Here is a 142,005-nt window from a genome sequence, read left to right as displayed (position 1 = left end):
ATACAAAGTCCGTATTATCCTATTTCCTTGTAAAAAAAAAAAATTAATTTCAAGATTCAATATTAAATTGTATATTTCTGCCCACAATGAGCTCTAATGAGTTAATTCTATTTTTTGTTCTAATCTATATTTATAAGTGTCAGTTAATTTTTAGTCTTTTTTCCAAAACATTCTCATTTGGTCCTAATATTATTGTGACATGACCATTTTTTGTCGAGGTAAACAAAACCGTTTAAATGACCTTAAATATAAGAATCTTTTGGTCTATTTAATTTTAATTGTTAAGTCATTTTTCTTTTTTGGTTCTAAATTTATATGCGCCATTCTATTTTTAGTCTTTTTTTTTCTAAACATTCCAATTGGTCCTATATCATTATTGTTGCATGACCATTTTTGGTCATCCGTCAGCAAATATGTTTAAATGGCATTAAAAATAACATTATTAACCACTAAAAATAGTACTCGTACTCCGTAACATTTGTTTTCTAACCTGAGGTGTGATTAAGTGGAAGGACTCATCGTTAAAAAAAAAAAAAAAAATAGTGGAAGAACTCATCTATCATTAATCAAAGATAAATGTTCGGTCCAGGCAAGCTGTCCTACCCAATTTTTTGTCACCAATTGTTTTTCCTTTTTTTTTTTTTTCCCTCCCCTTATTCTCTCTCATCTCTCCTAGTTGTGGCTGACAACCCCCCACCACCACCCCAAAAAAAATAAAAATTCAAACTATTGAACCTACTATTAAAAAATATATCTACAAAGTTACATTAAAAGTTTTCAAAGTAGTACAAACTAATACAATAAGATAAGTTTAGTCAACTCTACTTTAAACAAAATCGTACAATAACATAAGAGCTAAGTCCAATAAGAAAAGATCTTAATACAATCTCAATATTTTTGTGCTTCCATTCTTTTTATAGCATTTTTGTCTTCTTACTCCATTCTTTTTTTTTTTGGTGGGTGGGGGGGGGGGGGGGGGGTAAAGGGAAGGTGCGGGCCTTGAGGATTTAATGAAATCTTCTAAAAGCAACACTATTAGCATCGCGAGCCAGCATCAATTGTAACTCCTCCAAAGACTGGATAAGGATCGTTGTGTCCCATGGAGAGTTTGGATCCAAATTGGCAAAGAAGTTGACACATTGGTTTCCTTCCCGAAGGACATGTTTGAGCTCAAAGGCGGGGAAGTAATGCATGAGAGACATGCAGTCCGTGATAAGGGTATCCACCTCCGGAGAGGACCCTAGGTTTTCATTGAGAACTTATGGCCATTGAATCAATTTCCGCCTCTATTTTGTCAAAACCGTGATCTCTTGCAAGGCGACAAGGCGCAGACCTTCTCGGAAACCCCAGAGTTCGGCAACGAAACTGTTGGTGTATCTGATTTTAATAATAAAGCCAGCCACACAAGTGCCCAAGTGATCTCGTAAAATACCACCTGCGCTAGCGAGGCCGGACTATGATTTCTTCGCCCCATCTGAGTTGAGTTTCACCACCCCTGGTTGCGGCGGAGACCATTGAACCCAGATCTGTTTAGCCAACAAGAGCCCATTGCGTTTGTGAGGACCTGATACGCTTCATTGGCCTCAAACCTTGCCTGATTCTTGATAAGACATTTCTTTTATCTTCTTTCTTTTCTTTTGCCACAATTGACCTGATAATAATTTGCCATTAAATTTTTGCTGAATTTGATCTCATCTCTATAAATCTTCTCATTAGTACTTGCTAATATTGAACTTTCATTAGTAGTAATTTAGATAATACAGTAATAATACTCATGATTTTTTTTTTTGTTTGTATTTTATCACTTTTTTAAAAAAGTCAAAGAAAAACACCTTATGCTGAAAATGAAATTTTGAAAGAAATTTATATTGAAATTTTAGTGAATAATTTTGTATCTAAATATGCTTGAAGAATGTCACTTTTATGTTAAATTTTGATTTATATTTTTCTTTGTTGAATATTTTATACATTATATTTTGACAAAGAAATTAAAATAAATATTGCATTGCTATTTTATATTTGCACTAATATAATCTGTGTGCCCTGGCCCCTGTGCCTATTGGGTCATTTGATTAAGCCCAAGAAGATTAAAATTAGGCTAGGAAGTAATTAAGCAAAGGGATGGGTTTGAACTTTGAAAGGAGGTTGGGCTAAGCAGTTGGGGAGGCGAGCAATCGTTATACCGTGAACCTTGGTCCTATACGACGTGGTTTTGAATTTTAATTTTGACTATAATTGTTTGTTATTCAGTTCACATTACGAATTTTTCTTAAAAAATTATAAATTACATGTTTGTATCTCGTGTTATACATAAAATAAATTAAAATTGGTGTTGAAATATGAAAAAAATAAAGAATTACAAAATCTATTAGCTTAAATCTCAAAACAATATCGTTTTGGTCAAGGTACACAATACTAGGACCCTGGTCGACGATATAAATTGCCTATAACGCTTGGGTGGGGATTGGGGAAGGGCATTGTCGAATTCGGGTCGTATCTTCTGTGTGCTCGGTAGCCTCCAGGAAGGAAAACGCTACAAATCTTCATCACGAGTTTCCATCAATTCAATTGGATAAATTATGTCTCTTCATCGTTGAATTCAAAGCCCTTCCCTTACCTGAAAGTCAAAGAACGCGAATTCGTGTTAAGCGGAGAAGAATATTCTTCTTTCTATTTGTTTTATTATTCTTAATAAAGGAAACTCGGATAAGATTTCCGTTCGGAATCGCAGTATCGTTCGTCGGTTTCTCTGTAATTTGCTTATCTGATCAATCTCGTCTCTTGGGCTTCAGATTTGCTCCTTCATCAGTGGTGAGCATCCCTGAATTTTTGGTTACAAAAGGGTTTATGGTATTTATCGATTTTATAATTTGAATTTCACAATTTGATATGAACATACATGTTAATGTTGCATCGATATATGCACTTGAATTGGAATTGCGTTTCTCGAGGATTGAATTGATGTTCGTGCATCCAAAGTTTGAATCTTTTTAATCGCTGTAATGAGCTAGAAGATGCAAATATCAGATTGTGCCGTAAGCTTAATGTGAATTTTATGTTTGATTAGTTAAGTTACAGATATGCAGAGCCAGGTGGTTTGTAACGGGTGTAGGACTATTCTTCTTTATCCCAGGGGAGCCTCAAATGTCTGCTGTGCAGTCTGCAATGCCCTCACTCCTGTCCCGCCTCCTGGTATTGTTCCTTGATCTTTTATTGAATTCTGAAAGGTCCATGATTTATCACTGCATTTCTAGGTGTTAGTATGTCCCTATTGGAATAGAAAATTGAATATATGAAAAAAAAACCACTAATAATAGTAACATGTAATCATTGTAGAGTCTTGATGAGTGCACTCTTTTATAATTTCTCTGATTCATGAGCTTCTCAGAACAGGGTGAAAGCTTTAAAATTTTAGGTTTCACAGGACATGATAGTGAATGGTCTGCATCATAGGCATAACAATGGTGTATGCTTGTATTTGGACTTGATGAGGAAATCATGAAACTAATCCAACTAGAAATGGTCTGCCCTATAGGAAATCATGCTTGTATTTGGACTTGATGAGCAGGGGATTAAAAGAAAAAAGAGATGAACAAAGAGTAAAATGAACACAAACATGATAGAAAAAAGAAAAGATGATAAAATTCTGGTGTTAAACAATAAATGGAACAGAATGGAGAAACATCCTCTAAAGTTGCAATGCCTTATAATCATGCATTAGCAAGGTAGAAAGGTGCATTTATGTCTATAGGGCTAAGTCATGGAATTTATATCTATAATACACAGTAGATGTGCTTATTTTCAGTTCTTTAGGTTTTCACTTAAACATGTTCTTCACGCAGCAATGGAAATGGCTCAACTCATATGTGGAGGCTGTCGAACACTGCTGATGCATCCCCGTGGGGCTACTAGTGTGAGATGTTCATGCTGTCATACGGTTAACCTTGTGCCAGGTAAAAATATTAAAATTTGCTTGCATATGATATCATTGATATGAGCAGTTAACCTTTGATGTGATTAGCAAAAGTATGAAGATTTGTGTACTGTTGTAGATATGCATTTCAAATACTCTGGTTCACGTGTTGGATTCTTTACTTCAACAATGTAAAAGAATGAAAGTTTAGCGCTATTCTAAGCTAAATATGCATAGGGAAATGAGAGAAAGCTATAGCTAGGACTATCTAGGGTTCGAACTCCCTTCAAAATGTCTAAAAAACGGCTTAAATATGCAGTGTGTGTGGTGCATGGGTGTGCCCTTGCCCAGTTGCCCGTGCAAGTCTGGGCCGTAATTGCACTCCTGCTGGTGCACTTGTTGTGCACGTGCAACTTGTCCAATGTTGCACTCCATGCACATGCAAGTGCAGCCACAATTGTTATACCATGGACCAGGGTCCACCTTGATTGTGGACCCTGGTCCAAAAATTACGTGTATTATGTGCTTTTAGTTAATAAATTATGTGCCTATAAATAAATTGAAGGCACATATTCTATTAACTGCAGACACATAATCTGGATGTCACTTTGGACTAGGGTCCACAATGCAAGGTGTACCTTGGTCAATTGTATAATTTGCCGTGCAGCCATATGTCGACTTTGGATTGTCCTATGCTCTTCTTGAGTGTCCCAATGCTCCTTATGACTAGAAATTGTCCAAAATTGACCCAAAAATGTTAATTTCTCTTCAACTCATCTAATGGTGTACCTAAATATCAAATCAAAGCAATTAAGGCACATTTCTCTCTAAATCCACAGAAATGCTATACAAAAATGAGTCCAAGTATGGTCTAAAATATAGTCATAAATGCACTTATCAATATACGAAGGTTTGAGGCCTGCTTTTTGATTACATGTTTTCTTGCATAGTTGCATAGTTGCATTGTGATGCGTATGAAGTTTGGGTGAGATTACCTTTTTTGTGTGAAGAGTTGAAGAAAAATTATGGTTAGTTGATACTTGAATATAATATTGCAGGGGGTAGGCACAACTCATGTTTGCTGAATTTGTTGAATCACAAAACTCTGAGCGTTTATTGGCAATAATTTAAGTATATAACCAATGTTTAAGAGGATTTATTACATAAATCAAAGATTTTAAGTGGGCTTATGTGTTCTGAGTAAGTTTTTTGGTAAACTTTATGATTCAGTAGTCTTCTAGGAAGTATTATTTCTCTCTTGACTGTTTCAGACTGTTGATAGGCAATGAAGTTAGTTCATGTTAAAAGTGCAACATGATAATGGCAGTTGAAATTTTGAAATATGATTAATTCAACTCTGTGCGAGTATCAGCATTCACCGAGTGATGGTCGTAGAAAATAGTCTCAAAGAGCATTGGATAAGTTGGTGGTTAGAGCTCACTGGATTCTCCTTTGTATATGAAAGCTGTTTTAGTCTTTTAGCTTGTAGTTTATTGCTTTTAGTTGTGGGTTTTATGCCCTTCTCTTGCACATTCATGCCCCTTTTAATTTGAGTGAAATTTTTCCTGATGTACAGGACCAAACCAGTTTGCTCATGTTAACTGTGGAAACTGCCGTACAATGTTGATGTATCCGTCTGGAGCTCCCTCTGTTAAGTGTGCTGTGTGTCACTTCATCACTAATGTTAATGTGAGTATAGCTTCTTCCTAATCTATATTACGTCTACACTATTGTTTTCCTGCACATCAGACTTCATAAAGTCTGCACTATTGTTGCCAATTAATTTGTTCAAAACTGATATTTAAATGAAAGAGAATGGAAACCACTCCAGTCACGGCATTCTTCTTAGAGGAAAATTTCCATAAGCATGGCTTCAATCATGTTTATGTTGTGGACCCAACAAAAAAACTGTTTTAAGGGGATCTGAGAGCTCAACCCTGACCCCAACCCTGCATCTGCCACCCATTCCTCCTTTGAAAAAGTAAAGACAAGCAAGAAAAAGGAAGACCCATAATTAGAAAACCTTTAAGGTTAGAATGTATTTGGGATCTGTACTCTGGTTGATCTCTGATTTAGCAGTGAGGTAGGTTAATGTTGTCTGTACCAAAGGGGAGTGATTCAGACAAATAATATTTGATCTGCTAAGAAACCAAAGTTTTGTGCTTGCCAATTATTCCAACTTACAATGTTAATCTGAATAGGAGAAAAATATAATATTAACCATGCTTTTTGTCACAAGCCTAAAACATGAAGTGATAGAAAATGAAAACAAAAAATCTTTCACAAATGAGATAACCCTAGAACATCTAGTTGCTTTAATGATAATATCATCATTTTCCCTAGAAGCTCTCAGAATACTGTTTTTCTTTATCTTGCCACGTAATTTATCTGTACAGTTTACCATTATCACATCTGGGATACATTTTAAATCTATAAGCATGTCAATTCTACGTGCATTTTTCTAGCAGGCAGGAGATACAAGAGCGCCTATTCAACCCCACACACCCAATGGAACTGCTACATCTTCATCAATGACACCTTCTTCGACAGTGAGTTCTCCAATCTCCAATGTACTCTTTTGTACTTACCAAGTGTTAGATCAGGATTCTGAATTGAATATTGTTTCATGTGCTGCAGGCTACATCTCGACCACAGAATCAAACTGTAGTTGTCCAGAACCCCATGTCAGTTGATGAAAGCGGGAACTTGGTAAGCCTCCATGCTGTAAATTTTATTTCTGCCACTTGTGTCCATGCCATTCGGGTATTTACAATCATCCATGTAAATGGTAGGTGAGGAACGTTGTTGTTGGTGTGACAACAACGTAGAGTTGGCGGTGGAACATCTTAAATCTCATTGGTTTGCATCCACTCCAGAGGTTAGCTTACTCTATTGGTAAAGATGAATATAGAGACGATGAGTACCTGCATTTGAAATGTGGTAAATGATTGGTGGTGTTGATATTGTAAAGAAAAATCGCGGCTATTGTGAAGATTTTGGTTGTAATTTGTGTACTGTATTGATTTGCTGTAGATGGAATTTTCATGTTGTGATTACTCATTTGACATTCATCAGTTCTGTATGTACCTAAACACTACTGTACTCCATGTAAACACCATTACTGGAACTGGGTAGTGGTGATGATTTTCACGTTTCAACCTGTGGATTTTTACATGTTATAGGGTGTTTGGTTGGCAGTAATTGTAATTCTTTTCCAATGGTATTCAGCAGTCATGAAATTCTTATTTTCAATAATTCTATTTTTTTCCCTAATAAATAATGTAAATTGAATTTTTATTTTGTTTTTACTTTTTTTTTTCTACAATATACAATTTCTTTCTCCCAACCAAATACCCTGTTATTCCCAAGCCGTACTTCGTAATATATATTGATTGCTCTAAGCCTCTCACTAGAGCAAATGTTTGTATTGCATAAATAGTTTCAAGCATGAACTAGTATGATTAGTTGATAACATTAGCTGATTGTAGGAACGTGTTTGATTGTAGGAACGTGTTTGGTAGGGGTGTAAATGAGCCGAGCAGCTCGCGAGCGGTTCGCGAGCTGCTCGGTCAAAATCGAGCTCGAGCCGAACTCGAGCGGTTCGTTTAGTAAACGAGCCGAGCTCGAGCTCAAATATTCTAGGCTCGCGGCTTGTCGAGCCGCTTGCGAGCCATAATTAAATAAAAAGATAAATTATATATATATATATATATATATATATATATATATATATATATATATATATATATATATATATATATATATATAATACTTAAAACTCGCAAAGTAGGAAAACCCTAAATCTATTGGACTTGTTTAATTTTTTTAAAAGATTTTATTATTTATGTATGGATAAAATAATATTTATTATTAATTGTTATATGAATTCAAATAGGTCAAACTTGAGACTAAAATTGAGTCTGAACTCGAGCTCAAATCAAGCCCGAACTTGAACAATCGAGCAACTTGAGCCGAGCTCGAGCGGCTCGAAAAATTGTCGAGCCGAGCTCGAGCATCATTTTTCAAGCTCGATCGAGCTCGAGCTCGAACTCGAGCCGAACCATGCTTATCGAGCTCGAGCTCGAGCCAACCCATGCTTGAGCTCGACTCGGTTCGTTTACACCCCTAGTACTGTTTGGTAAATTAGTTTTAGTTGGTAGTTGTTTAATATAATTTCTTTTCTCAAAAAGTTAATTGAAAAAGTTATTTTGAGCAACTTTTTAAATTTTAACATTTTGAAGTTACAAAAAACTGATTAATCAAACACTTATATTTATTTTTTGACCAAATCAAACAGTTAACAGTAATCGAATAAATTAAAACTGGCTAATAGGTTAACTATTTTACCAAACAGGTCAGTATCTAATCATTGCATTTGACTAACTATTCATACAAACTATAAAGCATGTTACAGACACAACTACTCCCTCTTTGTACACTTCGATAGTTGGCCTCAGCACTAAGTGTTATGTGTTAGATACGGGATCCAAAATCTAATATTATAATTATCTCAATTATCCTATCACTAATCAATTTAAAACTTTTAAGATTAAATTTACTCTACAGTATATGTTGTTTAGAACATTTTTTATATTATTTATTTTTTTTTGGTAGAGTTTTATATTATTTAATTGCTACATACTTGATTAAATAAAAAATTTTATTTGCCCCCCAACAAATAAATTCAATGTGAGTTTTGTGTTGACTCTACCGCCTCTACAACCTAAACGAAAGAAAAGAAAATAAAAAGAGAACAATAATGTGCTCAGGATGACCATCACTTTGACGCACCAAGTAAGCACGTGCACTACACGCACACCAACAGAGCCTTTTATTTTTATTTTTTATCCGAATTTACGAAAAACTACTTGCAAATCTATTTTCACAATCTCTCATCTTTTCTTTCTTTTATCTAAAAAAAAAAAAAAAAAAAAAAAAAAAAACTACTCCGTATTATTTTATCATTGTTGTGTATGCCTTAAGATTGATCATAATTTTAAAAGAAGATAAAAGTGAATAGAAATTAAGGTTAAAGTTGATTAAATGCCTCGTCAAACACTTCCTTAAATGACGGTAGACATTCACATTCTTTCTTGCCAGTTCTTGAAGAAGACTCAAGAGCATTCCGACCTACTTTTATGTCTTGTTCTTAGGTCCCCTTCCACTCTTTTTTATTTTTTAATTCTCATTTACTGATGCCCCAAGACCAAATATTTTGTCGACGATTTCTTGACAAGTCTCAATTTTAACACAATTATCTTATAATGTGTTAGGATATATAAACAATAAAAGAATTGGTATCAGCAAAAACAGAACCAAACACGTGACTATTCAATTATAAGAATTATCTTCCACCCACTTAACTATTTCATTTGGAACCCTGTATTATGTATTATTACTCTATATTATATTTAAGACCTTATATTACCTTGGATCTAGTCATGAAGTGACTCTCCCGGTCAAATAAGAAGTTATGAGTTTGAACCCCAGTGAGGGCGATATTAACTTTTTGTGCTTCAGTCCAATACAATGAGAAAGTAGCATTACATTGTAATAAAATCAATAGTAATAAAAAAAAGTGTTTTTAAACATAACGACATTTAACCATCTTAAGTGAGATGAATAATATTTTCCAACTAAAATATAATACCTTCCTAACTCATAAAAGGTAACATTTTAAACGTAACCATATTGTTTCTTCGCGTCCGGGACCAACAATAGAATTGTTGTCCATTTGGTAGACTGGAATTTAACTACATAACATGGTTGATCAAAGTCCACCATCATTTCACGACCGTTTACCAAATTTTGTAGTTAAATAATAATATCTAGTATATACATTTTATGCATCATACCCAAATATTAGCCGCCATGAAAGTTGCAATCGTTATATCGTGTGCATGCATATTGTGAAGTATGACTTGCAGTTAATATATTATATATTTTTAATTTATTTACATATAATTTATATATTACGAAAAAATTAATTATATTTTTAGTCTCAGATAAACAAGTGATATTCTACTTTTAGTCTTTGTTTTTTTAAAAATATTTTAGGTTGGTCCTAGTATTGCTGTGGTCTGATCATATTTAAATGGAGTTAAATACGTGAATCTACATTACAGAAATTATGAATCTACAATACATAAATTATGAATATGCAGTATAGAAATTATGAATCTACAGTATAGAAATTATGAATGTACAATGCACATGGTGGACACGGGTCCATAGCATAATTTGTCCATTCGAACCCCCTCTCGTATGAAAAAATCAATTTGATCAGCACTTTGTCTTTTAATTGGACCGGCCCGGTGCGAATGAGGATTAGTTTAAATATGGTACAGGTTTAAAGATGCCTCTGCCTCCCAATTAAAGCCTGTTCAGGACACCTCGTGATCTGAAAAAAAAATGAAGAATGTAGATAGTTTCAAAAGTATTCATATTTATTAATTAGTCAGTTATATAATCAATCAAAAAAAAAAAACAAAATAATTTTAATCAAAATATATTGGGTGAATTTTTCTTTAGAATATGACATTATTATTTTAAAATAGAAAAGTAGAAAACTTCCAAACCTAACCATGTGTACGCCAGCCAACCTGCCAATTGCGAAGAATAGATTATAGAGGCTTCAGATTTGCATAAATGTCAACACTAAATTAAAATACAAATTTTTAAAGGAAAATTATATTATTCAATAAAAATGTCACCGTCACTACGTCCGCATTTGTGTTAGGTATTTTAATACTATAATTAATTATTATATCGTGCGTGTATAATAATGTATATATAACTAACAATTACTTTCTCATTAATCATAAACAATTTAATTAAACCAAATAATATATTCAATTATATTCGAATTGAAAGTGAATAATCTCAATGTCTTCTAAACTTCTAGACGTACTAGAGCAAACATGCTAAGGAAATTGAGGGAAAATGTGGTGTCATCAACTAACATATTAACTATTCATAAACCTGTCGATAAAGGTTGTTAAATTGATAAGTCTAAAAAGTTCAATTGATGGGTTCGGTCAATACGATTACTAGTTTTTAGTACATATAAAATAACTCATGATAGAATTATATGGATAAAAAATAATAAAGTAACATACAACCGTATATGATTATCCATGAGCAACTCAATTGGTCACAGAAGTAAAGTTTAGAAACAATAATATGGGATCGAGTCTTACTAGCGGCAGTGTAGGATCAACCTCTCAAAGTGAATGAGCTCCTTGTGCGCAGTAAGCAAATGTCTAGCCTTTGCGTTCAACTCAGTAAGCAAAGGTCTAGCCTATGTAGTTAACTGAGTTACCATGATTTACATCCCCCGCTCTGTCGGACATGGGTCCCTTAGATTTTTTTTTTCTAATAATAACAATAACAATTAATTAATTCATATATGAAGGAGGATAAAAGTAAACTTGATATGGTAGAATGGAATATACTTAAGATATAAAAGTATAATTGCACAGATATTAATATAATTTCATAATAACAATTGCCTAATAATTATTATGATAATTTAACTAAACATGGATTGTTGTATTTATTTTTATAATAATTACAATTAAATTATTTCTCATTTTTTCCCAAATTTATTCTTGTAAGAATATAATTACATAAATTATATAACATATCTATTTTTTAAGATAATTGCAGACAAACGAGTTATATATTACTCCGTATTCAATTAATTGAGTGATACTTTTGCACTAATCTTATAATCAAATAAATGTATACTTTCAAATATTAAAATTATTTATAATTTCATCTTTAATTTTATTATCTAAATATATTAATATATAATAAAAAATTATATCCGTGCATCGCACGGGTAATTGGACAATTATTTGCTCGAATTTAAGTAATGATAATATCATAAAACATAATCGATCCAACTCATTCCATCAACTGCACTATATAATATTTATTATTATAATTTATATTTGTATATCAATCCAAATATTCTTTAAATATTATAACAAATGCATTTCGTTCAACGCACGGGTGAAAAAATTAGATTATATTAAGAATGCAATTGCCAAAATCAAATTTAGATGGGATATGGAGAGCTACTATTTATACTAGTATATGACTTTAATTTAGAGTCTAGAATACTATAAGTTACTAGTATTTGCCCTGTGCAATGCACGGACAAAAATTTATAAGTATTGTTGTAATGTTATGATACAAAACTGAATTAATTTTATTAAAAATGTAAGTATAGTTCTACATTGTAATATTTAAATGTTAAGACAATAAATATGATAAAAAAAATGCATTCATATTGCTAATCTCATTTGCAATAATGATCTTACAAAGTTAAATGGACAGAGAATGACCTAAACCACACACACACAAAAAATGATCTTACAAATCTATTAATATACATTCACACTTAGGCGGGAAAATTTTTTCCCTACTTGATTTTACTTTACCTAACTTTCTTTATAAATTATTAAAAAACTAATCAAAATTACAAACTATTTAGTGTATATATATATATATATATATATATATATATATATATATATATATATATATATATATATATATATATATATATATACATATGAAATTGGTTGACACACATACTAAAAAGATGTAGTTGACATATTTTGTACCTGCAGCTGATAGTTTCTGTACATGTAGTTATCGTATTATGTGTTAACAATTACAAGTATTAATTTATTTGTTTACATGTACAAAAACGGTTAACTGTAGGTACAAAATGACTTAACTGAAGGTACATAATTTTTGTATCAGCGTTCACAATGCAATATAAACCATGGTCCATGGTATAACAATTACTATAATACAAGATAGACTCTGATCCATGGTATAATTTGCCCTAAAACTCTATAAAGGCCAGCACTACTAATTGTTTGAGGCAGATTGGCCTGACAAGATGAATATAGATCTTTCTTGTAATCTCTAAAGTACTCGAACAAAAAAGTCTTATTGGTGAAAACAAAAAAATCAACAATTCAGTTGATTTTTTTTGGTCAGATTTTATAATTGAATATGACCAATTAATAAACTTTAATCATACAACTTTGCACCTTTTCTTCTAGCATCATCCATACTCAAGCAAATTTAGGAAGGAAATAATAGAGAAATCATCTCAAACAAGAACCTAGGTTAATACGGAGTAATATATTAAGAGGTACGGAGGGTGAAGTTAACGAAACGGAGGAAAACAAAAATTAACGGAACAAGGGGTTATTTAAGAGAAAAGGTATTAATAATTAAGGGTAAATTAGAAAAATTAGTTAAAAATATTTAAACAAAAATAATATCAACCATTCATTTGAATAAATAATTATATTGACATTTTTTAATTCCTGTTAAGGACCTAACTTTATTGGCTCTTATTATTAAGATTAAGACTAGTTTTTTACGCGCATTGTGCGATTGGGATAATGCCCAATATTATTTTTTTTAAAATAAGTACTTTAAAGTATATCAAAGGAAAATTATATTGGAATTGTTCAGATAATTGAATGTTAAATTTGCGTATTTAAATAGGTAATTCTAAATTTACAAATGCAAGATAATATAATCATGATTGATTATAATGGTCAATAAAATAATTGTATAGGTATGGTTGAAACCAAATACAGGTCATAAGGGAGAGCAAATAAAAATTAGGACATAAAATATTAAATATATACTAATATTGAAGAGTTAACTGCTGATTGTCAAATAAGGACATTACGAGATATTTTCCACTTCAATTTGTTGTGTGATTTGAATACTCTTTTGTCAATTTGTTGTTATTTTTTTATTTTTTTTAAAACAATTATTATTATTATTATTATTATTATTATTATTATTATTATTATTATTATTATTATTATTATTATTATTATTATTATTATTATTATTATTATTATTATTATTATACCCTTAAATTATTTCTCTTAATTGATTTATTGCTAATGAATACATTTTTTTAATAAAGACATTGTAGGGACAATGTAGCGAATATAATCAATTGATGAATTTGAATATAAAGAATTTTTATATTGGAGAAAAATAAATATAATGTAACTAATGAAATTATTTTTCTTATTTAATTTATTGATAATGAATAAATTTTTTTTTTTAATAAAGTCATTGTAAACACATAATTCTAAGGGGAGACGCGCGTTTTTAATAAAACGACGTCGTTTTTATGGTGCATACGGATGCAGCATAACTACTCCCCTATTGTTAATATATGTTAGATTGGGTCAATAGATCGAATTAGACCAATTGCCAATATTTCATCACTAGTAATTGTTGTTGCTTTATTAATTAAATTTCTAGTTTTTCAAATTTATGCCACATTATGGGCTTATTTAGGCTCCTCAGCTCTTTCATTGCTCATCTAAAGTGGAAACATCGGATGGGCAACTATTAATAAAGAGGGGTGTTGAGCTTCTTGTTCCGTTAACTTTTAATGATCCCACACAAAGGGAATCCCATTTGTTTTGTTTTGTTTTATTTGGTGTTATTAATGTCTTTATAGGTCCTTATGCACATTAATTGCTAACCGTAATCGTTAATTTTAGTAAATATTTCTTTACAAATTGTTAATACAACCCAACAGTAAAAATTGTTGTCACAATTCGTTATCAGTTAATTACCAAACAAGGCCAATAATAACAATTGTTATATAATGAACGGGAGTTCATCATGCAAGGTATACCTATGCTAAAAGTTTATTTTTAGTATATTATACTAAAATTAAATATGTATTGAAATATATTATCTCTGTTCGGCCCGCATGGGTAGCTCAATTGGTCATAGAGGTGAAACTTTGGAGGAATGACCTGGAAGCAACCTCTCAAAGTGAGGGGGGCTCCTTGTGCGCAGTGAGCACCGGTCTAGCCTCTATGGTTCATGTTCAGTTCTGTCACCATGATTTACATCCTCCTTGTGCGCAGTGAACACCGGTCTAGCCTCTATGGTTCATGTTTAGTTCTGTCACCATGATTTACATCCCCCCAAAGCGGCAGTGTGGGAGCAACCTCTCAAAGTGAGGCGTGAGGGGAGCTCCTTGTGCGCAGTGAGCACCGGTCTAGCCTCTATGGTTCATGTTCACTTCTGTCACCATGATTTACAGCCTCTTTGTGCGCAGTGAGCACCGGTCTAGCCTCTATGGTTCATGTTTAGTTCTGTCACCATGATTTACATCCTCCCAAATGCTCTGTCGGGCCGGGGTTGGGGTTCAACCTTTTGGAAGAATATTATCTCTGTCCCGTCTGTCTTACTTACTATTTACTCATCAAACTAGCTATTAATGCTTTAATTATTTTCTTTGGTATTTTGTAATTATTTTAAATTTACTTTTTGTTATGTTTAATAGTGCTATTAATGTAGTTTCTAAATAACACTTTAATCTCTGATTGCAAATTTATTATCAAACTCTTTCAAGGTTTCGAGATGATACATGTGCTTCTCGAGGGCAACCAATGCGCGGACTTCCTCGCCAACATGGGGCAAAACTCCCCCTAGGGCACCTCTATCTTACAGGTTCTGCCGAATGGTTTAAGAACACTAATTGATCGTGATATGCCGCGAAGGTGGCGTTTAGAAGGTTTTACTAGTTCTTTCTTTCGGGGCCTTTTGATCCCTCCCTTCCATCCAAAAAAAAAAAAAAGGAAATAAAAAGTTAAATGAAATAATTTCAGTCAAATCTCGTTAACCGAACCAGACACATAAAATGAGACGAATGGAGTAATAAACATACAAAAAATAAAAATGTGCCATAATACAAATAAATATATTTCAAGGTCAACTTTATAAGATGCACCTCGTGAATATAATATAATTTGCGGATAGGAGAATCCATTTTCATATGCTGGCCGGCATACCATGAATTAGTAAAAATATTACTCCGTTTCAAATATTTATTCATTGTTGGAACTTGGATGCTTACCCGACATTTGGCTGCCTAAAAATGATTATATTGTGAATTGTTTATTGTTTATATCATAAATTGTGAAATCTCTGTGACTCTGCATGTCTTTTCTATATAAATGTCCTAATACTTCACGCTAACGTCTCAATCGAGTAGTGTTATCTCTGCAAATGGAAGCCATATTCGCTCTAATCATCTCTCTCTCTTTCCCTCTTTTACTTACCCTTTTTGCATTTCGACGACGGCCGGAAAACAATCCCCAATTCCCGCCGGGAAGTTTTGGATGGCCTATTTTGGGAGAGACGATCGGGTTCTTGTTCGGGAAGCCGGAAAAATTCGTCCATGACCGGATGAAGAAATACTCGCCGGAAATATTCAAGACTATGATATTAGGGGAGAAAACGGCGGTGATATGTGGGCCCAACGGTCACAAGTTTCTCTTCTCCAACGAGCAAAAGCTTTTCACCGCCTTTAGGCCTCATGCCATGCAGAGATTATTCCGTTCCTACCAGCCCAAAACTCCGCCGCCTCAGCCCCAGCCCGAAACCGTCCGCCACGAGGAGGCGGCGGCGATTCGCCAGCCCGGGTTTCTAAAGCCCGAAGCGCTGGCCCGATTCTTGGGCAAGATGGATTGTACAGCCCGAGAGCTCTTGCGGGACCACTGCGAAGGCAGAACAGAAGTTCGGGTCTGCCCGCTCGCCAAATCTTTCACTCTAGCCCTCTCGGGCCGGTTCTTCCTCGGAATAGATAACCCGGACCGGATAACACGGCTAATCAGTTGCTTCGATGACGTCACATTGGGGATGCATTCCATGGTGGTGAACTTCCCCGGGACGGCGTTTTACCGGGCGAACAAGGCGGCGGCCGCCATTAGGGAAGAGCTGAGGAGAGTGGTTCAGGAGAAGAAAGAGGCGATGCAGGGCGGCGCCGCCATGCGAGACATACTCTCTCACATGATAGGCGCGGGGATGCCGGAAAACGAGGCTGCGGACAAAATCATGGGATTAGTAGTCGCCGGATACAACACGGTGGCGACCACCATAACTTTCCTGATGAAATACGTCGGAGAGAGACCTGAGATCTACCGGCGAATCCTCGCAGAGCATATGGAGATTGCAGCGAGAAAGGAGGGAGAGGCATTGGAATGGGAAGATATGCAGAAAATGAAGTATTCATGGAATGTAATATGTGAAACAATGAGGCTAACCCCTCCTCTTCAAGGCACCTTTAGAGAAGCCCTCACAGATTTCACCTATGCAGGCTACACCATCCCAAAAGGTTGGAAGGTAAATCACTAAATCACTAAATAGGGTTTTAAAATAAGCTCGTAACGACTGAACTTTAAATAAATTAAATTTGCTAAATAAAACCTAAATTATTATGCATGCTAAAAAGTTAATAGCTGAAGGTGAAAAGCTAATAAGCTAATTAATTGAAATTAAAATATTTAGTAAAATTAGCAGTTGACGAGCTAAGATGATAAATGTAAAATAAATTAATAGGTGTTCAAATTCTAATAGGTATATTGGAGCGTGAGCAGCACCAACAACAATTCCGAGTACTTTGAGGATCCCGAAAAATTCGACCCTGAGAGATACGAGAGTGGGGAAGGAAGTGCACCCTACACGTACGTGCCTTTCGGCGGAGGGCCTAGGATGTGTCCGGGGAAAGAATATGCACGGCTAGCCATACTGGCTTTCCTGCACAATGTTGTGAAGAAGTACCAGTGGGAGGTGATAGATCCCAAGGAGAATGTGGTTGGTGACATGATGCCAACCCCTCAAAATGGACTTCCCATACGCATTTGTCATATATGATATTAGGGCAATTGGAAGAGTTATGTTATATGTACTGTCAATTTTTATTTCATTATTTTACTTTTTAATGTAACAAAAGTCATAGTAAAAGTGTCTACATCAAGATTTTGAATGTAAGAATAAAAGTTAGGAGTATAAAATAGAAGTACACATAGCATTTTTTTTTTAAAGAAATATCATACCATCATATCTCATTCCCTCCTTGATTAAGTAGATTTTTGTTGTTTGTTCCAACTGCCAACACTCTTGTGCCCAACTAACTTTTCCTAAAGTTAGATCATAGAGTATCAATTAAGTAGTTGATAGCTGGCTGATGGCTGTCAATAATATATTAATATAATGTTGATGTCATATGGTATCTGCTAATTAATCTTCATGAACTGTGTTAATTATATAAACAATTTATCACATTTCTAGTGCGTTTTATTTCCCTCAGATCATGTGTGATTTAGAGACTATATATTACAAAGGAGTTGAGTTTACATCGTACACATCCTCGAATAGTGACTGTGAATTTGTGTCGCCTCCTCAAACAAATATACTTAATTATCCTCTATAAGCCCAATCCCAAACCAAAATATTTAGGGCAATGAATAGTAAATTTGGCCCAAGAAGATCCACCTCATTATCCTTGCATGGCTCAAAACTAAACAAGCAAAAAGGGAATAGGATTGAAAGTGAAGGCATGGGCTAATTAAGAGAACATGAAATATGGGGTTGCAAGATGGGAAATATATGCTAATCCTAAAACAAGAAGGCTAACATGGCTACTTAAAGTCCAGCAAAAGAAACTTCAGTCCAACTGCCCAAACATACTAACAAATAAATTATTAGTTTTTTCAATAAATAAAGGGAAAATCGTATTTTTGGTCCCTCAATTAGTACCTCATTTGCAATGTTATCCTTGCTTTTCAATTTGAACAATTTTGGTCCCTCAATTAGTCCGACGTTAGTCAATTTAGTCCAATTAGTTGACCATCCTCTCACTCTCTATTCTCTTAGCCTAAGTGAAGGAACTAAGCTAATATAATCAAGGCTAAGTGAAATTCCTATAATACCCATGCTATAAACAGAGTTATAATGATTAATTAACAGAAGGACTAAATTGACTAACGTCGAACTAATTAAGGGATCAAAACTGTTCAAATTGAAAAACAAGTATATATATAACATTACAAATGGGATATTAATTGAGAGACCAAAAGTACAATTTTTTCATAAATAAATCTCAATTCTTTTTGCACTTGTTCTTTACCAAGAACACAAAAGTTCATAAAAATATCATTCATCTTAGAGCATCCACATCAGTGGATATTAGGGAGATAATGTCAGATGAACTATCTTGGGTGGGGATAATAACAAATGTGGGGTGGAGTTATTTGGGGAGATATTTGTCCTGCAAGTTAAGGGTTAATGTCAGAAAAAAAAAAAAAAAAAAAAAAAAAAAAAAAAAAAAACAAACAAACAAACAAACAAACACTGGCTGTGCGCGTTTGCGCACATCCATTGTCTACACGGGCGCGTGCAATGGTGTGGAAACCATTCGTTTTCCTAAAGTTCACTACCGATAGGTTTCAATTGACTGCTAAACAATTATAAATACATCACTTAGTTTTCAATACAAACACTATCAATCGTAAAAACAACCAGAAAGAACGGTTGCTAATTTAAAAAACACAGAGAATTTATCCATGGTACACCGCTGCACGTAAAATTTCTCTGATGAACTCCAGGAGTGCAGTATGCTTTCAAGTCTATAGAAGTTGTCTTCCATAATCAAGAGGTAAGATTTAAATAAGATTGAGTTAATACCCAAAATCGTCCTCGACTATAGTTTTTTTTCTCAATTTCGTCCTAAACGACTTTGGTGACCTAATATCGTCCCAGACTTTTGTGTTTCGCTCAATTTAGTCCCAGACTTTTGTGTTTTTGCTCAATTTAGTCCCTCATTTGTTATTCTGTCCATTTGGTGTTAAATAAATAGACAATTCAGTAATTTTAATATTGGCATCTCTTTACTCATAGACATGTGAACTGCGAGATCCTTTTTTTTTTTTTTTTTTACGAATTACTCCCAGAATTACTCCTAAAACTGCGAATATAAAATTTGGTTTGCAGGTCCGGGAGTAATTCTGGGTGTAATTCGTACAAGAAAGAGAAATTTCGCACTTCACAAGTTGAAAGTAAAGAGAGATCAATATTAACATTACTGAATTGTCCCTTTATTTAACACCAATTTGACGAAATAACAAATGGAGGACTAAATTGAGCGAAACACAAAAGTCTGGGACAATATTAGGTCACCAAAGTCGTTTAGGACGAAATTGAGAAAAACCACTATAGTCGAGGACGATTTTGGGTATTAACTCAAATAAGATTCAATATTTATTAGAATGTATTTAGTATTGTTATGTTTATATTGTTTTTTTATTCAACTTCAACATTTTCTAGGCAACATTTTTTCATTCTCATATTCCTAAAGAACACGTTGAAAAGTTCCGAAATCAGTTTAAGGAATGGAGAATGTATGTGGTAAAAAATTTCTAAACATTTGATATGAAGGCCAGTCGGACTCATGTGGAATGTTTTGGATAATTATGCCTTAATGTCATTGTTTTTACTAATTTTTCAATGTGATATGCATTTTTGGATTTGTTAGTGTGGATTTCATATTATTTGCTTTACTTTATAAATTATTCATTTTACAATCATTACAAATTTGTGTGAATGATTGCAGGTTACAATTGTTATTATTTGCTTTACTTTATAAATTATTCATTTTACAATCATTACAAATTTGTGTGAATGATTGCAGGTTACAATTGTTAAACTCAACTAAATTGGTAGTGTCTAGTTCAATAATTTTCTGACTGAATGAATGGTATTTGTAGTTAAATTTATTGTATGATATTTGCAAACCATTTTTGTGCTGTTATGAAAATCATAAATGACCGTAGCATGGTGGTTGCCCATTGTCTTGAATTGTTGGATAATCAGGATAAGGACCTAACCTCACGGCTTGAGTCTAAGGAAATAGAGGAAGATGTTAGGAATATAGTGGAATAATGCGGAAGCAAAGAATGAAAAATTGAGAATTATAGAAGTTGAACAATAGGGAAAGAATTAATAAAGTGGAAAAATACACACACACACACACACACACACACACACACACACACACACACACACACACACACACACACACACACACACACACACACACATATATATATATATATATATATATATATATATATATATATATATATATATATATATATATATATATATATACTCTACATGAGAAATAAAAGGAGAAGGAAATGAATTCAATTTGATGTGTGATGCAAAGAATAATGCTACCCTATTTATACTAAGCAACTAAGAGATAAAAACGCAAGGAATGGAGAACATGTATACATGTTGCGACACTTGCGGCAGTAGATTGAGGAGATAAAAGAAATGCAGCTGCGACGTGGACCGGTGATGTAGGTGTTAGATATACAATAGTCTAACTATATGTACCATAGTATACGAGAAACCTAACCTCGTAGGATAGCGGAAGCGTAACCGTGTTGATCTCCAGCCATAGTTGATGTTCCTGTTGTGTTGCCTCTTAACGGTAGACCGTTAGCCATGTTTTGCCTCAGACCTGACTCAGAACCCTAGATGGTGTATTGGTATCTACTGAGCAAGTACCGTAACTGAATGTGCTAACATCCATCATCCTGTATCCCATCAATCCAGGATTATATTAGGCACAGAGTTTGGTTGACTAACAACTACTAGTTATTAAGTCCAACCAGACCACTTAATAAGCCTAGTCAACTTGCACCACTTAATTAAGGCCCTAATATATAATATATAATATATATTATTAGGGAAAATCTTACATTCTCCCACTTGGTGCAAGTACCAGCACAACCTTCATCAAAGAACAAAACACACGAATCATAGTGATATGTCCTCTATTTAATCAGAGTAGTATCCATTATGGTCACATGCATTTTAATTCTCCAACTTAGGTCCTTAATGGACAAACCCTATGTTTATTCTCGGTACCTTAAGGGATGTTTCTCAAAATACATTATGTGCACAACTGAAGGAGAAAACGCATCCAAATTGTACAAAAGAGTACACTGTATGATCTCTAAAATTTTATAAGCATGCCTTAAGTAGAGATCTCTTAATGTTAGCATAATGCTAACTGTATTACATGACTTCTTTATAAGTTAACTTTAAGTACTATCTCTAACAACTAAGAGCTTGGAGTTGACACGTCTGTCACTCCCACTCATCAAAAATAGCCAAAAGATAGTCAAGTCACAGAAGCATTCCAATAACTTAGACAATAAACCAAACGTCTAAGTCCATAAATTTGGAATCTTAATCATACACCATAACTTCCCAAATAACTTCAACGTCCAATTTAAATGAACTGAACATAATGAGTCTTACTTATATGTCCCACAAAATTGTTTTGAGCCCTACAAACCAAAATGGCCCAGGATTAATTTTGAAGAAACTAAAGACTCTATTAATCACTGAAGAATTTATTAAATTACAGTGCACCACAAATTAAATGTTTTTGTTCTAATAAATTCCTTAATATTGTTACAACATTTTCATAAATATGCTGCACAACCAAATGTTCAATAATTTGAACTTATGAATTTATAAGTACAAATACAAGATTAATACTTGTGGAATATTATGGACTTATTGTTAACATACAATCTAGCTTGAGATGTATGGAGACAATAATTAAATCCAAAAAATTTAGTGGAGTATCTTAATGATCTTTTTCTAAATTATCACTCCCACTGATTAAGATATTCTTCAGCGAAATTAATAAAGTGAACTTAATAATATACATACTCATAATTGATTTATTGACTAACTAACAAATGAAGACATAATTCTCCACCATTAGTTGGACATACTAAATAATCAATTTTTGGTTCCAATTAAAATCTAAGTAAATAATGAAGATATATTTCTCCACCATAGTTGGACATACTAAAAAAAAACAAAATACATCTTTCAAAACCAAGTTAGAATTTGGCTCAAAAGATACATTTTAACATTATTGGAATCCAAGAGGTATGTCAAATCACGTAACTTACTACAGTTAGTCCGAAGAACCGAGCAAGATCCGTGGATCAATTAATAAAAGTTGCTAAATTTTGGGAAGTGACTGAATACATGTTTTGGCAATGCAAACCATGAAACTTAGAATTATAATTGAACTGAATTTATAACTCTAAGAAATTGTGATAAAATCATTATCTAATGGGTGGTGGGATTTATTGACATAAAACTTGCATGTGGGCTAAAGTTTTAATTCTATTAAATCCAATTAAGAAACCCTTATGATAATATTGTTCACAATTGCTAAAGAGCCAGAAGAATCTAGTGACAAAAAACTTGCCTGTGGGCTAAAGTTTTACTCAATTAGATCCAACTGAAAATTTTATTTATGATGAAACCATTATCAAATGAGTTGAAGAATCAAATGACATAAAACTTGCTTGTAGACTAAAGTTTTAGTCAATAAGATTCATTGCTATCATTATGATAAAAAACTTAAGAAATCATGTTCCCTTTCTTAATCCCTGTGGGCAAATTAAGAAATATGATCTAAAGTTACATCATAAACCTAAACTTCATGATAGAATTGGAAATTATTTACAAATAACCATAAAGTAAATGAATTGATTTATTTCTATCGTCACTGATAAAACTACTAAACTACATTCCGATACATAATTGCCTGTGGGCTAAATTATGACCGTAGTCCAGTATTTCATCCTGATTAATTATACAAATATAACGAAATTGCCTGTGGGCTAAATTTCATCATATTACATACAATTAATCACAAATGATATGTCTAAAACTTTATGTGATCAAACTTAATAATCTTAGGTAGCTGAATATGCTGTAGCTATTCCTTAATTAACCAAGATTGAAAACTTAAGAGACTTCAGTAAATTAAAGATGCTTTGGCTATTCTTTAATGAACCGAAACCAAATCACATTGGCAAGGAATACTTAAAATTTTGACAAACAGATTATACCAGATTGTGATGAGAAAATCTAAATATACTCGAAGGAAAGGTGGTTAGAAACTAAGTCTCACTGAAAACCAATCCCTTAAATAGAGTATCAAATTAAGGAGACTAGTGGCTCAAGATGTTCTTAACTCATGGCCATTAAAACTAGTATGTCTCCCCGATTCATATATACTTAATGTATAACTGTTTGGGGTATAAATCAGTAAACTGTATGGTATACACCAGAAAACTGTAGGATTCACCTATGATTAAAGCTTAAATAGTGAACTAAATTAGCGGACTAAACGTGCTTAAATTCAGGCACTACCGCGACTAAAGTTTATGCATAAGTCCAACTTAAATAGGAACTAATATAATTCCATCCCAAAGTATGCATTGCTAAAGGCATAATAAAATTGCATAATTTAAAACATAATATTATGCTTAGGACAAAAAATGCATAAAATTAAACATTAAACTCATATACTCCAAAGAAATTGCATAACTTAAAGCAATTTACAATATGAGATTTTAAAGTATAAACTTAATATTCAAACACCGATGAGTCCAAACCAAAAGAGACCCAACATTTTGAATAATAATGTACTGAATATATACTTTAATTTTTTTTTTTAAACTGTAAGCCCATGGGAAAATGTTTTAATGCATAAAGATCAAATTTATGAGAAATAACTGAATTTACAAATTCAAACAATATCAAACCAAAAAGATATCCTATAATTTGTAAATAAAAATCTCACAAACCCTAATTGCATAATTAAACTTAATATTATGCACTTAATGTGATCGAATGCGTAAAATAATCTAAAGAGTATGAACCAACTAAAGGATATGAATTTAAACAAAATATTCATTTATTCATACTTAACCAAACATGGGCAATCAGAACTAAAATCATAATTCCAAGAACTAAATGAATTATGGAATTAATGGCAAAAGTCAATTGCCTAGAAAATATGTTTTTCCAAGATTACTAAATTGATTCAAAATCACTCTCCATAACCTAGTTAATAATATTATTATTATTATTAATGGCAAAATTGCAAATAACCAAAATAGCAATAAATAGCCATAATAATATTATCACATTATATAGGAGACTAGATATGGAAAAACAATGATTAAAACCGCAAACATTTATAAACGTTTTCGGATAAAATTTTGAAAACTTAATAAAATTTGAAGTCCGAAAAACATTAATGTCAAGAAAATTATTTTCTGTACTGGAACATTGTCACATAAATATATTTGGAAACAGTTCAAGGTACATATCTGAATACCATAACAAGATTAATGTCATCATTAATTAATTATTAATTATTAATAGTAATAAGTAACATTATAATCACTATTAACATTAGTAATGACAAACTAACGTATGGTAATGCACTTTTAATGTTTTCATTTTTCTAAAGATAAACTATGCGATTAGTCCAAATTAGCGGTTAACTGTAACTGTAGCACTAATTATCAATAACAATCATAAAAGATAATTAATGACTAACCTTAATGATGCAAACCGCATCTGCCCATTGCGCTAACAACGATGACGATCCACAAGAGAAGAAAAGACTCCATAATTCTCTCAATCTTCACTATCGGTGTCAATAAACTCGATGCAGTGTCCAATGGTACGTTAAAAAATTTATTGGTAGGACTTAATTACCAACATTAATAGTCATGTAAAATGAAGTGGTAATCATGCCAATGTACCAAATATAGCAGATTACCATGAAATGATAATTATTATGAAAAGTAATAAAATGAGATTATCCCCTAAACTTAATAACAATAATTAATAATGCCGAATTTAGCTTAATAAGTAGCAAAACTGTAATTAAGGGATGCCAAATACTAATCTCAATTCCACCACATAATAATTAATCATGACTATTATGATACTTAGGGAGACTGGAGTTAAGGTAATAACCAAATTACCATTATATAGACAATATACCAACTATATTGCTTTTTCCATAAAATTAAAGACTTAATATTATTATTAAGGCCCTGAAAAACTATTGATAGATTAAAAAGTAATCAACTTAAACAATAGTTTGTAATTCTTAATGGCCAAAATAACAATTAAATCCTTAATCCTTAATGTCTCAAAATAGACCAAGACAATAATTATAGCACTTAATCACTCAAATTAGACTCATAGACCTTAATGGCCCAAGTGAATTATAACATGGATGAAAATTGGTCTAATACTAAAGTAGACCCAAAACTTAAAATTATGACCAACGATGAATACCAAAATATGGTAGTTAGTAATAATTGGAACTGAATAAACATGTTATAATCAAAAAGGAGCTATAATTATTATTTAAATATCAATCAAAATGGTGAGATCCATACTTTAACAGTTTAATGACCCAAGATAGGTCCCAAATAGCTTGTTCAAAATAGGTTCTAAAGTCCCAGAGACACATAATACTAAAATGTGCTCAAAATTAAGAGGAAACCAAACAAGCTGTTTTAGTAGGTCATAATACCTAAAATTGACCTAAGGATCCAAAAATGAATGATATTTAATAATGAATTTATGAGTTAATAGTATGCAAAATCCAACCTTAATATATGCTTCTCTAAATGTATAATTATAAAATAATTTATGAATGTACAAAGCATATTTGGATTTTTGCATATTAATATATTATTAATCATAAATTGTAAAACTTGAAACAATTCAATTTACACCTTAACATTAAATTAAAATTCAAACAGCAAATTATAACTTAATATTTGCCCCAAATTGAATGATAATTTAATAATTATTTAAGAAAAATTAAATTGAACAATTAAGTTGAAGAATCCTATTATGATGAATGAAAGCTGAAGCAGGCCCAAAATACCAAATAGGCCCAAGATTTTTTTTTTAATAATGGACTGGGTCAGACCCGGCCCAATTTTTATTTCCATCATCTTCTTCATGTTTCTTCAACGGCAAAAGCCCTAGCTGCCTGCTTGAAGACGAAATCAACCGGCAATGAAGATGGAACCGTGTCAGCCGGAGCCTGCAACGCCTGAAGGAGGAAGCAACGATGGCTGAAGCTAGCATCGCCTGAATGGGGGGACAGTAGCGGCGAGCTGGTAACCCAGCCAACCTCCGTCGTCTCTCCTTGTCACGACACCAACGCAGGCGATCGCCGCCGTCCATCACGGCAGTGCCACAGTTCCCTTTCATCGTCGACTGGAGCATGAGGAGCAACGACAACCCAACTTCGCCGGCGTCGCCTGAAGAAGGAGAGGAAGCAGCGACAACCGGAAACCCAGCCTCGCCTCGCCATCTCTCCTGGTGCAACGCCAGCTCCGTTGCCATGTCCAGCGTCCAACGACACCACCCACCTCCGCCATCTCTAGCTTCGCCACCGAACGGAGACCGTAACCGGCGAACAAATCCGGCGATTTTCCGGCGAACAAGTAGCAAGGCAGTAGCCAGTGGATTTATGCTTTATATTCGAAATTATCTCCTTAATATCTCGAAAAAAACACATTGCAGTATTTTCCAAAACATTATTTCTGGAAAAACTGACTATGTATATATATACATATATGAAACCGAATATATATGTACATATAGACTGTAAAACCAAAGCACATATATATGTATGTCTTTAATAGAATAAATATATTCAGATTGCATACATATTCAAATTAGCAAAAAAATTATTCTTAATTCACTCAAAATATACACGTCAAATTACTTAATTATATCATGACTGAATATATATATTTGCGTGTATATTTTAAAGAATTAGAGCATATACAAAAACTCAATGTATATGAAAAATTCATCTTAATATTGTTTGGGCAAAACAATCAAACCAGGCAGAGATTATAAAGGCTCTGAAACCAAATGTTAGATATACAATAGTCTAACTATATGTACCATAGTATACGAGAAACCTAACCTCGTAGGATAGCGTTAGCGTAGCCGTGTTGATCTCCAGCCATAGTTGATGTTCCTGTTGTGTTGCCTCTTAACGGTAGACCGTTAGCCATGTTTTGCCTCAGACCTGACTCAGAACCCTAGATGGTGTATTGGTATCTACTGAGCAAGTACCGTAACTGAATGTGCTAACATCCATCATCCTGTATCCCATCAATCCAGGATTATATTAGGCACAGAGTTTGGTTGACTAACAACTACTAGTTATTAAGTCCAACCAGACCACTTAATAAGCCTAGTCAACTTGCACCACTTAATTAAGGCCCTAATATATAATATATAATATATATTATTAGGGAAAATCTTACAGTAGGAAGACGCATTCTTATTGATTTTAGACACAACATATTATTTCCTAACAGAAGATTTGGTTGAGGTAACAATTTTAAATGATTTTTTTTTCTCACTAACATATTTTAATTGATGTTGGTTAATGTGTTTATATAAAATTCTATATCTATTAGATTTTGAATTTTGACATGTATTTGTATACTAGTATTTTATATGCGCGATGCGCAAAAAATATATGTCCAATATTAAAATTAAATATTAAAATTTTAGTTATATTAATTTTTTTAAAATAATAGTGTGTGTGTGTGTGTGTGTGTATATATATATATATATATATATATATATATATATATATATATATATATATATATATATATATATATATATATATATATATAATTGTATAATTCATAGGGATAAGGGTCAAATAGGCCCTTCAACTATAAGCCAAAGTGCAATTAGCCCCCTAAACTAACAAAAGCTCCAATTAGGCCCTTCATCTCTTCATTTGTATCCAATTAAGCCCATAATTTCTTTAATTTGTGCAATTAGCTTAATTTGTAGGTAAATAAAAGGTTAAGAACCGGTGACTTCACAAGGTTGGGAGAGCTGGTATTTGACAGCGTTACCGACGACGATGCTGTAGTACATGGGCGTAACCCCGAACGGTATGTAAGCTAGACAAGTGACATGAAGGTGGTAACGCCCGGTAATCAGCTCTCTCAGCTTGTAAAAGAACTGAATGTGCAGCACTTAGTTTGAAGCCGAGGAAAGCTCCCTACACAATCCATTACAGATAACCCACCATATCCGTCTATCACCTTGAGGAACTTCAACTTTGGTAGCCTCTTCAGAATCTTCATTGGGTCATCATCCATCTTGGTGTAAAACAGACACAGCTTGACGAGGTTTGGTGAGAAGGCATCCACATTTGGTCCCAACTTTCCACCTGACACGACTGGTAAGTTTGACGGTGAGCCAGACGGCACCGGCAGCCTGGTCATCTCTGAGCTGTGGTCCGTTAAAGGGTGCAATGGGGACGTTATTGCCGTAAAGAAACGGCGACCAAAGGTTGACGTCCTTGTGGCCTTAATACACGGTGGGAATGACGGTGTAGTAGGTGGTTTGTTATTCGCGATAGGTTTCGTTGACGTCGAGGTTGTCGTAGTAAATTCCGATCCGGGAGGAGATGGAGATCTTGAGGGTGGTGGAGAATTAAGATGTTGGGGGCGGAGACGTTGAAGTTGAAGATGGTGGCGTTTTGAAGGGTGAAGCACTGAAGGCGTGGCTTCTTTGGGTTGGAGAATGACCCAGATGATGAGGATTGTGAGGAGGATTATATTATGAAGAGGATGATGAGGAGGCAGCCGCATAATCGTTGCACTAACTTCTTCCTCCGCTCCTTGTGGTGGCTGCACTCCTTCACTGGCATATTTTCCCGGCGGCACGCGGCGGAGGGAACTAGTTTGTAGGGGCGGAGTGAGGCAGGAGAAATGGAGACCGGAAAAATTAATTTTTAATTTTTTTTAAAAGAAATTTACCTGTAACTTTGGTGTAACCTACTAATTAACTTAATTGCATAAAAGTAAAAAGATCAAGGGTCTAATTGAAGCTTTTGTTAATTTAAGGGGCTAATTGCACTTTGACCTATAGTTAAAGGGTCTATTTGACCCTTATCCCTAATTCATATTAATATTATTGAGGTAAGAATTATAGAAATGATAATTTACTAAATATAACTATGGTAACATTTTAATTAAAACCTAAATGAATTCAAACTTACAATGGAAGGATGTAAGAAAAAATATTGTGTATGCATATACATGGTAATAATAATTTGGAAAGATAACAGAAGTTATAATGGTAAGGATATTTTTGTCCAAAAAATTATGTAGTACAACTTTTATAGCACAAGGTACAAAAAAAATTAACGGAAAACATGGACATAAACCAGGGGTATAACCTGGATTGAAGTTTATTATGTTTATTATTATTTCTACTATACTAATAAGAGCCCAAGAGAGTTAGGCCTATAATGGGTAGAAAAAATGGCGGTCACAGATTTTAATCAAATGAATGGCTCAAATTGATTGAAAGATTGATCAGATTTAAATTTTACACTAAAATTTCCTAAAATACCCACACACCGTTACTAATTCCGTTAAAATTTTAAGAATTGCCGTTAGTTCACCGTTAACTTACTCATTGATTTCAATAGAAAAAGGTCTTAGGTTCGAACCTCATCCCAATCAAAATTGGCATAATTAGTACTTTATTTTACTCTTATTAAATTATATAAATAATAATTTTGTAGTTACAACAAAAAATAATACATATGCATTTCTTTAATTTATAATTATGTGTCCACAATACCTTTATTCAAAAAAAAAATATTCATTATCAATAAATTAAATAAGAGAAATAATTTTATTAGTTATATTGTCTTTATTTTTCTTCAATATAAAAATTCTTTATATTCAAATTTATTAATTGATTATATTCGCTACATTATCCTCGCAATGTCTTTATTTAGTGAAAAAAAAAATTATTAATTATCAATAAATTAATTAAAAGAAATATTTTCATTAGTTATATTGTCTTTATTTTTCTCAAATGTAAAGTTTTTATATTCAAATTCATCAATTGATTATATTCACTACATTATCTATTATATTTTTTGTGCACTGTTTTTCTAATTAAATATCAAAGTTATAATACAAAATAATGCTATATATTTATTTACCAAGTATTTTATTAATACCATAAAAAAATTAAAAATATATAATTAATAAAGCCAACCATATTAACTACTTGAGAGATTTTGTGACAAAGAGAGTATTCAAATCACACAACAAATTGAAGTGAGAACTACCTCGCAATGTCCTTGTTTGACAATCAGCAGTTAGCGGTTAACGTTAGCGGATTTGACCAGTGAATTTATTTAATTATTAACATTGAGTAGAAAAAATGACCGCCAAATTATTAAATCAAATGAATGGTTCATATTGTTCAGGTTTTAATTTTTTTTTCTTTTAAGATTTTCTAATTTATCCTTAATTATATGATTATCCATTTAATTTTTCTGTTAATTCACCCTTAGTCTAATTCTAATATTAAAGTCTAATATAGAATTATAACTACACCATTAATCTAATTCTAATATTAAAGTCTTAATAGAACTTAACCACAAATCCTAATGTCGGAATCTTCTTAAACAATATTAGTATATATTTAATATTTTATGCCCTAATTTTTATTTGTTCTCCCTTATGTCCCGTATTTGGTTTCAACCATACATATACAATTATTTTATTGACAATTATAATCAATCTTGACTATATTATCTTGCATTTGTAAACTTAGAATTACCTATTTAACCCGCACAAGCTTAACTCAATGGTTTAGTGGGTAGTATTTGGGAGAAGAGACCAAGGTTTGAACCTCGGCGGCGGCAGTGCGGGAATTATGTCCAAAGTGGGCAGATTCCTTGTGCGTATCAGCATTTGACCCTGTCTGTTGAACCATTGAGTCACCGTGATTTACAACTTCCCACAAAGCTCTGTCGGGCCGGAGTGTGGGGGGCCATTGGGGTTGGGGACTCAATCTTTGGGAGAAGAATTACCTATTTAAATACGCAAATTCAACCTTCAATTATCTATGTATGAACAATTTGAACATAATCCTGTCTTCATATACTTTAAAGTACTTATTTAAAAAAAGCATTGGGCATTATCCCAATCGCGCAATGCGCGTAAAAAACTAGTATTATAGATATGTTAACAGGAGTTCGTAACTGAAGATGAGGCAGAGAGTCCAGTGGCAGCAGTAACTGAATTATCAAAGGATCCCAGTGGCAGTGAAGCTGGACAAGGATGCCCACTGAACGAATTCTCCCCTACACTGAACTCCAAAAAAAAAAAAAAAAAAAAAGAACCCATTGTTAAGATTGGAAAAGGCGTAGATGAAGTGTGATGTTGATGGACATTTGAAAGTTTTTTATTTTTGTTTGGGTTGTGTTCCTCTGATTAAGGCAGTTAATGCCATGGATGACAGTTTTGCTAAAAGTAGACACTAATCTATAGTTTTCACCAACTGTTACATGGTGCCATGACACTAAAGCTTACACATTTCTTCACCTATTATGTAATGAACACTTTACATTTGTACAGCTTCAACTTCACACGCCTAGATGCCAATAGGAAGAGAGTAGATGAATTAGAATCTTCAAAAACATGCTAAATAACTTGCATGATACGTAGATTTGGAATCCTTGATGACCTAAAACATAGTAAAACATGTAAATTTTCAGAAAATTTAAGCATTTGTTACAGATTGGAGTTATATTACCTAAAAATAATATCTATGTGATACGAACAAAGCAATATTATATTCATAGATCTGAAAACTTAAAAACTTTTAGGTTTAGTTTTTGTTAGAACATACAATGAGATGGTTATTCATACGATTGAACTGTCGATGTGGCCATGCACTTCACTTTCCAGATTCCACAAAAAATTATAGTAGAAACTAGAGAGTCTGAAATTCTACTTGCTCAGTGTAACCGTCTTAGCATTATTAAGCCCGTGAGAAAGAAATAAACAAAAATATATTACTGACTATACTATCTAGAATGAGGAATGAACATAATCGAAATCAATTTCTATGGGAGGCATAGTGCAATTTAGACAAAGCATGAAGAAGCCCTAGATCTGCATTCAATTTGAACAATAACACATAGAATTTTAGAGACAGCAATCGTAGAGAGATAGAGTGATTTCGCACTATGGAGCAAGCAGTCGATGAAGAAAGAAATGTCTCCATCTCACCGGAAATGTGATTCCGGCAAAGTGAACCATGCTTGGCATTTCTACCGTTTTCTATGCTTCGATTCATTCATCAGAAAGGCTACACGTATATATCACTAAAATGAAATCTTTTTTTTTTTTACATATGTTTTATGCGTGTTTTTTTTTCCATCATTTTTTCTTTTGTTATTTATAATTGTATATTGTATATAAAGTAATAATATTATGCAATATATGTGGTAGTATGTAGCTGCATCTAGAGTTAACAATCCTAAAGGTCTAAAAAATTTAATTTGTAATGATCTTAATAAGAGTTCTACTTCAACCACTAATGTTCTTTATCTAAGAAGTTTTTAATAATTTGTAAATAAAATGCAAATTTTCGAAGTCTATTTCTTTCGTTGGTGTTGCAATATCCTATAATAACCTATTACAATGTTAATTTATTATTATATATTTAATCCGTTTGTTTATTACAATAACATTTTAAATTAAAATATAATTTTGTAAATCATGCATAGCACGAATACAATGCTAGTCCCACATAAAAGAGACAAAAGACTTGACCTTTCTCCCTCATTGTAGGGCACTCAAGCTAGGACTGCCACTAAGCTGAAAATATGATTCCAATACCAAATGAAATCCAGCCATCCAAATCATAAAATTCTTGAAAGGTATACTTCCCAATTAAGCTATCTATTTCAATATTATTTTCAACAAATATTTAAATTTAGTCAATTTTTATAAGAAAAAAGTTATGATACACAAATTAAGGAGCAACCATTTTGTTTTGACTGTCTTTCTTTTATAGGCAATAGAATTATGTGAGAAGTCGGCCGTCCATCACTGCCTTTCCTATCTCCATCTCTGCTAATGGAAGCCATATTCGCTCTAATCATCTCTCTCTCTATCCCTCTTTTACTTACCCTTTTTGCATTTCGACGACGGCCGGAAAACAATCCCGAATTCCCGCCGGGAAGTTTTGGATGGCCTATTTTGGGAGAGACGATCGGATTCTTGTTTGGGAAGCCGGAAAAATTCGTCCATGACCGGATGAAGAAATACTCGCCGGAAATATTCAAGACTATGATATTAGGGGAGAAAACGGCGGTGATTTGTGGCCCCAACGGTCACAAGTTTCTCTTCTCCAACGAGCACAAGCTTTTCACCGCCTTTAGGCCTCACGCCATGCGGAGATTATTCCGTTCATACCAGCCCAAAATTCCGCCGCCTCAGCCCGAGCCCGAAACCGTCCGCCACGAGGAGGCGGAGGTAATTCGCCAGCCGGGGTTTCTAAAGCCCGAAGCGCTGGCCCGATTCTTGGGCAAGATGGATTGTACAGCCCGAGAGCTCTTGCAGGACCACTGCGAAGGCAGAACAGAAGTTCGGGTCTGCCCGCTCGCCAAATCTTTCACTCTAGCCCTCTCGGGCCGGTTCTTCCTCGGAATAGATAACCCGGACCGGATAACACGGCTAATCAGTTACTTCGATGACGTCACCCTGGGGATGCATTCCATGGTGCTGAACTTCCCCGGGACGGCGTTTTACCGGGCGAACAAGGCGGCGGCCGCCATTAGGGAAGAGCTGAGGAGAGTGGTTCAGGAGAAGAAAGAGGCGATGCAGGGCGGCGCCGCCATGCGAGACATACTCTCTCACATGATAGGCGCGGGGATGCCGGAAAACGAGGCTGCGGACAAAATCATGGGATTAGTAGTCGCCGGATACAACACGGTGGCGACCACCATAACTTTCCTGATGAAATACGTCGGAGAGAGACCTGAGATCTACCGGCGAATCCGCGCAGAGCATATGGAGATTGCAGCGAGAAAGGAGGAGGGAGAGGCATTATTGGAATGGGAAGATATGCAGAAAATGAAGTATTCATGGAATGTAATATGTGAAACAATGAGGCTAACCCCTCCCATTCAAGGCACATTTAGAGAAGCGCTCACAGATTTCACCTATGCAGGCTACACCATCCCAAGAGGTTGGAAGGTAAATCAGTGAGTAACGTTTCAAAATAAGTTGGTAACTGCTAATTTTTAAACTGAATTAATAAATTAGATTTACTAAACAGAGCCTAAATTATTATGCATGATTGTATTAAATATTCTTAGGTTCTATTTGGTACATCTAACTGAAAATTAAAAAGTTAATAGAAGCTGTAAAATTAATAGCTAATAACCTAACTAATTGAAATTAAAGTATTTGATAAGGCTGTTGAATATGATGATAAATGTAAAATAAGTTATAACGGGTGCTCAAATTTTGATAAGTATATTGGAGCGTGAGCAGCACCAACAAAAATTCTAAGTACTTTGAGAATCCCGAAAATTTTGATCCTGAGAGATATGAGAAGGGAGAAGGGAGTGCACCCTACACGTACGTGCCTTTCGGTGGAGGGCCTAGGATGTGTCCGGGGAAAGAGTATGCACGGCTAGTCATACTGGCTTTCCTGCACAATGTTGTGAAGAAGTACCAGTGGGAGGTGATAGATCCCAAGGAGAATGTGGTTGGTGACATGATGCCAACCCCTCAAAATGGACTTCCCATTCGCCTTTGTCATATATGATTAGGGCTATTGGAAGAGTTCTCTTATATGTACTCTCAATTCTTATTACCTCACTTTTACTCTTTAATGTAACAAAAGTCATAGTAAAAGTGTCTACATCAAGATTTTGAATGTGAGAATAAAAGTTAGGAGTATAAAATAGAAGTACACATAGTATTTTTTTTTTTTTTTGAGAAATATCATACCATCATATCTCATTCCCTCTTTGATTAAATTATCGAGTAGATTTTTGTTGTTTGTTCCAACTGCCAACACTCTTGTGCCCAACTAAATTTTCCTAAAGTTAGATCATAGAGTATCAATTAAGTAGTTGATAGCACTAATTAGGTTGTGGTCCACTGGTATCCAATTGCTCCCTTAAGTGGGAGGTGAAAAGTTTGAACCTCACTTGAGGCAAGTAGTGTGTATATAGGGTATCCCTTTTTTATAATAAAAAAATAATAATAAAAATAAAGTAGGGGTGTCAAAGTGGGCCGAAACCTGCAGGTTAGGACTGCAAGAAATGAGTCGGACCGGCCCTTATTGACACCCCTACTGCTAATTAATCTGCATCATGAACTGTGTTAATTATATAAACAATTTATCACATTTTATTGTACCAGATTAGAGGGCCATACATACATCGAGTATTAGACTCGTGGTATAAAAACTAATTAGTGGCCTGGGAATATACCTTGCAGATGTATTAAGCTGTCAAACCATACAGTCCAATAATTGCGACAGAACATTTCACATTTGAGACCAAAATATAAAAAGAAAATATATGATAGGGAATATATCCCCGGTCCCACGGATACATGTAGTGTATGGCAAATTATATTGTGTACCAGGGCGCACAATGCATTGTGCGCTCGGGTCAAAACGACGTCATTTTGGTCATGTTTTTTTAAAGATATTCCGTTTCCCGTTTCTATCATTAACTTCATAAAAAAAAAAACATTTGTTTTGTATGTACATAAACTCATAACGTAACAGAATACACAAAAAACTCATAACAGAATACACATAATCTAACATAATACATAATATACATAAACTCTTAACATAATACAAATAAACTCAAAACATAATACACATAAACTCTTAATAGAATACACATAAACTCTTAACATAATACACATAAACTCATAACATAATAGACATAAACTCTTAACAGAATACACATAAACTCTTAACATAATACACATAAACTCTTAACATAATACACATAAAATCTTAAAATAAAAAACGACGTCGTTTTGGTCTGGGCGCACAATGCATTGTGCGCCCTGGTGCACGATAAAACGATTGGTAGTGTATTTGCTCGGTATCTGGATGGGACGTCAAGAGAAATTATTTCCGAGCGTTTATCGACTTTGGAGCAACCTGACCCGACCTAACATAAAGGACCGAACAGAGGTTGCAGAGACTCAGTTAGCGACGGTAATTCCCCACCTTAATTTGGGGTCTTCCCAATCATCTTAGGTCGGGGCGTGGTACCCGACCTCCCCCACTTAGAAAACGGAACCTCAACCCCTTTAGTCAGACCGACCGTGGCAGGAACGAGGGCGTCAGGAACCTTTGTGCATGTGGAGGAATCAGCGAGGCCTCCGACTTGTCCTTGTGCATGAGCAGCACGTGTTGCACATGCCGAGCTTTCGACATGTGTTCCCCTACTTTCCTATAAATATCACATTAAATGCGAGGGAGGGGGACTTTTGGTTCCTAACCTACACCACTCCACTTGGAGCTGAGCCTCCTGACCTTGTATAGTCAAGTCCCTATCTAGTTTCCCGACCACATTATTCTATCTTCTAATGGATTTCCCGATCACATCCAACCTGACCCGAAAAAATTTACCCTATCAATATACATGCCTGGAAAGGGTGGCTTGTGGGGTAGACTGGTAGAGTATGAATTTTATACCTGAAGCTTACGAGTTCGATTGAGCCCATTGCCCAAGGTCTTTCTAGTACGTTTTATTTCCCTCATCATGTGTGATTTAGAGACTATATATTACAAAGGAGTTGAGTTTACATCGTACACATCCTCAAATAGTGACTGTGAATTTGTCTCGCCTCCTCAAATAAATATTCTTAATTAGCCTCTAGAAGCCCAATCCCAAACCAAGATATTTAGGGCAATGAATAGTAAATTTGGCCCAAGAAGATCCACCTTATTATCCTTGCATGGCTCAAAACTAAACAAGCAAAAAGGGAATAGGATTGAAAGTGAAGGCATGGGCTAATTAAGAGAACATGAAATATGGGGTTGCAAGATGGGAAATATATGCTAATGCTAAAACAAGAAGCCTAACATGGCTTAAAGTCCAGCAAAAGAAACTTCAGTCCAACTGCCCAAGCACACTAACAAATAAATTATTAGTTTTCGATAAATAAATCTCAATTCTTCTTGCACTTGTTCTTTACCAAGGTCCAAGAACACAAAAGTTCATAAAAATATCATTCATTCGACATAAAAGAGACAAAAGACTTGACCTTTCCCCCTCATTGTAGGGCACTCAAGGGCTGCCACAAAGCTGAAAATATGATTCGAATACTAAATGAAATCCAGCCATCCACATCATAAAATTCTTGAAAGGTATATATACTTCCCAAGCTATCTATTTCAATATTATTTTCAACAAATATTTAAATTTAGTCAATTTTTATAAGAAAAAAGTTGTGATACACAAATTAAGGAGCAACCATTTTGTTTTGACTTTGTCTTTCTTTTATAGGCAATAGAATTGTGTGAGAAGTCAGCCGCCCATCACTGCATCTCCTATCTCCATCTCACTATAAGTTGCCGACTTTGTAATAATAATCGATTACTTTAATAGATAAAATATATACGAACCGCCATATCAATTGGGGATGTAGCTCAGATGGTAGAGTGAGTGCTTGCTTAGCATGCAAGAGGTATGGGGATCAATACCCCGCATCTCCATTCTTTGTTTGTTTTAATTTTTTAACTTGAAACAGAACATGTTCATATACTCTAAACTCTGAATTCGAAACAAATTGGGGATGTAGCTCAGATGGTAGAGCGCTCGCTTAGCATGTGAGAGGTACAGGGATCGATACCCCGCATCTCCATTTATATTTACCTTTTGCAATTCTAAGATGTAATACGTGTGATAAACTACAAGACAGTTTGAAATGATTCCACATGCCAATTTTGCTCATGGCCCATGCCTGTCCTATTATATTATATTCAAATATAAAATCAAGTGTAATATAATTATATACTTCAATTATTTATTACAACCATAATATATAAACAGTTAAACTAATTTAAACGGACGGACCCTACTCCAAAAATCGTAATCATACTTAGTTTGAGCATTATATGTGGACATCAATGGTGCTGTCTACTTCTATATATAATTGTCGAAATATATCCTCCTTAATTAAGGTTGGTATGATATAATAATATAATATAATGACAATGAGCCGATACGAGGTGCAGAAGCAGCGCGACTGGAACGCCTTCGGGCGGTACCTGAAAAGCCACAAGCCGCCGCTTCTCCTCTCCCGCTGCAGCGGCGCCAACATCCTAGAGTTCTTCAAGTACCTGGATCAGTTCGGGAAGACCAAGGTTCACACCGCTTGCTGTCCTTATTTTGGGCAGCCGCAGCCGCCGGCTCCCTGTCCCTGCCCGCTCAACCAAGCCTGGGGCAGCCTCGACGCCCTCGTCGGCCGCCTCCGTGCCGCCTTCGAAGAGAACGGCGGCCTGCCGGAGGCCAACCCCTTTGGCTGCCGCGCCGTGCGCCTCTACTTGAGGGAGCTCCGGGATGCTCAGGCTAAGGCTAGGGGAGTTACTTATGACAAGAGAAAACGTACCAATACCATGCACACCAAGAATATATAATTAATGAAGCAGTTCTAGCTTGTGATTTTTTTTTCTTTTTTTAATTTCTTTGATTTACGGGAAAACTCAGGAATTCTACTGGAAGGTACGTACATTAGGTTTCTCATTACTGTATTGTTATTTGAAAGCCAATGAAAGAGGCATTGTAAAAATGGTTATTGAAAAAAAAAAAGTAAAAATGTTAAATGATTTATGTATTTATGTATTCTTGTACATTCATGGATAATAATGGTTAGGTGATTACTCTCAAAAGCAGTTACAACTTACAACTAACATGTCTCACTCAATGCCATCGACGTTTGCTGTATTCGAGTTCAATGACCCGGAATGTTGGACGAGGACCTTAGATGAATACATAGCCATAAATGAACTAATATGAAGCCACTTATGTGACTTGAATTCTTGAGTTTAGAGCTACCAACACAAGCATAGTTCACGACCCGCAATTGTTATATCGTGCACCAGGGTGCACAATCATTGTGCGCCCCGCCCAGCTCAAAACAACGTCGTTTTGTTAAGTTGTGTGGGGAGTGATGCAACGGAGTTTATGTGTATTCTATTATACAATTATGTACATTCGAAACATAAAAAAAAAAAAAAAAAAAAAAAAAAAATTAGAAGTTACAGCAGACACACGAAACGAAATTTTTAAAAAAATAAAAAAATACAAATACAATATGACGTCATTTTAAGCCAGGATACACAATACATTATGCGCTCTGGTGTACGATATAATTTACCCACGACCCGGCTTGCACCGCCACTTAATGAAGTAGGGATGGGTTAGGGATTTAAAGGCCCGTCAATATTAATACTAATAACATAATCAAATTAAATTTTATTTAAATTTTATCATTTAAGCATATAATAATTTTGTTTTAGATTATTTAGAGTCATTATTGGCTTTACAACTTTGAGTTAATGTTTGTTTAAATTATCTAAGCTATACATGCTAGCATTGTTTTTGTGGCCCTGTTCTGGTAAATAACTAAGGCCCTCCAAAATCATAATTTTTAAAAATTTGACATATGCAAGTTTTGAACCTTTGACCTCCAAGTTGAAATTGAAATACAATAAATACACATTTCTACCATCTCTTCATAGAACATTTTTAAGATTAATTGAAAACTTTTAATTTTTATTTCTAAACTAGCTAGGTAAAAATTATATATTAGGCTTCTAAACGTTGGGGCCCCTCTAAAATTGGGGGCCCTGTGCGGTTGCCCAGCTTGCACAGCCTAAAATCCGGCCCTGCCCACTAGCCAGCTTTGACAATACTACTTTTCTTCTCCTTCTTCCAAAAGGTTGAACCCCAACCCTAAGGGCCCCCACACTCCGGCCCGACAGAATATTTGGAAGGATGTAAATCATGGTGACTCAACTAAACATGAACCACAGAGGCTAGACCGGTGCTCACTGCGCACAAGGAGCCCCCCTCACTTTGAGATGTTGCTCCCACACTACCGCTGGTGAGACTCGATCCCCGGTGATACTACTTTTCTTCTCCTAAACTTAGTACTCATGCATGCTACATGCCGCACTTTTCAATTGAAGCTTCACAGAGAACAAACACTTTCTCACTAGTCGTTCACAAAGGTATGCATCTTTGGCTACTATTTTCAAGCAAAGATACACAAGAACATACGGAGTACAACATAAGAAAAGGAAAGAGGAAAAAGGAAGAATTTTTTTTTTGGTTGCCCAAAGGTATCTCTCCAGCCGATAGCCAGAAGACCAATCTCTCGTCCCTACTGTCAGCACACTAAGTGGTAGGGGACACTACTATCAGCACACTAAGTGGTAGGAGACTGGTCAAATGGTTTGTTCCATTCACATGGGTGGGGATCAAACCCCAACCTCATGCTTAAGGGACGATGTTAAACAAACACACACATTATTGGTTAAAAAATCATCCACAAACACATTCAACTTGGCACTTATTGTTACAAGAACCCACTCGATCAGGAGTGGGTGACTTTTGAGGCATCAAGAAAATGATCACCTTTCCAAAGACACATCCGGCTATGGATAAAGGAAAGTGGGACCTGGAGGCAAGACTCAGTGGCATAACAGTTTAACACATTAATAAGTGGTTTATTTTGGGCCTCTAATCTGTGGTGGGTGACTGGAAATGAAATATGCCCTGACACCATCATGAGAATCTATGACTACATAATTGATATTTGTGATCCTTAAGAAACCACTAGCAAGCTTTCATGTCCCAAACAGAAGTTCCTATGTCTTGCATGGAATAGGTTTAAGGCTATTCAATTGGCGGGCAAGACAAAAGTTACCAAACAAGTCCAATGACTATTGCCTGATGATCTAATTTAATCAAAGATTTATTGGTTGGCCCTCAACCAATAAAAAATTGACACATTAAATAGAATTTGTCTTACCTGCCAACATGAATTGGAATACTTCCTTAAACCTAAATGCACAAAATAAAATAAATAAATAAATAAATAAAAAAGTTGAATCAAACTGGTCTAAAAGAAAGAAAGAATAAATAAATAAATAAACATCATCGGCTATTTTACATTTCTACATGCAGGAACCATTATCTCAGGGAACTCACCATTTTACATTCAGGAAAAGCTATAATTATACAAAGTACAAACCTTCTGAAAATTTAGTGTTTGCCCACCCTTCAACAACTTAAACTCATAGATGGACACCATAAGTCTGTAGCAACAACTTTCATCTTATGAGAGATTCAGTCTTCTTGCTGGAAAAAAGTATAATCCGAACCAGACTCGTGCTTTGTGACCTGCATGAATTGGTACGAGCTTCATGGTGCATAAATATATTAATCGCATGACTGGAAGTATAATATTAACCGTAGTTGTTCGATCTACTTCCCCTTCAAGTGCTTTGTAAATTATTAATAGAATAAAAGATAAACAACAAACCTCAGTAGCACGTGAAGATCCTGAAGGAAAAACAGGAACAAGAGACGTCCAAAGAACAGGGTCTGTTAAGGCATCTATGCTGTTGTAGTTGGTTAGTAGGGGAGCGGACAAGATAGGAGTGAGCGGGTGGATGTTTCTGTTGATTGTTAATCCTACACTACTTCCAAATAAAGCTCCAAGCCTCTCATTTCCAGCATCATGTATTGATTTCTCAATTGTCTTCCCATAATCAATTTTGTTGATAGTATTTTTGTTTTCATTCTCATCATTCTCAACTTTTTCTTTCTTCTTTGCTACCTTCTCTTGCAAATTCTTGTAAGCTGCACATTGTGACAAAATGCTCATAGCAGAAGTTGTGGAGCTTTTATGACTTTTTCCTTTTTGTGACAAGCCCAGACGTGGCATCTCATAGGGTTCAGTTGGCTGAACTGCCAATTCTGAAGCTTCATTACCAGTATCCTCAGAACAACCATGCTTGGTTTCCTCTGATGTCCCTTTTACATAAGAATCTGCTTGACGAGCTTTGCTGGCTCCCCACCACTTGATATAACTTGACAAATCAATTTTTTGGTCCATGCAATAACCGGCTACATATTCATTATCTGCAGTGACATCACCACCTGCACCAGACAGATAAAGAAATTAGAATTTCCAAATATTATGAATTTCATTATTTTGGTCCTATCTTCACAAGAGGAAAAAGTTAAAGTCACCATGATGTTTGCTGCTGAAATAGTCAGCTCCTTGTAAACGACCAAATTGTGAATCCCACCGACTACTATGCAAGAAAGCAAACTAGATCAGATGTATTGTTAGAAGTGGAAAACATACAGATATATCATTGATTTCATGAGCCATGAAATAAAAGAGGAGATAGTTGTCACGTGCAAGCATACCTAGAAAGTGGACGATATTTAGAGATTCCTCTCGAAAATCCACTGCTCTTTCTGCAAGAAATTGCATAAACCACACCACATTCGAATTATAAGCTTTCAGAGTAAATGTAAATGCAGGTAAGTAGATAACTACATACCTTCTAAGTGATGCAAGATAATCCTCCCTTGAAAGGTTTTGCATTTCTTCAAGGTCCCTTGTATAATCTGTTACCTAAAACAATAAAAAGTAAAGATTCCCTCAATTACATGCCATAGATTCATCAAGTATCTATTAAGGCATTTATCAAAGTTCCAATTGCATCTTTTACAGATTTAAGCTCTAGGAAACCACAAATCCCAAGTTATCATTGTAAGCTACCCACCCACCGTGAGGATAATAATTTGAATCTGTGTATTGAGAAGTTCTGACAAGCACATAGTTTATAGGGAAAATGTCACTTCAAAGCTAAAGTTAGTACCTTTTATATAAACCTGAATTATTGTAGATAGTATTCCTTACCCTTTAAGTAAAGGGATCCTTTTAATTTTGGACAAAAAGTAGAAGAAAATAATTTGAAATGGATTGAGAGACTACAAATTAACAGAACTGGATAACATACTTGTGTTACTGCCAAACGTAATGAAAACTTAATTTTATATTTTAATGTTAAAGGAAAATGGAAGGAGATTTGAGGTGCAGGATGGAAGAAACTCTGGATTCTGGTATTTGTTACAGAAATCAGTTAAGCTATGGATCTGTATTTTCTTACTGGAAAATTAATGAGTGTTCCAGGACCCCAATATTTCAAAGCAGCAAGATCATATGCTCTGGCAGCAGCCTCCTCATCATCATATGCACCTACAGGCATTTTTAACCAGAAATGGTTAAATGGTTAACTACTAAACTTAATTTAAAACCTCATCATTTTCACTTTTAAGAAAAGAATACATCAAACTACTTACCCAAATAAACTGTTCACAGGGATCATGAACCAATCAGCACGCAATGTCCACACAGATGTAAGAATTTTGAAACATGCAATTCAACGAGGCATTTGAGCTCTAAGTTAGACTTTATATCATCATGTAAAAACAATAACCATGAATCTATTAGAGGCAGAGAAAGACCTTGTTTTCCCTTCTTATTTTGATTTTGATTCCAGGTGCTTTTATCCCAAAGATGAGCTTCATAACGACCAGTCCATCTATGCCTACTCATACATCCAAAAATCATGTATCACAATTTTGCCATGAAAGGATAAGTTAATCTGTACTTGCATGCATTTTTAGTAATGAAAAAAGGACCATCCAAACCAATTATAACTACCCTGTTAAGTCAAACAAGTGGCACAATAATTGCCAGTTTATCCATAAGTAACTCAAATTTAATGCAACCTCTAAATTAGAAACCGGTGCACTTTAGCATTACGAAAATGATAGGTGTGGGAAGAACTTGTACAGGTTGCTTAATTCTACATACCCTTTATGCAAAACTAAATGGCACAAGCACTTCTAGATGCTTATGCACTTATAGCCTTAACTTGTGGCAGATTTTCAGTAAAACTATCAGAAACAAACTTCAAGCTTCACTTGTCTAGCCTAATTGAAATAGTTAAAATCTCAAGGGAGATACACTACCATTACAGCATTCCATCATTTAATGAAAAACAAAAAGGTTAAATGGAAGTTCAAATGGTGCTAGCAAACAATAGCAAAGATGCATACTGATCATTCATCTTTGTAACATGGTTTGAGTCTACTCAAAACAAAACTTATCATACATAACCATACAAGGAATCACTTAAAAAAACACTCACAACTATATGTAAGATTGCAAATGCAACGCAACAGAACTAGTTTGAGGTAATGCACAAAATATGCTATACAAGGTTTAATGAAATAAAAAAGGACTTGATTTTTAAAAATTTCTTGGAAGCTCCTCATTCAGCTAACTACTTAACTCATAAAAAGGACACAGAAATATAGTTACTGATGCATAAAGCATGTGCATTTGGCCGGTTGGCCCTACAACTCCTATCATGCAAAGTAGACGTATGCAACTTGCATTTGTTTTTACAGAATTGGTAACCATTAGAAAAATAATTTGAACCAACTCATATGCCAAGGTGGAATGCTTTAGCAACATTAACTTCAGTTCGTGTTTAGCTTCCTTTCCTATTGTTTTGCTACCACTGAAATCACATTTATGATACAGACTGAAGTCACTGAACTCTCACCGATCTTTGCTACTCTCTCTGTCCCATTTTAAGTGTTGGGTTCAGTTAACAAGACTTGACTCAAGTTATTTACAGTTCAATTTTTCATACTATTTATATTTTTAGTGTATAAAATTTATATACTTGGAAACTACATCAAAAGTACTATAAAATACAAAAAGGCGAATTTAAAAATTATAAGAAAATCAACAAAGAAAGAAGAGTTGGTTTGACTAATAAACAGTAAACAAGACAAATAAAATGGAAACATAGGGAGTTTTAGAGTTGCCTTTGATTAAAACTCACAAATCTAAGGAAAAGAAAGCAAACTAGTCATTTTATTTATTTATTTATTGTGTAAAATGAATGGCCATCTAAAAGAGGTACAGAAATCACCAAATCAATAATAAATAGCTTTTGCTAAAAAGTATAAGAGAAAGAAAAGTTCTATTGAATATAAATGTAAATTTCTTAGAGATAATATTACGTAGTGTTAATGTGTTGTGAACAAAGACTCAACTGGGCTATAATGCACATGGCCAAACCACACTAAAAGATTGAATCCAACCAATTAGCTAGTATAACCCATGGCCTTATAAACCCATATATTCTCTCTTATTTTATAGATATGGACTCTTAACACGTAGCATCAATGTATTAGTTATAGGAAGAAAATAACAAAAATACAAAACTGTCAACTAGGTTCTGGAACCCTGGTCTATAAAATGTCAAGAAGTTGGAGAGATAGTTGAGAAACTACCAAGCAGTGGAAATTGAAAAGATAGTAGAGAAACTATCATGCAGTATGTTTCATAAAATGCTAGTGACTAAGCTTTTATTCCCTTTTAAGGAACAGCACCCAAATTGACCCTATTTGGACATGCTTTTTAATGTGTTACTATGATTTTCTAGCTGAAATACCTAGTGACACCACGATATACAGAGCTTCGCTTGCCAGCAGTGCACGGGGGCATTTTGCTGATGCGTTCTTTAGCTGTGCAGACCCTCTCTTTCTTTGCTTTCTTCAGTACTCTGTACAAAGATAGCTGATCACTTCCTGTAGGCCCTGCTGTTTCTGATGTTTCTCCACCACAAACATCATTGCCACTGCTTCCTTCTGGTTTAGCAGTTGGCTCAGAGGAGGAGGAAGCCATAGTTGAAACCGTCACCTATAAAGGATAAATAAATAAATGAGAGTTATAAAAGTGAAATGAGATATTAAGAGTTAAAAGAGGGGATTTGGGGTGGGAGTGTGGAGAAAGTGGAAACAAGACCGATTTGAGTATTTCAAGTCAACACACAATGGAATTGCAGAGGCACAAAAACTATTTAAACTGGAAGAGGATTAACACCTGTTCATCAAAGTTGTATGCATTCAGAATTGGTTAACTTAAATTTTTGAGCTCACACATTCACTTTCCATCTTACTGTTCTTATTATCTTTAAGTAAGGCATAATAGTTCACCTCTTACCTAGATTGCGATGATGATTTTCCAAGCAAGGGAAAAAGAGTTTCAATCATTCAGTTCAAAATACTAATGTTATGTAGCTTTCATTACTTCTTTTCGAACCTAAATCTTCCTCTATAGTTTCTATGTACTGGCTCAGCACTTACTCACTAGAATTGAGATTTAAGAACATATTCTCATTTTGCTTCATAACATAGAGTCTGTGAACAGTAAACATCGTCTCAGTCTCCAAATCACTTCATTCCGGCAACATAACTGCTTTCAACGTTCACGTTTTCATTCATTTCTTTTCTAACAGCAAAATTAAACTTATTATCTTTAGCAGAAACTACTGTTAAGGGTTCGACTTCCGATTCCGGAACGACGGTACCCGATCGGAAGCGGAACGTTCGTGAGATGATCCTTCCTATAATCATGGATAAAGGAGAACTGCGTACCTGTAAGGAGGGAGCTTTAGGTCGGAAATTCGTCGAGGATTGATCGGAAATTGCAGTGAAGAGCTGAAAACTGGTCTGCTTCGAGGAGGAACCAACCGAACGTTGAGAGGAATATTAGGGCCTTTTTTTGTTTTGAAAATTTTACGGCGTGGAATTACCGTTGTACACGTGTCCCGCTTTCGGTCAAAGAAGATAAAGCTGAAATGCATAATTTAACATTTTAACCATGCAAAACAAACATAATTATCGCAAGCTCCACTCCACCCCCATGTGGTTTAGTATGTCATAATGGGCCATATGTTGGGCCTACTTTCAGATTATCTTCCTGGTGGGCCACATCGTTGTTTCCTGATATCTATGATTTCTCTGTCAAAGTACAGACTACTGAGTTAGTTAAAGTTGCTGCAAATTACTCTCTATATCGTGAATCAGAGTTCATCTTACCTAAAATAATATTAAAGGTATATAAAAATAAAATTAAATACATAGAAATAATACTACAGATACATAAAAATGCCACCAAAAATAGTAAATTTATGTACGTACAATAGTGGATTTATTTATTTACAATAATTAACTTATATACCTACAGTATTAAATTTATATAGTTACAATATATGAACCAAATTTATGTACTAAAGTAACGAATTAATATACTTGTAAATTTATTTTTAGAAAATTAAAAAAAATATATCAATATAATTGTCATTTAAAAGGGTTATACTTTTGTGAGATCGTCTCACGAATCCTAAAACGAGTCAGGTCATTCAATATGAAAAATGTAATACTAATTAGGAATATAAAAAATATTTATTATATCTTTAAAACAAGTCGGGTCATTCAATATGAAAATGTAATACTAATTAGGAATAAAATATTTGTGATATCTGTAAAACGGGTGGGGTCAATCAATATGGAAATGTAATACTAATTAGGAGTAAAATATTTGTTACTTATATGAAAAAATGTAATACGTTTGATTATAAGAGAAAATGTAATACTTTTAAATCAAAATGTAAAATATTTACATTTTTATCTAAAAGTATTACACTTTCCTATATAAGTAATAAACAACTTATTTCTTGATTAGTAACATTTTAATATAAGTATTACATTTTTACTTTGACCCGATCTGCTTTACGATAAGGATCCGTGAGACGATTCAACACAAATTTTTATTCATTTAAAATATCTCAATTAAAAATTGTTAATAATAACTCTTTTATACATTAATGTTATTGGTACAAAAAATTAAGGATATAACTACTATTAAGAAACTGACTATACATACCAAAAATAAAACATAAATATATAAATTTAATTTATATGTTATTAGTGTGATTAATTTTATAAGTAGAAATTTATACGTGCAAAAAAAATTATATTTAATAAAATAATTAGTTTATCAGTTAATTTTGACCATTATTAGTTGTTTAATTTAATTAAACAAGCAATATGTGTGTTTAATTAATTAACTTTTTGTAAACTTATTGTTGAAAAATGCTAAAATTTAAAAAGCTGCTCAAAGTAACTTTTTCAATTAACATTTTTTAGAAAGTCATTTTGTATGTAATCAACTAACAACTAACCTCTAACATCTAATTTACCAAACACTTTTCTTACAATCGGTTAATACTATCAACTAATCACACATTTACACTCATTAATCTATTCAATTAACACATATAAGTTAACACGCATTTACCAAACACTTGAAGAGAATATAAGTTAAAATTAATTTTAAAATAAAAAGGTAAGATAAAAATGATTGGGTAACGAAAACGATACGCACTATAAAACATACATAGATTGCTGAATTCAAACACTGTTTTCCAGGTAGGTGTACATGGGATTTATCCACCACCAAGACACTAGATGGATTACTGGATTATTCTAAATTAAAAGGACAAAAACATTCAATGTAACAAATAAAAATTTACAATCTCCAACATAAGAGTCTCCTTCGACATTCATGCATGTTTCATCCTAAACAAAATACAAACACCAAGATATTTTTATTTAAAAAAAAAAGTTAAAAATTAGACCCTGACGTGATTTAAGTAGATAGGGTGTTGCACTTGAGACTCGTTTTTAGTGATAATGTAAGGTTTGAACTCTACATATCTAAGATAATTTGGACTCTATTTGATAAAATTTATTTTAAGTTACAAATAAATTATAAACTTTATTTGGTAAAACATATGTATCTTAAAGCTTATTTTGAAACGATACATTAAATAGTGTTCCTTGGCTACTAATTTTTAAATTTTTAATTTTAAGCAAGCTTTTAAACTATGTATGCCAAACTGAGCTTGGTGTTGGGCTTTAATTCAATGATAGAGTTAAAATATGAATGTTGGGTTCGTTGTATTAAAGAATGTACAATCAAGTGTGGGTCTCATATCTCAGGCAAATTATGCAGTGGAGTCGTGTCTACAATGCATTGTGGACACGAATCTAAAATGATGTTTTTAGGAAAAACGCGTCATTTCAGTTTTTAAAAAAAATTGATTTTGTCTCGCCGTTAACGGCGTTATTCGTTTGTGCCATTATGAATGTACAGTTAATGTACAGTTATGGAATTATGAATGTAAGTTATAAAATATGAACACAGAGCTCTGACATTATGAACTTACAATTATAAACATATAGTGATAAAATTATGAACATAGAGCTCTAAAATTGTGAACATCGAGCTTTGAAAATTATGAATGTACAGTTATGGAATTATGAATGTACAGTTATGCAATTATGAATGTACAGTTATGAAATTATGAACACAGAGCTTTGACATTATGAACTTACAATATGAACAATGAACATATAGTGATAAAATTATGAATATAGAGCTCTAAAATTGTGAAAATAGAGCTTCGAAAATTATGAAGTTACAGTTATTGAATTATGAATGTACAGTTACGAAATTATGAATGTACAGTTATAGAAGTATGAATGTACAGTTATGGAATTATGAACATAGAGCTCTGACATTATGAACATACAATTATGAACATATAGTAATAAAATTATGAACATATACTCTTATAACGAAGTGGTCTGAATTTTTTTATTTTTTTTTTTTAAAAAAATAAGAAGAAGAAGAAGAAAGATAACAGTGCATGCTGGACACGGGTCCATAGCATAACGATTGCATATCTCAACATTAGACAAGTTCAAACTTAATCCAGCAAAATTAGGATAATACGGAGTAATATCAATTTAAGAAATGAAAATATTATATATATTCTCAATTTTTTCTTTCAATTTTTATTGATACACACAAAATTTTGATATACACACTTGTATTAGGATCTACATGAAAATCATATCACATAATAAAATTTAGCAAGTAAAATTTAGGAATTCATGTGGTAGAACTATTAAAGAAAAAGTAAAAAACTGCGTTAACTGTGACAGAGTCACTTTAATGATATCAACAGTTAAAAATGACATAATACTTCTTCCAAAAGGTTGAATCTCTAATCCTAATGGCCCCTGGTCTGACAAAGTATTTGAAAAAATGTAAATCACGATGCCTTAATGATTCAGCAGACAGGGACAAATGTCTGTGTACAAAAAATCACATAATACTGACATTAGATGTTGCATTACTTGCAGACCAAACGGCTAATTGTCCCATCATATATTTTAAAACACTATTTGCTAAAGTCTGAAACATTCATTTTGAAGGGGCAACAATAATGCAGATTCATTGATTAAAATGTGTTCTCTAGGGGGTGGTTGGGGCAGTTCACCACTCCAATCACCCTCAAAATGATCGTTTGATTAAAATGTGTTCGATTGTCGATTGGAGCCATGGATTGTTTAAACTATTTTAGTTCAAAATTTCACAAGAGATAAATGTTTCAATTAAAGCATTTCAAATGTTTAGGACTATTAGGATAGTTTAGTAACTGAAAAAAATTTCTAATTTTCTGAAAAATTGGAGAACAGAAAACATGTTTACTATCACAATTTGTCATGACTTATGAATTTGCGTGTCTTCTTCCGTGTTCATGTTAAGATTGATATGGCTAAACCCTTGAAAAAGGGTATGAAACTGAAGAAGGATAATAGTTATTGGGTTACAGTGGAGTTTCGTTATGAACGTTTGCTAACTTTTTGTTTTGTCTGTGGTGTACTTGGGCATGGTGATAAGTTTTTTCCAAATGTATTGCAGGGATGGGAATTATGGATGATAGTGGAGTTTCGTTATGAACGTTTGCCAATATAATTTTGTTTTTTGATAAGGGAGTAACTCTACTCCTTTGTAAGTCCAGAATAATATAGAAGAGGTGAATTGCATTTTAAAAAATATTGTGCTACAGATTCAACCGAGAATGTGTTAGTAATAATTGAACATGTGACCTTCCGATACAAATCATGCACCACCCACCACGCCACCTATTTCAGGACAAATTTACAATATATTTGTATAATAGTCTAGTAACTTAAGTCAATTAATCGTTAGACTACTAATGTAACATTTTAGTTATGCTAAATTTGAATTAGTCTCATAACTAAGAAAATATCATATGTTGTATCCAATATATTTGAATAATCAAAAACGAAATTAACTGAGAAATCATTTTCGTCATGTATAATAAAAGAAAATAAATTACTCAATGGTACGGTAGGAATGCCATTGAAATTTCAAATAATCTATACATTGTCTAAACACTTGAAATAGGTTTGGTACATATTAAACAAACTTTTGACTTTGAGCTTTATTAATAAAGCAATAGGTATTGGAAAGAGCCCTCCAAATAGATTTCGATTGGATTCAAATTTGGTCAAAATTTAACGCAAACAATAAAATGTTGAAGTGTCATGGTACAACAAACAATAATAAGCACACCAAACATACATTAAACGAGTGATAAAACTCGTATGGATTTAGCTCAATGGTTTAGTAGGCACATTTAGAAGAAGAAAAGAGTGATAAAAACTAGAGCAATAATGTGATGGTGAGATTGAAATTACATTAGTTACCACTACAAGATTTATGCGCTTCCAATCCACTATAAATAATAAAATTCGTACGTGTGTGTATAATGAATAAAATTTAAATTACATGGAAATGAATACAGATACATTTTATATTCAGAAAATCGTAATTTATGCCCTTCATAAATATGTCATTATTGAATTATTAGTAATGTAACTGTTGATGCTCAATTTTCAAAACGTGACATATATTGTCCTCCCTAATAAGAGAGGGGCAATATATGTCACATTTTGAAAATTGAAGGATAACATTTATACCACTAATAATTTAAAGGCAGCATTGATAATTGACATATTTGTGACGAGCATAAATTAAAAATTTTCCTTTTATATTCCATTGTTTGATTTGCGATAAAGAAATTAACAAGAATAACTAGTATTAAGATTAAAATATCCATACGTAATAAATATATGTGAGCTTGTCTCAACATATATATATATATATATATGACTACTATGGACTCTATTATATTGTAGTATATGTTCAGATATATTTTCTTAATTTACAGTTGCCCGTTAATTAACGGATGAATTATCCCTTGTTGATTCAACGGTTGAACGGTCGTTGATCACTTTATTGTCAGAAATATCGTTGGAGTTGGTCGTAATGTTGATCGAAACTCTAGTAATTTGGGATAGAGTTAATTCCAGCAATGGTCCTCTGAGTATGGTGATTTTTCACAATTGGTCCTGAACTTTTAATTTGGACAATTTAACCACCTGACTATTAAAATCTTTCCAATTGTAGTCCTTCCGTTAGATTGAAGTTAAGTTAAAGTTAATTTGAGGGGTAAAAGCGTCATTTCCCTGAATTCATCATCATCACCGCACGCTGTTCTGTCACTTCTGTCCAGCACGCAACGAGGAGAGGGGAAGGCGGCGACGGCGAGGGAATCCGGCGGGTTCTCGACTTTCTTTCCTCTTTCCACTCTCTCGTCTGTCTTTCTTCATGCGTTCCTTCACAAGCGTAGAAACAATTTTCAGTGTTGTTCTCACATCTCTAGCCACCTAAGACCTGGGAATATGTCTGAAATGCTTGGAGTGCCAAACCACTGTGTGAAGCCTGTCAAGGCATCAAAAAACTTTGAAGCTTTATATGACATAAGATCTACCAAATCGTGAGAGAGAAATAGGTTTCCCAACAAGTTAAGTGTTGCGAGGAAAGAAAAGTGTGCGCATTGAAACAATGATGTGTGGTGTTATTCATTGATGGATTGAGCTATGGAAGGTGCGAAAGGAAGCAATGATGTGTGGTGTTATTCATTGAAACAGAATGTCCAGAACCTTACTCATACAAAGAGAATACAGCAAATATATACAAGGAGGGAGGGAAAAAGGGAAGTTATAACAAATCAGATATGAACATTTACATTACTTCCTTCTACGTATTTTGCCTTGGTGTTGCTTGGCTCTGTTATTTCTATCCATTGGAGCATGTCACCAATGCATTTTCTCATTACAGGCACTGTTTCATTAATCCTCTTATGCACGAACAATTCCACTGTGCATATCCTCCTCATTCAATGACGGTGCAGCCGTGCGACCAGACGTCGGATTCCGGTCCCTAATACTCCTCGCGGATGACCTGCGGTGCCATCCACAGTGAACTCCCATGTGGCGGCACAGCCTTATCCCGCCGTTGGAACCAAAATCCGTTAGCTTGGCAAGGCCGACCGGCAGCGAGCGCGCGGTGATGATGATTTCCACGTATACAGACACGGGAATGAAAGATGAAATATACCTGAGTAAGGGAAATGACGCTTTTACCCCTCAAATTAACTTAACTCCAATCTAACGAAAGGACCACAATTGGAAAGATTTTAATAATCGGGTGGTTAAATTGTCTAAATTAAAAGTCGAGGACTAATTTTAAAAAATCACCATACTCAGAGGACCATTGCTGGAATTAACTCTTTGTGATAGCAGTTCATTAATTAGTTTTTGAATTTTATTACATTAAAATACAATGTTGATGAGTTTAATTGATACTTTAAAACATTTAGTTATTTAATTGATTTTTTAAGTAAAATTTAAAAGATTATTTGACATTTTTTCCATTAGTTATTTTTTTTTTTTTTTTTTTGGTTAAATTATTCTCTTTCAAGTTTCATCCATTAAATAGCCTGTAATGATAGGCTGTAGCCTGTATGTCATAATCACATGCGCAACTGAACACGAGGTCACGTGATTATCCCTGTTTTTCTCACGTGACCGCCAGCAGAGTTACAAGCACCCCTCGAATATCCGATGATCTTCCCACTGCATATATCTGTCGTTTCTAAATAAAGTAATAAACCCACCCACTAAAAGCCAATCATATTTCTCCTAATTTAATTTTATTGGATCGGTAATCGATTTTATTTATACTCCGTATTACTTTAAAGAGTAAATACCGACGGAGGTCCTCCAACTTTGGTGGCACTGTCACTTTTAGTCCTCAACTTTTAAATCAACCACTTTTAGTCCTCTTACTTTTTGTTTCTAGCCATCTATGGTCCTTTAGTTAAACTTGACCATCTAATGCCCGTTTTTTAAAAGATAATTCAGTCATTTCATAATTAATTTATTAATTATTATGTTTAATTTCCTCATCAGAATAACCAAACAATGATTTCCCAGCTATGAACGTGTACAAAACCAGTTCGTGAATCAAAATGGCGTACAAAAGTTGGTACGAAAGTTGTGTCAAAACGCCGTCGGAATACTTGGTATGACTCGACAAACATAATAATTAATAAATTAATTATGAAAGGACTGAATTATCCTTGAGAAAACGACATTAGATGGTCAAGTTTAACGGAAAGACCATAGATGACTAGAAACAAAATGTAAGAGGACTAAGAGTGGTTGATTTAAAAGTTGAGGACTAAAGTGGCAGTGCCACCAAAGTCAGAGGACCTCCGCTGGTATTTACTCTACTTTAAAGGATACTTTTTTTTTTTTTTTTTTTTTTTTGCGCACCTATTAATAAATATAATAATAATAAATAATGATAACATTAAAGTCAAAAGTCTGAAAAAAGGCATCACTTACAGTCATCATTTACTAATTAGAAAAACTTTTATTTTCTAAAAAAATATAAATTACTAAATAAAAGATATATATTTACTTGTATCATTTTTTCATTTTGAAAAATATAAAACTGTATTTTCAAATTAAAAAACACACATAATTTAATTTATAATCATTTTATCATTAACTACGAAGATGCATGACTATAATTTAGTTCAAATCAAATCATAAATTATACAATTTATAATTTATAATTTCAAGTTCATAATTTATTGGAACTGAAAAATTTATTTGCTGTTTTCAACCTGTACCTGTTCTACGTGTGTCTACTTAACTGAGCTTTGTTTTTAAGTAATATTAATATATTTCTTTATTTCACAAGTTAAAGTATTTTTTTTTTTTTTTGAATGCTATTAGCTCTATTACAATGTAGTATCTGTTCATATACTTTCTCAACCTACTGAAACACAAAGAGCCAATAACGCCTCCACTGAGGCTCGAAATCACAATCTTCCAAATGAAAGTCCAACCCGGATACCATTAGACCACATAGTCCTGGTTAAAATATATTTGATATAAGATTTAATTTCTTGTTCAAAAAAGAAAAAGATGCCATATGATTTCTACTAACTTGGCTATTTGGCTGCACGTGAAATACTCACTAAATGCACAAAGCGTGAGGTACTTGATGCATGGGCTGGGGCCTACACGCCCTGAAAATTTTAAAAGCCTCAATAAGTGGAATGCACCATTTGAAAAGCGACAGAACTTTTGAAATTGAGTAATACAAATGATCAATTATAATAATTTTTCTTAATTGCGTTTTTTGGTGATCTAATATAGTCATAGATTTTTTTATTTTTGTTTAATTTAGTTATTCGTTTGTTATTCAGTTCATTTGGTATTAAATAGAGGGACAATTCAATAATTTTAATATTGACATCTATTTACTTATTAGACATGTGAAATCCCTTTTTCTTTTATAAATTGCTCTCAAACCTGCGAATATAAACTTTAATTCGTATGTCTGGGAGTAATTCGTAAAAGAAAGATGGATTTCACACTTCGTAGGTTTGAGAGTAAAGACATGCCAATATTGAGATTATTAAATTGTTCCTTTATTTAATATCAATTGACCGAATAACAAACGAATGACTAAATTGAGTAAAACACAAAAGTATGGGACTACAATAGTTCACCAAAGTCGTTTAAGACGAAATTGAGAAAAACCATTATAGTCGATAACTATTTTGGGTATTAACTCTTTTGAAATTTGAATCTTTTAATAAAATCATTATATAATATTTATCATATTTATTAATGTGTAATACGATCAATTAGTTTTTTTTTTTAATACTATTAACTCTATTACAAGGTAGTATCTGTTCTATACTTTCTCTGTGACCTTCCCTCAAGGAGAGCCACATAGATACTATCTGAGCACAAGGTGCTTGGTCGATCAATTAGTTTATTATCAATCAAAACAAAAATTTTGAGTAACCAATAAAACATGCCACTACTAATTAAGGACATACAAGATAAAACCCTACTATGGTATAGTAGTTTACAAATCAAATAATAAAAGTAAAGAGCACTAGAAAAATTATGTGTGATAGACTCAATCGAGATAACGTTTGCATAAATTGAACTTGTGACCTTCAAATACAATAATCATTATTGGTTTTATGATTTTTGAGTAGTCGAAGACGAGCTAACACAACCGTTAAAAATAAAGTGTAAGTGTGTAACAGCAAACAACAAAACACGAAAAGACTCCAATCAATATTCTCAGCATTAAATTACCTTATCCCTGTCAGAATAGTGGGGGTGTTTCATGTCAAAACATACTCACATATAAAAAGTGAGGATTGATCTAATCCATTCATTTGGTTAGATCAACACTTGATGGTTGCTTTAAAATAAAAGGAAAAATGATGAAGTTTTTTTTTTGTTAATATTAATATTTATAAAATTGATCCCGTAATTTTTTTTTTTTTAACTAAGAGGGCTTTTGGTAGCTAGAAAAGTTTGAACTTTCATGAGAATTTAAAAGGTGAGAAAATTATTTCCACGTTTAGTGCAATCTTTGACTTAGAAAAGTTGGGGTCAATGTAAATCACATTCCATGATAACAATAAAAGTAAATCACACCTAGGAGGGTATGATTATTTTTCCCAAGTTACTGAGAATCTATCAAATTTATTAAATTATGTAATTATCTTTTTTGGCGTTAGCTTAAATGTCTATTATAAATATAAAAAATTTCTCTCCCACTACTTACACATTGTTTATTAAATAAATTTACATCCAGGTACGTAGTTAAAGTTTTCTGTAATCTAAGTTGCAATATGATTCATTACGTAATGATGCATTACATATAGTCATCGTGTGTGTGCCACGCGCGTGTGAAGTACTCTACGCATAACTTGATTAACTTGAATTTAATTTTTGACTACTTAATTAATTTGATGACTTGGTGATTTTCCGACAAATGATTTATTAATTTACAAATAATTTATTAAACGGTCTATTAATTTTTATTTTTAGAATGTTCGTATTTAGCAAGGTTATATTAGAGATTATTCAATTTTTTAATGATAAATTTTAAACAAACCAAATATGCAAATTAATTTTCCAGGTACTTTAATTGTTATGTTTTCAGAGTAACATCAAATATGTTAATTAATTTTTCCTGTAAAGTTATTCCCATTAAACATATTTATTAGAAACATTTCCCAATTAATTTAATTGTCGGGAAAGTACCAAATGACTTCTAAAAGTCTCAACCATTGATGAAACTTAATGGACCGCTAAGATAATTCCTCACTCTTTACAGGAGGATTTTGTTCTCATCATTTTATGGCAAATTATTCCGTGGATCGGATCAAAAACTACACAATTATATATTGAATGTTTACAATTTATATAATTTTTACAATTTTATATACTAAATATTCACAATTTACATACAAAATGTTGATAATTCAATTTGTGAACATTTAATATATAAGTTTTGATTTTTAAATATTTATAATGTAAATTGTGTATTTTTAGACCTGGATTTATGGTAACTCTTGTACTGTCATTTTATCTGCCCATACGAAGTATGTAATATAAAATTCCCATTTGTTATACGATTTCTTTTTCTTCTCTTTTAAATTTTCTTTTATCATAAAGTATTTGACACCGGATAAGAATCAATTTAATAACTAAAGTCTAAAAGGAATCGGTACGGGGAACATTTATTTAAATAAATTAAAACCATAACAAGAGATCCAGCACAATTTTAAAAGTCACACTTTTTACCTCTTTTAATGTGATTAAAAATAGTTGATTTTTTTTTAAATTTAATAGTCATTATGCCTATACTTTATAAAGAGATATTTAATCTAGTTCAGATTTTTTGTTCAATCACATATTTTCTAAGTTAATATCAACATCGTTCGTGCGAAATAGGAACTCAAATAGTGGAAAAAAATACTTCCTAAAAGTGTGGATGCTCTAATCCATATACATTGAGCAATTTTCATTATTATATATGACAATTTACACCAATAGGTAGTAAAAATTAGAAAGTAAAATAAAAATAAATAACTAAATAAGTACTCCGTAATATTTAGTCATTATTTACTATTAATATATTACGATTACGATGTTTCAATTTGTTGTTATTTTTCCATAAATACAATGATTATTATGGATAAAAATAAAAATATTAAATATACCTTAATAGAAAAGGACAATATTCTTAGAACACAGAGTAAATAAATTAGTAATTATGCACCTTTCGATAAATGCATAGGCAAAATATCCAGCTGCGATGTAGTATAAAAGTGTTGGCTGCTGAGTCATTTTCCCCGTCTGTCTTTGGGTTATTTTTCTCCACTGTCCACCACACTCGCCGGTCCACTGTTTTTTTCTCAGGTATTCTCAGTTCTCACCAATCACTCCTTCAATTCAACTCATAAGATTCTGATTTCTGTGCTCACTTTCGTTGATGCTTGAAGGTTCATGGCTTAAATGTGTTGCTCATTTCTCGTTCTTGACTTGAAGTTTGACGTTTTCGTCCTGGGTTTTGATTATATTTGAAAGGGATTTCTGGGTTTAGCAGAAAGATTAGTCTTTTAGCAGTGGGTATGTGTTTTTAGTTTGAATGGTCCTCAAGTTTTTTCCTTTTCTTTATGCCTATATGTGTAATCTGATGCATGGCGTTTGTGGCCATGTGGGGAGTAGATCTGCGAAATGCTAGTCCCTATAAGCTATTCAGTGTATTAATTTGGTTCGTGTAAAGTTTAGATCTGAATTTGTGCATGTTTGGGGCCTGGTTTATGGTGCATTCGTCGCCTTCTGCTTTGATAAATAAAGTAAAACTGGATAAAGTGTGGGTGAAAGCATGGAGTTTAAGACGAAAGTGCTTTGTGTTATAAAATTAAAATGTAGTGGGTGTTCCATCTTTTTCAAATGTGTTGCTTTATTTGGTTTCAAGAGTTGATTTGTTTCTTAAGAAAACTATTTCACAGGTACTAAATAAGGTTGTGTTTGTTTCCTACCTTTAGCTTGTTATCTTTGTGTTGTGTAGCATTGCTGTTTAAGACAAATTTGTGGGCATTATTCAAATTGGTGACCCAAAATTTACCCAGATCTAGGCTGTTTTCCACCACAATGATTTGATTGGACATGGTTTTTTTTCCTTCCTTGACATAGCCATGTGATTGGGCCCACAAACCCAGTTGATGGCCCCAGTGAAATCTGAAGTTTTTACCTACTAGATCACCTTGAATGAGATGTTCATTTAAATATCTGGTTCTACCTACTAGCTTATCTCTCAAAACAAAAATAATATTGTGGTACAATCATTGCAGAAGAACAAGGTTTCATGTTTTGTTTCTCCTGTATATTTGCTGTTCAAGATTGTTCCCATTGTTCCAGATCCATGTACTAAACTAGGTGGAACTGGAACTTTGTTATTTCTTTTGGGTTTGGTAGAACTAGTAACTTAAATGTGAATACACTATGATCCAACTAGAAAATCACATTGTGCATGTACTAAAACAGTTTATTGTGGGCCCCACCCCACCCCAACGAAGTTCGTAAGGCTGTTGACTTGGTAACCACTGGGTTACAAGTTCGACTCCCAAGGGAGCGATCCAGTGCACACTTTCGGGTAGTGGTTGATGGTTTAGGGTTTAGGGTAATGGTTTCGACCCTAACAATCTTTTGGAAATTGAGCTAAAGTTTCAAACTTTGCCTTGCAACCTTCAATAAATGTTTAATTCCTTATTTCCTACTTTATCTCAATTTCTTTGAATTTGGGGTTTAAATCTTCAATGCTTAACATAGTTTCCTGATTATCTTTGTTGTTGCTGTGCAGGCATCACAATTCCCCGCAATGTCGGACCTTGAGGCCCCTCTTCGTCCGAAGAGAAAGAAAGGGTTGGTTGACATCCTGGTTCAGTTCCGATGGATCGTTGTCATATTTGTTGTCCTTCCCTTCTCTTTCTTGTACTACTTTGCGATCTATGTCGGGGATATGAAATCCGAGTGCAAGTCTTTCAAGAAAAGACAGAAGGAACACGATGAAAATGTTAAGAAGGTTATGAAGCGTTTGAAAGAAAGGAATGCGTCTAAGGATGGTCTTGTCTGCACAGCTCGAAAGCCCTGGGTTGCTGTTGGGATGCGTAATGTAGACTATAAGCGTGCCCGCCATTTCGAAGTCGATCTTTCCGCGTTCAGGAACATCCTCGATATCGACACCGAAAGGATGGTTGCCCGAGTTGAGCCTTTGGTGAATATGGGCCAAATCAGTAGGGCGACTGTCCCGTTGAATGTTTCCCTTGCGGTTGTTGCCGAGCTCGATGACCTGACAGTTGGCGGTCTGATTAACGGGTACGGTATCGAGGGTAGCTCGCACATATATGGACTGTTTTCTGACACTGTTGTGGCATACGAGATTGTTCTAGCGGACGGAGAGTTAGTTCGGGCTACAAAGGACAATGAATATTCTGACCTTTTCTATGCCGTTCCCTGGTCTCAGGGTACTTTGGGGCTTCTCGTTGCAGCTGAGATCAAGCTTATACCAATTAAGGAATATATGAAACTGACTTACAAACCCGTTGTTGGTAATCTGAAAGAGATTGCTCAAGCATACATCGATTCATTTGCACCCCGAGATGGAGATCAAGACAATCCCGATAAAGTTCCAGACTTTGTAGAAACCATGGTATACACTTCCACCGAAGCTGTGTGCATGACGGGTAAATATGCTTCGAAAGAAGAGGCCAAACAGAAGGGGAATAAGATTAACTGCGTTGGTTGGTGGTACAAACCGTGGTTTTACCAGCACGCCCAAACAGCGCTAAAGAAAGGCGAGTTTGTCGAGTACATCCCGACCAGGGAATACTACCATAGGCATACGAGATGTCTGTACTGGGAAGGTAAACTCATCCTGCCATTCGCCGATCAGTGGTGGTTTAGATTTCTTCTCGGGTGGTTGATGCCACCGAAAGTTTCTCTACTCAAGGCTACTCAAGGCGAGGCCATAAGGAACTATTATCACGACAATCATGTCATTCAGGATATGCTCGTTCCTCTTTACAAGGTTGGAGACGCTCTCGAGTGGGTTCACCGTGAGATGGAGGTACTGTTTTTACTGCATTCCTTTTCGTTTTATAACTGTTATAAACTAAGATTGGATCAGGGTCACTCAACTGGGCTATAATGCACATGGGTCAAACCAATCCAACCAATTAGCTAGTCTAACCGGGCCACACATTGACTCTTAACACTCCCATTTGAATCTATCCGGTTCCGTGCTCTGATACCATGTTATAAACTAAGATTGGATCAGGGTCACTCAACTGGGCTATGGTGCACTAAAAGATTGAATCCAACCAATGACCTTATAAACCCAAACCCATATTTTCTCTCTTATTTTATCAATGTGGACTCTTAACAATAACAAAACTTAGCTATCATCTTATACTTTTGCTTCAATTCAGGTATACCCGATTTGGCTTTGCCCACACAGACTATACAGGCTCCCGATCAAGACCATGGTGTACCCCGAGCCAGGATTTGAGCTGCACCGCAGGCAGGGCGATACACATTACGCTCAGATGTACACTGACGTTGGTGTCTACTATACACCTGCCTCCGTCTTTAGAGGCGAAGTGTTTGATGGTTCATTGGCTGTGCAACGAATGGAGGAGTGGTTGATTGAGAACCACGGTTTCCAGCCACAATATGCTGTGTCTGAGTTGACCGAGAAGAACTTCTGGAGGATGTTTGATGCTGGGCTCTACGAGCACTGCAGACGCAAGTATAAGGCCGTGGGCACCTTCATGAGCGTGTACTACAAATCGAAGAAAGGAAGGAAGACCGAGAAGGAGGTGCAGGATGCCGAGAAAGAGAAAGCTGAAGTCGAGACCCCTGATTGTGATTAGTGTTTTGCATCGTATTGATTTTAGGTTGGAGTGGTGATTAGTCTTTTGCATCGTATCGATTTTAGGTTGGGGTTTGGACTCGAATGTCGTGGTTAGGGTTCATGTGTTTGTGGCCATTTGTCATTTCTGTAGTTTTTTTTTTTCTTTCTGAAGTTTGTGTATTTGGGTTTAGTACTCTGACTCTTTTATCTCTGTGTTGGTGAGAGGTTGTATTTCAGTTGTGTCATAAGAGGCCATATTGAACTAATTCATGTTTTCTGGAAATCTAATGGTAATGGTCTTTCAGCTTCCCTTCATTTGTGTTTTGCATAAACTCTGTTGGGGTTGGTATACAAATGAAAAGAGTAAATTTTAATGTGACAATTATACAATAGTTGACAACTAAAAAGATAACTTTACTCTTAAAATTAACTTTAATTCAAACAAGCATCTTGATTTTAGCCCTAACAGCAATGAGTTTGGTTATGATGCAGGGTATAATTGCCACAATTAACTATTGACAATTTGACACATTGTGTGAGATGCACTAGAGTGTTAGGTTATCTTTATCCACGCAATATTTTCTCATTTTTAAAAGTGAGCCTTACTTTCACATTACTAAATTTACAATTCCTTTATTATTTTACTTACATCAATTGTAAAACTCTCTCAGTTTCAAAAGGAATCCACCTTCACATCGCATCAAAACAAAATAAATAAATAAAATCCAAAAATAAAAACATAAAATAAGGACAAAAGGCTGCAATAGCCTTTTGATAGGGTTGCAAGCTTGCAACCCATGTAATCATATTTTTTTCTTTCTACATCAATTCCATGTCATCTTGTAATTATATTTCTCCTCTTTCGGGGTTAATTCCAGCCTTAGTAGCATGCCTATATAATGTTACTGGGATTTAATATCACATTTTTATTATTGTCAATATTAAATAAACAACAATAATAGAGAGACAAGAATATAAGAAATGTGAGATTTTATTACTCCGTATTATATTTTAGTGAGTAAATACCCAAAATGGTCCATCGACTATAGCTAAATTCACAAATTGGTCTCCGACTTTCAATTTCAACCAATTAAGTCCTTAAATTTGCAATTTTGACACGATTTGGTCCTCCATCTATTTGACCGTTTGTTGACCGCGATCTTTGAGGATATATATGAAGTTTCACGTGCAAAGTTCAAGAGAACGCTCTTGGAGGTGACATCGTTGTTTCGGAAGGGGAAGTGCTTCTCTACTTGTTGCTTGGGGATCACGAGCCGGTTCAGCTTAGAGAACGCTCTTAGAGGTGACAGCGCCATTTCGGAGAGGGAAGTGCTTCTCCGCTTGCTGCTTGGGGATCCTGAGCCGGTTCAGCTTGCCTACATCGCTTGGAGTCACGGCTTTCTCGAAGAGCCACTCCAGGGACTTCGGCGATCTATCTATCAAAAGCTATAATCTCTCCAGCATAGGGTGCAGCGTCGGCAATGGATTCAAATGTAACAGTGTGATCTAGAAATGCAACTGGAACCTTAAAAAACCGACGATGGACCATGAAATTACATATATATCCTAAAAAAACGCAGTCAACAAACGGTCAAATAGACAAAGGACCAAATTGGATTAAAATTGCAAAGTTAAGGACTTAATTGGTTGAAATTAAAAGTCGAGGACCAATTTGTAAATTTAGCTATAGTTGAGGGACCATTTTGGGTATTTACTCTATTTTAGTGAGGTAAAATTACAATAGTATGCAAGTATATAATACATGAAGATCCCTCTCTCTTGGCAGCAATCACTTATAAGTTGGTCAGGTTGTTAACTTGGTAGTTACATGGTTTAAAATACTCAGAGCGATATATAAGCCTTGTTGATTAAACTAATCAACTAAGTTTTACTCAGTGCACACTTTCAAATAGTATTTGACTATTTGCAGGTTAGAGGCCTAACTTTGGACCTAAGTTATAGAGTTTTACAACCTATTATTTGAATTTATAAAATCGGTCATGTAAACACATGTGACGATATACCACTAAATTAAACTTGAAACAGGTGGGACAGGTGTAATCTTGTTTTACAAATACGATATATATTTTAGTGTGACCGTGGATGCAACGAGAACAGGATTGTAATATCCTGTGTTTATATTATCCAATTGTTGTCACAAATAGATAGAGTAGTGACCAGTGAGAATCTGAAAAACACACAAAGCAGACACTTCTGTCCAACCACAGCTCTCCAACTCAGCTTCTCTTACTCTTTCGTAACCTTATCCTCACCCTCCACCACCAATCTTCTTCCACCCAAATCTAAAAACCATCTCTCCACACTCCTCCATCCATTTGATCAACTCAACCGGGAAGGAGAAGAAGAAGAAGAAGAATTCAGAACCCAAAAATGTCACTCACAATTCCCACAAATCTCTCCAAACCCATCAGTCCAACATCCAAGTTGATCACAAAGCCGGCAAGGGCCGCCACGATACTCTGCTCCGCCGCTCCCTCTAACAATGGAAGCTCAGAGCCGTCGTCGTCGTCCTCGTCGTCATTGAAGGCGTTCTCCGCCGCCCTGGCGCTCTCCTCCGTCCTCCTGTCGGCGCCCGTGCTCCCGGCCTCCGCCGACATCGCCGGCCTCACCCCATGCAAGGAGTCCAAGCAGTTCGCCAAGCGGGAGAAGCAGCAGATTAAGAAGCTTGAAACCGCCATTAATAAGTACGCCCCCGACAGCGCCCCTGCTCTCGCTCTCCAGGCAACCATTGAGAAAACCAAGCGCAGGTAATCTACTATATTTCACAACCTAAGCTCTGATACCAAATTAATATTTCACAACCTACTCTGATACCAAATTGAAAATTGCAGGTTCGACAACTACGGGAAGCAAGGGTTGCTGTGCGGGTCGGACGGGCTGCCGCACTTGATAGTGAGCGGAGATCAGAGACACTGGGGAGAGTTCATCACGCCGGGGATCCTTTTCCTGTACATTGCAGGGTGGATCGGGTGGGTTGGTCGGAGCTACCTGATCGCCATTAGGGATGAAAAGAAGCCGACCCAGAAGGAGATCATCATCGACGTTCCTTTGGCCAACAGGCTCGTCTGGAGAGGCTTCATCTGGCCCGTTGCTGCCTACAGAGAGTTAGTCACCGGCGAACTCATTGACCCTAATGTCTAAATCCCTCCTTCCCTCCTTAAGGTATCAATCAAACCTCACTCCAAACATCCATTTTCTGAATTCTTAGTTTGAGCTGGTCAGCTATGAACAATTTAGACTGATTTAGGGTTTCAAGAAGTTTGAGTTGAGTTGACTTTGTTTGTGATTTAGGTACTGGGAACGTGGATTTGATTTGATGGAGGACCAAGGTGGTGGGAAGGAGCTTGAATTTGAGTTTGTAAGGAGGAGTTGGGAATTTTATGAATCTTGTGTTTGTATATTTTTACCTGATATTATAAGTATTCAATGCCTTTCTTTGAATTTGAACACTAAGCTACACCCTATTGAACTTCTTGTCTCTACTCTAACTTATGCCAATTAAAATGTGAGAAATTCTTAACCACCAATATAGTTCCAAAGAGCATTCGGGCATAACTCGCTCCTGAAAGTCTGAGTGTGACTATGGTGACTAGCAAATGTCGGGTTTCACCAAATGTTAAGGGTTTAATCCTTGACTTTAGGTATGGAGTAGCTTTAAATCCTCAAGTCCAGTTGTCTCACTCTGTAGAGGTGTCTACAATTCAGCGATGAGATTAGCCACTGTGTCCAACAGTGAAAATCATTGGTACACCAAAAAAAAGAGGCAAACGCCCATCCACCGCTCGATGAGTGCTTTACGCCTTTTACAAATTAGTTTTATATTACTAGGAATGAATACCGAGATAAGTTTTGGTTGCAAAAGGAATTGAAAAGGCTAGAGAGGGAAAAGAACTAATAATGTTCTTATATAGTAACAACATTTTATATAAAGATGTATATATATGTAGACAATAGCTTAACAACATTGAAAGATTGGAGATAGAGTCTCCTACCTTCCATAAAGCCTCTACTCGAACTCGAGTCTACTACTAGATAGAAAACAGGTGTAATTTATCACCAAATTACACCTTAAACTCTCGGTTCGGTCGGGCTTCGATACTAAACTATATACTAGTATAAATAGTATTACCTTCAAGCTCTTAACAGCTACTAAAATATTACCTTCTCCCTCTTAACAAGTACGTAGTATATATATATATATATAAAACCAAAAATATGAGCTATGAGTAGAAGTAGCCTGGCTGGTCAACCACATCTGTGTCCACCTCAAAGTACCCTCTGGGCTGCGACCCCATAACAATTGATGGGGGAGAGCCGCTGTTCTGTGGGCTGGAACTCATGGCCGCGGCCTGCCGGACTCGCAAGTGGACCACCTCCGCCTGGGCCATGGCCAATTGGGTCCGAACCACATCCAGCTGCTGCTGCAGAGATGATATGGCTCCGGCACACCCGTATATCGGGTCCCGCACCCGGGCGTTCGCCTCGTATACCATGCTGCTCACCGCATCTCCCCTCTGCTCCTCCGGCAGCTCCTGTCACATATCATAATTTTATTTTAAAAAAATAATGATAATTCCGTTTTTAAAGATTAATCAGACCATGTCATGTTAATTAACATTAGTAATATGAGGGACACCCTTAGCCAAGTTGATCAATTTACTTAGTAACCATAAGGTTAAAAGTTCGACTCCTGCTCTACTGGCCTATTACCCTTATTGATTTGAGTCAGTCAGTTAACTTTACCGATCGATCACAAAATAAAATTTACTTAGTATATAACCTGAAATAGTAACGGTAAATTTCTCTGGTCAGTTAAAAAAGCATTAGTAATATGGCTCTATGACCATGAAGTGTGTATGGGGTTGCAACGGAAGAAAATGTGACATGGTCGTTAGATCAAGTTTTGTCCTATATGATTTCAAAAAAAAGTTTTGTCCTATATAAGTGTCAATAGTCAATAATATGATGTTGTGGCAATCTTTCAGAGGTCAAAGGATTGCTACCTGTTTTCTTTGTTACGGTATTTATTGTGGTCAAACCTGAGGATGTTGGTTATGTGTGTTGTCAACGAAAATGGAAATTTTTTTCTTGGGGTTAGTTGATGATTGTAGCGTTTATATGTTGTTAACTTCTTATGGATAATGATCACGTACAACTAAATAATGGATTCTATGGTCAAGAGTGTAGTAGTTAGCCAACATGCTTAATTACTCAGTTTGGGAAGAATAGTTGGGTTGGTTTTCTAACTCGGGTAATGTCAACCATAGTTAGGCAACACACATTTCATAACAATTAAATGAATGAACCTTCACTCAAAAAAAAAAAAATGACGAACCTAAGAAATAGTTAAATACATTCACCACTCGACTGATCATAATTGATGTGAAAATTGAATAATATCGTAATTAGATAAACTTTATAAATTACGTGAGAAAGCATATATGCATGGTTGTTAGATACTTTTAAATGTCAATCTTAACTTTCTAGGCATTTAATAAAAAGAAGAATTTTTTATTGCGTCAATTGACACAAATGCTAGTAATATTAGTAAAATTATATACTCATTTTTTTCTCATTTTATATGTCTAATTTAATTAATAAGATTTGTCCATTAAATTTAATATTAATATAAAAAAATCATATATCTAGAAACTACATTAAAAATTAAATTTAAAAACAATTAAAAAACTAACAAAATTAAGCAAATAAAAAATAATTCATTTCACTAGTGAATAGTAATTTGGACCAGTAAAATATAACAGTGAGAATATATTGCTTTTTGTTATACTGAGTTTATATATATATATATATATTACCTGTAACATCTTGCTGACATTGCTAGCTCCGAAGACCTTGTGCACATTGGCGAACTTATGAGGCTGGTCGCCGGGGAAGTATGGCGCGAAGACGCAGTCGGGGCCGCACCTCCTCCGCAAGAGCTTGCACGCCGCACACGGCGGCGAAGAAGACGGCGGCGACGACAACCTCTTCCAGCTGCTCTCCTTCATTATAGTGAAGTGTATGTATGTATGTAGAGGTTTAATTTGCTAGGCGGGCGGCCTGAATTAAAGTATATACATATAGAGTGTAGTGTGTATAATAAAGAGAGAGGTAAAGGCGATGAGAGGATCGAAAAGAGTATAAAGAGAGAGGGAGTGGGTTACTGATAGTAGGTGCTTGGTCAAAAAGGAAAATGGAAGCTGGGAAAAGAGTAGACTAAAGTAAGGGATACGAGGGAGGGACTTTTATAGCATGCACTACAAGGCATAATAATCGAAGTATTGGGTATTTGGGTCCCACCAACTCCTATTTTCTCCTGATACGACAACTTTTGGCGCCATTCCTCTTTTTTTTTTTTTTTTTTTTTTTTTTTTCTTTTTCAGCCTTTTATATTTTTATACGTCATCATGTTTCTAATTTTACTTTTACAATTTAATTAATTTTAGGAAAATGTTATGTAGTCTCATTTTTTACTCTCACATAAAATCTTGATGGCAACACTTGTATTGGAATTCACATAAAAAAAAATAACTTATCAAAACTAGCCACGTCAGGGAGCAAAATTGGGAGATTAAGATTTGAAAGTACATGTAGTAGAATTTTTAATTTTATTATAATTTAATCTTGTCTAAAAATGTAATACCTTTTATCGATGTGCATGGTGAAGATGTCTATATTATATATCTTCAATTTATTTACAGGTAAATATTCTTAATTTTAAGACAATTTAATCTTGTCCAAAAATGTAATGCAAGTAAATTGTGGTCCACAATATAATTTTTTTTTGGTTGTCTAAAGGTATCCCTCCAACCAATAGCCAGAAGATTAATTTGTTGTCCCAATGGGATGTGCACATTCACATGGGTGGGGATTGAACCCCCAACCTCATGCTTAAGGGATGAGGTGCTAAACCACCACACTAACAATGTTAGTTATCCATAGTATAATTTGTATATACTTGAAGGAAATATACTACTTGGACTCCCAAAATTAACTTCTCCTTACTCTCTCACAAATTTTTAATGAGTTAATACCCAAAATCGTCCTCAACTATAGTGGTTTTTCTCAATTTCGTCCTAAACGACTTTGGTGACCTAATATCGTCCCAGACTTTTGTGTTTCGCTCAATTTAGTCCTCTATTTGTTATTCTGTCAAATTGGTGTTAAATAAAGGGACAATCAATTTAGTAATGTCAATATTGATATCTCTTTATTTTCAACTTGTGAAGTGCGAAATTCCTCTTTCTTGTACGAATTACACCCAGAATTACTCCCGTACCTGCAAATCAAATTTTATATTCGCAGTTTTATGAGTAATTATGGGAGTAATTCGTAAAAAAAAAAAAAAAAGAAATTTCGCAGTTCACATGTCTATGAGTAAAGAGATGCCAATATTAAAATTACTTAATTGTGTATTTATTTAACACCAAATGGACAGAATAACAAATGAGGGACTAAATTGAGCAAAAATACAAAAGTCTGGGACTAAATTGCGCGAAACACAAAAGTCTGGGACGATATTAGGTCACCAAAGTCGTTTAGGACGAAATTGAGAAAAACCACTATAGTCGAGGACGATTTTGAGCATTAACTCAATTTTTAATGTAGTCATATTTATTGGGACGTATGAAATGAAGATAACTTATCAATGTTTGTAAGAGTTCATGTAGTAGAAGTCAAAATAAAATCTTTAATTAATTTATTTTATTTGGGGTTTAAAAATTATAAAGTTGGAATGCTGCGCTATCCACTTTCATACTATTTTACGGAGGAGTAATTATTACAATTATAGTGGGTTAATTTTTTTTTTTTTTGTTTGTTTTGTTTTATTTTTTAGTGATGAGAAATTTAGATTAGAGTTATTATTTGAGCGTGTATATATATTGGGTAAACACTATTTTTATTTAATAATCACACAAATCATATAAGAGAAATAAAATACATTAAAAAATATTGTGTAACAAAATTAACGATATAAATATTAATAAGAACTAAACTCATAATCTTCATATACGATTTAAATTTTATAACCACTAAGTAATACTGCAGCCATAACATAACTTATGATATGATATTGAATGGTTTTTTTTTTCTTTTTTTCTTTTTTCCCCTTACTCATTTGCCTTGTTTTTTTAATGCTGTTTTGACCAAATATCTGTGAATTTGACTACATTAATGAACTATTTGATTTAATTTATTAAACCTACCATCTATTAACACCATATTATACACACACACACACACACAAATGACACTATACACAAAATTAAACATGATCATGCTAGGTTAACACAATTCATTTTTTGTCAGAATAAGACCAAATATGGGTAGATATTCCATTCTTACCACTCGAAAGTCAAACTATACACAAAAGTTAACCTCTATATAAATATATTTAACATATTAACATGCATGGTACCTTCTTTTCCTACTCACTAACCATCAATTCCTCAAATTAAATAGCTACTTTTTTGTTTTTAATACTAACAAGAGAAACAGTGCACACAATCACTATCTGAAGGTGTGCATTTAATAAACTTCGTTTTGTGACCCTAGTCGGCAAATGACTACAATAAGATAAATCATCTTAACCAAGAAGGCCAATAGGCCGTTTCTGCTGGGAATTGAACTTTTAACTATGTAGTTACCAAGTAAACAGTCTATCAACAATTGGTTGAGGTTGCTCTAAATAGTATATATTTAAATGAGATGCGGATTGAGATCCTAATTAACCAATGAATAGTAAACATACTAAGTAAAATGAATATACTAAGTAAAATGAAACTGAAAGAGTAAATCAAATATACTGAAAAAAAAAAAAAGAAGTAAAGGCAACAAAAAAACGTTTTTGCTTCTAATTCAAAAATGTTAATAACAATCAGGTGAAATCAAGAAATCCGAGTTATATATAAAAAAAAAAAAAAAAAACATATATGGCAACAATCGACAATATAACGGAACGGCAACAGCAAAGCATCAAGACATCACAGACGTTTTTGTAGAAAATAGGGAGCAGCGCGCTGCGCGAGGAGCTTGACCATGAAGATGGTTCCCCTTGTATTCCTAAAGAAAACAGGAAAGGCATGCCAAAACACAACCATATATATATATATATATATATATATATATATATATATATATATATATATATATAATAAGGATCAAATAAAAAAGTCAGGTAAAAAATAGGACAATTTAGATGCAATCTAAATTGAATTTTAATTAAAAAACACGCGGTGACATATTTGTAATTTTGAGTAAATAAGTCAGCTTCTGTTTTGTTTATGAGTGCACATTTTTCCTTCTTCAAGTGCATATTTTTTCTTCTTCGAGTGCATCACTTTTATTTTAGTACTTAGTTTCAATTTTGAGTGCACATCTTTGTGCCTTTAAGTGCAAATCTTTTGACCTTCAAGTGCACGTTTTGTAGCCTTCAAGTGCATGTTTTCCTTTCTAAGAGTGCATAATTAATTTCATTCGAATTTTCCCTTTTAGTGTCCTTTTTTTTTTCATCTCTCTCTTGCCTTCCAGTGATCATCTTTATGCTTTCAAGTGCTCAATTTAATATCTAAAAGTGTATGTGTGTCTTACTATTGTGTAAAAATTAAAATTAAAAAAAAAAAAAAACTTAGCATTCAGGTGAACCCTTTTGCCTTCAAGTGCACAGTTTTATGCCTTCAAGTGCATGTTTCTTTGCCTTCAAGTGCACAACTTCTGGGCAGTATTTGTTATATCTTGTGCATTCTTTTCAATAACATATAACTAAATATCTAATGAAATTTGTGAGATTTACAAACGATTTGTATGGGTAATTGGTTTAATAACACTTAAGTTAAATAACATCCATTTTTGGCACCATAAATTGCTTCAATTGCACATCTATTTGCCTTCGAATGCAACTTTTTTGCCTTCAAGTGCACATTTTTAAAACCTTCAAGTGCATGATTTTAAGCCTTCAAGTGCATAAACCGCATTTTCGCACGAGAAGTGGCATGTGCACCTAATCCTAAACATATATATATAGGGGTCTGAGTCACGGGTATTCCTTTTGAACTAAGGGGTCAGAGTCACGGGTATCCCAGACCCCTAGCTCAAACCCTCAAGAACAAAACATTTGAATTGAGGGGTCTGCCAGGCCCCTAGCTCAGACCCTCAAGAACAAAACTTTTGAATTGAGGGGGTCCGCCAGACCCCTAGCTCAGACCCTCAATAACAAAACTTTTGAACAAAACTTAAAGTGCGTCATTTTAACACTTAAGGTGCGTTGTTTTAACACTTAAGGTGCGTCATTGTTATAAACTAAAGGTCCGCGATGTTAATACTTAAGGTACGCCATTTTAACACTTAAGGTGCATTGTTCAACACTTAAGGTGCATGTTTCTATCACTTAAGGTGCGTCATTTTTAACTTTGCTTCTTTCTTCCAGACACGCATTTTTTAAAATTTTCATTGATTTGAGCCGTTGATCTATATTTGATCAACGGTTCAAATCTAACCGTATGACCGTACCTGGGATCATCCCCGCACCCGAACTCATCTCTCTCTCTTTATATATATATATATATATATATATATATATATATATATATATATTCACGTGTAACCCAAAATAATAGGGTGTGAATGACAACTAAATAAGGACATAGTAATTTAAATAAAAAAGTGAATAAACTAATTAAATTAATCACATTAGTAATTAGTCAAAGATTTGAAAAACGAAAATATCACTATAAATAAAGAATCTCATATGTTATTAACCCGTTGTTTTTCACCTTTCGTTCTTGTACATATTAATGTAGTATTACCTCCGTCTAAATTTAGTAAAATTAAACAAACATTATCAATCATTTCCATTTATGGTTATGATTTTACTATTGTTTGTAGTATAGCTGTATAGAGATATCAAACAACCACAAATTCATCAACATGCATGTTTAGGTTTTCAAAGCTCTTAGCTTGCGTTTGATTATATTATTCGTCATTCTTTCTTTCTATATATGGATTCAAATTTCCAACTCAAACCACATGCAACTAACCTTATAAGGTAGCTTGGTACGTGAGAAACAATATGAAACTTATGTAATGTATGTACGCATGCATCTTCATGGTTTCTCATTAGCCGGACAGTCATCGATGCTTTTGACTACTTGCCAGCTCCATGACATGTGTCAATTAGCCACTTAACGATCATATTATGAAATTCAATCAATAATTCTCCAAGAATGTGCCGTGGATAGATAAATTCTATCCTTTGACCATAACATATAAAGGACTGTAAAGCGTATGTTATTTAAATTTGTAACCTATCCTTTATAAACAAACCATTTCTTCAAAAGTTAAATTTGTAACCTTATAATTATGAAATCAAGACTATGCGACGGATTTACTCATTTTTCTGCCATGTGTATGACATGCTTGAAGCTAAAGACAAAACTTATATTCAAATTTGTAATGATTATTACGCCTGGATTAAGATGATGATGATGCTGACTTGTTACTTGTGTGATGTTTAATTTCCAGTGACATGCATGCACGGTCAACATAATTACCTGTTAATCCTAGTATAATCTTGTATTATTGTCATGGCCACAATGTTTCAATGCATTGAATCATGCGACGACTCGGATCATGTGCGCCGGAGGTGACAAGAAAACCAAAACGACTTTGAGTTGTATCCATAAATTTATTTAATTAATTAAATAGAAATAATATAACTTTAATTTGAGTTGGATTAATCTGGCTCACTTCTCTACAGAAAAGCTACTTCCGTTAATTAATTAATAATTATTTTTTTGTCATTTTCTTTTTAAAATCAAAGTCTTACCATTTAATCATTCATTCTCTTTGCCCCTTCATAATTGCTACGCAATATATGGAGATTTTTCGAAAATGATGACTACTATTTCCATGTAGACTGGCCACGATAAAATTTTTAAAATGATGTATTTTGTATCATTTTCTAATATGCTTTTAGTTTTTTTTTTTTTTTCTCCAATTGTTTGGTTAGTTTTATGTGAAATTTCAATTTTTTTTTTTAAATGTATAATTTTGCGATATATTTAGCCCATGCTCTGTATTTAGGAAGAAACTTTCATGAATATGAATATATAAAGATTTTTATATTCTATATATTGTTTGGATAGATTTATGTGAAATTTGAAAGAAGAACTTTAGGAATTGAAATATTTATGGTACATTGAACATATTGTGAAATGGTTAAAGGGGGAAGCATGCTCAGAGGTCGTATTATACGTTTGGTTGAAATATGTCAATTCTAGCTAACAAAGTTTTAAAACGTTAAGTATGTTAAATTTAAATTTTTCATTAGTTCTAACACGATAGATCAAGAAAAGGGGAATTGTAGAGAAAGGATGAAAGAAAAATAAAGAACAGAAAAAATCTGAGAGCGTTGATATTTGTATCTTCATTCCAAAATAAAACAAGACCATATATATAATGTATTTAAAGAATGCAATAATGATAAATAATTACATAGTTATAATGTCCACAATAAATATAATATTTATAACACTCACATTTGGACATTATTTGACCATAATCTTGCCACCATTAAAAATTCGCTAGGAAAATTCTGTGAGAAAAATCTATACAAGAAAAGAGTACAAGATATATAAATAATTATTTAAATATATTCAAGCCTCATTAAAAACTCGCTAGCAATATTTATAAAACTGACCAATGCCTTTTTCCATTATTTTTCAAGAACCTCAACCTTTTATCTATTCAAATTGATGGATCAAATTAAATTAGATATCACTTTTACTTTGGAGTTTGTTTTCACCTGAATCCTCTTTCTCACACACACCTAAATTATTAAGTATGAGTAGAGTTTATATTAAATATACACACTCAAATAATTCAATATATACATTCAAATAGCGACTGCTAATTAAAAAAAAAAAAAAAAAAAAAAAGAGCATATAACATGACTAGATCGAACATGTGGGGACGTGTACTAGAGAATACGGTGAATAAAGTAGCGGTTGGATTTGTCAAAGGCAGCTAAAAACACTTTTTTGACAATAATATTTATAGAAATACGAACCTATATATTGGTTTTGGTTATAATCATATTTTCCCAAAAAAAAAAAAAAAAAAAAAAAAAGAAGAAGGGGTGGGGGGGGGGGGGGGGGGGGGAGGTCTAAAATGGGTCCTATTATCTCAAGGTATGGCGCTAATATTTTCCATTTTACTTATTTGAACGATATTTTAATTTATGTTTATTTGCTATTTTGCTATTTAAAATTATAAATATTTGATTTATTTTTTACTAGAATTATTATTATTAAAATAGTTTATGATTAAATTTAATTATTAAATAATTTACCCTGTCTTTCATCATCTTCAATAGACAAAATGTAGTTTAAAAAATGATAGGTCAAAAAAATACTTCTACACCAATCAACGCCATATTAAGATCATTTCAATTTTCAATTATGAAGATATCTACATATTAAATATTTTGTGTAAAAAATACTTCTACACCAATCAACGCCATATTAAGATCATTTCAATTTTCAATTATGGAGATATCTACATATTAAATATTTTGTGTTATTTATTCATTGCCTATGTCAAAATATTGTAGTTTAGTAAGCATTCAAGAGTAAATTGATTTAATTGGAGGTAAAAATTTTGATCCATTTAAATTACAATATAATTTTAATTAATTTAAATAACGATGTTATAAATATTATTTTATTATTTAATTTACTTTACAATATTGAATGTTATCATAAATACTATTATAAAAAGACATATATTCCTTATATCCCTCTCCAAGCAACCTCCTACTTTAGATGATATTCAACAACCAAATCACAAACATAAAACATTATATTGGTACGGTGTTGTGCGAATTACAAGGTTTTCACAATTAGCCATTTCTTATCTTGTTCTACAATGCTTTCTACTGATAGCTAATCCTATTAAAATTTACCCATGCATAATCTTACTAAAATTAAAGAAATTGGACTATGTACTCTACGGGATTAGAGTAGTTGGAGTATTCACAATGAAATTAAAGAGATTGGACTATGTACTCTAATTGTACTGTTCATAATTGAAGGTTGTGTTCTTCAAGGAATAAGGGTAGTCAAAAAGTTTTTTTTTTTTTTAAGCAAAAACATTTTTATTTCTAAATAGCATTAATATCCAATCATTCAGTTACATACTTACCTTGTGTTGCAAATGCCATCCTTAATTGTTCTATAAAATACAGAGTTACTATTTTGGTCCAAGTCATGATGTATAATAATTATTAGTTTTGTCTTAAACTTTACATTATATTCACTCTCACGCACACACATAATATATAGAGAGAATAAATTAAAATTTAAATAAATAAATAAATTTATGAATTTGTTAGCAAATTTTGAAGAAAATGCTTACTTTACTACAGTAATATATTTCACTACTTTACATGGCTCTTTGCAATAATTTATCATTATTTATATTAATTATACATAAACACATATATAAACAATTCCAAAAATTTGGAGTAGTTAGAAACAATTAACAAATGTTTGATAACCAATTTTCTAACCACCTCGTAGTTAAACTAAAATTTCAGTTCAATTATATTTGGTTTATAACTAACATTGTGAACAGATTCATTGTTCCCTCTACTAGCTAGCAGTTGGAATTTGGCTACCAGAGTTGTTTACTTGTTTTTATAGAAGTTTTCAAAATCAATTGTCTTTGGTTAGCAAAACCATAACCTCGGCAAAATTTCGAAGCCTAGTACACAAAGGGTATGAAGAATTATTGTAAAATTATATGTAACTTTTTGTTTTATGTGTAAAAAACATGTATGCATGAAGATAGGCTGCATTTGTTCAATCTAGTTTGGTTTGATTTTCAAAGATCAAATTCAACTGGTCTTGTAAATTAAATTCCGTTTATTTTAGAAAATGAAAAATTAGATTGATTTATTATTACTAAAAGATCGACTAGTTTGAATTGATCTATGGGGTTATGGTCAAAATGGCTCAAGGACCTAAGTACCATAAGCACATTGATGATGTTGAATTGAGTGGGAGCCTAAGGCTCGGGAGCAAATTAAGTAGCCTCATTCACCGTCTATGATGGGGATGGAGCGTGTCAAAATAGTTTAATCGATGAGAAAGTATTTCATACCCGAAAAAAAGGTCAATGAATTTGAACTATCTTACTTTACGGGGATAGGAATAGGAATAACGATATATGTTGTTTCCTTCCATACCAGACCACCTATTGGCGTGAGAGGTAGAGTGGGGCAATGTGATTTTAGTAGTTGCTTGCATGGACAACTCAGTTGGTATTCGCCGTGATTTATTTATGCATAATCATGTCGAGTCGAAGTGATTTCATATAACACTGTGAGTAAGGGTGAAAATTGTGATAGTAAATTCCAACCTGAAGAAGAATTTAGATCAATACTGAGAATGGGATTCAATGGAGATTAGAGAGTGGCAAATTATTCTGTGGACTCGGGTCTAAATGTTTACAATTTACATACTAAGAATGTGATTGGAAACCTGGAGGAAATTATTTTCCGGATTTTCAGTGTTTGTCAAGGAGGAAAAAATACTAAAGTCAATGTAATATGAAGTTTAGTCAATGAAAAATTGATGCACTTCTACAGAAAATGACTTTCCTTTTTTTTTTTTTTTAGGTGAAGTCATTTTCCGCTTCTTCTTCGCGCGACCACAGAGACCTTCGTGCCGCTTCCTTCTTCTTCTTCACACGACCACAGAGACCTTCTTCGCACCGCTTCCTTCTCAACCACCGAAAACGGTTTCCAGCTGTGGGTATGAAAAGCCGCTTCCTTCTCAACCACCAAATCAGTGCTTTGGTCTGGTTTTCAGCGATGGAAACCAGTCCAATTTTATGTTTTTATTTTTTTTAAAATAAATTTATTGTTTGTGATTTATAATTTTGCTCGATTATAACAATCAAAATGGTGAAGTATACAATTTTGCTTATTTTCTGGAAAATGAACCAAACACACAAAGATAGTTCTCTTTTGTGCAGCCAAACATTGGAAAGGAAAATGTTTTCCAGAAAATAAGTCATTTTCCAAAAGTCATTTTCTTGCTTTCCAAACGGACCCTAAGGGGATGTTTGGTTCATGGAAAATGTTTTCCAATCCAAAGTGAAGGAAAATGTTGTTTTCTAGTGTTTGATTCATGAAATTCATTTTCCTCAAATTTGAGGAAAACAAAATCCTTGGTTGGATCAAGGATTTTGTTTTCCATGGAAGATGGGAAGAAAAAGTGAATAGATTGCCTATTTTACCCTTACTTTCTTTTTTAATTATATTACTTTTATTAATTTGTAGGGGCATATATGTCTTTATACTCATTATTCCTTACAATTCCAAATCTAACCAAACAATATAATTAGTATTCCCAGTAATTCTTTTTCCACCAACCAAACAATGAAATTCATCTTCCTAGTAATTGTTTTTCCATGGAATTCCAATTCCACTTCCCTTAAAATATTTTCCGCGAACCAAATGAGCCCTAAATGTTCACAATTTACCTTTTAAAAATTCACAATTTGTATACTACGAACACACAATGTTGACATATATGTAATTTGATTACCTTGTTTTGTATTCACAAGTTCCTTTCAAATACTGCAATCACACAATATTAACATATTAGGGTTTGACGACTTTGTATTGTATTCACAAATTCTATGTGTTTTGACTTAGAAACACAATTTATATACTAGAAATTCACAATTCCAATACTAAAAATACACAATTTATACGTCGTTTATGAAAGGTGGATCTTGGTCCATGGTATAACAACTCTTAGAGAGGGCAAATTATTTTGTGGACATGCAAGGTGGATATGGGTTCAAAGGTTCACATTTTATTATATATTAAATATTCACAATTTATCTTTTAAAAGTTCATAATTTGTGATAACTCTGTATGTGTGTATTGTATTTACAAATCTCCAAAATTTAAAAACACAATTTATATTCTAAAATTTCACAATTCTAATATTAACAATACACAATTTAGGACCAGAGTCCACCTTGCAAGATGTGTCCATAGTATAAGAACTGGCTAGAGAGTGTAATGGTCCAATATTTTGGGCTTTCTCATTCATATAATGAAATGGGCTACCTATTATTTTGTGAAAAGTTGGAATCTTATGTGCTGTCCAAGCCCATCTCCTCCTACCCGTCACTTTAACGTTACAACCACCGGCGTAGTAGCCTTCAGAGTTTATACGCAGAAAAATCCAGTTTCCAGCAGAATCTCCGGCAGCAGAATCCATGGAAGCCGCTTCCTCTGCAATTCTGAACACTCTTCCCGCTACTACTACTTCTGCTAAGCTCTACAGAATTCATAGGAAAAATTTTGTGTCGCTGTCTTATCTCCCTCTTATAACGCCAAGAACTCCCGCTCTTCGGAGCCGCAGGGTGTGCTTCAGCGCCTCCACCTCCTTCTCCAGTAACACTCAAGAAAACCCATGCCAGGAGATTGCTCTTCTTCTTGAAGTTGAAGGGTAATTTTTTTTTTTTTTTTTAGTTACTGTTCCCCATCGAGTAAATGCAATTCCATTATAGAACTTTCGATTAGCAAATTGAACTTAATTGAAGTTATCTGCAAATGGGATTGTTAATCTGAGTTTAAATTAGGCTGATTTTTGTTAGTGGCATTGTCTTGTAGCTTAGGTCCCAATTTGAAAAAAAGTTGGTAATCCTTATATGATTCTTCTTGAGTTCTTTGTATACTTTAGTTTTCCTTTTATTCTCTTATAAGTTTCTTTTCATTCAGGGTCCTGATGGATATCTATCGCTTTGGCAATCGGCAAGCATTCAATGTAGGTGGGGATCTTTTCCAAAATTAATGAAATTCAACTAAAGGGTTATAAGTGTAGGTATTCTATGTAATAGCATTTCCTATGCATATAGATAATAAAAGAAAAAGCAAAAAAGTTGAAAAAAGCTTATCTTTATGGCCATGATCAACCCGCAAGTATATCAATCCATGAGTCTATAATATTGGTTTGCTTTCTAATTTCAGCATTTCAGAAGCTTGGATTGGACTGTGCAAGTTGGACTCAACCAGTTTATCAGGATCTTGTAAAGTACGAAGCTTTAACAGACTTGATTTTATTTTGTTTTATAAGAATTATAAATCAGCAAATCATCGTAAATAATAAGTGTTTCTTTTTAGGAAGAGCATTGGTGATGAGGAGAGGATGTTGATCTTATATTTTAACAGGGTGAGCTACTTAATCTATGATGTTTGAATCTAATTAAATCAAGACATTATTGTTTAAAGTTTCAGGCAGGCATTTATGGGCTTTTCAAGTGCTATTTTACTGTGTGCAGATTGGCTGGCCAACATCGCTACCTACAAACGAGAAGGAAGCATTTTTGAAAAGAGTTCTCCGTGAAAAGGCAATTGGCTATATTTCAGTGATTAAAACGTGCATTGATACGATATATTAACATGAACTTATCATAATTGATTTATCTGTTCTTGAAGTGGAGAATAGTGCTATTCTAGATCTTTTTGCTTCATTTTCAGCGTTCTCACCAAGCTGCAATGTGCTCTTCGCTGTTATATTTTATTTTTCTCCTTTGATTTTCTTCCTTTGCGTATTTATTCTCATAGTTGGGAGTCCACACAATGAAATTTTATTCAATTGTTTTCTTCGAGTAGAGAGCTAATTTGAGTTATTCTCTGGCAGAAAAATGCACTGGATGATCTTGTTATATCAAAAACATTACCTTTAAGGCCAGGGGTCGAAACGTAAGCATCTGTGGATTGTCCTTAGCTGTGTTATCTCTCTCGAATGAAAGACTTACAGGGTACTTACGTGCAGTTTTATTGATGAGGCACTTGAAGAAAGTATACCTGTGGTTATGCTAACGGCCTATAGTAAACGAGGGGATAAGGTCGCAAGGTACTTCTATTTTATTTGTAAATAAACTGTTCTCGCAAAATATTTGAACTAGATCGAGATGCACTGAATTCTTGTAGCATAGATAGAATTGACGTCTCGAGGGAATATGTCTCAACACTAAACCAATTAGGTGAAATTCTACTGCTTTAATTGTGCTCTTATGAGGTCGGGAGTTCGAACCCCCTATCGTTTGGAAAAACCAATCTGGCCAGCACTTTGCCCCTTAATTGGGCCGGCCCGGTGCGAACGAGGATTAGTTTGAGTATGGTACGGGCTTAAAGGTGTCTCTTACAGTTAGGGTCTGCTCAGGACACCTCGTGGTCTGACCAATTGTGCTCTTATCGCTGTTGATCTCTTATTTGATTTTAAGATCCATCGTCGAAAAGCTTGGGAGTGATCGAATGTCAAAGATGAAGATAATTGGGGATGAAGAGGTAAAGCGAAGTTTTTATGGCCAACTTGTACTTGGTAAAGGAGTGTCTTCTGATCTCGGTGAGCTATTGGCTAAAGAAGCAAATAAAGCAGGTAACTTCCCGTGTGTGAATTGGTCTTATGGTATATTCACCGACGTGTTAGTAATAATGCTAATATATATGACTATATGTCGTCATAACCAGTTTCTGCCGAGGAGCAGAAAATTGCAAAGGAGGTAGCTTCGATGCTGAAGTTGAGTGTTGATATTGATACGACTTCAACTGAAAGGTTGGTCCGCCTTTTTACTCTATATGCACTGGAGGTCATTATTAATACACCTCTGAATATAATTAACGGTCATTTGTAGTTCTAATGTCATTTTAGAACTGCAAAACCAAGCAGGTGTAAAATTGCATCCTGAATGTGGTCATGGACATGGCCAAACCACACTAAAAGATTGAATCCAACCAATTAGCTAGTCTAATCTATGGCCTTATAAACCCATATATTCTCTCTTATTTTATCAATGTGAGACTCTTTAACAATTTGCATTATGTAGTTGGCCAAATTTATTGATGCCCGTTGCTTCTACAGCTTTGAAAATATTGTCGCTGCATTGCGGGCAGGGGCAGAATATGCTGACACGCCTGTCGACAAGTGCATTCTTGTTGCGGGAAGTCTATCTGGGGTTACTGCCGCTGAGCGAATTGGCATGCCTCGCGTTGTTGTTCGGAGCAGGTAACTTGAAATCAATATTTGGACCAGATGGCAATAAATTAGTAATTAGTAATAATAGTAACAATAACAAGTTTTAGTTATGAAACAACTGTCATTGACCGACTAAATGAAACCCTCGTATCTAATGTGAATGAAACCATTCTCTTGGCTTCGTCCTTTCGTGATTTGAAGCGTGACAGCTAGAGCGGAGTTCACTGGCGCAAATGCAGTAATGGATGGCTTTGGCGGCGCCGATCTGACAATTTCCAGGTTACGCCAAATCCAGAAGTCGTAATTGTTTCTCAGAAGGTATTCTTCGAGTCTAAATAAAAGGATTCATTGAATTGTAAAATAGGAACATGTTAATGGTGCAGCCATGTACACTAGTGTATTTAGCCTTTGGCACTTCTGCAACCATCAACACTTATACTTGTTTCATTTACCAGTGAACATGTACTGTGCGAATATCATATATAGTTGTACTTTTTTGGGTGACCGACTCAAACTAAAAAGGCTAATAAGCCACTCTCACTAGAAGTCAAACTTAAAACTTTGTGGTTAGTCTGACCAATAATGGCTGGGCTACCTCTATAAGTTGTACTTTTTGATATTATAGCATCTGTGGTGATATGTAATTTATTTATGATTTTATAATTATATTCTAAAATATCATAGTAGGATTATTTTCAAATACAAATCCCCCTTAAAATACAAACTGTGTGCATGTAAGTATGTTAATGTGTGCACGAGTTAATCTCAGATATTGTTGGCAGTGTGCCCAATGTGCATGTAAGTATGTTATGTGTGCACAAGTTTTGATGGATGATTGTGATTTTTTCTTCCTACGCGCTGTGTGCATGTAAGTATGTTAATGTGTGCACGAGCTTTGATGGATGGTTGTGATTTTTCCTCCTACGCGATGTGCATGTAAGTATGTTAATGTGTGCACGAGCTCAAGTTTGTATTTTAAGGGGGTTTGTATTTGAATGCAACCCTATCATAGTAAATGTAAATATTATTATATTAGATTATATATATAATGACCTTATCGTCTGATGGTACTAAGTTGTTTTCTCACATGGGAGATTGTGAGTTTGAGTTTGAAAGTAGTTATAAACAGATAGTGCATTATAACAGAATCAATAATGCTCAAAGAAAATTATAGGTGATATTTTGCATGTTACATTTGTGGGACCAACTAGGCTGCTTCTCATTCTATGTAGTTGGCTTTGGCCTAAATATGCCCCTAGCTTTTGTCTGTATTACAAAAATGCAACCACTGTATATATTACCGTAGAAGACAACCGGCGCATATTAGCATCTCATTCAACTTACAGTCACCTAGGTTAGATCCCCATAATGGAGCTCTGATCCGTTTGATTGTATCGTTCCTCGTCGGGTCAATCCACTGCTAATCGAGCCACGAACCGGAGGAACATCTGCCGGTGCCGCCGGACGCAAGGACTTTACGAGCAGACTAATTCACCGTTGATCAGCTGCTCTGAATACCGGATTCCGTCGCCGCCGTTATCATCTTCTGTACTTGTTCTCTTAGCTTTCATTCTTTTTATGCAGTTAAGAGACGGTCTCGTCTGCGTTCTGCTCAAAAAAGCATCCACTGTGTATTAATTTTTTGATATTTGTATATACGGACGGAGTAAACTAGATGAAAACCGGCGCATATTAGCCTTCTCTTCGATGGCCAGTCGCCTAAATGTCCATAGAGAACTAGCATCGATGAATGGAGCTGTGATCTGTTTGTTATTTGTGATTGAATTGTTGTTTATGCCTGTTTGTGTGATTTCATTGCGAATCGGGCCACTTTCCGGAGCGGATCCATGTCGAAAGCCGCGGGATTCTAGGGCTTTGTGGGCAGACCAATTGACTGTTCTGATCAACGGCTACTCCGAGCATCGGATTCCACTACTGCATTCCATCGCCGCTACATACTCCGCCGCCACTGCCTCCGTCTCTGCCGTTATTATTCTCTGGAGCAACCCCTCCACTTCAAGCCAAACCCTAGCCGAGCTCTCGCAAAACCTCACATCTATCTCCACCGGCGGCGCCTCAATCTCAGTGATTCGGCAGCCATCTACGAGCCTCAACCTCCGGTTCTACCCGCAGAAATCGATCACCACCCGCGCCGTCCTCGTCTGCGACGACGATGTCGAGCCCGATATCGACTCCATCAACTTCGCCTTCAACGTTTGGAAATCCAATCCGGATCGCCTCGTAGGGTTCTTCGCCCGGTCCCACGACTACGACCTGTCGGAGAAGAAGTGGATCTACACGATGCGCAACGATAAGTACTCCATAATCCTCACGAAGATAATGCTTTTCAAATCGGAGTACCTCTACAAGTACACCTGCGAAACTCCGCCTGAGATGCTCCGGCTAGTGGACAGAATGAACAACTGCGAAGACATTCTGATGAACGTCGTCGTTTCGGATTCAACCAACGCGGGGCCAGTTCTGGTGGGGGCAAAGAGAGGGGTGAGGGATTGGGGTGACCCGAGGAACGAAGGCGGGGTGGAAGAGGAGAGGGGGGTGGGGTTGAGTAGCAGGAGAGGGGAGCATAGGAAGAGGAGAGGGGATTGTATTACGGAGTTTCACAGAATTGCCGGAAGAATGCCGCTCCGGTATAGCTACGGGAAGGTGGTGGATCACGTCGGCGAACAGGGGCTTTGCCGGAAAGGCGACCGTTTGGTGTTCTGTGATGAGCAATCACCGGATTTTAAATGACTTCAAATTTAAAACAAAAAGGTACATTTTTGTGTAGCATTTGTTAAAAAAAAATCGTTTAAATTATGAAATCCCATTATAGCAAATTAGCAATGCAATTAATTTGATATTTTGATCCATATAGGTAGAGATTGAATGAATTGATTTTAATTTTTAGCTTTGTATTTGTACTGTATAAAAATTGATGGAGTAAAAGATGCCTTCCAACTAAGGACAATGGATGGGAACGTGCTGGCAAATATCCTACTCCTCTCGGGCCACTATCGTTCTAATAGTAATCACGAGAATAGTTAATATAGAGAAAGTAACCTCCTTAATTACTATAAATGATTGAGGGTATTAATATATAAGAGAATCAGATGAGAAAGGATGTAGACAACATCCATTGCTATTCTATAATTGGTAAGTGTTACTGTAGAGACTTCTCTATTGAGTAGTTGTTTTGATGTGTTTTCCTATTATATAAAAAATAAGAGAATATTAATTGTAGAAGAATTGTAGTGAGAAAAATCGTTATAAAAAAAGAAAAAAAATCCAGTCCAAATAAAGTTGGACATAAAATTAATTGATGCAAATCAAATCAAACGATTAATTTTTATTTATAATCTATACATTGTTAATTCAATCCAGGAGATTTTCAAAAAAAAAAAAAAAAAAAAAAATCAATCCAGGATTAATATTATACGTGATTCCAAATTCACTGGGTTAATCCTAAGCCCACAGGATTTCGTTGCTAGAGCTACTAAGGAGTTAAATTGCAAGTCATACAATCAGTTCATCAGTCAAATCCTAATTTTTATGTGCGCACAAGGGATCCAATCCTAGTCGTTATATCGTGGACCGCGGTGCACGTGCATCGCAGTAAAAACGGCGTCGTTTCTTTAAGTAAAGAAACGGCGCGCCGTTACTGTTAACGGAGCGCGCATTTTTTGGTGTGTTAATTACCAACTGAAACTACAGTGTATCTAAATTGACACTACAATGTATCTAAATTGACACTGTCTCACGTATTATTTAATATATTATCAAATGAAACTGAAGTTATATCAAAATGATACTGTAGTTGTGGTGAAATGAAACTGCAGTATATATAAAATGAAACTAAATAACATTTCACATATTTGAGTGTATATTGTGCAATGAAGTTGTAGTTATATCAAAATGATCATGTAGTTGTGCTTTAATGAAACTATAATGTATATCAAATAAAATTAAATAACATTTTCACATATTTGAGAGTGTAAATGTCAAATGAAACTGTAGTTATATCGAAATGAAACTGTAGTTATATCGAAATGAAACTGTAGTTGTGTTGAACTAAAACAACAGTGTATTCAAAATGAAACTGAATAATAGAGTTACCTTTTGCGAAACGGCGTGAAACGAGTGCCTGTTTTTTTCATCAAACAAAACGGTGTCGTTTTGAAGCTCAGTGCATGATATAATTTGCCATCCAATCCATACATTTTACTTTTATTTCATTTTTTACTCTATGATAAAGTGATATGTTTTGATTCATCTAACAACTATTAATAACCAAGACTATGTGGTCTAATGGTACCTGGATTGGAGTTCAAACCTCAATGTTGTAATAAAGTCAGTAGCATCGTTGGACAAATTTATTTTGATTTTTGAGCCGAAAACCTACGATCGGGTAAAGTTAAATTAATTAAAAATATTATGTGTATTTTTATTTTATACTCTTAATTTTTATTTTTATATCCAAAACCTTGATGTAAACATTGTATTAGATTTAAATAAAAAGGATAATTTATCATATCTGCTATATCAAAGAGTCAAATTAGATTTGGGAATATATGTACTAGAAATCTAAATAAACCCTTCTTCCACAAAATAAGCATTACAACTGTCAACGGCGAGCCAGGGTTGAAATATACCTTTCTCCCTTTCGCTTGACAATTATACCTCCATCATCTCCTTCTTCTCCTTCTTGTCTACTCAACTCCTCGAAACTCTCTAAAGTTTTCCTACTTTTATTGTATCTGAGCTGAATCGATCAGAGCCATACACTGATTCTTTTACTTTATTCTGAAGTGAATCGATCAGAGGCATGGCTACCGCCGGAAACAAGAACATGAACGCCAAGCTGGTATGAACTTTTCATCGTTTTCACCTAACCCCTTAAAACGAACCAAGTTGCTTCTTTTATGCGGGGATTGGGGTGGTTGCCTTTGGTTATGCTTATATCTGATCTTGGGTCTGCTCAAAATTTTCTACAGTATTATCAACAAGTTCTTTGTGCCGATGGTTAAGCTTTGTTCACCATATATCTCTTGAAAGTTTACTTGAAAATTGAAATTGAATTGCCCTATTTTTTTTTTTAAAAAAATCTTTATGCTGCAAAATTTGTGTTTTAATGCCAATTTGATCTTTATTTCTTTAGTATCATTTGTTTGTGATCAGATTCTTTTGCTTTCAAGTTTTAGACTATTGTTTTTAGTGTTTCAATTTGACTTCTGGTACTGAATTGTGTTGTAGGTGCTCCTAGGAGATGTTGGAGCTGGAAAATCAAGTCTGGTATTGCGTTTTGTTAAAGGACAATTTATTGAATTCCAGGTCGGTTGTTAACTAATTAACTTGCTATCAATTTTGATAGCCTGTGATTTTTAGCTTAAATTTTGACTTGTGATTTGCTGTATCTGTTGGGCTGTTGCCCAGGAATCTACGATAGGAGCTGCTTTTTTCTCACAAACAGTGGCAGTGAATGATGCAACTGTGAAATTTGAAATATGGGACACAGCAGGTCAAGAGAGGTACCACAGTTTAGCTCCAATGTACTATAGAGGAGCTGCAGCTGCCGTAATTGTGTATGATATAACAAATCAAGTAAGTGTTGCAGTGCATTCTATGCTCCAGAAGTACTTCAGCTTGAAACTTATCTGTTGTCTAGAAAGGGAAAATTAATTTGATCTGCTTGAGAAAATTTTTGAAGTATATTTACTACAGTTGATTCTTTGCACATTATTTTAGAAATTAAATTTAGTTTCAATTGGTACTTTTTCTCTTTGTAGGCATCCTTTGAACGAGCTAAAAAATGGGTCCAGGAACTTCAGGCACAAGGTTTTCTACCTCTCATGTTATTTATTTATTTTGTTCTGTTTATTCTGTTTTTTTTTTTTTTTTTCTCCTGATAATATACTTGAGTGATGAGGGTTGTTTCATTTTTAAAGTTGCTTTGCAAAATTATTGTGGTTAAATTTAGCGGGTGTTATTTATTATAATCTATAGGAATTTTCTTTATTTTAGTACTCTACCATCTCTCTGTTAACTTATGGAAAGGGTTAAAAGAATGTCTACAATCTGCTCTGACTGAATTTGCAAAATATTGATAAAATTAGGAGGTATGTGCAAATTGTGCATTTTAGAGAAAATCACTTTTGGTCCTATGACTATTGGAGTATTGTTAATTGCAATTCACGAGTTTCAAAACTATCAATTTAGTACCGTAACTATTCAATTTTTCTCAACTTCAGTCCCTCCATCCAAATTGCCCGTGAAAAGTAGCCGGAAAATTTTAATGGGTAAAATAATGAGGGCATTAGTCCTTTTCTTCTCTTCCTCCACATTTCTTGCTCTGAAACTGCACTACTGCAGTCACTGTCTCGCCGATCTACTCTACCATGGTGGAAACATTCTTCTTATTCTCTTTTGGAATCACACTTCACGGCTTACGCCCTGGAAATGTTCCCTTGCTGCTCTCTCCACTGTAACCCTTCTCTGATTTCCCCTTCCCCTGCCATCCCATTTCTGCCATTTTTGCTCCTCTCTGTAGAGTATCTTTGATAATTAAGTGTGTTGTTTCTCCCTAACTTAAGATCAGTGTAATTTATAGGCAAAGTGTGTGTGTGTGTGTTCATGCAGAAAAAGGATGTCAACAGACATGTGTTGTTCATCTTCTGGTTAAAGTTGCAGAAAATGTGTGTTTTTTTCCTGGTTTCCGTGTTCTCCAATTAATCAAATTACCACAAATTTTGTGGTTTTGTGTGTTTGATAACAATTATAATTAATATTTCTAAATAAAAAATGGAAAATGGCATCACATCGTTCACGTGTCGGAAACCACCAGAATAGCCCCATCCATCTGGGCAGCACCGGTAATCATATTCTTGACATAATCAGCATGGCCGGGGCAGTCAACGTGGGCATAATGCTGGTTCTCAGTCTCGTACTCCACTGTAGCAGTGTTAATGGTAATCCCACAAGCAAGCTCTCTCTTCCGGGGTGGTGTCGATTTCGTCGTATTTCTTGGGGGCGGAGTAACCATTAGCGGCCAAGGCCATGGTGAGGACGGCGGTTAGGGAAGTCTTCCTGTGGTCGACGTGGCCGATTGTGCCAATGTTGACGTGAGGCTTCTTCCTCTCGAACTTGACATGGGCAGTGCGAACCGTGAAGCGCCAGTGGCGGATGGCTGCTGGAACGGCGGCGGAGGGTGACTGGATGAAGTGGGTGGACAGAGTTGGCATGAAAGAAGAGGATAAGATAAGCTTAGAGGGTTTTGAGGGGGTGGGGGTTGGAAGAAGGGGTGTATGGGTAATGGGTATACTAATTTACTGTTGACGGCTGTTGACGGCTGTTGCGGCGACGGAAAAGAGAAGAATGAGAAGAGAAGGAAAAAAAATGGACAAGAAAGAGAAGAGGAGAAGAAAAAGACTAAATTGTCCTCATTATTTTACCCATTAAAATTTTCTGGTTACGTTCTGCCGGCAATTTGGTCGGAGGGACTGAAATTGAGAAAAATTGAATAGTTACGATACTAAATTGATAATTTTGAAACTCGTGAATTGCATTTAACAATACCCCATAGGACCAAAAGTGAAATTTTCTCTGCATTTTACAAGCATAGACAAAAAAAAAGTCCTTTTAGTTTGTTAAAAATCACATCTTCAATGCCTTGAATGGAGTCACACAAATCCTTTTACCTTGTTAAAAATCAGTTATTCTATTCATTTTTGGGATTGTAATCTGAATAATGTTTAATAGTTGAAGAAACGTTATCCTTCAAAATAGAAACAGTTAAATGGAATTTTTTTTGTGGCACTCTTTTCCCCTTGAAAGGTTTTACTCACTACTATCTATGCTTTTACTAGGTAACCAGAACATGGTTATGGCACTTGCTGGAAATAAAGCTGACTTGTTAGATGCAAGAAAGGTTGCACCCGAGGCAAGTTCTGTAATTCTATGCTTTAGACTTCTATATGATTTCAGAGTTCAAGCTGAACCTCTCTCTCATGGAGTATAGCTTTTATTTGTTTTCGTTGATGCCTTGTTGCAAACTGGGAAAAGTATTTAGCCTCCTCCACATTTTTGTTTCAGAACATCAATGTTTCTTAAGTAGTTCTGACTTGTGTTGCAGGAAGCACAAAAATATGCAGAGGAAAATGGGCTTTTCTTTATGGAGACGTCTGCAAAAACTGCAACCAATGTCAATGACGTTTTCCATGAAATAGGTAAATCTTTATTCAAAAGCTTTCTGGTTTATAACGAGGAGTCCACACAACCAATGCCCACAGATCTTAGTTTGGTTACCTAAGAAGTAATTGAATGTTTTCAAAACCGTCCATTTAGCACATATATAGTCTCAATACTATTCACTGTTATTTTAGCTGTCACAGTATATACCAGTGTACTGGTTGTTTGCTTGTCTGTCAATTTGGAGTAGGCTGATTTAAGAACCACTTGGGTTTCTTTAAACCTTTCACTTGGTATATCTCATAATAGTGTATGCCATTAGCCCATTACCATGACAAGAATTTATGTTTTAAATGTGTGCTAATATGGATTAGGTTGCTTTTATCATGTCATCTGTGGAAAATTATTGTTCCCAAAGGTTGAATCCCCAACCCCAAGGGCCCCCATGCCCCGGTCCAACAGTGCATCTGAGATGATGTAAATCATGGTAACTCAGTTGAACACAGAGGCTAGACCTTTGTTTACTGCGTACAAGGAGCCCCCCTCACTTTGAGAGGTTGCTCCCACACTGCTGCTGGTGAGACCCTATGACCAACTGAGCTGCCCATGCGGGCTTCTGTGGAAAATTATTACTATGATGAATGGTGATCTGATGTCAAGTGAAAATGGTCACCATTGTAGTGGACTAACTACTTTGGAACTTAAATATTCGATTTTTAAAAATTTGTGAATCACTCACTACATATCTGTTATTGTTCTATATCTTTCCATGTTTCATGTGCAGCAAAGAGGTTACCCCGTCTGCAGCCTGCACCAAATCCATCGGGCATGGTTCTTATGGACAGATCTGCTCAAAGAGCCACCACTACCAGTTCTTGCTGCGGTTAACCTCCATTATCATATGTGCAGCGGAGAAATGCACCCTGTTGGTCTGTATCTATATTCTTATGTTTGGTTAAATATAATGAGTTGTGTTGTCAACTCCTGCACAGGAATTTGTTTAGAGTGTTGAATTGGCCTTTCATGAATTCTATTTCTACACACAACAGTCATACTCTCCAGTGATGTCTTTATGTATTCATACAAAATCTGTCACAAGAGCCATGAATGCCATAATAGTAAAGAACAATTCTCTATACCCATAGTAGAGGATTTATTCTCTGAATTGGTAGGAACAAAGTTGTTCACCAAGGTTGAATTAAGGTCTAGATACCATCATGTGAGAATAAAGGTTGGATATATGTTCAAAGTTGGCAGATTCCTTGTGCGCACCGGCATTTGGACCTGTTCGCTGAACCATTGAGTCACCGTGACTTGGCAAATTATTGTGTGGACCATGACCCACACAATGTTATGTGGACCATAATAAAAAGTACATTTGTAATATACTAAATGTACATTATTTTTGTACTGGATGTACATTATACAATATAATGTACACTCAGAACAAAAATAATGTATATCCCCTGAATACAATATACATTATTTTTGTACTGAATATACATTATTTTTGTACTAACTACTGAATGTACATTATTTTACAGTAGACAAAATATGGTCCATACAATTTGTGTGGACCATGGTCCACACAATAATGATTGTCGTGATTTACATCCTCCCAAATGTTATGTCGGGTCGGAGTGTGAAGGACCCTTAGGGTTGGGGATTCAACCTTTTTGGGAGAAGAATAAAGGTTGGATAGGAATATAAGACTCATTGAAGGTTGTATGAGTTCAGGGTTATGTTATTTGGACCCTCTTCCATGAACTTTCAACTTTGAGTTTAATTTGTCATTTTGTTCAAGTTTCGGCGTGACAATAACTTTCAACTCTTTCAAAAATGCTCTAAAAATCATTAAATTCTTCTTATGATCAAGAATTTAAACTAATTACACAAATAAGGCATATAAGGAACATTTTGGTCGATGGTACACCAATATCAAGCAAAATGAGTTTGGATATATGGCATAAATAACTACTATTTGGCAGAAAGGCATGCAATGAGTATCAAATCGTCACCCATAAGCATTAAAAATATACATAATAAAAATTAACTATATTATTCGTAAAGTTTAAGCATATGAGTATTTACCAAAGAAGTCTGTAAAATTTAGACACAGAGAAAAAAATATGTAAAAGGTAGAGAGAAAATATTGTAAAGAAAATTTTAGAATATAGAGTTTGGAGATATATTTAAACTACTTATATTTAAAGATATTTAGAAAAGTATATTATTCTAACTCAAAGTAGATTATTCTAACTCATAATATTTATCGATGTCGTTTTAGAGCGTGGTCCACACAATAATTTGTCAAAATATGGGAGGAAATTATAAGGTGATGTGGAAGAGTTGGGCCCACAATTTGAAGATAAAAGGGGAGAACCATTGTGGATGCCGGGAGACTAAGATTGGGAATCATAAGTAGACTCAAATATATAGATAGAGTCCCAATACTCCCCCTCAAACACAGGGTAAAGATGTGACATGTAGTTTGTCTCTAAGAAAAGAAAACCTAGGACTTGCTAAAGCTTTTGTAAATATGTCAGCAAGTTATCTTTGGTAGAGATAAAGTTGACTTGAATCTCTCCCTTGGCAACTCTGTCCCTCACAAAATGATAGTCAATTTCAACATGTTTAGTGCGAGCATGAAAAATAGGATTAACACACAGATATGTAGCACCAAGATTATCACACCACAACTTTGGAACTAAAATCCCAGTGATGCCAATCTCACGTAAGAGGGAGAGAACCCATATCACTTCAGTACAAACATCAGCTAACCCTTTGTATTCAGCCTCCGTAGAGGATCTTGCAACAGTTCTTTATTTCTTGCATACCCAAGACACAAGATTTGACCCAAGAAAAACAGCATAACCACTGGTTGACTTACGATCTCCATGACAGCCAGCCCAGTCTGAGTCAGAGGAGACATGTAATTCTCTGGATTCATATTTTCGGATACATAAACCATAAGATAGAGTCCTTTTGACATACCTCAATACACGCTTGACTTGTTCCCAATGAGTGACCGTAGGAGCACGCATGTCTTGACAAAGTTGATTGACTGCAAAGGATAAATCTGGTCTGGTGATAGTAAGATATTGAAAAGCTCACGCTTGGCTTGTTCCCAATGAGTGACCGTAGGAGCATGCATGTCTTGACAAAGTTGATTGACTGCAAAGGATAAATCTGGTCTGGTGATAGTAAGATATTGAAGAGCTCCAGCCAGACCACGATGACCACCATTCCCGCGACGACCGCCACGAGACTGCCCGGATTTCTAGACGGAAAAAGCTATCAGCGACGGTCCTCCACTGCCGGCGACGAACTCCTCGGCATTGAGGAGGTCACCAGTGTTCCTCGGACATTGAGAGAAAATACAAGACCCCGAATTCAAGTCGCGAACCCCGAAATACGTGAAGGTTTTGTTCTTCAAGCGGAAGGTGCCGGCCGGCGAGAGTTAAATCCTCAATGAGAACTTGTGCCCGACAGATATAATCAATGACGGAAGCATCACCTTGTTGCAACGTTTGAAGTTGCCCGAGAAGGTTCAACGAGCGAGACCGAGATGAAGAGGCAAGTGCAGAGGTAACGACAGTCCACACTGCACGGCTGGTGTGATGTCCGATAGCCAAGGACATAACTTCATCAGACAACGATGACATGAGCATAGAGAGAAGTGTGACGAACTCATGGATGATAAGCAAGATTCGGCAAAGGCAGCGCTCCCTCTTCGCCGGACGAGATCGTGGCCGGCGGGCAAGGATTGGTTCCGTCGATGAAACCCATTAGATCATGTCCGTTGAGAAAAGGAACAACTTGAGCCCTCCAAAATAAGAAGTTCCGATGAGTCAATTTGACGATGATGAAGTGATGAGCCGTGGAGATGGTGATTACGGTTGAAGTAACTGATGAGAGAGGGGCATTAGAAACGGTTCGTTCAGAGGAATTGACAGATCCGTCGGCCATTGGATAGAAACCCTAGCTAGCTGATACCAGACGATAACTGTAATGAATTGTATTAACAGTCCTAAATGATAAGAGTACAAGACCTATGTATATATACAAGAAGAGACATAGGGAGACTAGGATTGAGAGACTTAGGGAGACTAGGATTGTGAATCATAACTAGACTCAAATACATAGATAGAGTCCTAATAGCCCTAAGTATGCTTTATTAAGTGCCATTATGACATTAACGAGATGAATAATCTTCATTTTTAAAGAGTAAATACTCAAAATGGTCCCTCGACTATAGCTAAATTCACAAATTGGTCATCGACTTTTAATTTCAACAAATTAAGTCCTTAACTTTGCAATTTTAACACAATTTGGTCCTATGTCTATTTGACTGTTTGTTGACTGCGCTTTTTTAGGATATATATGTAATTTCATGGTCCATCGTCGGTTTTTTAAGATTCCGGTTGCATTTCTACACCGCACTATTACATTTGAATTCACTGTCGGCGTTGCACCCCATGCTGGAGAGATTATAGCTTTTGATAGATCGCCGAAGTCCCTGGAGTGGCTCTTCGAGAAAGCCGTGACTCCAAGCGATGTAGGCAAGCTGAACTGGCTCGGGATCCCCAAGCAGCAAGCGGAGAAGCACTTCCCCCCTCCGAAACGGCGCTGTCACCTCCAAGAACGTTCTCTAAGCTGAACCGGTTCGTGATCCCCAAGCAGCAAGCGGAGAAGCACTTCCCCCTCCGAAACAACGATGTCACTCCAAGAGCGTTCTCTTGAGCTTTGCACGTGAAACTACATATATATCCTCAAAGATCGCGGTCAACAAACGGTCAAATAGATGGAGGACCAAATCGTGTCAAAATTACAAAGTTAAGGACTTAATTGGTTGAAATTGAAAATCAAGGACCAATATGTGAATGAGTTAATTCCAGCAATGGTCCTCCGACTATATTGATTTTCCAAAATTAGTCCTTGACTTTTAATTTGGACACTTTAGGTCCCTTGACTTTCAATTTCTTTCCAATTGAGGTCCTTTCGTCAGAATACGGTTAATTGAATTTTAAATGAAGGGGTAAACTCATCATTTCACATGCCTATGTATTATTCTTAGTATTTCTCCATTGTATACGCGATATATATGAAGATAATCTTAGTCGAAACCCTAAAATGTTCCTCGTCATTCCCCATTTGCTGACTACTCGTGTGTGCGTTCCTCTATTATTGAGATGTTTACAAGGTATAACAGCGAAATACGAAGGGAGAAATACGAAGAATAATACATAGGCAGGTGAAAGGACGAGTTTACCCCTTCATTTAAAGTCTAATGAACCGTATTCTAACGAAAGGACCTCAATTGGAAAGAAATTGAAAGTCAAGGGACCTAAAGTGTCCAAATTAAAAGTCGAGGACTAATTTTGGAAAATCACTATAGTCGGAGGACCATTGTTGGAATTAACTCATTTGTGAATTTAGCTATAGTCAATGGACCATTTTAGGTATTTACTCATTTTTAAATTACTAGTAAACTTAAATTATGTGTGTTTCTTTCCAAGAAAAAATAAATTATATGTATTTAAAATACTAAAAATAACAAAGAATGTTTTATATTGTTGTACCTATTAAATGTTAGCAATTATGACTAAATAACAAGGAATGTTTTATGTTAGCAATTATGATTAAACATTACGAAACTATCAAGAAGCACTTATTTAAATCTTTTATGACTACACAATTTTTTGAAATCAAAACTTTAATGCACCCCAAAAAAAAAAATTGTTCTTGGACTTTGGAATATGCTATCTAGCTAGAAGTTGGATCCTAAAAGAAGTTTAATCTTTTCTGTTTAACAAGAAATTCTTGTTCTTGTATAGCGTGTGTATAGTAGACACAATATAATATTTGAAGGATTGGTAGAGTAGCCTTTCCTATTCTCTGTTGTTTCTTTCTTATATTTTACCCAAAGTGCCAGAAAATGAAGACATACATTCCCTTGGTATGGTCCCCGTTTGGCTTATCTGTTACATCTTCCATCATCTTATACCGGAGAAGTAATTTGTAATTACTTTTACATGGCATGCATTATTTTGTTAAGACATGAAAGCATATAAAATTTACATCATTATTTACTATCAGTGTAAGTTGTTGAGTATGTATGTCTTATATGTTATTGGGAGATGACAAGTGTTGAAGTATAGTGGAACAAAGTGATATAGTACATACATGTTTATGTCGTTTGAACTTGGAATTAGGTTTGCTGAGTTGGTTAAGGGTGCGGGGCAGCACCCCCAAGGTATGGTATATGGGTAATTTTGTAAATGTACTGTTAGTGTTTTCTATAAATATGATACTTGTAACCGATTTTTTTCACTCCAATGAATGTAGGCAACAACCAAACTACGTAAATCTTCTTCTTCTTTATTTTTTCTTTTTCTTTTTTTCTATCTTTTTTTCGTGATCTCTTGCTCTTGTTTTTTTCTCAACACAAGTGTGTTCTCTCAATTGATACTGAAGTAGACTTTTATAATTGTAGACTTAGGTGAATGTGGCTCAAAATGTTCAAACTATGGACTTAATGAGAAATCTTACAATATCTTGTATGCTTTGTAAAATAGTTCCTTGTAATTCATCAAAAGTATGTTGGGGGAGAATAAAACTTACCAAAAGTACATTGGGGGAGAATACAACTTACCAAAAGTACATTGGGTCAAATACTCAAATAGTGAATATTAAAATTGTGAGAAAATTTTATAATATTGTACATGTAGTTTGTACTTTTTTAAAGTCTTGGGGGAATTACCATTGACCTTCATTAGCTTAGTTATCATTGACCTAGACCTCAACAAATATAATTCTAGATTACAAATACAAGTTAAAGGAAGAAAGATGGCTGAACTAGGAGCTTGGCCAAACCCACCCAAGATCTATAACGGTCATGTTGACATTACAGGTGCTTATGCTCCGCAAATTTCGTGCAGAAACAATATTAAGACAAATCGTGGAAGACACATGTCTTCCTATTATTTATAATCAATTGCATATTCTAAATCTATATCTATCAAAACACAATACACAATTTTACAAAACATAAGATATCGTAAAAAAAAAAAACTTTCAAAACCATGTTAATTAATTACTTATTGTACTTGGAAGCCTAGAAGCTAAGGAATCTTGGAAGGCTTTGTTACGGTACTAGGATGTCCCACTCTGCTATGGAGATCATGTGCACTTCAGCTTCTATACAAGCTGTTGTTTTGTCTGAACACTAGGGCAGACGTAGTCGATAGACGATAGCCATACTTTCTGCATTTAATGGATGAGAATTGAGAAGGGATATGATGTGTGGATTCATAGATATAATCTATTCTATTCAGAATATAATGGAAGGGACAAAATTTTGAGGTGGTTTTTTTTGTGCTATTTCCCATCTGGCAATTTGCAATCCACCAATGCATTGTGGGCATGCATTCAATCCAAACCCAAACCACAATACAAACAACTTACTTTCCAAACCACATGCAATCCCCACTTCCCAACAATAATATAATGTGCACGGGAGAACCAAGGATAGATTGCCTTGCAATTTTTTATTAGGTCAAATAACTTTTTCAATCAGTTTTTTGAGAAAATCATTTTGTATATAATCAGCTAACAGCTAATAACTAATTTACCAGACACGTTTCTACAATCAGCTAATGTTATCAGTTAACAGTCATTTATCAAACACCCCAGTGAGAGGTCTGGCATGAAGCCTGGCGGTTAGCAAGTAGTAACTACTTTGAGGCAAGCGGTGGAGATTTTTGCCGTTTGAAAGGGGGGGGTTTTAAAATTTTTAACAAGAGAGCACTAACTGTCAAGATAGTTATTGGGAAACCAGTCACTAATTCTTGTCCTCATTTCTGTGGCTTTCTTAGCTTTGTCTTTCATCTTCCCCACTTGTGCACTCAGAGAATGTCAGTAAAGAAGCCATTCCACATCTCCCCTCTCTCCCATCAATGGCGTCTCTGCAACAACTCCTAGCGGAAGAAGGGTTCGAGGGAGGAAGGGCTCTCGAAGCTCGAAGCAAAGTCAAGTTCAGAGCAAGAGAATCTCGAGACGAGTCTGTTGTTTTGCCTATCTACATCTGCCATGACAGAAAAAGCTCGGATTTTTCCAAGCAGAGGAGCAAAGGTTCTTCGTTTTATTCCTCCTCGTCGAGGAGGAGGAGGAGGAGTTTGGAGTCGGGGATATCAAATCCATGGTCGACGACAGCTGAGACAGTTGCAGGCAGAGATAATGAGCCTGCAATTGATGAAGTTGCCATTAGAGCAATGGTTTCTATACTGTCTGGCTATGTTGGAAGGTACCTGAGAGATCAAAGCTTTCGCGAGGCGATCAAGGGCAAGTGCTATGCATGTTTCACCAGGAACAAGGCTGAATCTGATGACAACCCCGTTTTCGCAAATATAGAGATGGCAATTGAGAGTGTTGAGAGCCTGGCAGCCAGGCCTAATGGCACCAAGAAAGAACTGGAAGTCAAATCCCTGCAGAACTCCATCAGTCTCTTAACCATTGTAGCTTCTTTGAACTCTGAAACTTCAAGAAATGGTTCAACTTGTGGAATCCCCAATTCCCATCTCTCTGCTTGTGCACAGCTTTACTTATCAATCATCTACAAGCTCCAGAAAAACGACAGAATTTCAGCCAGGCATCTCCTGCAAGTATTCTGCGATTCGCCTTTTCTGGCAAGGACTTGTCTTCTTCCTGAGCTCTGGGAACACCTGTTTCTTCCACACCTCCTGCATCTCAAGATTTGGCATACCAATGAGCACGAATTCTTGTCGAGCTCGGGCTATGCTGACAAAGAGAAGAAGATGAAAGGATTGAGAAAGCTGTACGATGATCAAACGAATGTTGGCACACAACAGTTTGCTCTGTATTATAAAAAGTGGCTAAAAACTGGGGGTGAACCCCCACCTGTTCCTTCAGTGCCATTACCTTCAAGATTCAGCTATGCAACAAGGAGGAGGAAATCCTCAGACTCTTTCACTTCCCATTCATCTACAAACAACAAATCACTGTAAGTTGGAGCTGTAATGAGTATAAAACTGATAGAATTAGTAGTTAAAAATTGTGTTAGGATGAAAAGCTTACTATTTCAATGCCACATTTTAGAAAGGCAGGGTGCTGGACTTGGCCCTTCGGGCCCTTTGCCCAACAATCCCCTAGCCACCTGGTGCTGGACTTGGCCATTCAGGCCTCGGCCCAACAAATTGTATGCTAACTGGTAATTGTAATAAACTTGAAGATATAAAGCTGTTTTCGGCCCCATCGGAGAGAGGCAGGCCTTGGATTTTGATAACACAAATGAAAGTTTCAGCAATCCATGGGATTCTGCAGAAGCTAATGGAGATGGCATTAAGCATTGCAATTACACTGAAGTGAGTAACCAAAGCTCTCTTAATTTTCCTAATCTCATCAAGACTTTCAAATCTGTAATTCAATTTTCTTTTTTTAAAAAAATAAAAATTCCTGTCTCCAGAAAGGAGATGTTGTTGTTCATAGAAGATCAAGAAGTCAAAGCTACAGAAAACCAGAAGCTGAGTTTCAGGCTGAGACTAAAAAATCAGACTACTTTCGGTTCTTCACCTGCCAAAGTGAAACAAAAGGTTGCTTGGTAAATGGAAACATCATGGATGGAGATGTTTCATGTGAAGAAAATATAGATTTCTTTGCTCCAGACAGTCTAGGTGAGGCGATTTCCACAATCTGCTCCTCAGACAGCCTAAGTGACTGTGAAAACGTGATCCGTTTGCTGGCCAAAACTTGGCTAGATTCTGATGGAGATCCCAAAATGGAAAGTGAATTATCCAAGAGACCAGTCATTGAAGGAATAATGGAAATCTTATTTGCTTCCAAAGATGATGAGATTCTTGAGCTAGCAGTCTCGATCTTAGCTGAACTGGTAACTAGGAAAGAGATGAACAGGCAGGTTATACTGAACTCAGATCCTCAGCTTGATATCTTCTTGAAACTATTTAGAAACAGCAGCCTTTTTCTCAAGGCAGCAGCTTTACTTTACCTAGTGAGACCAATGGCAAAGCAGATGATCTCACTGGAATGGATTCCCTTAGTCCTTAGAGTACTCGAGTTCGGGGATCAGGTACAGACCTTATTCGCGGTTCAATGCAGTCCCCAAATGGCAGCATACTACTTTCTCGAGCAACTTCTCTCGGGCTTCGATGAAGACAAAAACTTGGAGAACACCAGGCAACTCATCACACTTGGAGGGCTAAGTCTGCTGGTGAAGAGGATGGAAACCGAAGATGTTTGTGAGAAGAACAAAGCTGTTTCCATAATGTATAGATGCATCCGAGCCGATGGAAGCTGCCGCCATTACTTGGCTAGAAGCTTGAACAAAGACTCTTTTCTTCCTCTTCTTCTGGCTAGAGAGGAGCAGAGATATCAAGGGGATGCCTTTGCTTTACTCACAGAGCTTCTCTGCCTTCACAAGTAAGCACAATCATTCCCCCCATTCTAATCTTTCTTATTTCAGTCCGGGCTTACCTGAATGATTTTCTAATTTCTACAGACAATTCCAGAGAACAGAATTCTTGAATGGACTGATGAATGGATGCTTGAACACCATGCATATATTGTTAGTCTATCTCCAGAGAGCTCAACCCGAGAAACGACCCGTTATAGCAGCAATTATGTTGCAGCTTGATCTTTTGGTGAGTCCATTTTCAGCTTACAGATACAGCATATCACACTAAAATTGCCAAGAAGTTGTTTCAGTGAGATCCTCATATACTTTCAGTCACCCTGCAGGGAGATCCAACAGTTTGCAGTGTATACAGAGAGGAAGTATTAGATGAAATAATCAAAGCACTAGACTGTCAAGTGTTCAATGAAAGTGTCCAGGAACAATCCACCAGAGCTCTCCTGATTCTCGGGGGGCGATTTTCCTACACCGGAGAGCCAGTGGTGGAGCAATGGGTGTTAAAAGAAGCAGGCTATGATGACTTCTTGGTGGATTCTTATTACAGAAACTGCTCATCCATCTCTGATGAATACATGCACCAGGTATTATTGTATAATTCCCTCCTTCAATAAACAGTGTTTTGGGCCAAGTCCAGCACTAGGTATCTAGGAGATTGTTGGGCGAGGGCCTGAGGGCTCAAGCCAAGTCTAGCACCAGGTGGCTAGAGGAATGTTAGACAGAGGCCTGAAGGGCCAAGTCCAACACCCTGCCTCTTGAAAATGTGGCGCTAACTGCTATGCATGTAATAAAGAAACAAAGTTGTGTCTTTGCTACTAGTTATAGGTTTTGGCGTAGTGTTAAACGTTTGATCCTAACACAGTGTTTCTGTGGAAAACGTTCAAGCTCACTGATCTTTTTTGTTCTCAGAACAAATGTGATGAGTTGATGGAATCATGGCAGAGGAAAACAGCAATGGTGCTGCTCACCAATGGAAACCAGAGACTGCTGGCAGCACTTGTGGATTCCATAGCCAATGGGATCCCTTGCTTAGCCAGAGCAAGCCTGGTGACCGTTTCTTGGATGAGCAATTTCTTCCATTCCATTGAAGACACAAGCCTTAAATCTGCAGCATCCTCAATCCTAGTCCCTCTGCTCACCCAACTCTTAAACCATAAAAACTCCCTCGAAGAAAGACTCCTCTCTTCATATTCATTACTTGGTCTCGCAAAGAATTCAGGCAAGTAAATTTCATTCCACCCCCACACTCACTCTTCAAATGAAATAGCAGTACCAGATTAAAAACCGAGTTTTTCTTCTTCGTTTTACAGAATGCATTTGTAAGTTGACAACTTCAGACAAGGAGCTAATGACTAACCTTCACAAACTGTCCAAGGTTTCCAGGACAGCACAAGAGCTTACCTCAATTCTCTCAAGCAGCCGGCAACAAGCCTGAGATTCTGCACCACTGCATCTTTAAATGCCTGTACAAGTCTCTATGTATAAAAGATAGTTATGATTCCTGTAGAAACCATTGCTTATTTGGCAAGATTGAATTAATAATGAACAAATTACACTTTTGGTCCTGTGAGTAGTATAATACTGGCAATTTGAGTACGTGACTTTCAAAATTCCCAATTTAAACCTTTAACTATGCAATTTTTGGCACATTTGGTCCTCCCGGCCAAATTGCCGGCCAATTTTGGCCGGAAAGTTTTAAATCATTTTTAATTAATTAATCAGAGGGGCAAAGTAGTCCTTTCACACTCTTTCTTCTTCTCCATTCTCCCCCTTCTTCATCGTTGCAGCGACGGTGGATTTTTCCGGCGACGAGCAAAGACTGAAACGCACTTTCCTTCTTCACACTTTCTAGTTTGTATCGTCATCGCCTTAGGTAATACACAATTTCACTTCAATCATTTCGAAAGCTTCTGCTATTTTCTTCCGCTGAGGCGTATGACATTGCAGCGATTAAGTTTAGAGGCGTAAATGCAGTCACGAATCCAAACCAGAACGGCAGCGGCGATCACGGGAGAGTTCAGGAGGATAATGCAAACGTCGCCGCCGCGCCGGACTGGAGAATAGCGCTTTATCAGTCGACGGCGGAGGAGCCGCCGCCGCCGCCCAGAGCTCGTCGGCATGTTTCGGGTTGGGGGAATCGGCGGCGAGAACGCTGATGAGCGCTCACTTGTCGAACGCTTCTTCGCTGGTAACCAGCGTGGAGAGCTCCCGGGAATGCAGCCCCGACAAGATGAACACCGTCGGAATGGGATCGGCGGCGACGAGTAGCAGCACGATTTAGTGAGTAGCAAGCCTCCATAGACGGACTCTTTAGTGTTTAGTTATTAAAGCTCCGATTTCTTTGCTAACCCAATCCGTCGCTGCAACGATGAAGAAGGGGGGGGGAACGGAGAAGAAGAAAGAGTGTGAAAGGACTACTTTGCCCCTCTGATTAATTAATTAAAAATGATTTAAAATTTTCCGGCCAAAATTGGCCGGCAATTTGGCCGGGAGGACCAAATGTGCCAAAAATTGCATAGTTAAAGGTTTAAATTGGGAGTTTTGAAAGTTACGTACTCAAATTGCCAGTACTATACTACTCACAGGACCAAAAGTGCAATTTGTTCATTAATAATAATAATAATATTTCAAAAATCTTTTTCTTCCTCATTGAGAAAAAAATGCAGATTTGGCACAGGCACTGCACTGCACTAAACATGCTCACAGAATGCACCACCCTTGCACATTAATTGCAAGGGTGGTGCACTAAACATGCTCACAGAATGCACCACCCTTGCACAGTAATTGCAAGCGTGGTGCACTAAACATGCTCACAGAATGCACCACCCTTGCACAGTAATTGCACCCTTAGTTAGAAAGAAGATTAAAGCTGCTGCGGTTTCACCATTCTTTCTAAAAGTGAAAGATAGGCAAATAAAAGATTGGCTAATAAGCTGACACAATTTAATGACAATAATTTCACACAATCACAAAAAACCAAATTTATAAAACAACACACAAACAAGTCCAGTTCACCAACACTGGACAAATAAAACACAACATCAACAATCCATTGCAGTACAAACACAAACCGTACTGCCAACAAGAACAACAATTGTCAAATGCAGTACAAACCAACAGTACTGCCCTCAAGAACAACAACAAAAACAAACACAGCAAAAACTACAACAGCGGTCACCAGACACGCTTTTATTTCCAACAGGCACACCTTCCTAAGCTATGAATCCCATTAGATTCACGCACAAACCATGTATGCGCAATGGGAAGGTCAGGCCATCTCCACCCCATAATTGGTGTCTGATGGGCGGACCCATCAGACAAAGAACATGATGTCTTTCAGATCTGGGTGGAGGTTGTAGAATTGCTGTTGGAATGACAATCCAGCAGAGGATGACGAAGATGATGCAGCAGCAGCAGTAAATGGCGAGACAGATGGTTCCCTCTCCTTGACCACCTCCTGGAACATGCGCCCCCTGTAAGCAACGAGATCAGCATAGTACACCGGGGGGACCAGGGAAACAGCTTTGGCACAGCGGGCGAAGGTGAAGCACAGGTCATAAATCAGCTTCTGCAAGCTGTCAGAGGTGAAACGATTCTCGTCCCACAGAACATAGTAGTGCGTCGGCTTGCTCGTCCCAAGGCCTCCATAATGACTGCACAGATAGAAATCAAAGTCATTAGGGTGGACAACCGTTGTGTCCACAACTGTTCCAGGAGGCACATTGCCCGTGGCTCCTCCATCGCTCCTGTTCTTGGGGAACAGGCGGGTGCTGTGCCTCTTCTGTGCAACAACCAGGGTGATCGGTGGCTTATAGCCTTCAACATAAACAGACTTCATCAGATCAATCAGCTCTTCATTCAGTACCATATCAAACTGACCCTCACTCACACCATCACGGAAGACCACAATTCTCGAAGGCCTCACAGAGTTCATCCGAGCATACGTGTCCACGAGACCCGCACACATGCTCCCAAAATTAAGAATCCTTTCAGTTCTGTGACTCTGCGGGCAGACCCTAGCAGCATAGCGATTCGCTGCAGGCCAATTGACTGTGGCAACAACTGCAGCTATGGATGGACACATAGAGTTCCGGGCAGCAGGATGATTGACATCAGCTCCAATGAACATCACATGCTCTTGACCACTAAATTGAGGAAACTTTTCAACAAGCTCGAAATTGCTTCCTCCCAGCTTAGCATTAATCTTCTTGCAGAGATTAGCGAGATCTTGGTCACGCTCTTTGTTGAAAACAGTGGTCAAGAAGCATTGTGTCACTACCCCAACTTGTGTTTCTGAAACCCACTTCACATACTTGTAGCCAGCATGCTTCCCAGACATTGCACACAGGATAATTTGCAGTTTTCCCTTTGTTTTCCTTCCAGCTTCCTCAACCACACGCTTAAAGAGATTTTCAACCTTGCTGACAGAGTTGAGATCATACATGCTAGCCGGGAGATAAACCAGGGGTTCTTCCATGGGGATCCCCATACTTCTGCAACGCTGTTTCAATTTACCCACAAAATCCTGGGGCCTCAACCTGTATCTATCAGAAGAAGTAAAATCTAGCAACGCCCATCGCTCAACTGGGGTGCCATTAACAACAGATTTCCCAACAAGGTTCCACTGGCATTTGTCATTAATAGGGACCCTGCCTGAACCACCAAGCTTCACTTGAGGGGGAGGAAGTATGCGGCCTGTAACCGGTGTCATGGGCATATCAACTTCAATTCCAAAGTTTCTACTTACCTCCCTGTCATAAGCAAGTAAAAAGGTAAAAATTTAGCAAAAAGAAAACTCTTATTTAGTCTAAAAATGTGGGCTAAAAGTAGAAACTTAAGTGCAGTATATGTGCACCTTGAGTGCATTGGCCGAATCTTAAATTCTAACAAGCTATAATCTTCCTAGAAACTTAATACTAGAAAGACAATTAAGATTTAATATATTGAATCCCTACAACTAGAGATGCACAAAGAAGACAAACCATTTTGGGTATAAAAATTGAAATGTATGAACACATAGAGATATTGAAAAACAATAATATATATTTCATACCCGCAAGGTCCATCCTCAGCCTGAACCATTTCATTAATTGCAGCCTGCCTTATATGTGGTAGAGGAAGTGATAGCTTCTTCAAGAAAAGGCCAGTATCACGATCCAAATCCTCCTTTGGAAATATTTGCCCCCCAACCAAGACACAGAACTCCATCGGCAAAAACCTGTCCCTCCCAATATCCAAACAGGGGATATCTGGGTAAACAACCTTCTTCCCATATTTATCCATGAAGTAGTCAACAAGATAGGATACTCTGGATGGATCATCCCCATCTTGAAATGTTATCTCTCGTGTCCTTTTCTGGGTTAATTTGGATATGATGTACTTTTGTTTGGTTTTGCGATGAGTCACATGTACTTTCAACCCCCTCAAAGCTTCTTCAACCATTTTCCTGAACCTATCAAACTGATCAAGTCTGAAACCTGTAATATACTGGTGAAGGAACTCCAAGACAGGCAATGCCTTGCGAAATGCCAAGACCGAATAGTCAAGACATAAAGCAAGACCTTGTGAGGTCGGCTTCAGGCTATGTTGGTAGCCTCTGTGAGCTGCAACACCAAAGCCAAAATCTTCTTCGGGCCGATAATCAGGGGAGAAATAGTACTTTCCAACAGGTATCCTGCTTCTTGAAGGGTTGTCTTTCATCACCAAATCCATAGCCTGGAGAATTTCACGAGGTATGTGAGAGACGGTTCCACCCAAGTAATCCTTAAGCTTTGAAAGCTTTAAGTCAGCAACATGCTTGATGGTGAACATATATGTGCGAGTCCTGGAACCATCTCCAGACAAAACCACCTTGAATTCTCCACTAGGTAGTGGAGCTACACTGAAAACGTTCTTCTCTCCATCATAAGTAGTCATGTCCACAGGAAACCCACTAGGATTATCAGCGAACAGTTGCTTCTTGATCATGGCAAGATCAGATCTTGAAATCGTCTTCTTGGTTGGCTCATTCTCAACTTTGACTTGCTTGACATCCACGTCGTAGTGGAATATGGTTGTGTTTGGATTAAAAGTAACTGGGAAATGATTAACAAGCAGATTGATTTTCCTGATTGCAATGGTTCCAACATTTGGCCTTTTGATTGGTGCAAACTTGTTCTTTGAACCTTCATGAGGCAATTGCCTCACGCTAGTCTCAACAGGTACTGCAAAACAAGAAAAAACATGGTTTTAGGGAACAGGCTGATGATTGCCACACTATCACAGAAAATGTATTCAAGAAAATAGGAAAAAAAAACATAACAGAGCGCAGAAAAGATATGTTTATATTTGCATATATAAAAAGTATATTTAAACTTAGGAGAGATAAACTCAAATACGGAGATATAATTTTTTTTTTTTTTAAAGCAAATAAATGTGTATGAAAAAATACCTGGAGGCAAAGCAGTGACTTGGGGTTGAGACTGAGACTGAGGAGAAGAGACCATGGATGGACCCCAGGGCCTTGGTCCTCCAGAGGGACCCGCACTCCGTGGATGCTGAAGTTGGGGGCGATGGGACCCACCCCAAGCACCAGTGGCACTACCGCCACCGGGTTGCGGTTGCTGCTGCTGAAACGGTGGCCGCTGTGGGCCACCCCAGGCCGGAGTGCCACTAGGCTGCTGAAACTGTGCTCGTGGTGGTGGACCCCACGCGCCACTACCAACAGGCTGCTGTTGCCCTCTCCAAGGAGCCCCGCCAACCGGATTCACCGGACCCTGCTGGTGAGGTCGCGGATCCCCACGGCCCTGCCCGTATCCACCCCGGTAAGATCCACCTCCACCTCCACGTCCACCCCGGCCGCCGGCGCCGGCAACACCTTGATCACCTTGACCTTGTTGACCCCGACCCCCGCCGCGACCACGGCCTCCGCCACGCCTCCCATTTCCGCCTTCCATATCCACACTCAAATAACTATAACAATACCAAAACAATAAACCTTATCTTAGCTCAAATGCCTCACTATCAACTGAAAATGCATTTATGAAGATCAATGTAAAGCAAAAACTACACTTTTATACGCAAGGAATCTAGTCTTGTCTAGCTGAAAATGACGAAAAAGGGTTCCTTAGCCTTAGGCCCCAAGCATCGACCTCTGATTTGCTAAAGAACAAGAAAAATCATGAAAATTCTAGAAAGACCCATTGAAAAGAGAAAACGCGTAGTGAGTTGGGTCACGCAGACTGGGAGCGGAAGAAGATACGGTGACTGTTGGGGAAGACGGAAGAGAACGCCATAACGCTAACACAGACACCCACAAATGGCGACGTGCCACGTGCACAAAGATACAACATACGGAGTACGGACACCACATTGACTTGACGTTTACCCTCACCAAAATTAAAACGGGCAGTTACACTAAAGTTAAAATGATGATGTCATGTCATGGTTTAAAGAGTAAATTTAATATTAATGTTTTAAATTTGTGAGTTTTTGTTAATAAATTAGGAGAGAGAAAACAGAAAGATGATAGAAAAAAAAAAACAAACAAACAAAATTTTTTACAAGACAAACATGGCGTGTGCTATGTATGTGCCTACTAGGTGCATATGTTGTGCTCAACGCGTGAAAAAATTTTGAGTTATGTTATTTTGGTTATTATATTCTATAATAGGGATTATATAAAAGAAATTAGACTACCTTCAAAGTTCAAAATAGATTTAAGAAGTTCAAGTACCAATAACTAATACACCACTTCCTTAGAATGGATTGCCTTACTTTAAATTGAAAGAAAAAAGAGGCTAGTCAAGAGAGATCAATAAAAGAAAGACAAAATTAGAAAACAATTTTATTTTATTTATAAACATAAAACACAGTTCTCACTTCACCATTCGATCTTGTTAGCCCTAAAGTTTTATAGTAGATATTAGAAAAATGAATACCTTCAAAGCGAAGAAAACATATCTAAAAAGTTCTAATAACAATAACTAGGACACCACCTTCTTATTCTAATCACTGACTCCCTTCACATTAATCAAGACATATCAATAGAAGAAAAAACAAATTAAAAAAAAATCAAATTGAAAACATAATTCTTACTTGACAATAGTATTTGAACTGATACCAGATGAGAATTGTATTGAATGAACTTAATTACAATAGTACAGACATGGAGAATATATACAAGATAATCATAAGGAGACTAGAATAGGGAGTCATACTATGACTCACATACAAAAATCCTAATACTAGTCTTAATAGTACTAGTTACTAAGACATCACATTTTTTTCTTACTCTAGAAATTAGAACCAACTACCTTCTCTTTATAGTTTTATCGTTTTAACTTCAAGTTTTATATTATGGATCAAAGAAAATAGTACCTTTACAACGAAGAAAGTAAATATGAAATTTTTTAATACCTATAACCAAGAGACCACATTTTTTTTCTTGGATTTTTGTCAATCAATTAGGAAAGATAAGAAGGAAGATTTTTTTTTTTTTTTGGACCCGTGCATAGTAAGCGCACATGTTGTGCTCAATGTGCAAAAAAATGACTTGCTTTTTTCTTTATCTCATCGCACGGGTCCTACTAAAAATTAACATTTACATTAAAAAAAAAAAAAAGAAGTGTAAAAATCACCTTCTCTATTTATCAAAAACATGCTGTTTAGATTTTTCCTACTACAAAAACCCTAAAAAAATCCCTAATGGATTGCTCTAAGCCAAATGTACTTTGACCCACTCACCCACCTACAAATCGTGTTTTTGTTCTTACTGCTGCTTTCATTTATTGCCATGAAAATCCCAAAAAAAAAAAAAAAAAAAAAAAACTTAATTAATGTGGTATTACAAATTAAAATTTTGGGCTAACAAATTGAGGAAGCTCATTGGGCCTTAAGCCCAACTAAGACCTAGACCAAGTTGAGGAAGTAATTGGGCTCATACCCAATCTAAGACTAGGCCCAAAGTGAATAAAGTTTGTTGGACATTGGGACAGGCCCAAACTGAGTAAGGTCATTGGACCTCAATCCCAATCTAAGACTGGCCCAATAAAGATGTCTGTGCATTAGCCCAAATTAGGAAGATGTTGGGCCTTAAGCCCATTATACGGCCAGGCCCAAATCATGAAGCCGTTAGGCCTTAAGACCAATATAAGGCCATGCCCATATTGAGGGATGTCATTGGGCTTTATGCCCAAGATCAGACCCAAAATGAAGATATCTATTGGGCCTTAGGCACAATCTAAGGCTAGGCCCAAACTGAGGAAGTTGACAAATGTTTTAATTTAGAAAACTTCTAGAACTTTACCAACTCTTGAAACTCTCGCATTGCAAGTTTTTAGTCCAAAGAAAACATATTTGATAATAAAAAAACATTTCGTTTTCAATGCTACACAAAAACGTTATTTACACTTTAGGTCCATAAATTTGGTAACGTTCCCACTATTGAGTCACTTATATTTTTTTAAGAGAAAAATTTGGTGAAATCTCACTAAGTTTTGTTACATGACTTGTGAGTAAATAAAGTTTTTAGACAAAAATAACAATTTTTATTTTGTAAGAACATATCATATAAATAGACATTTTTATCTATAAATTTTGCCGCAAACACATCTTGTGACAAAACTTAATAGGATATATATTTATATACAACATTTTAAAGTGCCAGTGGTTGGCACCCATGACTCCTAAAGTGCAAATTGTGTACCTCAAATAGCAATTTTCATAATTGTTCATGCATCAATAGTAAAAATGTCATCAAATTTGTATTATCGATAATGGCAATAACTTTTATTGAAAATAAGAAACTCATGAAATCAATCTCGACCACTAGGCTAAACTGTAATGCTATTTTCAATTTTTACAAAAACAAAATTAGAATTTTTGGTTTTTATAAAAAGAAAAGCAAATTATAGGTTGTGTAGACTTAGAAAAGAAATCGAGAATTTTCAAACTTTCAAAATTTACGAAAATGAAGAATTTTTCAAAGTTTAGCAACAAGAAAAAAAAGAAAGAAAGTGTGTTTAGCAAATTCTATCTTCAAATGTATGAACAATATCCATATTTTTCAATTTTCTTTGCTTTGCAGAATTGGAAAACAAATTTAGTTTGTTTCCAAATGAAAAATACAATTTTTATTTCCAATTTTGTTATTTTGGTTATCACATTTTATAATAGGGATTAGATAAAAGAGATGAGATTACCTTCAAAGTCTAAAAGCGGATTTGAGAAGTTCAAGTACCAATAATCAATACACAACCTCCTTAGAATCGATTGTCTTGCTTTAAATGGAAAGATAAAAGGGGCTTGTCAAAAGTGATCAATAGAGGAAAGACAAAACTAGAAAACAACTTTATTTTATTTCTAAACATAAAACATAGTTCTCACTTCATAATTCGTTCTTGTTGGCTCCAAAGTTTTATAATAGATATTAGAGAAATGAATATTTTCAAAGCGAAAAAAGCATATCTAAAAAATTCCAATACCAATAACTAGGACACCACCTTCTTATCTTAATCACCAACTCTCTTCTCATTAATGAAGACAAATCAATAGAGAAAAAGAAAAAAAAATTTATTTTATTTTAAAATTGAAAACATAATCCTTACTTCACAGTTTTCTAATTTCAACTCTCAAATTTTATAATAGAGATTTAAAAAAAAAAGGAGGACCTTCAAAGTAAATAAAGCAAATTTAAGAAAATATAGTACTAGTTAAGACATCAAAATTTTCTTTTATTTAAAAATCGACTATCTTTTCTTTAAATTAAGACGCAAGAGAATCGATTGAGATTGATAGAAAAAACACAAAATTCGAAAATAACTTTATTTTGTTTCTAAACATAAAACAAAGTTTTCATTTCACAATTTTCTCTTTTCGGCTCCTAGGTTATAGTAGAGATCAGCAATTGGAATAGTTTCAAAGACAATAAAGCATATCTAAAAAATTCTAGTATCAATAACTAGAACACCACATTTGTCTCCTCTTTAAATGAAGAACAAGAAATTCAAGAGAGCGATAGAGAAAAGAGAAAATTATAAAACTTAAAAAAAAATCAGAAGAAAAACACAACTCTGACTTCTTATCATTTTAACTTCAATATATCATGAATCAAAGAAAAGAGTACCTTTACAGCGAAGAAAGTAAATCTGAAAATTTTCGTACCTATAACCAGGAGACCACCGTTATTTCTACTTCAGCACCGAATACCTTTCCTTTAAATAGAGAAACACAAAAATCAGTCGAGGTGAATAGAGAACAGAGAAGATATAAAAAAAAAATTGTTTCTAATCCAAAACGATAGAGATCGGGAGAAAAATTACATTCAAAGCGAAGAAATTCGATCTAAGAAGTTTTAGTACCAATGACTATGAAAGACCCTACCTTTTTCTCTTTCTTTAGAACCGACTACCTTCTCTTTAGAGTGAGAGGCAATAAAGTCAAGAGAAATCGATAGATCGAAGATAAATTCTCAATAGAGAGATATGAACACCTACTAGATGAGAATTGAGAGAAGAAAGTCTAGTATTTATAACGGAGAGACTGAAACAATACGGTCACAAATTCTGGAAAGCAATTAAGATTGAACAGATAGTAGATTAGGGTTAAATAGTTGGGCTCCGAGAAACACAAAAATCAATCGAGGTGAATAGAGAATAGAGAAGATATATATATATATATATATATATATATATATATATATATATATATATATATATATATATATAATTATTTTGTTTCTAATTCGAAACCATAGAGATCGGGAGAAAAATTACTTTCAAAGCGAAGAAATTCGATCTAAGAAGTTTTAATACCAATGACTATGAAAGATCCTACCTTTTTCTCTTTCTTTAGAACTGACTACCTTCAGTCAAGAGAAATCGATAGATAGAAGATAAATTCTCAATAGAGAGATACGAACACCTACTAGATGAGAATTGAGAGAAGAAAGTCTAGTATTTATAATGGAGAGACTGAAACAAGACGGTCACAAATTCTGGAAAGCAATTAAGATTGACTATTGAGAACAAATAGTAGATTAGGGTTAAATAATTGGGCTCCGAGAAACACAAAAATCAATCGAGGTGAATAGAGAATATATATATATATATATATATATATATATATATATATATATATATATATATATATATATATATATATATATTATTTTGTTTCTAATCCGAAACCATAGAGATCGGGAGAAAAATTACTTTCAAAGCGAAGAAATTTGATATAAGAAGGTTTAGTACCAATGACTATGAAAGACCCTACATTTTTCTCTTTCTTCAGAACCGAATGCCTTCTCTTTAGAGTGAGAGGCAATAAAGTCAACATAAATCGGTAGATAGAAGATAAATTCTCAATAGAGAGATATGAACACCTACTGGATGAGAATTGAGAGAAGAAAGTCTAGTATCTATAACGGAGAGACTGAAATAAGACGACCACAAATTCTGGAAAGCAATTAAGATTGACGATTGAGAACAGATAGTAGATTAGGGTTGAATAATTGGGCTCCGAGAAAAATTTGATGGCCCAATAAGTAAATAAATAAATATTAGATTTTTTTCCATTTGTAAAAAGTTTAAAATTGTGAAAAATGAATATATATATATATATATATATATATATATATATATATATATATATATATATATATATATATATATATAAAAGATGAATTGTATAGAGAGAGATAAACACCAATTATTTGAGAGTTGACATAGAAAAAGTATAGCATTTATGTTTCAAGACGACTGGAAAAAAAGCAACTAACCATGGATTCTGGAAATGAATGGTCTATACTCTATAATCTATAGAAGATAAACACCATCTAATTAAGAGTTGACAGAGAAAAGTATAACGTATATGTTTTAAGATGACTGAGAAAAGCAACCATGAATCCCGGAAAGCATTTAAGATTGGCGATTAAGAACATATAGTATATTAGGGTTACATAATTGGATTTAGAGAAAAATTGGGGGGGGGGGGGGGGGGGTGCAAAAATATATTTTTGAAATCTCTATTGAAATCCATCTAATCTTTGTAAGAGCGTGACGTGTACTACCATAGATTATGACAATGCATATTTTATACCGGGCAAGCTCTGATACCGAACAAACTCTGATAACAAGTTTTGATATTATGTTACAATATAAGATTGGGCCAATGTCACTCAACTGGGCTATAATGCATATAGGTCAAATCACACTAAAAGATTGAGTCCAATCAATTAGTTAGTCTAATGACACGCACCATTTTTGGTATTACACACGTCAAAAGATTTGGGATGAACCTCGAGTTTTATCATTCTCTCGGGATGACAAATTGGAAGAGTCGGAAGGTATTGAGTTGGTAAAGGGTATTACCAACCATGTACCCCGTCACAAATTTGTACATGATTAAATTAAGTTGTAGCACGGGAAAATGCAAACAATTAACTAAATCAAATGTAAAGAAACTATGATAGGATTGCTTATCTTTCTCATGATGCATATAGGATCATTAAACATAGGTTAGGACATTGCAAGAGTAGAATTATGTGATGGAATGCTAAGTCCGTTCACCTCTCGGTATACTAGGATTCCTCTTGGCTTATAACACCTTTTAGGTGACTAAGTACCAAATAGACATTTCATCGAACACCTTGCCTACACTTCATTCCTAGCTTAGGCCTCTCGGATCTTAAAGCTAGGAAATGCTAAAGAATTGGAGCTTCAAGTGATCTAGCAATCTCTTGCCTAGATCACTTGCTTAGATCAACTCAAGGAGTTGGCCGGACTCCACAAGAAGCTTACAAGACATTCAATGGCAACAGAATTCACAAACAATTGCAATATCTAAACCTAATTATGAATTGTATCGAGTTAATTCCAGCAATAGTTCTCCGACTATGTTGATTTTCCACAATTGATCCCCGACTTTTAATTTGGACAATTTAGACACTTGACTTTCAAAATCTTTCCAATGTTAGTCCTTCCGTTAGTTGAATGTTAAGTGGATGTTAGTTTGAGGGGTAAAGTAGTCATTTTACTTATTTAGACTCTAATTCACCGTCTATATCCCTTTCGCCGGTTTTTCTTTTTGTTTTATTTGGCCAATTCGCCGAATAACTCGTGTGTGGAGACCGATGTTTTTTCCTTTTTATTTTGCTTGTTCAATGGCTTCTCCGATGCTCCTTATTTGTTCTTCGACGAATGGGGTTATTCTATTGGCCAGTGTCAATGCTTCTAGGTTGAACAGAACAACGACAGTGAATGGGTCGCCAGTTTCTGGGTTGGAGAACGGTGTTGAGTTTCTGGGCAGTCAGAACACTTTGCGATTAGGACACTGTTGGGCAATCTTGCGAGCAACATCTTTGACACAGCCATGTCATAGATTCATCTCAACATCGCATTCTACACAACACGACAATACTAACACTGGAGGAGATTTGGGGATTTTGCTATTACACGCGTATACAGAGTGGATTTAGGGTTTTTTGCTAGGCTGATGTAGAACGAAATGAAACAGTTGTTAGAGAGATCAGAGTAGAGATTTGGAGTATTATTGTAAAATGTAAATACCACATTGAGAGAGAGCATCGAGGGTGTTGGTGCTGTCGCCGGAGAAGAGGTGGCGCCACCGCAACTCCTCATCGAGGCGTCGCTTCTCCGCACGGACAGCGACTTTGATGTCGTAGCCCTCGCCGACCAGCAGGTCCCACCAGAAGATGTGGAACAAGCTGATCATCATGTCGTCAATCTCGTTTTCCTTCATGTCTAGCAGTGTGTTCACAGTGAAGCCCAACTTGGATATCTTGGCGGCGGTGTAGTATCTGATGCGGTGATGCCGTAGGGGATCTGGGGGGCTGCGGCTTCTAGGAGCCTGCTTGGTGGGGCATTGCGGCTCCGGGTTCTCATTTGAACAAGCTTGAAGAGAAGCATTTGGGTCCATTTTTCTTTCTGTTTATGAAGGTTTAGTGGAGGTGATGACAAGTGTATCTATTCACACCAGTTTCAATATTCATACATTCATACTACAAGGAATTACACCCATCATGTGAAAAGGACTGTTCTACCCTTCTATTTGACATCCACTTAACGGGTTTGTGACGGAAGGACTAACAACGGAAAGATTTGATAGTCAAGTGTCAAAATTGTCCAAATTAAAAGTCGAGGACTAATTATGGAAAATCAACATAGTCGAAGGACCATTGCTGGAATTAACTCAATTGTATCTCACATTAGCATCATGATTAAGATTCACAATCCTAATTCTATTAAAAACCTAGCCACACATAGCTAAATGAAATAACATTGCAAATTCAATTGAAATAGAAATCAAAGTGGGAAAGCAATTAAATTGTACCAACTAGAATGTAAAATGTTGTCTTCTTCTACAATGGATCTTGAATGGAAGGTTGTCAAGCTTCTTCTCCAAGATTTTCAAGCTATGTGAGTCTAGAACCCTAAATTGCTAGAGAGAGAAAGTTTGAAATCTGAAAATGATCTAACTAGAATGAAAATGTGTTCAAAAGTCATTTTCAAATTCTAATTTTAGCCCTTAAATAGTCTTTCCATCAATTACTCTTCAAAATGGCTGAGCCTTCCCATCCACGTGCGTGGATTGGTCACTTAAGTTGTCTTTGGCTCGTCCCACGCACGTGGATCTTTCTGTTTCACTTCCACGTACCGTCCCACATGCGTGGATGATCGCGTGAAACTTTCTGTTCCGCTTCCATGCGTGCCTCCACGTGCGTGGCTAGTCCTAGCTAGCTCCGATTTTGCTCTTTCCTTGTGATGCTCCATTCCATGCTCATATGCCTCCTTTTGAAGCTTAGAACCTTCATAAATCATAAAAAACACATAGTAGAGTGGTGTTTCGCGGCACATTAGCAATTACAAGCATAAACAACCATAAATCACGCACAAAGGATATCAATTGAGTATAAAATGTCCCCTTAAAGACTCTAAAAGATGTGTGTCTTTGACACTTATAATCTAACTCATAACCTTAGCCCATCCTTAGATTCTAACATGGTATTAGAGCTTCTAACAAGGTATCAAAGCTTGTTTAGTTCAATCTAAACTTTTAGTCTAAAATGTGATTTGGCCCTTATACATTATAGCTTGGTTGAATAACCTTAATTCAATCTTAGATTCTAAAAAGTTATAATCTCCTTTAAAACATAATACTAGAAAGATAACTAAGATTTAATATATTGAATCTATTAAGCCTTTAAAAAAATTAGAAATGCACAAAGTGAACACCCTTAACAATCTATTTTAAGTATAAAATTTAAACGTATGCACACATTGAGATATCGAAAATAATAATAATAATAATATATATTTCATACCTGCAAATAGAGTTGTCAAAATAGGCCAACCCGACCTATACGGGTTGGCCCGCCTCGGGTGCGGCCATAAGTTGCCCGATCCGGCCCGTTTTTACACGGGTTGGAATAATCCCAACCTAACCCATGTTGAGCGGGCTAAACGGGTCAACCCGTTTATTTAATTTTTTAAATTTAGATTGTTACAATTTTTTAACTTTTGCATATCTTAGGAATTGAACTCCCAACCTCTTAGTTAAAACCTAACACTATTTCTAAACAAACACATTAAACTTTTTGAACAAATACTATGTATGTGTATACACTATACACACACACACACACACACACACACACACACACACACACACACACCAGCCTGCAAGGTCCCTCCTCAACCTGTACCATTTCATCAATTGCAGTCCAATTTCTCATATTGCGAAACTTCTAAGTTGCTTCATATTGGCCATTTTTCTTGGGCCATCTTGATCCAGTTATCCTTTTGGGCTAGTTCGCACGACCAAGTCCTTGTGGTTGACCAATCCGACATGTTGCCTTGAGGGCGGTTCAACCGGTCAACTTAGTATACCATTCATCATTAGTGATTAGCGATAACAAACTGTGTTATATTAGCGATTTTGGCAAGCAATTTATATCAACGATTTGTAAACAGATATTTGGTAAAACTAGCTATTTATGACTAAAAATTAATATATTAAAAGACCTAAAAGAGTATACATGATGGGGATATTGGAGGTGGGCCATGGACGCAGAGGGCCTACGTAATTGGGCCGACAGGGGGAGGCGAAGAGATTGGGCCGGAAGCCAGGAGGGGCAGCCGGCGCTGCCCGGCGCCGACGGCCGGACAGGGACGCCGACCGGGGAACTGGCTCCTGTCGGCCACGGTGCGGGCCAGCGCGGCCTTGGCGCCCGGCGCCGGTGGCCGGACAGGGACGCCGACCGGGGCGCTGGCCCCGGCCGACCACGGCGCGCCCGGGGCGCGGGCCAGCGCGCTGGGGCCATAGCCGACCCCGGGCGGGGGGCCGGCGCTGGTGACCGAGGGAGGAGTCGGCCGGGGCGCGTTGGCCCCGGCCGGCCGTGGCGCACCCGGCGCATCTGGTGCAGGGCCGCGGTCCCGGTGCCCCGGGGTGTCGGTCTCGGGCGGTATCCGCATGCAGGGGTGGGCGAGTGCGCCGAGCATGGTGAGTCGGGGGTGGTGTGAGCAAGGTGGCAAAGGCGATAGGATCCGAGAAAGGTGGAGAACGTGATGTAAAGGGCGACAGGCAAGCGGAGTGGGGAGTAGCAATGTGGGACACGTGGACGCCAAAGAAGGAGGGGGGGGGGGGTTATGCTATAAATAGGGGTCCTAGATCCTCAGCTAAGGGGCAACTCAGACACGACAGACACCCTGGTCTAGTGGTCTTGATTTCGTACTCTCAATCCAGTCACATGGGTGTGATTCCTATCAGTAACATAGTTAGCTATAGCCTACCCCGTGGGCCTTGTTCTTTGTATTTGGGCCGCCATTCCATTCTGAGCCTGTACCTCGGGCTTCTATACGCATCGTGTTGGGCCTAGCGCCCTACCCCCCGTTCTGTACTCCTGTACCCGGTTTATGGTGGGCCCGATCCTAATAAAACCATCAATACACATATTTAATAATAATTATTATAACAAAAGATTTTTTTTTAAAAGAGAAAAAATAATGGGTACAATTCACTAAGTTTTACCCATTGAGAAAAGTGCATTTGGAGCCTTGAGACTCTAATGAGCCTTGATTTTGCTTGCCTATCCATTGATGGGTTGGGGTGAAGCAAACACTCCTCTATTCAATGAGCAAAAAGGTTCCTCTATTGAAAGAGTCTGGATCCTCTGTTAGTATAATTAAAAAAAAAAAAAAAGTAATTGAGGGGGTGTTTAGGGGAAGGATATTCTTTTCCTAAAACGTCATATTGAAACGCTGCTAATTGCACCATTTCGGTTTTTAGGGGTTTGAAGCAAAACATTGCTCCAAAGCGTTGAATAACCAAATTATGACCTATATATATAAAAGAATGAATTTTTTTCAAAGTTTATAGTATAAGCCTATGCACTTGTAATATAAAACTTTTTCATTTTGTAGTATAAATATGTGCAATATATAGTATATACTTATGCATTTTCAAATATTAATTTAGAAAAAGCGAGGTGGTATTTTTGTAAATATCTCATACTAATATTACTCTTTGCACTCGTAGTATAAACTTATGCACTTGTACTATAAATTTTTTGCACTTTGTAGTTTAAATTTATAAACTCCAAAATTAGAAAAAAGTACCAAAATGTCACCATATTTTTAAAAATTTCCCTTTATATATGGATGGATGTATGTATGTATGAAAATTTTAAAATTGGATTTGTTTTTCCATGTGGAAGAGTTCAAAATTGTGAAAAAAAAAATGAAAAAATATATATATGTAAGATGAATTGTCTATTAACACTAACTAACCGGGAGTTGACATAGAAAAGTATAACATTTATGTTTTGAGACAACGGAAAAAGGTAGCATGGATTCTGGAAAGCATTTAAGTTTGATGGTTGAAAACGGATAGTAGGTTGGAGTTAGATAATTGGGATTAGAGAAAAATTAGGTAGCCGAAAATATATTTTAGAAATCTCTACTGAAATTCATGAGAGCCTGACGTGTACTACCATATATTATGGCAATGCAAATTCTACTTAGCGCAAACAATTACTAAAACAAATTATGTAATAACACTACATGTAACTAATTATGAAATGAACAATGCAACATCACATAATTTGATAACGCAATTCAAAGATAAAACTCATATATTTGCGGGATCGGACTCCAAACTTTGCAAGCCTAGTCCAGTAAACTTATCACCAAGAAATTGTATAAATTTCTTGGTGATGATGAGAACTGATTGTATTATATTTTCTGAACTTGATTACAATGAGATCAGATGATGTAAATATATAGAATAGAGAGTCACAGTGTGACAATGATAAGAAGTAGAGAGTCACAGTGTGACAAGGATAAGAAGTTCTAAACAGACTCATATACATAGAGTCCTAATACTCCCCCTCAAGCACAGTGTATACTAGTAACCTGTAGCTTGTCCCTTAAGGAAGAAAATCTAAGTCCAGGCAGAGTTTTGGTGAAGATATCAGCAAGTTGATCCTTTGTGGAGATGAAGTTGACTTGGATATCGCCCGAAGCTACTCGATCACGAACAAAATGATAATCAATCTCCACATGCTTGGTGCGCGCATGAAAGATTGGATTGGCACTCATATATGTAGCTCCTAGATTATCACACAATAATTTTGGAATGGAAATACCCGGAATCTGTATCTCACGCAATAATGACATAATCCATAGAACCTCAGCACAAACATCTGCAAGAGCTTTGTATTCAGCCTCAGTGGATGACCTGGCAACAGTTCTCTGTTTCTTGCAAACCCACGATATAAGATTACTCCCCAAGAAAACAGCAAAACCACTCGTGGATTTTCGATCGTCAGGACAACCAGCCCAATCAGAATCAGAGAAAGCATGAATGTCTCTAGATGAGCACCGTCGTATGCGTAAACCATGATCAACTGTTCCCTTAACATACCTGAGTACCCGTTTGAGCTGCTCCCAGTGTGATATGGTGGGGGCATGCATATGCTGGCATAACTGATTAACTGCAAAGGATAGGTCAGGTCGTGTGACAGTGAGATATTGCAGTGCTCCAGCTAGACTCCTGTACTGTGTGGGATCATCATATAGATCTGAATTGAAGGGGACAGTTTTCGAGACAGAGATAGGTGTAGAAAGGGGTTTGCATTCAGACATTCCAGCCCGTTTTAAAATATCATTCATATACCGTTGTTGAGATAAAATAATCCCATTGTCACTCTTAACTGTTTCAATACCCAGAAAAAAATTTGGTTCACCAAGATCTCTGATTTTGAATGTAGCAGACAGTTTGGACAAGAGCTGAGACATAATACCTTGATCACTTCCCATTACAAGAATGTCATCCACGTACACCAATAGATAAACCAAAGCAGAGTCTTTAGAGTAATAGAACAGAGAGACATCTGTCTTGGATGCTTGAAAGCCAACCGATAGTAAGAACGTATGTAGTCGATTAAACCAAGCTCTGGGAGCTTGTTTTAACCCATACAGAGATCTTTTTAACAAACAAACATGATTCGGGAAGTTAGCATCAATATAACCAGGGGGTTGCTTCATATAAACTGTTTCAGCCAGATTACCATTCAGAAAAGCATTATGAACATCTAGCTGTTTGATAGACCACCCAGATGATAAAGCTAGAGATAGAAGGAGTCTTACAGTCGTAGGCTTTACCACTGGACTAAAAGTGTCGAAGAAGTCCTGACCTAGAACCTGATTAAAACCTTTCGCAACCAGCCTGGCTTTATGCCTTTCAATAGCACCATCAGCCTTTCTCTTCGTACGAAACACCCATTTACAGCCAATAATATTCATACCTGCAGTGGGTGGAACTAGAGACCATGTGTGGTTATGCAGGAGAGCATTGAATTCTTGGTCCATGGCTTCACGCCACTCAGGATATTTGACAGCTTGAGAGTAACATGTGGGTTCCGTGGGATGCACTTGAGCTGCTAGAGCAAAAAAAGGAGCATCTGCGTTGCTGCGAGTGGCCATAGAGTGAGTACGGACATTGGGCCTGATGGACCGCCCACGTGGACGGCCTCGCCGGCGAGCAACAGGCTCCACAGGATCACCCGACGAGGCAGCCTGTCCAGGATCCACGGCTGGTTCGAATGAAGCAGGTAGCGGCGGTTCTGGCAGCTCATCATTGGACACGGCAGGAATATGTGTGCTGTGACTGAGAACAGATTCCACCCAAGGTCCAGAAAACGGAGTAGATAGATCCTGCAAAGAAGTTTTAGTAGCAAAGGGGAAAACTTCTTCATCAAATCTGACATGCCTGCATGTGTAAATCTTATTAGTATGTAAGTCCATGCATCTGTACCCCCTAAAGGACTCAGGATAACCTAGGAAGACGCATGGAGAAGACCTGTATGACATCTTATGACGATTATATGGTCGAAGATGAGGGTAGCATAAACACCCAAAGACACGAAGAAAAAGATAGGAAGGAGGGGATTTATGTAACAGGAGATGAGGACTGGAGTTATTTAATACAGAAGATGGCATTCTGTTAATTAAATAGACAGCAGTCTCAAAGGCAAAATCCCAAAATTTCAAAGGAACAGAGGCATGAGCTAGAAGAGCCAGACCAGTTTCAACAATGTGACGATGTTTTCGTTCAACACGACCATTCTGTTCATGTGTATAGGCACAGGATTGTCTATGTTGAATTCCTAATTGAACAAACAAAGAATGCAACTTTTTGTACTCAGCACCTAAATCAGACTGAATGGCCTTTATTTTGCAATTAAAGGACCGTTCAACAAGAGTACGAAATTTATCAAAGATGACATAAAGATCAGACTTTAATTTCATAGGAAAGAACCATGTATAACGGGAATAGTCATCCACAAAGATCACAAAATAACGGAAGCCAGAAGTAGATAAAGTGGGCGCAGGACCCCAAATGTCTGTGTAAATAAGATCTAGGACTTGAGAACTAGAGGAAGCAACACGGGGGAGGGGAAAACGGCCAGATTTGCCTAATTGACACGCATTGCATAAAGAATTATGACAACGAATATTATCACGAGACCCACTAACCAAACAAGAACGAAGTATATGGCTAAGAACACGGTTATGAGGATGACCTAGACGATTGTGCCAAGTGGAAGCCGAGGCACGAGCGGAAATAAACGCTGACGGAGACGAACTAGGTAATGAAAGTGTGTATAGTCCCCCCGAACTATTGCCCCGAAGAAGTATTTCCTTGGTATTGATATCTTTTACAACAAAAAAGGAGGGGTGAAACTCAAACTTTTGAACAGATAATAAAGAATTAGACAAACGCGGAACGTGAAGTATATCAGACAATGTAAATGATCTAGAAGGGGTATTAAAAGAGGCATGGCCAACATGACTAATAGATAAACCCATACCGTCACCGACACGTAAAGTGTCATTACCAGTGTACTTCTCCGATGTAGAAAGGGCAGCGATGTTCGGAGTTGCATGATTTGTGGCTCCAGTGTCCGGAACCCAAGTATGAGAATTTGACGAGGTTTTAGCAACTAAACCATTCTGAAACACCAAATTAGCCTGAGAACCCGGAGCCCCTGAATATCGCCGAAAACAGTTGACTCCCGTGTGACCGAAACTTTTGCAAATTTGACACGGATCATTATAGCGCCAAAAACAATTGGCTCCCGTGTGACCAAAACGTTTACAAATTTGACACGGATCATCATAGCGCCAAAAACAATTGGCTCCCGTGTGACCAAAACGTTTACAAATTTGACATGGATCATCATAGCGCCAAAAACAATTGACTCCTGTGTGGCCGAAACCTTTACAGATTTGACACGGATCATCGAAGCCACGTTGCTGACCTCCACGGTAATTAAGGTTGTCATCGCAGCGCTGCATCTTCTTAATTTTATGAATCACAAAACCCTAGCTAACTGATACCAGATGAGAACTGATTGTATTATATTTTCTGAACTTGATTACAATGAGATCAGATGATGTGAATATATAGAATAGAGAGTCACAGTGTGACAATGATAAGAAGTAGAGAGTCACAGTGTGACAAGGATAAGAAGTTCTAAACAGACTCATATACATAGAGTCCTAATAGTGATAAGTTTAGTGGACTAGGCTTGCAAAGCTGGATCACCAAGAAATTTACAAAATACAAATTGATACAGAAACAATTGTCATGAACTAAGTGGATTGTGGTTGAACTGCTTCGTTACGTTGACTCCAAGTCTCCCCTTGGACTTAGTGAACATGAAATATCTTCACACAATATGGTTTGATGCCCTCTAGCATCTTTCAAAGAAAGTTACGTTGAATCACAAAACACTTCAATATGTGTTTCGACTAAATTTTAGTACTACTCATCACAATTTAACACATAATATGGAGAGAGATATTTTTCACTAGCAAGATTTTGAAATGAGTGTAGAATGTCAAGCCACTTGTCTGCAGCTATCTCCTGAAAAAGATCTTCATATATACTCTTGCTAAATTATTTTTTAACAGTCCACCAGATTCTTGTTATACCATGTGATTTCTGTTAGTTTTGAGTATGTGCGGTGTTTATAGTCAAAAAAATCTGAGTGAATTCCATTTTTGGTCCTACTGTTATAGGGGTGTTTCCAATTTCAGTCCACTTTAATTTTTTTTGCCACTTTACAACCACTGTTATTGAATGTGTTCCACTTTTAGTCCACCGTTAATATTTCCGTCAAGAGGTCGTATAATCAAAGGGTATTTTAGTCTTTTTATGTTTGTCTCTTGTCTTTTAATCCAGGCGCTTCGTCCTCCTCCTCCGATATTCGAAGATGGCTCTTCGAACAACGAGAATGGGAAGCCAAAGCTACATCGTTTCGTTCGTTCCAACATGGGCCAGCGAGGTTTCTTAGGTTTTAGGTTTAATGTTCTCATTTCTTTAGTCAAACATAGTCTTGGATGAGAAGAAATGTCAAAATACCCCTAGATTACACGGCCTCTTGATGGAAATACTAATGGTGGGACTAAAAGTGGAACATATTCAATAATAGTGGTTATAAAGTGGCAAAAAAAATTAAGGTGGACTAAAATTGGAAACGCCCCTATAACAGTATGACCAAAAATGGAATTCACTCAAAAAATCTTTATTACCATGTTCAGGAAAAACTATTCATTTTTTAACATTCTAGCTTGTAGTCCTTTCCTAGTTTGGTTTATGGTAGCTTGGTTACTCATGGAAATGTGGTATATTGTGTGTTTTAGGGTTTTGGCGATATATAATGGTGATGTTGGTCGAAGTTAGGGGTGCACGAAACAGAGAATACGTCAAGCACGGGTGGAGAATGGTTACTCAATGTATGTGCTTCATCAATTCGACTACTCCTTGAGGTTTTGATTTACATGAATTGATCAGATATGAGTATAAAGCAACTGGTGTTGCAATACTTTCAAAGCAGAAGGGATTCTACACCACAAGGCCCACAAGCAACTCGTGATTATCAATTTCTAGCAGTACGTACTCTTGAACGTCAATAGATACCGAGAAGTGATCTTATTGTATAAGTGTTTGTGCAATTATATACTTAATTATGCTTAGTAAATTGATCTTGATATTGACTCGTGCCTCGTGGATTCAACCGTGTTAACACTCTGGTGGCTTATTTGCATTCAGTCGTTCTATCTTTTAATTTATTTGTTGCATGTTTAAAAAACTGATATCAGGACTCCAGTCTCACAATTCAATATGAGTTAATAAATCTGATACTCCAAAGTCTTTATGCACCGAGTATTTTTTTTTTTTTTAATTGGTATTGGAGCATGTGTCGCTTAACATATTAGTGAGATCCAAAATCTTGTACTCTGAACTATATGTAATATCATCACTTTAACTACTTGTCTGTTTACCCTTTGCTTAATATACTCATATTTAGTTTTCGGTAACATTCTTACGTCAAAATGATAAACAAAATAAGTTTATATTTAAGGTAAAAATAGTTACATCCAAGCACTTATCATATACTACTAGTATTTTATATGCGTAATGTGCACAAAATAGGTGCTCAATATTAATACTTTATATTAAAATCTTAGATTTATTTAGATTCTAGATAATTATATTATTGAAAATAAGAACAACAACAATAATAACAACAATAACAACAACAACAACAACAATAATAATAATAATAATAATAATAATAATAATATAATAATAATAATAATAATAATAATAATAATAATGTAGGACATTTTATAAAGTTGATATTTATATTTTAAGAAATAACTAACCTATAACCCCAATATATAAAGTGTATATGTTATTATTATCGAAGAACATAAGAAAATATATGGTGGATGCATGTGCAGGATAACAATATAGTGGAAAACATAACAGAAGTTATAACGGTAGGGGTATGTTTGTTCAAAATATTATAGCATATAGTACAATTCTTATAGCATAATGTATAAAAAGCGTAATGAAAAAATGAACATAAATGAAGGGTATAACCTTCATTCACACTTATTAGTTTTTTTTTTTTTTTTTTTTTAATTATAAACTAGTATTTGCGCCCGTGCGATGCACGGAATAGATTTATTGTAATATATTAAGAATATTTGGATTGATATATAATTATTTAAATTAGAAAATCAAATATTATATAGTGCAATTGAAGATGTGATTTGAATCATTTATATGTTTTGATGTTATCATTGCTTGAATTTGAACAAATAATTGCTTAAATTAATAGCTAATATATAGATGTACGCATGCGGTGCTGTAACTTTGGAGATTTTATTTATCATCACTTAGTATTTTTTTATATATAAATTAGGCAAATGTGCTCGTTCTCTAGCAACTCAATTATAGCAATGAATTGTTATCTTAATTCATTTGTATATATGAAAGATATATTTTTTTGTCTAGATATATAACAATTTTGTCATTTAAAAAAACATTTTTTTTTGAAAATGTCATTTAAAAAAACATAATATCACCAAATTAGTGATCTTTTTCTTTTTGATTTTCAATCAATTAGAATATCAAATGTAGTACTTACATCGGCTTTTATTCAATAACCTGAATTTTTCTCTCTAGGGTTTGCTAGAGTTTTCTCCTCCCCTAGGGTTTGCTAGGTTTCCGACGGTTTCCTACGTTTTTCCCGGTGATCATCACTGTTTGGCGACGCTAGTCGCAGCGGGCAAGTGCGTATGGCAGCGATGGTGGATGGCTCAAAAAACTTGTTTACGGCGGGTTCTAGATCACAGACCCGCCCAACCCAATGAGTACGCTGAGTTGGAACTGCCGTGGCTTGGGTAATCCACGGACAGTTCGAGAGGTGGTGGACATGGTGTCCAAAAAGCAACCCGACTTTGTATTTCTAATAGAAACTAAGGTAGCGCGAGATCATGCTGAGCGTCTTCGTGTTACGATTGGTTTCGAAGGCTTATTTTATGTTGACAATGATGGTTTGAGTGGTGGATTAGCATTATTGTGGAAGAAGAATAATACGGCGAGACTCCTTAGTTACTCAAGAAACTACGTTGATATTGAGGTAACTATGACAGGTCATCCGGCCTGGAGAATGACGTGTTACTATGGTTATTCGGACCGTAATAGGCGTGCTGAATCATGGGATTTGTTGAGAATGTTGGCGGCAAAATCGAATCTCCCGTGGGTGGTGGTGGGGGATTTTAATGATTTGCTATACCAGTATGAGAAGAGAGGGGGAAATCCACATCCGAATAGCCTTCTTCGAGGTTTTGGGGAGATGATTGAGGATTGTGGATTGGCCCAGTTGTCAATGATTGGATACCCATATACCTGGGAGAAGGGGAAAGGGACTGCAAACTGGATTGAGGAGAGACTTGATAAGGTCCTAGTAACGAACGAGTGGCGCAATATAATTCCCCATGTAAAGGTTATGAATTTGAGAACCAGGAAGTCAGATCATTCAGCCATTTTTTTCACAGTTCAGGAGGAGGTAGGGAGGGATGGGGTTAGAAGAATGGGTTTTAGGTTTGAGATGGCATGGTTATATGATGAGGGATGTAGGGGTGTGGTGGAGCAGGCGTGGCAGGAAAGGAGAGGGCAGGGTTTACAGGGTTGTGTTCAATACTGTGGAAACCGGTTAACACGATGGGGTGGGGATCGGTTCCATAAGTATGGGAAACAGATTGTGCAGCTGAAACGGGATCAACAACGTTTGAGAGGATGCACTGACTCGGCCTCTCTTGTCGAGTTTCAGCGAATAGAGCAACTTCTGAGTCGCACTGAGGCCCAGGAGGATGCATACTGGAGGCAGAGGGCCAAGCAGCACTGGCTCAAGGAAGCTGACGCCAATACCAAATTCTTTCACAAGTATGCCTCTCACCGAAAGAAGAAGAATACTTTACTTAGATTAATGAATGACAATGGGGATTGGTTGGAGGGGGATCCCATGAGAGATATCATTCTGGACTATTTTAAGAATATTTTCAGCTCTGGGGGTCCGGGAACTGGAGATGATTTTTTTGGGGGGATAGAACCCAGGGTATCACAGGCGCAGAATGACTCACTATTACGGCCATTTAATCTGGAGGAAGTAAAGGATGCATTGTTTGCAATGTATCCGGATAAAGCACCAGGACCGGATGGAATGAATCCGGGTTTTTATCAGCATTTCTGGGATGTGGTAGGAGGGGATGTTGCGAGTTTTGTGCTAAACTGTCTTGAATCAGGTGACCTCCCGTCTGGCTTGAATGAGACAGATATTGTGTTGATCCCTAAAAAGAGTAATCCAGAGTTAGTAACTGATTTGCGCCCTATAGCACTTAGCAATGTCATTTACAGAATAATAGCTAAAATGATGGCTAATAGAATGAAGCCTTTGATGGAAGGAATAATATCTGAGACACAAAGTGCTTTTATCCCAGATAGATTGATAACAGATAATATTCTATTAGCTGCAGAAGTGGGGCACTTTCTGAATCGAAAACAGTGTGGATTGAGGGGCTGGGGTGCACTTAAGCTGGATATGGCTAAGGCGTATGATCGAATGGAGTGGCCTTTTCTCCGTAATTTGATGATGGCATTGGGTTTCCATGATAGATGGGTTGATTTGATTATGAAATGTGTGACCACAGTCTCCTATAGTATTCTGATAAATGGCTCAAGGAGTGACCCAATAATACCCACGCGTGGTTTGAGACAGGGAGACCCGCTATCCCCATATTTGTTTATTATCTGTGCAGAGGGACTCTCGTTGTTACTACAACAGGCTAACAGAGCGGGATTAATTCATGGATGTAGGGTAGCAAGAGGTGCCCCTCAGATTTCTCATTTGTTTTTTGCGGACGATAGCCTTTTATTCTTTAAGGCTAATGTGGAAGAGGCTAATGAGATAAAGAAATGCCTGACTGTATATGAGGATCTATCGGGACAGGTGGTTAACTACCACAAGTCGAGTATTTGTTATAGCAGGAATACGAGTAATGTGGATAGGGAAAGTGTGGCCCAAGTTTTGGGGGTGGAGCAGGCACCAAACTTTGGCAAGTATTTGGGTCTACCTTCGTTTGTGGGTAGGAATAAAAAGGCAGCTTTTGCATATATTGAGGATAAAATACGCCAAAGAATTGGGTCGTGGAATAAAAGGCTATTGTCTCAGGCAGGGAAAGAAATACTGTTGAAAAGTGTGGCACAATCTATGCCTACCTTCTCAATGAGTGTTTTTTTGCTACCTATATCAGTATGCACGGCTATAGAAAGAACGATGAATAGATATTGGTGGGGTTCTGGGACGGACAACCGAGTTCACTGGAAGGCTTGGGACAAGCTATGTGTTCCTAAGAAGTATGGTGGATTGGGTTTTAAGGACCTACGTGCATTTAATCTAGCTATGTTGGGGAAACAGGCATGGCGAATGCTCACTAAGCCTGATTCCTTAGTAGCTCGTGTTTACAAAAGCCGATATTTTCCCAGGGATACTTTCTTTGATGCGCAGGTAGGAAATAATCCCAGTTTTTGTTGGCGGAGTATAATGGCATCAAAGAGCATAATTTGTAGTGGGGTCAGACGAAGAATTGGGAATGGGGAAACTACATCTATATGGACCCATCCATGGTTACTGGATGGCCAGGACCCTATGATACAAACAGAGATGCCTATACAGTTACGAGAGGCCAGAGTAGTGGGGCTAATAGATCAACAAACTGGTACATGGGATAATGAAATTTTATCAGATTTATTTCAACCTACGGATGTCGAGAGAATTATGAGAGTACCTGTATCCCGGGATTATAATGATGCATGGTATTGGTACGGGGACCCAGAGGATTATATTCTGTGAAAAGCGGGTACAGACGATTGGTGGGAGATTATGAGAATAATCAAGACCCCTTTACTAATTGGTTAGCTTTATGGAGACTAAAAATTCCACCAAAGTGGAAAATGTTCCTCTGGAGAGCTATTTGTGATATTTTGCCTACAACTACGAACTTGCTTTTAAAGAGGGTGGAGGTGAACCCATATTGTGCTATGTGTGGGATATCACATGAGAATACAATGCATGCATTAGTCTTGTGTGATTTTGCAAGAAACATTTGGGATCAATCCAACCTTACAATCCCCAATATTGTCACGGATATTTTTCATGTTTGGTTTGGGGAACTTCTAAATATTTTAGATTCTGATGGAATGTTATATGCAGCATCAATTCTATACAATATTTGGAAAGCTCGAAATGGTGCAGTTTGGGAGGCATTTTTACCACGCCCGGGGTCCCTACTCAGAGCCGCAGCGGCAGCTAAGACCGCATGGACTCAGTTCCGCCCAGCCGTGGCTGCCACTGCCACTGCTACGCTGCCGACAGAAAACCGCCACGCTGCCCAGGCGAGTCCCACCGCCGGCCGCGGTGCTGCCGACGCTGCCGGATCCTCTGTGCCGCCAGTGAGAAGATGCAGGGTCGATGCGGGATATCTACACGAGACAGGGAATGCAACTGTAGGGGCCGTTTTATTAGATGGAGATGGAGCCTATATCTCGGCACTAACCGCGCCGCTACCGGCCTGTACGTCACCACTTATGGCTGAGGCTTTGGCGTGTAAGGAAGTTTTATCATGGCTAAAGGATCGAGGTGAACAGAATATTGAGATCTACACGGATTGTTTGACACTACAACGCTACCTTACATCATCAACCACTGCGTTTCGCTCTTACGTTGGCTATGCCATTGATAGCTGCAGGCAAATTGCCGTTTATTTTCACTCATGTTCTTTTAATTATATTTCTAGATCGGACAATTATTTAGCTCATGCTTTAGCCACTACGGCTTATCAGCAACCTGATACTATGTACTGGGATACTCACCCACCAGACATTATTTCAGCATTTTTCTAATGAAGCACCGCAGAAAATTTTCAAAAAAAAAGAATATCAAATGTAGTGATATTTATTTTCGTTTCATTTTTAATTATGAATTTTTAATTTCTGTTTCATTTTTAATTATAATGCAATGATCTGGCCATTTGTTTTTTAATTTTAGTCAATTATGGATCATTAATATTAATTTCCTTTTATATTTTCAATCAATTAGTCAATTAGAATATATATGCAGTGATATTTTTACCTAATTTTCGTTCTATTTTTATTTAATAATGTAGAATATTATGAATATTAATACTAATTTTTCGACAATAACTGCATCTAATATGCCCTTACTCTTTAAAAACTTAACAAAATTAGGCTAATTTAAAAAGGAATCCAAAGCTAAAAGGCAAATAGTCTGGAACATCTATATTAATGAAATTAAGGGTTTGACTAAAATGCCCTTGAGTTTGGGCAGAAAAATTGGTTAGGATGATTATATATATATATATATATATATATATATATATATATATATATATATATATATATATATATATTATTTTATTATTACTTAGGGTTTTTATTATACTTGAATAATAATATTACCAATTAATATATTTTAATTAATTTCTATTTGATATTTACTTACCAAATAAGCTTTACTACAAAAGTTTGGGCAGAAAAATGCAGTAGGAGGATTTTGTTTTTGTATAGATATAGATATAGATTACGCAAACTTTAATAGTATATAGAACTATTTTGGGCGGGAAATTAAAATGGATAATTTTATTTTTATTAATAGTATAGAAGTATAGATTAGATTAATAGTAAAATAACGCTTGTAATTTTAATCTAAATTATTAATAAACGATTCTTTTTTTTTTCTTTGTAAAATCTTATTTATTATCATATTCATTAGATTAATAGTAAAATAACGTGTAGAAATAATTTTAGAACGTTATGACTTCTCGAATTACATTTTTTTTTTATTTTTCCTTTTTTACTGCTAACCTTATTATTATTAAGTGTTTGGGCAAGAAGTTTAAGATGAGGATTTTGTTTTTAATAATAGTATTGATTGATTAGATTAATAATAAAATAATGCTGTGTAATTTTAATCTAAATTATTAATGTCCGATTTTTTTTTTCAAAATATTTCTTATATTCATATTCATTACAAAATTAGTAAAATAACGCATAGAAATAATTTTCGAACATTATGGCTTCTCGAATTACGAATTCTTTTCCATTTTTCCTTTTCTATTGCTAACATTATTATTATTAAGTGTTCGAGCGGGAAGTTAAAAAAGATGATTTTGTTTTTATTAATAGTATACGTATAGATTATTAATAACCGATTCTTTTCTATTTTTTTTGAAAAATCTTCATTATATTCATTAGATTAATATTACAATAACGACCTGTAATTTTAATCTAAATTATAAATAACTAATTATTTTCCTTTTGTTTTTTTTTGTTTTGTTTTTTGCAAAATATTCCTTATATTCATATTCATTATAATAAAATAACGTGTAGAAATAATTTTAGAACATTATGGCTTCTCGAATTACAAATTCTTTTCTATTTTTTTTTTACTGCTAACCTTATTATTATTAAGTGTTTGGACGGGAAGTTGAAAATGAGGATTTTATTTTTAATAATAAGTATTGATTGATTGGAGTAGTGACGGAATAATATTGTTGAATAGGAATATGAATTTTAATATTATTGTATTGTATTACAAATAGAAATTTTAATGTAGAATTGTAGTACAAATACAAAAGTAGAAAACAATATATTCTATTAAGAATTGTATTAAAATGGAAGATTTTGTTTCTATTCATCCAAAGGATGATACTCCCTCACTTTGAGAGGTTGCTCCCACACTGCCACTAGTGAGACTTAATCCCTGGTCATTCTTCCAAAGTTTCACCTCTATGACCAGTTGAGCTACCCATGTGGGCAAGATTTTGTTTCTATTAATAGTACAAATTCCGGTTTTTTTTTGTTTTTTTCATTTTTTCTGTTTGTATTGCTAAAATTATTAGTATTAATCAATGAATTATGAATCTTTTTTTTATTTTTATTTTTTACTGCTAACTTTTTTATTGATTAGTATTTAGTATTAATCAGTTTCCCTTTTTCATTTTTCTATTGTTTGGGCAAAAGTGTTTGGGCGGGAATTCAAGAAAAGAGAATTTTATTTTTAATAATAGTATAAATATAAATTATGGTAGTACATTAATATGTGAATATGGAAACAATATTACCAAGATTTTAATTAATTGTTTCTTTGTACGTTAGTTTCTTTATTCTTCCCATTAATCCCCCTATCAGTATTGCGTTAGTTTGTGATAGTACAAAGAATTCCGTGCAAAGCAATTGATGTCCTTGACAACTAATACAAAATAAGTTGTATTAAATTAGATTAAATTCTACACGATAATTTAGTTAAATCATAGCATATATTTCACCCTTGAATAATATATCTTTTTAATGTAGCATATCTTTAGTTAAAAATTGTACACGGTAATTTGGTTACCATATTTAAATAATTCTTCATTAATTCATAGCATATATGATGTGGTGATATTAGCATAATATTAGATCAAATTCGGACATAATATTACCATATTCAAATAGTTCTTCATTAAATCGTAGCATAATATTACTATATTTCTTAATTACCATATTTCTACACCGTAATTTGGTTAAATCGTAGCATATATGATTTGGTTATATTACCACAACTAGTATTTTCACCCGTGCGATGCACGGGATGCATTTGTTGTAATATATTAAGAATATTTGAATCAATATATAATTATTTAAAGAGTGAATTCCATTTTTGGTCCTACTATTATAGAGATCATTCCAATTTTAGTCCACCATAATTATTCTTGCCATATTGCGTCCACTATAATTAAAAGTGTTCCAATTTTAGTTCACGGAAAATCTAAAAATGGACTAAAATTAGAACACTTTTAATAATAGTGGACGCAATGTGGCAAAAATAATTATGGTGGATTAAAATTGGAAAAGCCCCTATAATAGTAGGACCAAAAATGGAATTCACTCTTATTTAAATTAGAACATCAAATATTATATAGTGCAATTAAAGATATGGTTTAGATCGTTTATGTATTTTGATGTTATCATTGCTTGATTTTATGCAAATAATTACTCAAATTAATAGCTAATGTCTAGATGTATGCATGCAGTGCTATAACTTTGAAGATTTTATTTATCATTGTTTAGTATTTTTATAAATTAGGCAAATGTGCTCGTTCTCTAACAACTTAGATAATTATAAGAATGAATTGTTATCCTAATTTATTTGTATTGAGATATATTTTTTGTCTAGATATATAGCAATTTTTTCATTTAATTTTTTTTTTAAAAAAAAAATATAATATCACCGATTATATTTACACATTATTGAAACTCTTTGTAGACGACATTGGTAGTGGCAACACAATCTTGTCCATCCTCATCTAGAGCTAACACCTTCAGTCCATCAGGACGGACGACTCAGGTGAAAATATATAATGGTAGAATATCACTCAATCAGTGATCCTTTTATATTTTCAGTCAATTAGTAATATCACATTCATTTTCAGCCAATTATTCATTTTTTTATGCATTTACTATGTTACTATTGATGATGTAGATTGTAGATACTATTATTGAAATATTTTTGTTCCATTTTTTTTATGATGTATAATATTATTATTGAAATCTTTTCTTTTCATTTTAAATTTTTGTTCCATTTTTTATTTACCTTTACTATTTTTAAAAATATATCTTTACTATTGATGATGTAGAATATTATTATTGAAATATGTTCGTTCCATTTTTAAAAATTGTGAAAGATTTATGATATAATTGTGGCAAATTATGCTGTGCATACGGATGCAAAAACGACGTCGTTTTGCATAAAACACGCGCCCTACTTTAAAAAAAAAAATCAGTTTCGATTCCCAGCAACAACATTATGTTATTCATTTTTAGTTCATTCATTTTGGATTTTTTAGTTATGAAATTCTTGAAGTGTAGTTATGCAATTCTGGAAGTGTAGTTATGCAATTCTGGATGTGTAGTTGTGAAGTTATGGATGTGTAGTTATGCAATTCTGGAAGTGTAGTTATGCAATTCTGGATGTGTAGTTATGCAATTCTGGAAGTGTAGTTATGCAATTCTGGATGTATAATTATGAAATTATGGATGTGTAGTTATGCAATTCTGAATTATTATTTTTTTTAAGTTAGACGCCAAAACGACATCGTTTTTGCATCCGTATGCACCATGCATGGTGCATACGGATGCACAACATAACGCTCCTATAATTGTGATTTGATTTATTATATTGTGTAATATTATTGTGACAAATTATAATGCATTAATTTGACAATTTCTTTTTCCATTTTAGTCAATTATAGATCTTTTTTTTTTAATTTCCAGTCAATTATTAATATTTTCATTTCTTTTCCCAATTAACCTAATTTCCATTCCTTTTTCTATTTTTAAATTTTCAGTCAATTATTAATATTTATTTTCTTTTTTTTCAATTTACACAATTCTCGTTCCATTTTTAATTGATGATGTAGAAAATTATTGTGACATATTTATATTCCTTTTTTAATTTACGTTCATTTTTTAATTTACTATTTACTATTGTTTAGACTGGAAATCAAGTAAATAGGATTTAATTAGCAAATACCAATTTTGGTTCCACGAGTATTAGCAAAATGACATTTTTAGTCAACATGTTTAATTTCTATCAATTTTCATCCACGACTGTTATTTTAGTACCAATTTTCATCTACGACTATTATTTTTAGTACCAAAATTCATCACGCCGGTCACCCCTCCATTTAAGACATGCCGAAATCTAAAAATTTTAAGGGCATTTTCGTCCTTTTCAACTTAAGACTCTAATTTGAGCATGAATAAAGGGATGCATGTAAGCCCTAAGATCAATCCCAATTCACAGTTCTCCTCCTCATCCTACTTTAATTTGAGGAGAAAAACTGCGAATTGAGATAGATCTTAGGGCTTAAATCTTTTTATTCATGCTCAAATTGAGATCTTAATTTAAAAAGACAAAAATACCCTTAATAATTTCATATTTCGACATGTCTTAAACAAATGTGTGACCCTATGTGATGAATTTGGCACTAAAACAATAGTCGTAGATGAAAATTGATACTAAAGTGATAGTCGTGGACGAAAATTGGTAGAAATTGAACATGTGGACTAAAACTGTCATTTTGCTAATACTTGTGGGACCAAAATTGATATTTGCTCTAATAAGTATAGATAGGTTTTTAGCTTAGTTATCATAATAACCTATTAGTCAATTATACTAATGGTGCGTTTGAAAACTCGAGAAATGATTCCATAAATTATTTCATATGTTTTAAGTGTTTGGCTTGAGAGAGAAATTTTCTGGAAAATGACTCCCCTCCCCCCCCCCCCCCCCCCCCCCCTTTTTTTTTTTTTCTAGAGAAAGTCATTTTCCATTTGCAGCAATGGAGTAAACATATTCTTTATCAAATTTGCTCCAAACTGCTAAAAACTAAAACAACACATAAACATTTTGGGGACAGATTAAGATTAATCTTTTTTATTTGATAAAGATTATTTTCATTAATTAGTCTATATTCATAATATTCCGTGTATTAATTAGTCTACATACATACATATATATATATATATATATATATATATATATATATATATATATATATATATATATATTACATAATACCATATAAGAAATACACGTTAATTCAAAAAAGGTACACAATAATACCTAATTCATTAATTAGTCTATATTCATAATATTCCGTGTAATGTTAATTAATTAGTCAAAAAAGGTACATGCTAATACTTAATTCATTCATTCCGTGTAAGATTACCATAATAATATTTTCATAATTAATTACTCTATATTTTACCAAATTTAAAATATTTTTTATTTAACTGACTCATTTATGAATTGGTTCAAACAATTCCGTGTAAAATTACCATAATAATATTTTCATAATTAATTAGTCTATATTTTGACATATTTAAAATATTTTTTATTAAATTGACACATTTATGATTTGGTTCAACCAATTCTGTGTAATATTACCATAATAATATTTTTATAATTAATTAGTCTATATTCTGCCATAATTAATTACTCTATATTTTGACATATTTAAAATATTTTTTATTCAATTGACTCATTTATGATTTGGTTCAACCAATTCCGTGTAATATTACCATAATAATATTTCCATAATTAATTAGTCAATAATCTACCATATTTAAAACATTTTTTTATTCAATTGACTCATTTATGAAATGGTTCAAACAATTCCATATAATATTACTATAATAATATTTTCATAATTAATTAGTTTATATTCTGCCATATTCTTCTATAATTTCAATTACCATAATTATTTATTCTATAGTGTAAATATTTTTTATTCAATTTACTCATTTAAAATTATCCGAAACTACATACTTAAAATTAGATTTCTAACTTATTTAATTTTTGGAATTTTAGAGTAAATATGTAATCGTATATTTTTTACCATCTTAAATTGGTTATTATGGAAACAAAAAAAACGTACTTGAGTTCTTCAGCTCAAAATTAGTTTTATTAAAAATGCAAGTATAACTATATAATGTAATATTTAATATTTTTAAAAGTTTAATTATGTTATTATTATGTTGATTTTAAAGTTTATTGTAACTTGTATTATTATTTGAATTTGAAATAACTACTTTAATGACATAACTAACCTATTTAAATAAAATTTGTAAATAAAATAAAGAGCAAATTACACTTTTGGTCCTGTGATTATAGGGGGTGTGTTAATTTGGGTACGTGACTTTTAAAATTAACAATTTAGTCCTTTAACTATCATTTTTTTAGCAGATTTGGTCCTCCCGGCCAAATTGCCAGTGAAATTTGGCCAGAAAGACGTTCGACTTTTTAAATCAAATATTGGTGGGGGTAATTCGATTCAACCTATTGGTACAGACTCAATCTATTACAAAGTGTACAAATATTACTGAACTAGATTATGAACAACTGAAGTATTGCATAAACCAAAATCAATAAAGGGATGAAAACTATTTCTTCGTAAAAAAACTTTTTCTCAAAGATCAATCATTTTATTAACACAAACAGGCCTATAATATTCATTTTAATTCATGACTATTTTTCTCTCTTGAATATAATTATTAATGAGTTAATACCAAATGGTACTTTTGTAGTTGTGTATGGTGGTTTTTCTCAATTTCGTCTTATTTGATTTTAATTTTGTGATCTAATTTAGTCCTAAATTTATATATTTTTGCTTAATATAGTCCTCCGTTTACATTTCCATCCATTTGATATTAAATTCAAAAATATTTTTGTAATTGCAATTATCCTTCCTCTTTCACTCACGATGTTGACCACCTTCAATTCAAATTGCAGTCTATCATTTCCCCTTCAAACAATTACTATAATTAATCTCTCAACAGTAAAGGTCAGAATTTGTGCCGCGTATAGTATGGTGACTCAACTAGTTTGGAAACAAGAGTTGCAGCTTTATTTCTTTGTCATTCACTAAGGAATTTCCAAATGCAGTCACAGGATGGGCAGGAGGAGGCAAGGGATGCAGGGCAGAAGTTAAACATAAGATTATATTGAATAAAAATACAAAAAATGCGGGACTAAATTAGGTCACAAAAATCAAACAAGATGATATTAAGAAAAATCATCATAATCAAATATCATTTTGAGTATTAACTCAATTATTAAATATTTAACTTTAATTTGTTAAAATAATATCAAATAATGTGGTATTTCAATGATATGGAATTTGATGTTCCTATACTTTTGTAAATTTTGTTGTTTAGCTTGTTGGGAAATTGCAGAAAAATGTCGTAGCTTTTGACTACTTTGTTGTCGGCTGCGCAACAGAAAAGAAAAGGGAATCTGTGACGTGTACTTTAAAAGCAATTTGCCGGAGTCTATGCAAGTATTTGCATTGAACCCGGTAACTTTCGATAGGTTAACACAGATATGCTGCATTTAGTAACACAACTAAGAGCAATTTGAACCCGACTCGTAAAGCTCAAACAAAAGAGAAGAGGAGACGAATTGAAGGTGTGTTTAGAACGGAGGGGAATCAAGGTATTTATAGTCTTAAAAATAATTGCTTCCTCTCTCTCAGCCACATAAACCCCACGATAATAGCGCAACTATATGATAGTGAAGAAGAGATAGGCCACGAAAATTAAAGACCTATTCTAACGCTACAAATTAATTGTGAACGAAAATATTTCTCAATATTTCTCCACCGAAAAAATCAAAAATAAAAGGAAGGACATGTAAAATGTTGACCCCACCTCATTGTGACGCGCGTGTAAGGTTTTCCTTACTTTTCTCTCCATAATAATTCAAATGTTGCAAATGGTTGTTGAATAAAAGGGAAGAAAATGTTCTTTGTAAAAGTAGTGTGGGACAAGAAGTATAGGAGAAATCATTTCCACACATTGTTGAATGTAAACTCCAACAGGCTCAACAACCTAGAATGTCAACGAGGGTCAATTAACCACCCAAATTAAAATATGGTTTTATCATATTAAACCCAATAGTCTCTTTCTATGACAATTACGTTAACCGCCCTAACAACCATAATCAAGTAAAATAGTACTCCATATCTTTCTAACAATATCTTTTTATTATTCTTTCTAACTTTTACCTCTATGATCAATTGAGCTACCCATGCGAACATCTTTTTATTATTAACTTTGGACTGCACATCAATAAACTCTATTTATTTATTTTATTGATAAGTATATAATAATTAACAATTTTTTAAAAACCAAAGTCGGCAACCACTACTTAACTACCTGAAGGTGCGTTTAAGGTGAAGCTCGCTTTGTGACTATAATCCGCAAAAGACCTCCTCCCCACATGCGCTACTTGAAGGTGGACTCTAAACTTGGTTAGAGTACAGTTGTCCTACAATTTTTTTTTTTTTTAAATCCAAACATAATTAAGGATAATCTATGCAACATTTTTTAAGTTATAGAAAAGAATTTTTATATTCTGTTTATAACAAGAGACACACACACACACACACACAAAAAAAAAAAAAAAAAAAAAAAGGATGAAATCTCAGCTATTGATCTAGTTAAAATCTATAGTCTAGAATGATGAAAAAAAAAAAAAAAAACACGGTGACATTATGGTAATTTAGTGTATAACATAAAATTTAAGGTGCATAAGTACAATGCTTAAGGTACATAAGTTCGAAACTTAAAGTGCATAGGTTCGAAACTTAAGGTGTATTAGTTCGAAACTTAAGTAGCATTAGGTCAAAACTTAAGATTCACCACTTTGAAACTTAAGGTGAATCACTTCGAAACTTTTAAGTGCATGACTTTATCCAATAAAATCTGTACGCCAAAAATTTATACTCATTGAAAATACATCTAATATTTTCCTTTCCAAAATGTAATGCTAATACAAGTTTGAATTCATAGCAGGAAGGGAAGATAAGGAAGAAAACAACAATGGTGCATGGGAGGAAATCATGCAGCCAGTTGCCTGGAAGCGATTTTTTTTTTTTTTTTTGTTAAGTTACCTTCATTTTGGACAGTTGATTTAGGATTAGATCAACAGTTCAAATCTTGCTCAATTTTTTTTTAAAAGTTCCCTTCACATGTGAACCATCCCCTATGTATATAGTGTTCAACTTGTGCATCCAAATATTTTTATATTTTTCATATAATCATATGCTATATATAATATGTGTGTTTTCGCGCAATCCAACTACCAATTTAAACTGTATTTCGATTTTATTTTTTATTTTTTTTTAAAAAAAAAAAGAGAGAAAAAGAGTAAAACATTAGGAAATTGAGGGCAGCTATCAAGGAAAGTGAGCATGAAAATAAAGGGAAGTTCAGACAGAATTCTCACACTCTGTTCATACCGAATATTCAAACACTAGATACTTCTGTGCAACTTCAATTTAGGTAAGTGCGAAAGGAAGCAAGTATATAAAGCCATCACCCCACACTCATTTTTCTCAGTCCAGAGAGTCAGTCTTGGTTGTTCACTAACCTTCAAACCTTAATACATCCTTTTAATTCCTGCCTCCCATGGCTGGAACACCGCCAACAACCCACACTCAACTTGTCTCCGGCTGGGCAGCCCACGATTCCTCCGCCAAGATCGTGCCATATACCTTCAAAAGAAGGTAACATATAATATATATAATTGTTGGTTTGAAAATAGTTCATGGCGTTATTGATTATAACATGTCTTTCTTCAATGTTCATATGAGTTGTTGATTTTGAAACTAGGGAAAACGGAGCCAACGATGTTACAATCAAGATTTTGTACTGCGGGATATGCCATACTGATCTCCACTTTGCCAAAAATGATTGGGGCATCACTGT

General features: G+C 35.3%; 14 protein-coding genes, 2 long non-coding RNA genes, 1 other non-coding gene and 1 pseudogene across 24 annotated transcripts in view; 13 read left to right on the top strand and 5 right to left on the bottom strand.

The window, feature by feature from the left end:
• Nucleotides 1-2,454: 2,454 nt before the first annotated feature.
• On the top strand, nt 2,455-7,129 carry LOC109165526 (protein LSD1-like). 3 transcript variants are annotated; one of them, XM_019314332.1, is made up of 7 exons: nt 2,455-2,811; nt 3,079-3,192; nt 3,843-3,953; nt 5,490-5,602; nt 6,382-6,462; nt 6,551-6,622; nt 6,706-7,129. In XM_019314332.1, the coding sequence occupies exons 2-7, from the start codon at nt 3,081-3,083 to the stop codon at nt 6,739-6,741; spliced, it is 525 nt and encodes a 174-aa protein (XP_019169877.1). In that variant the 5' UTR covers nt 2,455-2,811; nt 3,079-3,080; the 3' UTR covers nt 6,742-7,129. The 3 variants fall into 3 exon arrangements, with proteins under 3 accessions (XP_019169877.1, XP_019169875.1, XP_019169876.1); XM_019314330.1 differs by having other exon boundaries at nt 6,379-6,462; XM_019314331.1 differs by having other exon boundaries at nt 2,462-2,811; nt 3,068-3,192; nt 6,379-6,462.
• Nucleotides 7,130-15,956: 8,827 nt separating this feature from the next.
• Nucleotides 15,957-17,698, top strand: LOC109164652 (beta-amyrin 28-oxidase-like). Its single transcript, XM_019313177.1, has 2 exons — nt 15,957-17,116; nt 17,351-17,698. The coding sequence occupies exons 1-2, from the start codon at nt 16,001-16,003 to the stop codon at nt 17,645-17,647; spliced, it is 1,413 nt and encodes a 470-aa protein (XP_019168722.1). The 5' UTR covers nt 15,957-16,000; the 3' UTR covers nt 17,648-17,698.
• A 10,848-nt stretch (nt 17,699-28,546) lies between these two features.
• On the bottom strand, nt 28,547-29,402 carry LOC109164789 (annotated as a pseudogene).
• Nucleotides 29,403-33,604: 4,202 nt separating this feature from the next.
• LOC109164671 (beta-amyrin 28-oxidase-like) lies at nt 33,605-35,512 on the top strand. Of its 2 annotated transcripts, none has more exons than XM_019313201.1 (2): nt 33,605-34,773; nt 35,054-35,512. In XM_019313201.1, exons 1-2 carry the CDS (start codon nt 33,649-33,651, stop codon nt 35,345-35,347), a joined length of 1,419 nt encoding a protein of 472 aa, XP_019168746.1. In that variant the 5' UTR covers nt 33,605-33,648; the 3' UTR covers nt 35,348-35,512. The 2 variants fall into 2 exon arrangements, with proteins under 2 accessions (XP_019168746.1, XP_019168745.1); XM_019313200.1 differs by having other exon boundaries at nt 33,606-34,770; nt 35,051-35,512.
• Nucleotides 35,513-38,351: 2,839 nt separating this feature from the next.
• Nucleotides 38,352-38,424, top strand: TRNAA-AGC. The gene has a single exon. It is a non-coding gene; the product is annotated as a tRNA-Ala (tRNA).
• Nucleotides 38,425-38,692: 268 nt separating this feature from the next.
• Nucleotides 38,693-39,360, top strand: LOC109164941 (protein LIGHT-DEPENDENT SHORT HYPOCOTYLS 4-like). The gene has a single exon (XM_019313502.1). The coding sequence runs from the start codon at nt 38,771-38,773 to the stop codon at nt 39,197-39,199; it is 429 nt and encodes a 142-aa protein (XP_019169047.1). The 5' UTR covers nt 38,693-38,770; the 3' UTR covers nt 39,200-39,360.
• Nucleotides 39,361-41,673: 2,313 nt separating this feature from the next.
• On the bottom strand, nt 41,674-47,214 carry LOC109164988 (AP2-like ethylene-responsive transcription factor At2g41710). Of its 4 annotated transcripts, none has more exons than XM_019313560.1 (10): nt 47,109-47,214; nt 46,124-46,371; nt 44,115-44,197; nt 43,950-43,958; nt 43,757-43,845; nt 43,145-43,218; nt 43,008-43,058; nt 42,819-42,889; nt 42,112-42,731; nt 41,674-41,969 (listed from the first exon to the last, which is right to left on the bottom strand). In XM_019313560.1, exons 2-10 carry the CDS (start codon nt 46,354-46,356, stop codon nt 41,916-41,918), a joined length of 1,284 nt encoding a protein of 427 aa, XP_019169105.1. In that variant the 5' UTR covers nt 46,357-46,371; nt 47,109-47,214; the 3' UTR covers nt 41,674-41,915. The 4 variants fall into 4 exon arrangements, with proteins under 4 accessions (XP_019169105.1, XP_019169106.1, XP_019169107.1 ...); XM_019313561.1 differs by having other exon boundaries at nt 42,819-42,886; XM_019313562.1 differs by having other exon boundaries at nt 41,690-41,969; nt 42,825-42,889.
• Nucleotides 47,215-58,918: 11,704 nt separating this feature from the next.
• On the top strand, nt 58,919-62,865 carry LOC109164986 (delta(24)-sterol reductase). Its single transcript, XM_019313559.1, has 3 exons — nt 58,919-59,051; nt 60,499-61,764; nt 62,126-62,865. The coding sequence occupies exons 2-3, from the start codon at nt 60,517-60,519 to the stop codon at nt 62,567-62,569; spliced, it is 1,692 nt and encodes a 563-aa protein (XP_019169104.1). The 5' UTR covers nt 58,919-59,051; nt 60,499-60,516; the 3' UTR covers nt 62,570-62,865.
• Nucleotides 62,866-64,727: 1,862 nt separating this feature from the next.
• Nucleotides 64,728-66,024, top strand: LOC109164992 (photosystem I reaction center subunit III, chloroplastic). The gene is made up of 3 exons (XM_019313567.1): nt 64,728-65,318; nt 65,403-65,733; nt 65,863-66,024. The coding sequence occupies exons 1-2, from the start codon at nt 64,942-64,944 to the stop codon at nt 65,710-65,712; spliced, it is 687 nt and encodes a 228-aa protein (XP_019169112.1). The 5' UTR covers nt 64,728-64,941; the 3' UTR covers nt 65,713-65,733; nt 65,863-66,024.
• Nucleotides 66,025-66,492: 468 nt separating this feature from the next.
• Nucleotides 66,493-68,793, bottom strand: LOC109164994 (LOB domain-containing protein 4-like). Its single transcript, XM_019313569.1, has 2 exons — nt 68,388-68,793; nt 66,493-67,103 (listed from the first exon to the last, which is right to left on the bottom strand). The coding sequence occupies exons 1-2, from the start codon at nt 68,577-68,579 to the stop codon at nt 66,792-66,794; spliced, it is 504 nt and encodes a 167-aa protein (XP_019169114.1). The 5' UTR covers nt 68,580-68,793; the 3' UTR covers nt 66,493-66,791.
• Nucleotides 68,794-79,781: 10,988 nt separating this feature from the next.
• Nucleotides 79,782-83,171, top strand: LOC109164989 (haloacid dehalogenase-like hydrolase domain-containing protein At3g48420). Its single transcript, XM_019313565.1, has 11 exons — nt 79,782-80,099; nt 80,372-80,421; nt 80,621-80,684; nt 80,774-80,822; nt 80,932-81,000; nt 81,294-81,355; nt 81,429-81,509; nt 81,880-82,034; nt 82,127-82,211; nt 82,518-82,661; nt 82,833-83,171. The coding sequence occupies exons 1-11, from the start codon at nt 79,867-79,869 to the stop codon at nt 82,933-82,935; spliced, it is 1,095 nt and encodes a 364-aa protein (XP_019169110.1). The 5' UTR covers nt 79,782-79,866; the 3' UTR covers nt 82,936-83,171.
• Nucleotides 83,172-83,811: 640 nt separating this feature from the next.
• On the top strand, nt 83,812-85,538 carry LOC109164991 (glycosyltransferase family protein 64 C3). Its single transcript, XM_019313566.1, has one exon. It carries the CDS (start codon nt 84,339-84,341, stop codon nt 85,380-85,382), a length of 1,044 nt encoding a protein of 347 aa, XP_019169111.1. The 5' UTR covers nt 83,812-84,338; the 3' UTR covers nt 85,383-85,538.
• Nucleotides 85,539-87,204: 1,666 nt separating this feature from the next.
• LOC109164993 (ras-related protein RABF2b) lies at nt 87,205-91,948 on the top strand. Its single transcript, XM_019313568.1, has 7 exons — nt 87,205-87,492; nt 87,882-87,959; nt 88,062-88,229; nt 88,415-88,463; nt 90,491-90,564; nt 90,757-90,850; nt 91,597-91,948. Exons 1-7 carry the CDS (start codon nt 87,454-87,456, stop codon nt 91,698-91,700), a joined length of 606 nt encoding a protein of 201 aa, XP_019169113.1. The 5' UTR covers nt 87,205-87,453; the 3' UTR covers nt 91,701-91,948.
• On the bottom strand, nt 88,686-108,570 carry LOC109164995. Its single transcript, XR_002051459.1, has 3 exons — nt 108,406-108,570; nt 97,922-97,929; nt 88,686-88,696 (listed from the first exon to the last, which is right to left on the bottom strand). It is a non-coding gene; the product is annotated as an uncharacterized LOC109164995 (long non-coding RNA).
• On the top strand, nt 98,506-102,821 carry LOC109164985 (putative E3 ubiquitin-protein ligase LIN). Its single transcript, XM_019313558.1, has 7 exons — nt 98,506-99,834; nt 100,063-100,195; nt 100,297-101,267; nt 101,347-101,488; nt 101,586-101,840; nt 102,166-102,475; nt 102,567-102,821. Exons 1-7 carry the CDS (start codon nt 98,771-98,773, stop codon nt 102,689-102,691), a joined length of 3,000 nt encoding a protein of 999 aa, XP_019169103.1. The 5' UTR covers nt 98,506-98,770; the 3' UTR covers nt 102,692-102,821.
• Nucleotides 103,062-128,904, top strand: LOC109164996. Its single transcript, XR_002051460.1, has 3 exons — nt 103,062-103,129; nt 115,006-115,007; nt 128,893-128,904. It is a non-coding gene; the product is annotated as an uncharacterized LOC109164996 (long non-coding RNA).
• On the bottom strand, nt 104,213-111,596 carry LOC109164984 (protein argonaute 2). Of its 2 annotated transcripts, XM_019313557.1 has the most exons (4): nt 111,583-111,596; nt 107,687-108,232; nt 106,310-107,459; nt 104,213-106,007 (listed from the first exon to the last, which is right to left on the bottom strand). In XM_019313557.1, exons 2-4 carry the CDS (start codon nt 108,189-108,191, stop codon nt 104,570-104,572), a joined length of 3,093 nt encoding a protein of 1,030 aa, XP_019169102.1. In that variant the 5' UTR covers nt 108,192-108,232; nt 111,583-111,596; the 3' UTR covers nt 104,213-104,569. The 2 variants fall into 2 exon arrangements, with proteins under 2 accessions (XP_019169102.1, XP_019169101.1); XM_019313556.1 differs by lacking the exon at nt 111,583-111,596 and having other exon boundaries at nt 107,687-108,456.
• A 12,723-nt stretch (nt 128,905-141,627) lies between the features above and the next one.
• Nucleotides 141,628-142,005, top strand: part of LOC109164565 (probable cinnamyl alcohol dehydrogenase 6) — a 2,273-nt gene continuing 1,895 nt past the window's right edge. The window contains exons 1-2 of the mRNA XM_019313069.1: nt 141,628-141,803; nt 141,910-142,005. The exon at nt 141,910-142,005 is cut by the window's right edge and continues 18 nt beyond it. Coding sequence (XP_019168614.1) covers nt 141,706-141,803; nt 141,910-142,005 — 194 coding nt within the window. The 5' untranslated portion in view covers nt 141,628-141,705. The remainder of the gene's footprint in view (nt 141,804-141,909) is intronic.

Source organism: Ipomoea nil, unplaced genomic scaffold (assembly GCF_001879475.1).
Source record: "Ipomoea nil cultivar Tokyo-kokei standard unplaced genomic scaffold, Asagao_1.1 scaffold3069, whole genome shotgun sequence".
Lineage (NCBI taxonomy): Eukaryota > Viridiplantae > Streptophyta > Magnoliopsida > Solanales > Convolvulaceae > Ipomoea > Ipomoea nil.
The sequence above is the reverse complement of the archived record's forward strand: the minus strand, read 5'-3'. Positions and strand labels throughout refer to the sequence as shown.

Excerpts from the sequence above, each read along its gene's own strand:
- LOC109164986 (XM_019313559.1), top strand. The coding sequence starts at position 60,517 with ATGTCGGACCTTGAGGCCCCTCTTCGTCCGAAGAGAAAGAAAGGGTTG. Across the intron at positions 61,765-62,125 it reads GGGTTCACCGTGAGATGGAG|GTATACCCGATTTGGCTTTG; the intron begins GTACTGTTTTTA and ends GCTTCAATTCAG.
- LOC109164992 (XM_019313567.1), top strand. The coding sequence starts at position 64,942 with ATGTCACTCACAATTCCCACAAATCTCTCCAAACCCATCAGTCCAACA. Across the intron at positions 65,319-65,402 it reads ATTGAGAAAACCAAGCGCAG|GTTCGACAACTACGGGAAGC; the intron begins GTAATCTACTAT and ends TGAAAATTGCAG.
- LOC109164988 (XM_019313560.1), bottom strand. The coding sequence starts at position 46,356 with ATGGCTTCCTCCTCCTCTGAGCCAACTGCTAAACCAGAAGGAAGCAGT. Across the intron at positions 43,059-43,144 it reads TATCTTGCATCACTTAGAAG|AAAGAGCAGTGGATTTTCGA; the intron begins GTATGTAGTTAT and ends AATTTCTTGCAG. Across the intron at positions 42,890-43,007 it reads AAATATCGTCCACTTTCTAG|TAGTCGGTGGGATTCACAAT; the intron begins GTATGCTTGCAC and ends TTTCTTGCATAG.
- LOC109164994 (XM_019313569.1), bottom strand. The coding sequence starts at position 68,579 with ATGAAGGAGAGCAGCTGGAAGAGGTTGTCGTCGCCGCCGTCTTCTTCG. Across the intron at positions 67,104-68,387 it reads ATGTCAGCAAGATGTTACAG|GAGCTGCCGGAGGAGCAGAG; the intron begins GTAATATATATA and ends GATATGTGACAG.
- LOC109165526 (XM_019314330.1), top strand. The coding sequence starts at position 3,081 with ATGCAGAGCCAGGTGGTTTGTAACGGGTGTAGGACTATTCTTCTTTAT. Across the intron at positions 3,193-3,842 it reads CACTCCTGTCCCGCCTCCTG|CAATGGAAATGGCTCAACTC; the intron begins GTATTGTTCCTT and ends TTCTTCACGCAG. Across the intron at positions 3,954-5,489 it reads TACGGTTAACCTTGTGCCAG|GACCAAACCAGTTTGCTCAT; the intron begins GTAAAAATATTA and ends CCTGATGTACAG.
- LOC109164991 (XM_019313566.1), top strand. The coding sequence starts at position 84,339 with ATGGCCAGTCGCCTAAATGTCCATAGAGAACTAGCATCGATGAATGGA.
- LOC109164993 (XM_019313568.1), top strand. The coding sequence starts at position 87,454 with ATGGCTACCGCCGGAAACAAGAACATGAACGCCAAGCTG. Across the intron at positions 88,464-90,490 it reads CCAGGAACTTCAGGCACAAG|GTAACCAGAACATGGTTATG; the intron begins GTTTTCTACCTC and ends TGCTTTTACTAG. Across the intron at positions 90,851-91,596 it reads TGACGTTTTCCATGAAATAG|CAAAGAGGTTACCCCGTCTG; the intron begins GTAAATCTTTAT and ends TTTCATGTGCAG.
- LOC109164989 (XM_019313565.1), top strand. The coding sequence starts at position 79,867 with ATGGAAGCCGCTTCCTCTGCAATTCTGAACACTCTTCCCGCTACTACT. Across the intron at positions 81,356-81,428 it reads TTAAGGCCAGGGGTCGAAAC|TTTTATTGATGAGGCACTTG; the intron begins GTAAGCATCTGT and ends ACTTACGTGCAG. Across the intron at positions 81,510-81,879 it reads CGAGGGGATAAGGTCGCAAG|ATCCATCGTCGAAAAGCTTG; the intron begins GTACTTCTATTT and ends TTTGATTTTAAG.
- LOC109164652 (XM_019313177.1), top strand. The coding sequence starts at position 16,001 with ATGGAAGCCATATTCGCTCTAATCATCTCTCTCTCTTTCCCTCTTTTA. Across the intron at positions 17,117-17,350 it reads CCATCCCAAAAGGTTGGAAG|GTATATTGGAGCGTGAGCAG; the intron begins GTAAATCACTAA and ends AAATTCTAATAG.
- LOC109164941 (XM_019313502.1), top strand. The coding sequence starts at position 38,771 with ATGACAATGAGCCGATACGAGGTGCAGAAGCAGCGCGACTGGAACGCC.
- LOC109164985 (XM_019313558.1), top strand. The coding sequence starts at position 98,771 with ATGGCGTCTCTGCAACAACTCCTAGCGGAAGAAGGGTTCGAGGGAGGA. Across the intron at positions 99,835-100,062 it reads TCTACAAACAACAAATCACT|ATATAAAGCTGTTTTCGGCC; the intron begins GTAAGTTGGAGC and ends ATAAACTTGAAG. Across the intron at positions 101,489-101,585 it reads TGTTGCAGCTTGATCTTTTG|GGAGATCCAACAGTTTGCAG; the intron begins GTGAGTCCATTT and ends GTCACCCTGCAG.
- LOC109164671 (XM_019313201.1), top strand. The coding sequence starts at position 33,649 with ATGGAAGCCATATTCGCTCTAATCATCTCTCTCTCTATCCCTCTTTTA. Across the intron at positions 34,774-35,053 it reads TCCCAAGAGGTTGGAAGGTA|TATTGGAGCGTGAGCAGCAC; the intron begins AATCAGTGAGTA and ends TTTTGATAAGTA.
- LOC109164984 (XM_019313557.1), bottom strand. The coding sequence starts at position 108,191 with ATGGAAGGCGGAAATGGGAGGCGTGGCGGAGGCCGTGGTCGCGGCGGG. Across the intron at positions 107,460-107,686 it reads AGTCACTGCTTTGCCTCCAG|TACCTGTTGAGACTAGCGTG; the intron begins GTATTTTTTCAT and ends CTTGTTTTGCAG. Across the intron at positions 106,008-106,309 it reads GCTGAGGATGGACCTTGCGG|GGAGGTAAGTAGAAACTTTG; the intron begins GTATGAAATATA and ends TGCTTATGACAG.